A 144,179-nucleotide genomic window follows, 5' to 3' on the forward strand; every position below is an offset into this window, starting at 1 on the left:
TTTCAAAGCATAAACTCAAACCCTCCTAGATGCGTCATTTATAAAAGTGACAAAATACAATGCCCCACCTAAGGTTTTTGTCCTCATAGGACCACAAACATAAGAATAAATCAAATCTAATGCATTCACTTTATTAACATAAGAAGCAGATTTAACAAATAAAACTCTATGTTGTTTCCCTGATAAACAATCAATACAGGTTTTGAGAGGTATACCTGTCACGTCTGAAAGGAGCCGCTTCTTTGCTAATAGCTGAAGCTCTTTTTCACTCATGTGGCCTAGATGCTTGTGCCACATGTCAATAGCCTAATCTCCCGCTGCGTTCAACCCACCCTTGCACACACCAACACTTGCCTTGTAAAGGGTGCAACACTTCTTTCCTCTATCTGCAATCAATGAACCTTTGATGAGCTTCCAGCGCCCACCAACAAATCGGCTTTTATAGCCATCATCATCCAACCTTCCCGTCATAAGGGTCTCTTGCTGAGTAGACCCCTGAGACTTCCTCCTTGTCTCCTCATTTAAGAGACAACTAGTTACATGTTCCATGGATACCTTTTCGTCTGGCGCGGAGTTACTTAGAGACACCACCAATGTCTCCTAACTACCAGGCAATGAGCTAAGCAATAGTAATGCCTGTAATTCATCATCCAGGACCATCTTCATAGCGGAGAGTTGGTTCAATATATTGCTGACTTCATTCATGTGCTCAGCCACAGAACCACCATCTTTGAACTTGAGATTCACAAGTCATCTTATTAGAAAAATTTTATTGCCGACTGTCTTCCTCTCATAAAGCCCTTGCAGTTTCAGCCATAGGCTAGCGACTAAGGTCTCCGTAGACACATGGTGGAATACGGAATCGTCCAGCCATTGTCTAATAAACCCTACTACCTTCCGGTCCAACTTCTTTCAATCATCATCTAACATATCCTTTGACTTTGCTGATATGCCTTGAATTGGAGAATACAAGTCCTTGCAATAAAGCAAGTCCTCCATCTTAGCCTTCCATATGGTATAGTTAGAAGCATTGAGACTGATCATCCTTGATGAGCCACCTTCCATAATTCAGAACTGATCTCACTCTGTTCAACCAACCTGAACTCTCGGATACCACTTTGTTGGGGGCCGTTGCACGAAACCTTAGGATCTAACCTCCCAAAACACAAGAATTATAGGATAATAATGCAATGAAATAAATCAAAGCACAAACCACACAATCAAGAGATTTTTATGTGGAAAACCCTCAAAGAGGTAAAAACCACGGGACCTCGTCCAGATCAAAAATCCACTATAAAGTAGAACGTTACAACCTATCACAAGCACACACCGCTTAGATCAAACCTTCTTCACTCATGCAAGAGTGGATGAACAATAAGAGAATAATGAAAAACGGAGAGATCTCACCGATTACGAGGACGTAAAAGCGCTGAGATGTCGAGTGTACAGTAGATCACCTCTACAAGCAGAACCTCCCTTCCACAAACTTCCTCTCTCTCTCTCTCTTTCTCTCTCTCTCTCTCACCTTTGATAGCCCTAAAACCTTTTAACAAACTCTTGCAAAGCTTTAGAAAACTCTCTTGCATTACCATAGAACTCCCTTTCGCACCTCTTGCAAAACCGCCTTAAATTTATGCAGTCCGCACAAAATCCGGACATGAATCTGCGTAACCTCGACTGGTTGAGCACCTCCCTCGACTAGTCAAGCACTTCGGAATTTCCAAACCAAAAGCTCGCTAGACTTTGAGTCGAGCGCCACTCGACTGGTCGAGTATCACCCTCGATCGGTCGAGCAATGAGGAGGAAATCCCATCACCATTGTCCATCTTCAATCCCTAAATATGCTATATGTGAATGGTGCCAATGCGCACAAGTATTGTGATTAGGAAACCTAATCTCCCACCCCCAACCAAAAATCTACATTGTCCTCAATGTACAAGAAATAAACATGCATGCCACAATTCAGCTTCAAGTGCTCACATATATCGTGAACACCCCATATGCCATTGTTCATATCTAAGCATTCCACATATGCTACATGTTAATATGTGTAACGCCCTGAAAATTGGGGGGTCGAGCAGAAGCTCAGCTCCCGAGTTCCAACGCATTACTTATGCAACATAGGTAATGATGATTGAATGTTGTTCATATTAGTGCATTAAACATGAGTGGGATTATACCAAAACAGCATATCATACTCCAGAGATAGTTAACTTTCGCAAGCGGATGACTGTGATAAATATATAAAATATATGAACTGTTGTAAGTCTCCAGAGTATGAACGTGTTACCAGGTTAAATATATACATGTATACTTCAAAAATGAACAAAATGAATATACATGGGTATTCCAAAAGTGCAAAATAACAAGTGTAATGATGTCTAATCAACATCCCTGTAACCCTGTCGATCAGAACATGGTCTACATAGACCCGCTTGATAGCTGTATATAGGAGAAACCCTTCTCATCATCATAAAAGTCTAGCTCCGCTTCGCAAGCATCGCCATCATCTGAAACTAAAACAGGGTCTGGTTGGTGTTTAAAACACCTTCCCATAACGTGGGAGTGAGTGATCAACTCAATGGAACAATAAAGCAAAGGTTAACATGTTATCAATTCAGTCAAGCAGTAATGATAAAGTAATACAACTAGTAGTCCTAAGTACTTTGATTAATACAAGGATGAGATGTATTAATGATGCATGCCCTCGCCTATATTCCCTCAACGTCTTCATCTCACGGCGCGCATGGCAAACTCCCGAAAGTGTTTTTCCTCGCCAAAGCACATGCAGTGCGGTGCATGCTCATGTTAGCCAATACTTAATTAGATTGATTCATACAGCAGGATTGGGAAGCTAAGGTACCTCCCTTATATCATTTTTCAAACAATGATCCATTCTAGGGTTGTCAATCCTAGTAAATCTCATACAATGTTGCGGTTCTAGGTCACTACAAAGGGCTCGTCACCTGATCAGTGTAGGCCTAGTTTATACTATAGTTACTACGAAAAGGCTCGTCGCCTCAACACAGTCTCAGAGTATGCTCAAGGTCACTGCACCAATGCCCTACCAATTGGCAGTTTATTTCGAAGGCTCGTCACTAATCCAACTGGGGACCACAACCAGGCTGCGCCAATGTAGGCCGACAGCTCGAATACAGTGTCCCATACCACCGTATTCAGCTCACGAGTTTGGGTGGCTCACTGGACACTACGGGGAGGCTCGTCACCCCAACATAGGCCGACAACTCGACCACGGTGTCCCATACCACCATGTCCGGCTCATGAGTCTTAGCGGATCGAGGTACCAAGGTTAACGGGGTTTCCACTAGTGAGTTTGGTACCTTAAGTTCAAGCAATAGTGTCCATACATGATGAACATACATCGGGTCAATCGGGTTACTTGACAAGCTTGACTGGTACGAGCGTATGTTGAATTAATCAACATGGAGCGCGTATGCACTCCTCGTAGCCTAGCCACTGTGGATAATCAGCGTACGACTCAGATTCCTCGAACGTATCCGTCGTAGCTAAAACAGTTCGGCCACCGATCGTAAACCATTACCGATTATCTGGACTACATCGTAGCCCCAATCATACTTCAAATACAATATGCATTCATATGTGCTAGTCAAAACAACATGTAACAACCAATTCCAATATAAATCTCATATAAACATTTTAACGAACACATAAAGTACATGTTATCATACATAGGTATTCATCCATAAATCACATGGTAGCAAGATAGATTACATAAAGAAAACCATTCATATGACTAAGGAAATTAAGAATCCTATCTTAATACACTTAGCAAGTACAATCCGTCAACAAAATCTCATTCAGGCATTATAACAAGCACTTAGACTACGTAATACTACATACATAGACTAAATTAACTATAACACATATTATGGTGGATCCTTCCATAAAGGAGGTGCTATACTTACAACAATCATGTATTCTAGATTAATAGTCATGGCAAGCATAAATCATAATTATACTTTCATTCAAACATTTCATCAAACACTTAGGCTACACTTTACTTCATACATAGACTAAATCAGTTACCGCATATATTATGGCAAATCCTTTCACAAAGGAGTTGTCATACATACAACAAACATATATTCTCAATTACTAGTCATGGCAAGCACAAATCAAGATTTCATGTTCATTCAAACATTTCAACAAACACATAGAATGCATTATGTATACACAGTTCATACACATGTATAATCTATCGAATACATCGTAACTAAGATCATATGGCAGCAATCAAGTCAAACATAAATCATTGCTGACATTGAAAGCCTTGAAAACTATAACCTAAACATTTATAATCTGTACCTTTCACCGGTAGACTCGTAACGAACTCAGTTTAAATACTAAGTCTTCGCCTATGGCGCAACGGCAACCTACAGGATGAAATAGGTTAGCTATTTCACCATTTACTCTATTTAAATCCCTAAAACATATTAAGGTTAGGATTTCTTACCCAAGCACGGAATCAGAATCGCTGAAATAGCGATACGATAGTAGTGGTTAAGCACATGGAGCGTCAGGGAAGAATCCCAAAGGCAAACGACAACTCTCTCTCTCACTTCCTCTCTCTTTCCTCCTCTTTTCTCTCTCTTAGGGTTTTTCCCAAATTCGTATGGAATGAGAGAGGGAGGGTTTAAGGTCCTTATATAGGCCCAGAACTGATGGAAATGGCCTCAGGGCCATGGTATACTTAGGTTATAACCAAATAGTGACTGTTCCGATCCAACGGAGCACTTCTGGAGGTCCCTTTTCTATATGCAGTCGGACTTAAGCTCTCTGACCATGGATATAGGTCAGGCTAAGTTTTCGGTTCGATCGGGTTTGCAGATCGATCATGGCAGGCCAGTTTCAGTTCAACGGTCACCGGTACTCAATCAGGGCCACAAGTGGACTGTCATGTGTTGAAAATTTTTCCTGATCTGATGGTGTAATTGGGTCAGATTCTGACAGTCAGAATACTTAGATTTGACCTGCAAGTGAACGACTCAATTCACTTAAGTTTCAGTTCATTTTCTACAAATATTCGCATTTCTCACACACTTCACTCCGGGCTCAAGTTGTGCGTTTCTGGTTACTATTAGGACTTAATTTTCTAGATGGTAGTCAAGTCCAACGAGGCGGTCATAACCGTATAGTTTCGCCGTCATCGGACTTTTGACACACGGCCCAGGTCCGATGCGGAGTTTCAAAGTGCTCCCGAGAGCAACTGGGTTTAGAAATTGATCCTAAGTTTCTAAGTAACGTAATGTTAGCGGTTCTACTCATTTTGAGTCTTGTAGTTCGTATTTAAAGTGGTTCAAGCTAATTCTATTGAGTATTCAGTTTGGTACTTAATTAAATTATGCCCTAATTACGACAGATTATGGTCCTAGGGCAGTTCTACGCTCCTTTCTGTCACTTTTAATTAGTATATTATTTTAATTATTTTTTTAATAGTTCATCATCAAGTCTAGTTCATCTCTACCAAATTTCATTAGATTTCGTGTTGTAGAAAATTTTTAAAAATTCTAGAAGCAGCAGCTGTCCAAACTAATAATTTTCATACAATTGTCACAATGACCTATATTTAACTATATTAAAATTTTTATTATATTTTTCACTTATTTTTATATGAAACTAGACTTATTAAGCTTCAATCTGGCTTTTGAATTACCTAAATAAGAGTTATAACGATAGAGATATGACTTTTCGAAGTCAGACAAAAAAACTACAGAAAATGGCAAGAAACGGGCTGCCCGGCCCGCTGGGCGGCGAGGCCTCGCAGTCACGGCGATGCCATTGCCGCTCGCTGTCCTATCTGGTGGTGGTTTCGTTACTCGATATTTGAAATAGTTGTATCTTTCAAATCGGAATGAGTTACATGACATGCAATATATGATTTTGGGGTAGGAGAAGCTGCTCTATCCAAATAACCTATTTATTTTATGAGATTCTATAAAGTTAATAGTTAAAAACCCACTTTATTTATTTATTTACTATTTATAGTAAGTTTTAGTTTAAGTATTGTTCTTCCTCACCTAAACTTTAGGATTCATGTCTAATATGAAAGTACTAGGAAAAATTTGAATAATAAGGTGGTGAAATGTGAGATTTTGAAGGAGATGGGTAAAAAAGGGATTTTGGACTTTGGGATTTAGTTTTAAGAAGTTAATAAGGTGTTGGGATCGACCCATTGCCTAAGGACGCCTAACTCCAAGTTGGCAAAAATCTTGGGTGTTACAATATGACACATGCTAGTGACTATCTAAACAAAATTCCAAGAAAAAAATTTGTTTTGCCGAATGACAAACTTGAAAATAAATCTTAAAATTCTATGAAAATCTTGTTGAAAAGCAAATAAGCAAAATAAATTTTCCTTTCTCACAAATTCCTAAAAATAAAGTTTTTCAAGAAACGATATTTCCTTTCTCATGCTTTTCATGAATCCAGACGGGCCCCTAACAAACAAAATAAAGTGAGTACCATGGGAAGCAATGTTCCTTTCCTTTTCTTTCCTTTCTATTAATCCAAACAGGCCCTTGTTAATTTTAATAACCAAAATACCAATAGTTTTATATGAAAGCACCCCAAGCCCAACGTGGCTTATGTATGTAAGATCCAACCTAATCAACAAAATGGTCCCACTGTGTAAATGCACTTGGTAAACAATTGGACCATTCTACAAATTAGGTGAGCTACAATTTATTAATAAAATGAATGTATAAGAAAGACTAAGATTGCGGCACATTGAATGAGTAGATTGGACCAATTTCTACATAAGGGGGTTAAATAGTGAGATAAAACCAATGGACAGCATGGATCAACAATTAGGTAACTTAAAAGTAAGCCCCTATTGTACCAACTAAATTTACAAATGATAGTACATGATAAAGATTGTGTCATCAATTGTGTATATTTTGTAATATATTTTATAATTTTCTATTTTGGGTTAACATCTATATATATTCTATAATTAGGATTATTAGATTTATTAGATTTCTATGTTTAGCTATGTAATTCATTGTAAATCCTTGTAATTCTTTTTATTTATGAATACGAGAATATCAGTTATTTCTAACACTCATCTTAAATTTATGTTATGTGCTGGTCCTTTTAATAATCTTTCATATACTATATGTATTTGATTGCAAAGGTTGTAAAATGTCGACTTTTACTACACTTACAGTCAATAAAGGTACCTATGTTTCTCTGCACCATTTGAACTCATTCACTCTAATGCTTGAGGCACTGCTCCTTTACCAACTAAAGGTGGCTCACAGTATTGTGTTTTCGGGTATATCTTATGCACCATTGCTATGAGTTTTTACATATTTATCCTAAATTTACTACTATGATTAGACTCAGTGTCATGCTACAATTGAAGTTTTTTAATCAAACTCTGTCAGTGACTATATTTTCATTATTTTCAACTTCTTGCCTCTCATGGTACCATTTTGTAATTGTCATATATAAAAACGCAAACTGAATTATATTACAAATAGAAAAAATCAACAACATATTCTAAAGGTCACATGCTCATTAGTGGTATTTGCTTTTAGTAAACACCTGATCTATTCAAAAGATGACAACCCCAAGTGCAAGGTAGTGATGTAGTTTTAACCTTGTGAGACTGAGATCGAAGCTACATAGACTTATATTTGTGTATTCTATAAACTACTTTTAGAACTAAAACTAACTATAGAATTGAATTTAATAAAATAATGATTGAACTTAGATCATTTAAAGAAGAAATTAATAAAGCAAAACACTAGAGCGTCAAAGATCCACTTCTAGCTATTCTTAATGTCTAATTCACTTTATTCAAGTAGATAACTCAACTGGAATCGAAGTCATATCTTATCTAGTTGGAGAATTGAGCGGTTAATTCATTATTCATAAGCCAAAATCAATCTAAACTTCAATTGATTCAATTCCCACATAAGGTACCGAAGTATTAATTGCAGGGAATTCAAGGCATTTATCATGCCCTCGATCTAGGATAAATAAATCAATTTTACAAATTAATCCTTTGTAAACTAGATAAGCTATCAATCTTAGCCCTTCTAAGCATCCAAAGTACCCAAAGTCGACAATGGATTAAAGTAAACCAAAATTAAAGCTATATTCAAATCAATATCAATGAATTGTTCAAAATTTAAACTAAATAACTTGAATCAAAGTAAACTAGAATATTAAAAATCACTACAAGCTTCACCTCTTAACCCTAGCTAAAAGAGTTAGCCAACCATAGTCATGATTGAACTAAACTCTAAGGAAAAAAATAAAAAATAACTTAGAACCGAAAGATTAGAGTGGAAGAATGGCTCCTTAGATGCTCTGCAACTCCTTACCGTCCCTCCCAAACCTTAAATTAATATATAAATACATTTTAGGAACTCCTATTTATAATATTTACAAGCCATATTATGCACCACCTCAGAAAAATTGAAACCAACATTAAATTTACCCAGCCACGCACACTGTCGATGGGTTTTCAATGACATTGAACTCCCATCAAACCTCTATCAATTGCATTGAAGATCTCCTTGAGGGATTGAGTAGGAACATAAAAAATGTCAAATAATAATTTTTAAAATTTTGGGAATCTATCAATGGCATCGAAGATCCTTCGATGACATTGAGTAGAAACACATATTTTGTACAATAAACTCTTGAGAAATTCCTTAATTCCTCAATATATGCTCTATGACATCGACCTCCTCCCATCGAAGTCTAATCGATGGCATCAAACTCCCATTGATGGGATCGAATTTCTTTAGTTTAGAACTTTAGTTTGAATCTTCACTTTTCATCTTTTTGTAGTTGGTTTCCTTCATCCTTTAGCATTTCAAATTCTCCTTCATGACCTTGGAATCTTCAATTCTTCATTGTGCTTCTTTTAAGATCTAATTCCATCACTTTAAGCATATTTTCATTATTTAGTTCTAAATCACCTCACATGCATAAAACATACATATGTATATCAAATTAGCACTCAAATTCATGGAAAGCAAATGCAGTAAGAGGATAAATATGCAATATTTGATTCTCAACACATACCCCAACTAGCATTTTGCTAGTCCCGAGTAAAATATTCAAAAGATTTTGAATTCAAAAAATAAATTCTTAAAAGAATCAATCCTGTAATCTTAAGTAATTCTAAAAACCAATCCAATCCATAGAGAATCAAATCTATTGATATCGAGCATATCCTTCACTTAAACTTTAGTACTCAGTAGAATTCTGTTGAGTGTGAAATATTGTATATTTTCTCATTATTGTGCATTGGTTTTATATACATAAGTGTGCTTAATTGATCTAATTATGTGTGTTTTTCTATGCGAGGAGATTTAGAGAACTAAGATGAAAGAATGATTAAAGTCAAGATTTAATGCTCGAAGAATGACTAAGAGAATAATTAGAGAATTGGAGGTAATTAATAAATAATTCAAGTATCAAAGATCCAAGAAGACCAAGTGCAAAGGAGAGAGAAAAGACTGAAAAAATCATAAAGTCTATTAACAGAAATAACATACTGTTCGATCCCACCTGAGGTTGGTTTGGTCCGACCGAATATGCATAGAACAATTCAGCAAGAAATCATAATTTTTAGACTTAATTTGGTTTGACACTTAAGTGTGACTAAAGTGATGTTTAGTGTCACCGAAGGACGGTTTGGTGCAACCTGAAAAAGATAGAGATTTCAGACAGATTTTGATAAAATTTGGTTGCAACCTGTAAATTCAAAGTCAGTTCGAAGTCGGTGCAAATCAAGTCTATTTAAATGGATGTTTTAAGCTTTTTTAAGTACGATTTAATATTTAAAAGAGAAAGCGAGGAGTAGCGAAGCATCTACAGAGCCATTCTTCCTCTCTAATCTTTTTGTTCTAAGTTTTTTTTTCATGTTTTTGTTTGGATTTACTTCAATCATGTCTATTATTAGTTAAATCTCTCATCTAAGGGTAAGAGGTGAAGTTTGTAGTAGTTTTTAATGTTCTAGTTTACCTTGATTTAAGTTGTTTGATTTAAATATTGAATAATTCATTGATATTGGTTTGAATAAAGCTTTATTTTTAATTTATTTTTATCCATTGTCGACTCCGAGCACTTTTAGATACTTAGGAAGGCTAAAAGTGATTGCTTATCTATTTTGCAAGGGATGATCTATAAAATTCATATATTATAGCATGATCATAGATGCTTTGAATTCCTTGTGATCAGTACTTTGGTGGTGGGAACTGAATCAATTGAAGTTCAAATCTATTTTGGCTTATGAATAATGAATCAAGTACTCTATTATCCGACTGGATAGGATATGCCTTTGATTCCAGCCAAGTTATCTAATTGAATCAAGTGAATTAAATATTAAGAATGGCTATAAGTGGATCCTTAACACTCTAATGTTTTTTCTCTATTGATTTTTATCTTTACTTTTTTCTCAATTACATCATTACTTCTTAAAATTCAATTCCATATATAGTTAGTTTTAGTTCTGATTTTAAAGTATTTTGGAGAACACGTAAGTATAAGTCCCTATGGATTCAACCTCGGTCTCACCGAATTATTACTACATCGCAGCCCTATACTTAGGGTTGTCATCCTTTTGGATAGATCAACTTCTCAATTAAGTTCAAAGTAATAATATAATTAAATAAATCCCAACATTATGTTTTATGAATGCATTATGTAATCTAGAATCAACACTACTACAGATTTAGTTTTTCCACTTTCATGTCCACAAAGACAATCTAATGAATGATCGGATCAACCAAAGCCCAAACAAGAACTTGTCTTACAATTCAACACTTCTTACTTCTAGTTTTTTTATTTTTCCATCGATGGTTTTCACTGTATTTCTTATTTTCAATTTTTTTTCTTTTTTCTATCTATACATTCTTCTTCTTCTTCTTTACACCAAACAGTCTTTTCATGGACAATTCAATAGATAGCCATCTTGGACAATTTTTTTTTGTGGGTATTTTTTTCCTTAACTCTGATGTATAAATTAATTATAGCATATAACCTTAGGCATTTGAACAGTTCAATGGAATTTTAGGCAGCATCAATGTCAGAATGCAATAACTAACAGAATAAGAGACAGCAAGCCGAGTAGGCAAGAGCTCGGGTCAAAGCCTTTAATAGGCTTTTAATGTTTCTCAATGAGCCTGATTACCATCATTATAATATGGAAAGGCCCCAGTTTGGCAATGTTCCTCTAGAACCACTGAATATATTGTTGGGATTTGTGCTGTGGAATCACACAGATTTGGATCTAGGATAGCAATCCAAGAGCACCAAGCAAACACAAGAGAACACAAAGATTTAATGTGGAAAACCCCTTTGGAAAAAAAACCACGGCATAAAGCGACAGATCTCCACTATGAAAATAAAAATTACAAAGAGAGGGGACTTACCCAATTTGAACAACCTCGAATCTCACCCTTACTACACCCTTTGATAACCCTATAACCCTTTTAGAAACCTTTAGAATACCTTTAGGAAGCCTTAGAAATTATTTAGAAAGGCCCTAGGGACCCCTATTTATAGTTTAGGAAACTCCACTTACGCACCTCTCTGAAATCATCTCAAATTTACGCAGTTCAGGCAGAATCCACACACTATCTGTGTAACCTTCAACTAGTCAAGCCTGGGCTTTGACTAGTCGAAGGGCACCTTCGACTAGTCAAGCCTATCCCTCGACTAGTCAAAGAGCTTAGGATTTTCAAAAACCTTGTCGCTAGACTTCGAGTCGAGCAACCTTCGACTGGTCAAAGGGATCCTCGATTAGTCGAGTCAGCCCCTTGACTGGTCGAGCAGCGCGGTGAAACCATATTTAAGACATCTGTTTTACAACAATCTCCACCATATCTTCGATCTTTAATCGTGTAGTTTCTTGTCCTCTTCTCTTATCTCTACATCACATCATAGCTTCTCGTGCACACTCCTTCCTCCTTTTCTACCACCGCCAAGCCTAGAGAAGTCACACAGATCTTAAACTTCTCCGTAGGAACAACCTTGGTGATCATGTCTGCCGGATGTAAATCCACATGCCCAATCACCTTTGCTCCTATCTTCCTAAAAGTAAAGACATAGTCTTCTTACCATCTCACCGTCACCCAATATTACTTGCCCGGGTATTTGCTCACAACACCAAGAGCTTGTGAAATAACCGGTCTAATACAGACCATGGTATACACTGCCAACCGCATTCTAATAAGGCTCATGAGACATATCCTTTTTTTTCTCATCTGTTTTGGGACATGTCCTGAGGAAAACTTGGGGAGAGATGTGTAGGGAACACTCTCTGGTTTTGTCTGGTCCATCACATCCTTGATCAATACCAACACAAGGTATTCTACCTGTGATTATCAAAACATGCTCCTCTTTCAGTCTCAATACTGAGAATCATCTTTGCAGCCCCCGATCCTTCATCCTAAATATCCCACTTAACCGAGTCTTCAATACATTGATTTCAGACATGTCATAATTGACGATCTATATGTCATCAGCATACAATTCCTGACTCACCATGAAAGAATCAAACCACTGCCTAGGCGACAGGTTGTACCAAAACCTCCTACAAACTTTTTTCTCTGCCCCTTTAACTTCGAACCGATCTGGTTGTTTCATGTAGATCTGCTCTTCCAATTTTCCTTACAGAAGTGCAAACTCCACATCAATCCTTTCTAACTCAAGATTGTATTGGTCAATCAACGCCAATCACGAATCTAATAGACATCTATTACACCATCGGCGTGAATATCTCTGAGAAATCAATCCCTTCTCTCTGAGCATAACCCTTCGTTACCAACCTCGCTCTATATCTATGTTGTATCCTCCTAAAGATCCACCTGCATCCAACCACTTCCTGGCCCACTGGAAGCTCCACCAGCTCCCATGTGTCGATCTGGTACAACGAGTCCATCACATCGCCCATAGTCACCTTCCACTTCTCAGCATCAGGCTCAACTAGAACCATTTGAATAGAAAACAAATCCCTTACTATATTAGAGTCGTCCATGTACCTCACTGATATCTTGCGATTATGCCATGTGATTCTTCTCACAGGTGGATGCTCCACCTGCTCTGTATCTTTGTCTGCACGTCTCAGCCTTCATACCCTGCCTGCTCATGTGGTCATGCCCAATATGCCACACATGTGTAGAGGTGGAATCTGTTACAGCCACTGCAGCTCCACCTTTTGAAGTGTTCCCGATCAACCTGTAAACATTATCGAATCGTTGCGCTTTCATGACTACCCGTGTCCCCTTAACTACTTTAAGGACACCATCAATACTTATGAACCTGCACCCTATAGTCTCGAGTGCACTGAGAAAAATCAGGCTCCTCTTCATGTCAGGAACGTACCTCACCCCAGTTAGGGTACACTATGTCCCATCAAACATCTTGACATGCACCGTACCAATAGCCACGACATTACAGGCATTGTTATTGCCCATAAGAACCTATCCACCATCGCATTCTTTGTAATTGGTGAATCAACTCTGATGAGGAGTTATGTGATAGATGCCCTTGTGTCTAAAATCCAATCGCCCTTACGATCATCGTATAGGCGTCTGATCATAGACACAGACAAAACATCACCATCACAACCACTCGATCCATCTATCATGGCAGCATTAGCCTCTTCGCACGAAGCCTCAGATTCTTCTTTCTTAGATTTAGGATTTGTACAATCCTTCTTCACATGTCCTTCCATCTCACAGTTCAAGCACTTTACCTTTCCTTTGCCCTTGCCCTTGGATTTGAATCTAGAACTTAAAGAACATGTACCTTGTTCAGAATTCTTACCCCTTGTAAGCAGTGCATCAAAAGATATCTTCATATCGACGTTAAGCTTTCATGACCTTCCCTTGAAGGGCTGAGATAATGGTGTCGACACTTAGGATTTTATTCATGGTGCACATTATGTCCTTGAATGACTCATACGACGCCAGAAGAGAATTTGGCAATATACATGTTCCTCATCTTTCATCACTTCCTCCATATCCAGCAATTTGTAAATCAATTTATTAAAATTGCTGATGTGAGCCTTCAGATCTCCACCCTCTACCATCTTGAAGTTATACCACTGTTGCTTCAAGTGTAAGTGATTTTCAGAGAATTTTTTCGCATAGACATCCTCTAACTTCGCCTATAACTTAGCCGCAGTTTTTTTCCCCATGACATTGTAGAGAACTTCATCCATGAGACATAAATAGATCGAAGATAAGGCCTTCTTATCAAGAGAATTCCAATCATCATCAGTCATAGTAGACTTTTGCTCCTTAAGAGCACCATCTTCGCCTTTCTTGATTAAAGAAATGATCATCTTGATATTTCATAACTCAAAGTTATTTTTCCCTGAGTACTTCTCAATATCATACCTAGTGCTTCTCATTAATGTTTATCCCTCAGATTCAGATCTATGCACCAACGATTGCTCTGATAGCACTTGTTGGGATTTGTGCTGCGGAATCACAGAGATTTGAATCTGAGATAGCAATCTAAGAGCACCAAGCAAACACAAGAGAACACAAAGATTTAACATGGAAAACCTTTTCAGGAAAAAAAATCACGGCACAAAGCAACAGATCTCCACTATGAAAATAGAAATTACAAAGAGAGAGGACTTTCCTGATTCGAACGACCTCCACTTACGCACCTCTCTGAAACCGTCTCAAATTTACGCAGTCCGCGCACTATCTGTGTAACCTTCAACTAGTCGAGCCTGGGCTTCGACTAGTCGAATACCTCGGATGTTCAGAAACCTTGTCGTTGGACTTCAAGTCCAGCGGGCTTCGACTGGTCGAAGGGATCCTCGACTAGTCAAGCCAGTCCCTCGACCGGTCGAGCAGCGTGGTGAAATTAGATTTAAGACATGTTTTACAACATATATATCCACATAACGTTCTGTTAGACCTAGGTTTGATAAGATGAAAAATCATATCTCAAGTGGGCATTAGAAGAAACAAATGAAATGGCCAGCCAAACGGTCGAAAATGAAAATGATCTAGACCACATCATACCTGTTGGAAAGCAATTCATGTTGAATAATAAAACACTTAGGGGACAAATTCCAATGGTGCAACCTGCCTAAGGCATACAGCCTCCTCAGATAGTTTACATAGGACCTCAGGACCCCCAAGGTGGTAGTTTTGCCATTACAATTAGTCTGAGATGAATTAGTTAACTTGATAAATAAAATAACCAACTAACATCATGGTCGTCATACTAATCTGCTCGTTTATTGTAAATTGTACCCAAATTAGATCGACCGACTTACCAAGGTGTCTAAAGGATCTAAAATCCGAGAGTTTATACTTTTTTCTGAGATACATGTCAATCTACCGTGGATCACGTTAGTTGTTTTACTGTGTAATGTCGTGAATTCTTGACAAATGAATATGTGAAGCTGAAATGGTTCGCAAATTCATTAATCGACGTTGTATTTTCATGATATATTAATTTACCGTTGAATTTGGTTCGAAGTTGAAAAGATATGGAATCAATGTTTTATGCTTAGTTTTTCCGAACCGATCTTAGGTTTTCTTTTGTTGATTTATCATGCCTGAGATAGTTACTCGACAAATCGGCAGATAAATACATAATCTGATTCAAAAAAACAAATAACAAATGTCGGGTATTCCTCCCAAAAATAAATTTTATCAAATTAGCTATGGAATGTTTAAACATCAAACTTCAAAAGAAATTAGAATGAATGAACTTCGAAGATTTGATTGATCTATCTAATAGGGCGACTAGATACGAATGGCTTCTGCATAAAGAAAACCAATGGAAGAATTCGTCACATGGGACTTTTTATCAAGATATAAAATATGAGTTAGCATTGGAAATAATAAGTTTCAATAAGCCTTTTATTTGTACGGCCTTAACAAAGTCCAATAACGAAATACCTTTTCAAGGTTCTAATACTACCAAAGAAATTTCATAACAGAATAGGTAATATTCGTTTGACATTATAAAGGCTAATGAAAATTTTGATATGTTATTAGCTGAAAATTTTATTAAATTATCGTTGAAGCAGAGGATTCATTTAGTTAAAGAATTGAAAAAAATAGAATATTGTAAATGACACGGATCATGATCTTACAACACAAGAAACTGCATTACTTTTAGGGATGTGATTCAAGATAATATAGATTCTGGAATGCTCAAATTTTCAAAAAGAGAGAACGAAGTCATGTTGGTGGATACAGATCCATTCCCTCCGATCATGAGAATCAATATGGTTACCACTAATTTGAGAAACATGGATGCCCCTAAGAAAAAGGTAAATCTTATATAAGTAATATAACAATATAGTCATTGACCAAACCATGTTGGTAAGAGATCGAAACTTAGAACAAACACTAAGAGGTAGTGGTATTCTGGTGATGATTTGACAATTAAGAAAAGTCGATTGTGCAAGCAATGCCATGAAGATGTTGAATAACAACATTCAACAAAGGTATACTATGCGTTGAAGAAACATGTGAATGCACACAGTAATAGCACTATTTAAAAATACCACTCTTCAAACCCAAAGATATCTCGTTAGGTTGAGAACAAAGAAACACTTTTGAGAACTATGATTTTTTTTAAAAAAAACAATCAAGAATTGTCAAGCCTATCGAGACTACAGTTAACCGATGGGTTAGGGTTGTCCACAAAAAAAAAATTCCACAATACCCTCTAGAGATAATAATAACTTAAAAGCATCGACGACAATGATAGAGAGCGGGGAAGAAAGTTATGAAAATGTAAAATCGGAGATCTAACAAACCAACAAGACCAACAATGTATGATCAAAAACTTGTTAGTCGAATGTCGAAAAGTAAGCATCCAAAGAGAATGCGTCATCCAAGAATACTACACGAACCGACCAAGATAAACCAGAGCCAGTCGACAAAGTTAAGAAAGAAACTTTTCAAATAAAGTTTTAAGCGACCTAGATTCCCTAAAAGAATGTCTATTGATCAAAGAGATGCTGGCAAACGTAAAAATTCTAAAGAATGTTGACTTTCAAAAGGCAATGGGTCTGAAAATTTCAAGAAACCTTAATGAACAAGGAAAGATGACAATAATCACATTTGGAATGTTGTCACCATTATGGGTAGATTATAATTTGGTATTCACACTTCTACTAAATTTCTTGGCTAAGTTAGATTAACCAAGTATTAATGAAGGAGATATCGAAGAAACGGGAGCAACCCTAGTCACAAAAGGGGCAACAACCTATGAACTTATAAAATGCAAAAGTATGTCTACCATTACCATCAAATCAGGAATACATGCAGAAAATGTAGTTTTCGACTAACCTTCTTACGTAATGTCAAAATATCTTAAGCCATTATTCATATCGTCACACATGAATGAACGTCCCATCCCCCACATTATAGTGGATAATAGAGCAATGGTTAACATTTTGTTGAGAAACATGTTGAAGTGAATAGAGACAACTCGTGTTGATATAATCGTCGCTGAAGTAATAGTCATTGATTTCATAAGTGGCATAATAGGCGCGAAAGAAATTTTACCGATCAAATTATCAATTAGAAGTTAGAAAGCATTAATGGCATTTTTCATGGTACCGTCAACTTCTATATTTGATGCTATACTTAAACGTGATTGAATTCATGTAAAATATTGCATCCCGTCATTCTTGCATCAATTCTTTATCCCTTGGAATAAAGGGAAGTTCGAATTGGTCTTAGCTAACAACAAACCATTTTGTGACAAGTCTAATGCAGCAAAATCTTACTTCTATAAGAATGAAGTTGGGCAGGTGGTTTTCACAAGTCGAGATCAATTTGACCGACCAATGGGAATTTCATCATTAAAGAACTCATTAGTTAAAATAGAGTACCTAAGCCTCGTTGCCAGTAAGGAATTATCTGCGCCAAAAATGCATGTCATGCACCGCCCATAGTCATCTTATTTATCTAAGAATTGTCATGATTAAGACTGATAAGGTTTAAATATTGCATATTTACCCTCTTAATTATATTATTTTTCTTGTCATTTAAGTGTTAATTCAATATAATTATGTATGTTTTATTCATACAAGGTGGTTTTGGACCTAAAGATGAATATGAGCTTAAAAGGATGAATTTAAAGCTCAAAAAAATACATTGAAGAATTGAAGATTTGAAATTCATTAATAAAGAATTCACATGCCAATGATTCAAGAAAACCAAAGACAAAGGATGAAGAAAAGACTGAAAAAATCACAAGTCAAATAACCGAATAAACAAACTATTTGGTCCCAACAAAGGTTGGTTCGGTCTAACTAAATGTGCACTAAACAATCCAGCAACAAACTGTAGTTTTCAAAGTTAATTTGGCTCGACTTTAGGTGAGACCGAGGCCAGTTACAGTGCCACTGAAGGACCCTTTTAGTGCAACCTAAGGGAGACAGAGACTTTAGGTACAAATTGAAAAATTCGACTGCAACCGAGCAACAATTCGGTGCGACCATAAACATGTTTGATGCAACTAAAGGTTATCCTCAGTTATAGTTGAAGCGTAAAAACAGTGCAAAAATTGAAGTCGGTGCAAAATTTTTTCTATTTAAATTGATATTTTAAGCCTTTTAAAGTACAAATTAAGACTTGTGAGAAAGACCTATGGGTGCGAAGCTTCCATGAAGTTGTCTTTCTTCTTCCTCCTCTTAGTTCTAATTTGTCTTTTTTAATTTTTTTCTAAAATGTTAGCCATGTTAAACTACTCTCTTAGTTAAGGCAAATGGATGAAGCTTGTAGTTTAATTATATTATTTAGTTTATTTGATTCAATAACATTATTTTGAATATGAAACTAAATTAATTTGATTTGTATTTACTTTAGTTATTTATTTCTATATTCGCTGTGCACTTCGGGTACAATGAATGTTTTTATTTATTAATTATTTAGCTTAAATTAGAGAAAGAATTAATCTGTATAATTGATTGATCTAGTGTCGTCTTCAGGTGCAATGGACGCTTTTGATACGCTGCAATTGATATTCAAGTACTTCATAAGAGAATCAATCAATTGAATTCATATTATTATTGGCGTTTATGAGTGGTTTAACAGAATTATCTTCCGATTAGATAGAATAGGACTTCGATTCCAATTGAGATATACATTGAATTGGATATTGTGATTAGTATGAGTGGATTCTTGATTCATTAGTCTTTTATCTATTTGTTGTTTTAAAAACTTTTTTTAACTCACTTAATTAAGAATCTAAACAAACCATTAGACTTATATTAGCTTTAGGCCATGTTTCAGCCGTGTTCCCCATTCCCTATGAATTCGATCTTGGTCTCATTGACTTATTACTACATCGCAGCCATGCACTTGGGGTTGTTAGTCCTTGGGTTCGATCAAAGACCCAAACAAAAAAATAAAAAGTCAAGATCTCAAATTGGTTTGCAAAGCTCAAGCGAGTTAGGATGAACATGAATTAGAGAACGGTTTTCTCTTCAACATAACTGTATGTTTATTATAGCACGATGAGATGGATGAAAACGGCGTACCTTTCGAGGAATTGGAAGTTGCACCGACAAAGTTAGATGATTTGAAAGCAGAAGTACAAGATCTCTTGGTTGAGGTCGATTTATGAACCGATTAGTGTCTTCAACCAACTTACATTAGTAGATGCTTATCACCTAAAGAATACGAGATAATGCCAGGCTATTGTAAAAATACAAAGATTGATTTGCTTAGGATCATTATGAAATGCCTTATCTAGATCAAAAGTTAATCTAACACCGATTGCCGATAAAAAATAAAAAATAAAAAGATTTTGATCAATCAAGCAAGCTCCAAGAATGATGACTATGGAAGTCACAACCAAAGTAAAATAAGAAATCGAGATGTTGCTAAAGGCTGGTTTCATTCGGCTAATCAAATATGTGGAATGAATATCTAATATAGTTCTAGTGGTTTAAAAAAAAAGAATAAGAAAATAAGGGTTTACATTTACTTTAGAAATCTGAATCATGTAAATCTAAAAGATAAATATCCTATCCTAGTTGTTGATTAGTTAATCGATCCAACAGACGAAGGTCATGGAAATATCATTTATGAATGGTCATTTTGGCTACAAATAAATTTATATGAAAAAAAAGGATATTGCAAAAATAATTTTCAAATATCCAGGGGCTATCAACATGTATTGTTGGAAAGTAATGTCGTTTGGACTAAAGAATGTTAGAACAACCTAGTAGAGGGCCATGAATTCCATTTTTCATGGTATAATTAACCAGATGTTAGAAGTATGATGTGGTTATCAAATCATTTGACTTGGCCAATTATTTTTCTCATTTATAGTGAACCTTTAAGCATATGAGGTTGTACAAATTGAAAAAAAAATCCCTTAAAATGTGCATTCGGTGTGTCAGCATGAAACTTTCTAGGTTTTTTTGTGCATTAAAGGGGCATTAAAGTAGACTGAAACAAAATAGAGACTATCATCGAGGCCTAACTTCCAAAGAATAAGAAGGAATTGTAAAAATTTATTGGTCAGGACAATTATTTACACTGATTTATTTCCAATTTGACATAAAAATTAACGTCTTCTCTCTACTGATCAAGTTAAAAACAGGAGAAACGTTCGTGTAGGAGGAATGTCACCAGCTGACTTTCAACAAAATAAAAGATTATCTGATGAAGCCGTCGGTCTTGATCCCACCACAAAAAGACAACTCCCTCTGTCCATTGGAGTATTACTAGATGATGATCAAGAAGAACATGTTGTTTATTACTTAACCAGACTATTAAATGATGCCAAAACACGTTATTCACCGGTTGAAAAATTATGCTTATTGTTATATTTCTCAGTCATTAAATCACGACATTATTTCATGTTCAATATTGTTCATGCAATTACTTCCACTAATCTTATAAAATATATGTTAACTCTGCCAATTCTAAAAGGCCAATTTGGAAAATAGATTTTAGCTTTATCTAAAATTTAACTTTAATTATGTACCTCAAGGTTGTAAAAGGACAAGTTAAATCCAACTTTTTCGGACAATCACCAAGCTAATAATATCAGTCAGGTTCCTCGAGAAGTAATTGATATATATCATGTTAGTATTCTATCCTGTAAACTAATGTTTGACGGTTCAGAAATAAACTAGTCGATAAAAGCATGAATCATCATTACGGCTCCCACCAGAGAAAGACAAGAATTAGCATTTTAGCTAGAATTCTAGTATATGAACAATCAGACTGAGTACGTGGCGTTGATTCTCAGCTTAGATATGTTATGTGAACTTAAAGCTTGGAATGTTGAAGTTTACTGCAATTCTTAATTGGTCGTTAATTAGATCAATGGAGTATACAAATATATAAATGAAATTTTAATTTCGTACTTTGCCACGACAAAACATTGATAAGTTGTTTCGACGAAGTCACAATAAACTTTGTACCAAGGGAAGAAAATACCAATGTTAATGCAATTATACAACTGACTTCTAATCTAAGACTTCTGGCGAGAATAATGAAGTGAATTGTTACCGTTCAGAAATGATAATTGCCATCAATAAAATGAGTGGAAACCTTATTTAAAGGTATTTAATGCAAGCATTATTAGTCCATCTGATTTGTAAACACTTATAATTCAATATTTGAATAATTCATGTATAAAGGTCGATTGCAAGATAAAATGAACAACTACCAATTATGTCATGACGAATTGTTCTAAAAAGGTAATGACGGTCTGCTTTTAAAATGTGCATCAACGTCTGAAGCATTAAGAGTGATGGGTGAAATCTACGAAGGTATATGTGGATCATCAAGCTAGTAGGAAAATGAGAATGTTGGTTTGGAGATATGACTATTTTTAACTGGACGTAATAGATTTATGGATTAAGCATGCATAAGGATGTCAACCTTGCCAACAATATTGTCCCGTGCAACATGCGTTGGCTATAGAATTAAATTCAATTATAAAATCATGGCCTTTGTACGGTTGGACAATTGATTTGATTGGCATTATATATCCTGTCTTGAAAAGCACATAAATTCATTATTGTGACAATATATTATTTCACTAAATGGGTATATGCTAAGCCTATAAAAGAAGTTAAGCACACAGATGTGATCGGATTTATTCAGAAGCACATCATTCATAGGTTTAATGTTCGTGAGTCTATCACGGTTGATAATGGAATGACATCCAATATTGTCTAAGTCAATACTTTTACTAAATAATACAAGATTAAGTTGTTAAATTATTTGCCATATTATGCACGTGCAAATGGTTAAGCAAATTCATGAATAAGGTTCTCAAAGACATTATCAAAAAAATAATAGAGGATAATCCGCGGGTATAGCATTTTAAGTTATCTAAGAAACTTTGGGCTTATCAAAACTCATCGATATAAAGATAATCCCATTTGCCTTAACATATGTCCATGATGCAGTTGTCCCTATGGAAACAATTATACTATCTCTATTAATGGCATTTTAGAATAATTTTACCTCTGAAGAATTTACTAAAGGCATGCTTATTGAATTAGAATAGTTAGACGAAATCTTATTGAAGACTCTAAACGCGTTAAAGTGACATAAAGAGCGAGTTGCTCATGAAGTCTATAATAGAAAAGTGAAAGGGAAGTCTTTTGCCAAATGACAGTTATTGAAAGCGGTCCTGTCGATCATTACTAGAGATAAGGAGTTTGATAAATGGTCACACACTTGGGATGATGCTTACACCACTTATAAAATACTGAAAGGAGCATACATATTGTAAAATTTAGAAGGAAACATAGAGAAATTGACAATCAATGGCCGATATTTGAAGAAGTTCACTTTCTCGATGTGGGAGATTGAAATACCCGAAGGCTTTAAAGAATTTAAAAAATAAAAAATAAAAATCGGCCATGATGTCTGATAAAAAATCGTGTAAGAAAAGAAAATAAATAAGGGCATCCAATTATGAATAGAAAGGTCGACATGTGGCTTTGTTTGATATTATGGTTATAAAAGAATGAAATGACAAATATGTTATTTGAAAATTTAATGAATGAGGTGTGCGGCACGTGGTCGTTCAATTAATTTTCAATAGAGCGATACCACATTTTTTTTACCATTCTTTGCAGAATAACAAGAAATGTGAGGGGATAGTTTTTGTACCAAAATTTGGTAGAATTAGATTAATGGCGCAGATTGAGCCATGTGGTATATTGAATATCTTTAGGCATACACTAAATATATGAAGGATATATCATATCTTCAAGAAACCTTGGTGTTTAAGCTATCTCCGAATAAGGGTGAGTAACCATTCAGGTCACATCAGCACTAAAGCACATTCTGGGCGTTCGACAGAGGCACTACGATATTAAAAAGAAGTAACTACTCTTTTCCAATTGGTTACACGCGAAGGCGCTACGTGAATAAGCAGTTATTTTCGTACCTCTCTCGGGGAAGGCTATAAATAGTAGAGGCAAATACGAAGATGATGCACGCAATCAATCAACCAACACAACACTATTTATCTTTGTTTAACTTACTATCTCCATCGCTCATCAGTCAGAGGATGCTTAGTCTTTGGGAGCAGTTTAATTCAAGTTTATCTCTGCGATCACGCTGGACTGACTTTAGATATAGCCAATAGTTGTAATTTCCTTCTATCTGCACAGCGTGCCAAATCTAAAGGAAGACTTTAGCTTTATGAACTATCTACCTACTGTAAGACCCTACCTGAGTATCTATTTTGTTCCTTTATGTCCCGCAGTCCTACTGGTCAAATCCCGATGACCCGCGACCTGTGAATTCCGTTTATAGTCATCTTTAAGTCCCGTCATGTAGACCCGATCCGGATTGACTCGAAACCTATGCCATTGCAACCACATCGGCGTCGCAGTTCCAACAATGCGTCTCATGCATAATTCTGACATGTACATCTTGAGATATGGATCCCACCATTTTTGGTCATCCATCTTGCATGTGGGACCCACATAGGCCCTTTGCACGATTCCCAAGTGTGGGCCCCACTTAGCACTCTAACATGTACAACCTACCCTACCCTACCTTTCCATCATACCTATTCCCCTAGCTAGCAATGATGGGTTTCTTAAAAAGAAAACTCATCATTTCATTTCTCTTATCTATGCTAGAAACACCCTTCCCAAGCAACCCTCTCCCAAGAAACTAATCATCACCTTGCTATACCCCTCTCCCTCCCTCTCTCTCCTCTCTCATTTCTCTCATTCCTCTCCCCTCATAGTGAAAAATGTCCGCACCTTTCCCAAATTTCGACAAGCTTTCTTCTTTTATCCCCCTCAATCCCACCCTTAAATCTTCATCTCCACCGCTAGATCATCTCCCTTGAAGCATTGAAGCTAGCCTTTGAAGTTTGGAGCTTGATCTTGGAGGAAGGTGCTACTTAAAGACACTTCTTTCTTTCTTCTTCTTGTTTTCCCCTTTTTTAACACGTTGGATGCATGTAGGACCTACCAATCAATGTTGGTAGGTCTACATGGCTCTAAGATTAGAGGCCATGGGCCTACTTCATGCATGATCTCTTCCATGGTGGGCCATTCTCCATGGACCCACCATGATACATTTTCTTCCTTGATCTAGCACTCCATAAGTCATTTAGACCTTGCATGCATGGTAGGGATGATGTCCCTACCCCCAGCAATTCTCTTGATTTCTAAATAGCATGCATGTAAGTTTTAAGTATAGTAGATGGTGTGGATGTGAAGGTGGACGGTTCATAGTGACGGGACCTTCCACCATGGCCGTGGTCTCTCTCCCTTTCTCCCTATTTTCTTCCTTTTATTGCTAGATATTTGTGGCCCATTGATGTGGTCAGCAGAATCTCAGATCCACCAGAAAAGTGGGACGTCCAGGCCCACCTGCTGGACGTCCAGGCTTGCCATGACATGCATGGGTTGGATGACCTCTAAACATGAATTTTCTTGGAGATTTTGGTATGGTAATGGATCTGAAATTTTTATGACCCATCTAGGTAGACCCCACTTGATGTAATTGAGTATAAAACCCTTTGGACATTTTTCTATGGACTGAAATTTGGACTGCATATGTTGTTGTCCAAAATTTTAGGCCCATCTGTGGTATGATTTTGGGCATCGTTTGGGATTGTTTGTGATGCTTCTTATCCCTGATTTCTTTGGAGGTTTTTTGATGAATGGATCCCACTTTAATGTGGGATGGGGCCCACATCTATTACCCCTTGATTGAGACCTATGGGATAGGCCAAAGGAGGCTGACTGTTCAGAAATTTCTGGACAGTCCAGCAAGGTTGCATGTTGGAAATGATCTTTTTTCATCTTGATTTTGGGGTAAGTGGGCCACTCCAGTGGACCCCACTTGTTGTCCACATATGGGAGCATCAATCCCATCTATTTTCCAGTGATTTGGGCAAGCCTAGGCCCACCCTATGAGATGTTAAACCTAGGGGCAACAACATTTTCTGCAGCAGAATTTTCTGCATATGCATTGCTGCCCATTTTTGTAAAAATATTTAGCTTGTGTATAAGATCTTAAAAATTCCTTCTATGGTGGCCCCCCTGCTGGGACCCACCTATCTTGATCATAGGCCATCAGGGCTGCCGGATTTTTAGGACAAGTGGTTGGACCAGCCACCTTGCTGGATGTCCCAAGGTGGTTGATGTCCAGCAAGGCTGGGCGTCCCACCTTATTGTGGCTCACCTTGATGTGGTGTTTCATCCGTGCTTCCGTCCATGTGTGTGGCCCACTTCGACGTGGCCCACCCCTCAATGAGATGTCCGAGGTGTGGCCCACTTTGAGCTTTGCTGTGGGCTAACCGTCTAGCCCTTTGGACCGTTTAGGCCCATGTGAGGCGCCCACTATTTGGGCTGCTGTTGCACTCTCAGTCCAGCAGCATGGCCCACTTGTTTCGTGTGATGATTGACCACTCCCTATATGGTGGGACCCCCTGTACATATTACCGGACCACCTTGGACTTGTATTCCAATCAAAAAATCATTTTACTAGGCTCCAGCAAGCCTAGGTAGCTTGTGGACTAAAAATCTAGCTCGGTACCTTATTAAAATGCATTGTTTATGGCTGGAGTTTAAGGGTGTGGGCCCACCACATTATGAGGGTTTGTGGGGATATTTTGCATGCTTTTATTCCCTTGGCCTTTGGGCTTAATTAATGCATTTTGGAGGCCCACTTTAGTTGGGTTATATGGACCTATGTGCAACCAAATTTTAGGACATCTTGTAGGCCCAAATGGGCTGGAATGTCCTATCTAGGCCCAGTGGATTTGTGGGCTATGTCCACTATTATGTTGAGCTGGTTGGGCTGGAAATGTATGTGTGGATTGGGCCCTTGGTTGCCCACCAAATCAACTAGATTCTTGGGCGAAGGTTGTAAGGCCCAATTTGCTTAACTTGAATGTGATTCTTGCCTATGTGATTGGGATAATGGGCTGCCCACTAGGCCCACTATAATATATGGACTTGGTGACCTTATTCTTGGGTCATAACCTTCCCTTTGGGCTCATGATATTGGGTATGGATTGGGCCATGTATTGCCCTTTGAACCCTTGTTATGTATGTAGGCCTTGGGCCATTTATTTGAGGGCCAACATGTGATGTATGTGGTATGTATATAGCTACCCATTTCCTTTGTATGATTGTATTCGGGCCACGGGCCTTGATTCTTGATAAAATGTTATTTAGCTACCTCCTTGGGACAAATGGTGGTTGCATGTCCACATTTGTGGCCCCATGGTAGGCCCACTTGCATCTATGAGTGGTTAAAGGTCCACAATAGACCCTTGTTAGGCCCATTCTTACCATTTAGGCCCATGTCATTGTCTTAGTCCCTTGGGCTACCCCGAGCTATTGGGCCCCCATTAGAGATTGTATTCCTTTTGGAAAACTATTTAAGTACCTATACCCTACTTGGTTATGAGGAGAGTACATCTTCACCGCATTGGCATTTTTGTTCATCTTCATGACCCACTCTTATATGCATCATATGCATGCTTGGTTGAGATGTGATTGGTCATGGTTGTGCCATTGGGCAGGAGATTTTGGTATTCCCTAAGGGATGAAGTTTCCCCTCTTGAGCACATTGGATGTTTGGGACTGATGCATGGCTGTTTGTGTGATTCATGCATCTGACATTGCATAACATGTGGATATTCGCCCTTGCTTCACCAGGGTCGTAGCATTCACAGGCATATTGTAGATGACTGGATTTGGATACCAGAAATGTTACTTAAGTATTTAGGGCATGTAGGATGTCCTTAGGTGAAAGCCCCTAAACCTTTATGGTACCGAGAGATGCCTCAACGCCGAGACGGAGCGGAAAACATGAGCGCCCGACTGCTTTATACCATTAGGCCGCGACTCCCACTATAGCGTGGTCGGTTGAGATATGGTGTAGCTTTACTCGCCTGAGTGAGGAGATAATTGCTAGGTTGAGTTTGACCAGCTCGTAAATGGGTCCGCTACCATCGAGCTTTGTTGGTGATTGACTGTCCATAGGCAGGTAGTCAGGTCTCTTATGCTCGTTAGACTGTGCGGCTAGGAGAGCAGCAGTCGGCTGACAGTGTATTTGACCCCGGTAGATTCCTTACAGTGGAATTATATTGATATGTGGACTTGATATGAGGGTTGAGATTGATTGCATTGCACCTTTCATTGACATTGACTATGTAGGCCTCTTGTGCATCGCCTTGGTATGACACCCGGTACTCATGTGTTGTATTGCATAGCCTTGGTATGGCTTATAGCATTCTTGCTGGTATAACATAGCCCTGATATGACTCATTGCATTTAGGCTTGGTATAACATAGCTTTGGTATGGCTGGTGGCATTGATGATATTCATGGTTCATACTGCATTCAGCATTCTCTGATATTGCTTTCCCGGCATTGGTATTACACACACTTACATCGCCTTCTAAGCTTTTTATAAGCTTATGCATGATTGATGCGTGCAGGAGATTCGAGGCGGCAGCCGTAGCTGAGGAGGAGCGAGGAGCGTGCCGAGGACCCTTTTTGGAGTTCCCGTTGTTTAGATCTTGTATTCTTTTCCTTTGAGCCTTGTATCTTATATAAAGTTTAAATTCTTAGCGGATCCTGTAATGTGTTCCTGTAGTTATTTCATGTGGTTACTATGTTATGATTTTGGGTATGCTCTCAGGGATTGGACTTATGTTATAGAAATCCTCTTTATAGGATCACAGGATCGGAACCTAGTGAATGGGTACCAGGATCCGAGAATGGGGTAATATGGAGGTTGTCGGCGCTGGAATTGGCTATCGGGATTCTTGTGAGTTCCAGTCACCGAATATGGGGCGCAACACCTACGCTCATACATTGGGCCGACAATAGTTATAATTTTTAGTATTGCTTTCACCTCATTCACCAACATGCCGGCGAAGCGCTCTGCTACTCTCAGCCAAGTTAATGATTCTGCTTTAGTGGTAAGTATCGTTCATTTCCGCATTCATCCTCTATCTATTTCATTCAACCATAGAATTATTGTACATTTGAAAGTTCTTAATTTATAAGGCAAAAAAGAACTAATAAGAGGAAGAGCCCTAACCTTTCGTTAGCCGCTTGATATGGCACGTACCAGACAATTGACTTTATAAACGATCAGTCGAATTACAACTAAACATAACTCTATCTCAATGCTAAGCGTCGTTGGTCACGACTTGAATTAGATCCAATCGATTTTAAGACAATCACAAACCTCACAAGTGTATTGCATAATTGAATTCAAGACCAACATTCATTAATATAGGAAATAAATTGCCTGGTGTCCAAATCACTTTGTATATCCTTAGAGAATTGTGATTTGATGAGTGAGATTTAATTAGGCTATGTGTTGTTATTAGAGATGTGTCTAGTCCAAGCATGCAGTCAACTGGACAACTTTCAAACATGATTTGTGTCTAGTCCAAGCATGTAGTCAACTGGACAACTTTCAAACATGATTTGTGTCTAGTCCAAGCATGCAGTCAACTGGACAACTTTCAAACATGATTTGTGTGGGCGTATTTCTGACAGCGGCACATCACCTAATGAAATCCTGCCACACTTCACCTAACAATCCCCTCCATTATTATCAAGGTATGAACCCAGCGCATTCCCACCACCAGACACTGGAAAATTGGACAGACCATCAACATTGGAGAAACGAAGACTTAACAAAAGAAAATGTTTAAACTGGTAAAAAAAGTTCAACGGTTTGTATGCGTTGGAATTGACGGTCATCAATCACTAATACAATGGCAGTTTTACTTGCTGCCAAGTCTTTTGCTAAAGGATATAAGTATCCAACATCAGGCCCACCTCTCAGCCGTTTTCAAGTGCTCGTGCAAATCTGATAAGTATGATTTCCAAACCCATTTTGAATTCTAAGCCGTATGATGTGGAGATGCTTGTCTAAGCCATTCATTCATTGATCAGGGCAGGTCACGCCCATAATCTGGCCCACCAGATCAAGATCATAGCCATGGAAATTGGCCCCCACTCGCCCACCGTTTATGATTTATAACTATGGAAGATCATAGCCATAGAAAGCAGGCCCCTTCATCTAATGGGCCACATTATGGACGAGACTTGCCAGGCTTTTAATGATCATCGTGGGTGGTCGGTGCTATGTGGTCCCCACCATGATGTATGTGTTTTATCCACGCCGTTCGTCTATTTTGAAAAGATAATTTTAAGGCTTTGATCCCAAAAATAAGGCAGATCTAAACCTCAGGTGGACCACATAATGGGAAAACAATAGTAATTGAATGTCCACCATTAAAAACCTCTGTAATTTTTATTTGACATCCAACCTGCTGATTAGGTCATACAGACTTGGATGAAGGGAAAAAAATATATATTAGCTTAATCCAAAACTTTTACTGCCCTCAAGAAATTTTTAATGGTGGAATTCAATCAACACCGTGCTGTCTACTTGAGATTTGGATCAACCTCATTTTTGGGCTCACGCCATAAAATGACATGGAAGAATGGGTGGATGGCAGGGATGAAACACATACATCATGGTGGGGCCCACATAGCACTGACCACTAGCCCAGGGTCAGTAGCCAATCCATGAATCGACGAAGGCCATCCATTTATGATCATTAAAAAGATGGGGCAAGTCCCATCTTCATCTGGTTGGCCACGTTTTGGATGGGACTTGCCTCACCTTTTTAATGATAAGCATATGTGCCTTGCTGACCCCGTGAGCATCCCATGGTGAACATCTATGGTCCTTGACCGAGGATATGTAGAGTGTAAACTAGTTTTTCAGTTACACGGGACCATGGTTCAGTGATCCAGACCGTTGGTCAGTTGGGTCCTCCCATGGATTGCAGATGAGAAGATCCTATCCATCATCTATAGTCCTCTTCTTCAGTTGAATGTTGATTGCCGTTGACTTTCTCTTCCACCTCGTGCACATTGGATTGACCTGTTGCAAGATCGCCGAGGCAGTTGGTCTATTCTGGCAATTGATTAACGGTCATAATCAGTGGATCATGGGCCCATTTCTACCGATGTAAATCCTAGTGCACGGCGCTATCCTCAGCCCTCCCTTGAGGGTCAAAATACTCTGGCAAAGTCTGACAGTTGATACGCGCGCACTACAAGATTATACACGTGAAAGACATTAACTCAAATTAAAAACCAACGTCCGTAAGTCACGGTCCCAAAATCAGAGCGGGGGAACAATCCTGACCTCTGATTCATGGACACTTGTTTTTTGAAATAGGCCAAGTGGATATGTGTAATATCCAACTGTCCAATAATAAATGTCCACTAATCCTATGGTTAGATAATCAAATTAAGTACAATCTTTAGTTCACTATGCATATAAACTAGGAGTACGTTAGATATAATTTGGACAGTTTAATTTAAATTACTTGTAAGCCGAGTACGTAAGTTATAAGTGCATGCGTCTCATACATCACACTCGGCTAGAGTATCAATGTTTTCTTTTCCCCGCAGGGCGAATGATCGTGGCATCCTCGAGTGTGATGTAGACCATGGATCTGTTGGGCCCGCAGCGTATCGATGACCCTCAGAATTCACCAGGTCGGAAGATCCTATGCATTAAAAATAGACAGTGCTTCAGGATCTTCTAATCTCATCAATTATCCATCCATCGAGGGGATTATCAAACGAACGGTCTGGATCACCCAGAGATTGATCCACATTTAGTAAAAGTCAGAGCCTGAGGATAGGATCTTGTACATATACTCAGGCCGAGGATCAGAAAATCCCATTTGAGGTTAAGAGGTCCGAATTTACTGGTCGAAGGTCCCGAGCAAGCAAAAATCTCAGAAAGAAAAATCCTCTATTTTCTGTTGCAATCGGCGCTCGATCCGAACTGGGTTTCTTCAATTGATAGAAGATAGAAAGGGATTGGGATTTTCGATGGTCGGCATCTGACGCCATGAGGAAGAAACTCGATACCCGTTTCCCAGCCGTATGTTCTTCCTCCTCCTCTCTCTATATATGGTTTTTCCCATTTGAGTGATTGATTTGATTTTTTGTGGGTCTTTGGGTTCTTTTAATTTCTGATTGTTTTTCTTCGTCTGGGTGATTGTTTGAATTGTGGTTTTGGCTATCGCGATTTTGGTTTGGTTTTTGGGCTTTTTGTTAAAATTTATGATCTGGGTTTTGTTTTATTTGTTGTTTTTCAATTCATTTGAAACTGTATAAGATGTGATTTGGTGTTTGGATGCACTATCTATTGCAATAAGATCACAAACGTGAAGTTTTGGTCCTTGATTTTAGGTTTATAATAGTTTGCTTGTGGGATTAATTTGCTGCAAGTGTTTTTTATGTTTCTTTTCTTTTTCTAGGACATGCTTGTATCTGTGGGCTGATTTTCGAAGAAATATGTAAAATTAGAAATGGGGTTTTGGAAGTTTCTCCATTTTCGTGGAAAAGGTGAGCTTATTGCCACTTCTTTGACATCGTTTCTGTTGAAGTCCCAATGGTTTAGGGGTCGTTTGGATGCCTGTTACTTTTTAACTTGTAAACAAGTTACACTTGAAAGTGAGTTTAGGGTGTAACTTGTTTACATATCTATTTGGCCATATGTTGTAAAGTACTATAGGTAAAAGTTTTTGGTGTTTGGGTAACCTGTAACATGTTTACCAGTAAGAAAGTGCATATTCACACCAAATAGAGCTCGGAGTGGTAAGTCGCTAAAAAATCTTCAAATCACATAAGAAGGCTTGACATAAGATATGCCATTGGGTTGAGCTCATCTTGTTAAATCTTTGAGCCAATCCTTACGCTAAACCGATCATAAGGTGGGCCACAATTTGGCCCACAAATTCAAATGATACTCTAACAGAGTATGATGGATGATATGCAAGCACTTAGAGATTAAGTAGTCAATTTAAACTAGCCAAATTATGGTTCCTAGTCTAGATGTATCGTGATCAAGGTGTTCCACAACGGTAATGGTGGCCGTAATGGTCACCATAATGGCGACTGACATTAACATTATGATACGGGTCATAATGGTCGTAATGGCCCCAGTAGCCACTGTTATGCCATTACAAATCGTTGTGGATAATTTTTTCTGTAATGGTGTCTCGTAGTGTGTAACAGTTACCTCCATTACCATTACGTAACGGCCGTTACATACCCATTTTGGCTTACCATGATCATTATCCAAAACAATGGTCTTATTTCCACAATCAAGTGTCCACTAATGTGTCCCACCATGTAGATGCCCTTGATGAGAAATTAGGCTCATCCACTAATTATTTGGGCTCACAGTTTACAAAGATTATGCTTACTTCAATATCTGACAGTCGGATTGGTGGATATTTGTTGGATGGTTCAAAATTAAAAATATTTAGTGATCCTATGTCCAGAAACGAGTGTTCATGAATAAAAGATTAGGATTTTTCAACCAATCTGACCTTGGGATTTTTCAAAGTTACATGTATAATTTCTGAGTGCATGTGGCTCGAGTATAATATAACTCCTCTTTTAAAGATGGGCGTGCCATCCCAACTGTTTCCTGTCGTGTGGCCAACCTAATCAAATCGGTCTGCCTTTTATGGGCCCTAAGAGGGCCTCACAAGGTACATAATGAATGGATTGGATCTCTTGTGCACGTCAAGATGGGCAATGGCCTGACTTTTATGGGCCGTAAGATGGCATCACAAGATACATAATGCGTGGTTTGAATCTCCTGCACACGTCAAGATGGGCGACAAATCAGAGTGCACGTGTATCAACCATCACACTTTGCTTGAGTATCAAAAGGGGGAGCTTTGCAAAGCGCACAAATGTGTGCAATAAAGCTCATGAACACTCCACAGATGTGCGTGAGATCCAATTCATCCATTAGGTTGGTCATATGTTGTAAATGTTTTCCCAAAAAATAAATCAGGCCCACTCTACATGTGGGCCACAATATTGGAAACAGGTGGATGGGTTAGAAAACTTCAGCCACACATTTATCTTGCATATTGTAGCCCACTTGACAAATGGATCAACTTAATGATTGGGCTAGGGCATCAATATAATGGTGCTGTTCTAACAGAGGATTGAATCTTGGACCTATCATGCCACGCTAGCACATGTGGCATGTAAATGAACTTCATTACACATGCATGTGGGCTTAGCATAGCTCGAAAAGGAGGGAGACTTCTTCTTCACTTTCTTCTCTTCGAACACAGAAGATAGTAACAAGAGACAGATGCTCGCCGGCACCCCTCCGGTTGTCGGAAGTAAGGGAGACAGTGAGCAGCTTGTTAGAAAGTCAAAGAGAGAGAGAGAGAGAGAGAGAGAGAGAGAGAGAGAGAGAGAGAGAGAGAGAGAGATGGTGAAACTCACTACAGGTAAGCGAAATCTTTCCTTTTTAAAATGTTTGCAAATGGGGCTTTTTTCTATATGTCACAGCTTGTAACTCACTTACAACTTACAAGTGAAATTTCTCATCCAAACACTACCTCTTAGTGAGTTAGATGTAAACCCTTTACAACTAACACAACTTATGGGCATCCAAATAACCCCCTAAGGGCCTAGCTTGACGCGTTCCATTAGTCTGAGGGCTTTTGTTGTATTGTTTGGGTACCTAACACTTGGTATGGGGTCAATGGAGACCATGTCTTCATCCATGAGGATCCGAAGTGCTTGGATCAATCGAAAGTCCGATTCTATCTAAACTATTCATTTTCAAATGATATCCACAGAGTAAATGCCTAAACCAAAATATGTCATTGCTATGGAGCTTGTACTATTATAGGAGGGATGTTCAGTACCGACTCTAATAGTAGCATTCGGGGAGTCAATATTAGAGCCAACACTACTTTCCGTGGTTGAGTCCTAGAGGAGAGGGAGGGGGGAGCTGTGGAAAGGATAACCTGGACCAGAGTGAAAGTTGCCACAAGGTGGAAAGGGCTATAAGGACAGAGTAAGGGTTGATAAGGACAAAGTAAGGGTTACTATAAGGTGGAAAGGGCAACTTGGACCAAAGTGGAAGCCGCCTCAAGGTGGAAAGGTTTACTTGGAAGGCTAGAGCGAGAGTTGCCGCAAGGTGGAAATTGTTACCTGGACATATTCTATAGTGAGTGGTGCAATGCGTGTTGGATGCAGAGCATGGTGGTCTATTACGATTTGTAGTGGTTTAAGGGCTTAGTTTGACACATTCCATTAGTCCTAAGGCTTTTATATATATGTTAGCTACCTAACGTAATTTTAAAAAATGACAATCAAAAGTAGCACTTCTACTTACACCTGGTGTGTTTGGTTTTGTATTTCCCTAATTATTAATGAGTGGCCAAAACTTGGAACCATAGTTCCATTTGAGCTTTGAGATGGATTGATGAATGAAGAGCTTTGAGATGGATTGATGAATGAATAATGATAAGCCGTTAGGGGAGGTATGGGAAGCGGTTATTGAGAACCATTGGTAAGCCATATGATAAGCCGAAATCATTGAGGTGTTCCATTATGAGAATTGAAATAATACACTTCTTGTACAATTTCAATTCCTAGAATGGGAAATTGGTGTGATAAAAACCAATTAAGTGTGCATACATTGATTCACAAAAAAGCTCACTGATTTGTAAGGGCCAACCAAATATTTTATTAGAGGGAAGATAAAAGGCAAACACAAAGCGGATGATGAGACATTATCCCATCAATGCAATGAAGAAGAAGCCTCCCGAGAACCCCATAACACACCGATAGGCTCGTTAGCAACATCCTTTTGCATTCTAGCTCAAGCTTTCACCGAAGTCATGTCTGACAAACATGACTTATCTTTAAATCTCATTCTATTACGTTCAAGCTAAGTTGTCTGTAGAATAAACAAGAGAATAAACCTCGATAAGGAAATCCTCTTTTTGCCTTCTAGCTGCCATGCCAAGCTCGAAAGAGGTCTCCCCTCGAACCAGACATAACCCATTCGATGACGAAGAGCTTGAGGAAGTTCCACCAAATCTATGGGGCAAAACAACTGGGCATGAATAAATAGTGCACCGTGTTATTTAATGCCATGTCACTTCGGTGCTCTTGTCAGCACATGTATGCGACTTCTTGTGTAAATCCCGTAACTCGATACTACCTGAATCGTACACTTTTCGGTACCTTCCGCGGGATACCCAACGTTTCTGGCAGAATCCGAATCGAGCGAGCAAGTATGCACCTAAATAAACAAAACTCTAAGAGCTTAAAACCTACGCCAGCGCCACCACGCCGTTGCTACGAATCCAAAGGTACCCCTCGCGCGTTGAGGCGAGCACCTGAACTCGAGTTATTGCGTGAAGAACGATTGTAGTTCATGTGCGCAGGGAGCTCCAAAATCCTTAAATAGTGTTACAAATTTCACATTTTTTAAGAAAATCCATGAGCCCATTAAGCCTCTTAATCAAGCTTTAATGGTGTTATAATATAGCAATAAGCTAGATTAACCTATCATTATTAGTTTTTAATAAAGGTATGTGATATTTTTCCATAAAGTCAAAGAATCTCCTTGATTTAAGGAGAGAGTGACACCTCATTTGTTCTAGAAAATGGTTAATTTTTGATAAACCATACTTAAAGATCCTAAACAATGTATTAAGTTATGTAAAGATAACTTTATTTAGCCTAATAAAGATGTATGGAGCAAAAGTCAACTAAATCCCTTAAATTAAGGGGAGAATGCTAGCATAACTTTTCTAGATACCATTAAGGTCCCATAAGTGTACTTAATTAGCTCAAACCAAGGTTTAGATAAAGCTTAATAAAGATCATGCACCAAAAGTCTAACTTCTTTTTTTTTCCCATGATTTAAGGGGGATCAAGTGTTTTGTCCCTCACTTTTCTAGCAAAAGAATCTCATGTGTTATTAAGGTGTCATTAGCATCATTAAGTTAAGGATTACTGAGAACCGAGACCAATTATCCTTAAAATAAGGAGGTGATTCCACATACCCCTTAATCTAGAAACTCCTTTCCTAATCACCTCCACCTCTATAAATAAGCATTCTCTAACCCAAATTTAGGCACGCGCCAAACCCGGCCTCCTCCTGCATGGTCGATCTATGATGGCTGGTCCTGGCTCGCGACGCGTCGAACTCCGAGTTCGGCACTCGGTGCCCACACACCAAGTCCTGAGCTCGGCGCTCGACTATAAATTTTAGGGACAATTTTTTTGTTGCTAATAGATATCAGGCATATAGATTGACATTTCCAACACAAGCAAAATAATCAGCTTTCACTATAAAATATATTTACAATACAACTGTTTCACAACGGTACATATCCATCAAAATGAATCGGAAGCATAGTGTCTAAAAATAACGTGATAGGCATCATCTGCTACTCCTGCTTTTGGTATTGTCCTAAAAACAATTATAAAGGAAGGCTTGAGCTTCCCAGTGAGTACACGTGTGTGTGGTGTGTCTTACATGCAAGCAAGGTAAATATGCCATGAAGAAATCATGTATGGTGGAATACATGTAATATGTAAGGTATAATGCCGATACCCATGTAATGCAATATAATGCATACGCATACGCATCAGGATCATGATATGAATCAATGCTCTGACACCACCATGTCATGCTATCACATACCTGTTACCACAGGCATAACCGCATCAAACAAGTCCATAGCCATATTATCAACATCGTATTGTCATGCCCTATCATGGCAACTGTATAATCTCAGAAAACACCGTGGTTGACACCAATGCATACCGAGCACCAATAATCGACCTCGCATACCCCCCCTGCGGTGGACTTCCACCTGGCACGCTAGTAGCGGACCTCATTTGCACTTCTCTTTGCCGGTGGGTCAAACCGGTTCCCGTTCGCACCTCAGCCCTTAAGTAGGTTGGACCCACCTCTTCTCAACTTGACTTCATCAATGGGAGTCAAATCCATGACCCATGTATCCACTCGGCCTGACGGTGAGGCATCCCTAGCTAGCATCGGGGTTTAGGGACTTTCAACCCAAGGGGCACATCATCCCCAACTATTTCTACATTTTCGGTGTCCCGTCCCTTTTAGGGATAATCCATGTCATCATCATAGATCTACATTTCATTACCAAGGTCCATTTCATGTTATATGGCACAACTGTAGTATTACCATCATCAAGTATATCATGATCATGCATGAATTCAAGCAATCATGCTAAGGCATACGTTCAAGTGTATGTAGTATGCATGTAATGCCATGGGTCTAGAGTTTACATAGCCCTTAGGATAGAAAATTCATATACGACATCATGTGCCACTATCGACTGTATCAATCCATGGTCATGTGACCCAACTACAAAGGACATCTTATGCATGAATGGATGCACTTGGTACACACGCACATACTATCATTCCATGATGCATGAGTATGATCAACACCAACATGTACAAGGCATCATATCGCCTACCTCTACTAATCCATAATCATCAACACATCACCATCTTCATAACTATCGCAATCAAACACACTATTTGCATTCACAATCACATCTCATTCATCACAAGATAGATATCCCATTAGCGGCTTCGGCCCGACACAATTTCCACTATTGGGCCCAAAAGGCTTTATTCTAGGTGGGCTTTTATGGCCAATGGGCTTGCCACTCTAATGCCTAAGTGGGCTCATTAGTGGAGTCTATAAATTGCCCGAATCTTCAATTAAGTGGGCCCGACATTCAGCCTAATACCTATCTCAAGTTGGGTCTCGGGCAAACTGAATTTGTTTCATGTTTTGGGTCCACTAGGCTTTGGATCCATCTCATTATCGGGCTTGAGCCCCTTTCATGGGCTGACAATGTAGATGGTCATCATGTACGTATATTAAAGTGGTCCCTACATGATAGGCGGTGTTGATAAAACTCATATAATCTGATGGGCTCCACTTCCAAGTGGGTTGCCAATAAATTGGATGGTAAACAACCATCACAGTTAGTCTACCACGGTTTGGACGGAATGGGTAACACTCATACATTACAGCAGGCCCTAAGATGAACAACTTACATTTACAATGGATATATCAAAGTAGGTCGCAATAGGACGGTGTAGGTCTAATGCATACAATGCGGTGGGTCCCACTTCCAAGTAGCCCCTCCAAAAAATTAGTTTACACATAAATCTTATGGTGGGTCCACAACAAGTGGACGATATAGGTAATTCACATACATCAAGGTGGTTCAAGGATGAACAACGGAGATGTACGAGGTAAACGTCAAGGTGGAGTCTACAGTGGGTTCCATGATTGAAATCGATCGGTTGGTTGAACGGTGTGGATACGCACATTGTAGTGAAGCCTGAATGGACAGCGTGGATATAATTACATACATCATGGTAGGGTTTACAATGGGCCCTAGTGAAGCTTTAATAATGGCCATTCAATTCGAACCGTTTTCTGTCATGTGGTTCACGTGAGATTTGGATATGTTTCAATTTCTGGAGGGTGGCCCACCTGATGGATGGAGTGGATAGGACCTATACACTACGGTGGTTGGCCAAGGGCCCTACCAGATGGATGGTATGGATAAATACATCACAGTGGGCCCGTAGGAAGTTCTCAATTGCAAGTGTTCAATCTCCACTGCTTAGGGTGGTGCGGCCCACCTAAAATTTGGATTGGCTTCTTACTTTGAGCACAACCCTAAAATTATTTGGTAAACCAGATGAACGGTGTGGATTTGTACATACATCATGTGGAGGTCCAAAGTGGGTTCCACATGACAAACAACCAATGGTAAGAAAAAATGTTTTGAACGTTCTCTCTCTCTCTCTCTCTCTCTCTCTCTCTCTCTCTTCGTCTTCTTCTTCAGTAGTATTGAGTTTTTAATAGATATATATATATATATATATATATATATATATATATATATATATATATATATATATATATATATATACATATATCATGACTTTATTTGTACATACATGAGTTACCAATATACATTAAGTGGCCCCTAAGAAGTTTTCAATGGTAGATATTAAATCCTATTGTTTGGATAGTATGGCCCACTTAAGTCATGGATCTGCCCTTTTTTTTTTTTTTTGGGTTCTCATCACAAAATAATATAGCATAATGGATGGACGGTGTGGATGTAAGGCACTTACATCATGGTGGGAGCCAACAGTGGGCCCCACCTAACCTGAAAGCACCTGACAGCAGTGTCCCATGTTGCAGCTTCTTTTTTTATTTTTTATTTTTATTTTTATTTTTTAATGTTTTATTTTATTTCATTTCATTAAATTTTTCCATGCGGCAGGTCATTGGCTTAGTGGGCCTTAAGAAATTTTCAATGTCAAGTGTTCACTCTCTGCTCTCTCTTACTGCATGCATGGCCCACCTGGGTTTTGAATCTGCCTGATTTTTTTAAACATATGGCTTGAAATGGATGGACGGCTTGGATAAAATACATATATCATGGTGGCTCCCACAGTGGGCCCCACAATCCTAGCATCTATTTATGAGAGGAGCGTCCCTCTTTGGGCGTCTAGGGATGTGATGTCTCTCTCTCTCTCTCTCTCTCTCTCTCTCTCTCTCTCTCTTCTTCTTCTCTTTTCTTCTCTTTATTTATTTATTTATTTGTCTATATGAGTTTGTATGCACCCGTGTGTGAGAGCGGCTGGCCACCTTAGTGGGGTCCAGCAAGTGGATGGGTTAGATGATGTATAAACATGACGTTGGGTCTGTGAATTGGACATGTTTGAATTTTGTGTGGTCCCTACATACATGTTTATGTGACCTTATGAACTGGTTAGATGGCTGATAAACATCATGGTGGCGCCCACTATCAGCGGGTCTCACCTGTAAGTTTGGTACAAGCTGATCTTTGTACTTCATTCATGTATGTATGTTCCTATGAAGGGTTGGATTGCTTTCAAGCTCATTGGTGGGGCCCACCATTAGTAGGGTCCCATATCATCATAACCATCATCACATCAAGATCATGATTATCATCATCCATATCATAAGAAAAAAAAATAAAAAATTAAGTGGAAGGGGGTGTACTCACCCTGGCCCAAGTGTTGAATGGCTTGGATCTCCATGGTCCACCACCATTCTCTCTCTCTCTCTCTCTCTCTCTCTCTCTCTCTCTCTCAGCAAGGAGGGGCTAGAATTTGGGCACTAAGGTGCCTAAATTCGGGTTGGAGAATGCTTATTTATAGATGTAAAGGTGATTAGGGAAGGAGTTTCTAGATTAAGGGGTATGTGGAATCACCTCCTTATTTTAAGGGTGATTGGTCTCACTAATCCTTAACTTAAGGGTGCTAATGACACTCTAATAACACATGAGATTCATTTTCTAGAGAAGTGAGAGACAAAACACTTGGTCCCCTGTAAATCATGGAAAAGAAAGTTGACTTTTGGTGCACAGTCTTTAATAAGCTTTATCTAAGCCTTGGTTTGAGCTAATTAAGTACATTTATGGGACCTTAATTATTCTTAGATTATGACTAATGGTATCTAGAAAAGTTGTGTTGGCATTCTCCCCTTAATTTAAGGGATTTAGTTGACTTTTGCTCCATACCTCTTTATTAGGCCAAATAAAGTTATCTTTACATAATTTAATACATTGTTTAGGGTCCTTAAGTATGGTTAATCAAAACTTAACCATTTTCTAGAATAAATGAGGTGACACTCTCTCTTTAAATCAAGGAGATTCTTTTACTTTATGGAAAAATATCCCATACCTTTATTAAAAACTAATAATGATGGGTTAATCTAGTTTATTGCTATATTATAATACCATTAAAGCTTGATTAAGAGGCTTAATGGGCTCATGAATTTTCTAGAAAAATGTGGAATTTGTAAAACTATTTAAGGATTTTGGGGCTCCTTGCGCACATGACCTATTATCGTTTTTCACGTGATAACTTAGGTTCAGGTGCTCGCCTTGACGCGCAAGGGGTACCGTTGGATTCATAGTGATGGCGCGGTCGCACCGGCGTAAGTTTTAGGCTCATAGAGTTTTGTTTATTCGGGTGCGTACTTGCTCACTCGGTTTGGGTTCTGCCAGAAACGTTGGGCATCCTGCGAAAGGTACTGAAAAGTGTACAATTCAGGTAGTATCGGGTTACTGGTTTATCAAAAGAAGTCACGTACATGTGCTGATAAGGGCACCGAAGTGACGGGGTGTTATATATTAGCTTCCCCGAAGCATAATATGGATATGTTTGGGACAATCATGTTTCTATTCCTCAAGTGATCAATCATAAGGACTTTAGTTTTACTGACCAGCCATGCAAATGCCAAGACATGTGGAGGCCTCAAACTACTTTCTCATACGATGGATAGGGACCAACTTCTAGGTCTTGGGAGATAGAGGAGATGAGATGGTTGAATGGGACCTAAAAGAAATCTTTTCTAAATGGTCATAGTTCCACATTCACATATCCTGATACACCAAATCTACCTTGGCAGTACAACTTCTCATGAGGTCCACAAATCAACAATTTCCTTGTTGGTCAAATTCTTTTAGAAACAAAGCGCCCAAACCACTTGTCCCCCCACCTTATAGACACAATTAGAGATGAAAGTGTCTTTCTGAGTGAGAAGGCTAAAGAGATTGGGTTAACGACTTGTAAGGAACTACCACAGCACCACCTATCCAACCAAAAGTGAATTTGAGTACCAACCCTAGAGAGAAAGAAACCTTGGGGGGGGGGGGGGGGGGGGGGGGGGGGGTCATCACTTTAAGTACATCTTTCCAAAGGACAGGCCCTATACTAAGAGGATTGCTAGCAAACCAGGCCCCATCTCATACGATGGATAGGGACCAACTTCTAGGTCTTGGGAGACAGAGGAGATGAGATGGTCGAATGGGACCTAAAATATATCTTTTCTAAATGGTCATAGTTCCACATTCACATATCCTGATACACCAAATCTACCTTGGCAGTACAACTTCTCATGAGGTCCACAAATCAACAATTTCCTTGTAGTCAAATTCTTTTAGAAGCAAAGTGCCCAAACCACAAATCATCACTTTTAAGTACATTCTTTTAACGACTTGTAAGGAACTGCCACAGCACCACCTATCCAACCAAAAAGTGAACTTGAGTACCAACCTTGGAGAGAGAAACCTCTCCGCCAAAGGGGGGGGGGGGGGGGGGACTCTTGTAAGCTTTCACCCTCATCCATAAAGCATCCCGCTCCTCCCAATTCTCCACACCCATTTGCCCAAGAGGGCCAAGTTCATAGACTGGAGACTTCCAATACCCAACCCTCCGTGCTCCTTTGGTTGCAGATCTCCAACCAGCTAACCAAGTGAAACTTGTCCTTGTTCTCATCTTTTTGCCATAGAAATTTCCTTTGAATTCTTTCTAGTCTTTCACAATATTTTGGCTTGCCTTCGTAGCCATGGTGCTACATGTCTCTCTCTCAAAAAAAAAAAAAGAAAAAAAAAAGAGGTATAGTGCTACAAACACATAGCACATGCAAATAGCATAAGTTGTATGTAGAGTTCACTCTACATAGTGTATCGTGTAGCATATGTAGCATAGCTATGGTATCTTTTGGGTTTTAAGCTATAGATTTTAAGTATTTTCTGGATACTAAGAGGACTGCCAGCAAACCAGGCCCCATCTTCCGCTCTTATAAGCTTTCACCCTCGTCCATAAAGCATCCTGCTCCTCCCAAATCTCCACAACCATTTACCCAAGATGGCCAAGTTCATAGACTGGAGACTTCCAATACCCAACCCTCCGTGCTCCTTTGGTTTCAGATCTCCAACCAGCTAACCAAGTGAAACTTGTCCTTGTTCTCATCTTTTTGCCATAGAAATTTCCTTTGAATTCTTTCTAGTCTTTCACAATATTTTGGCTTCATCCATAAAGCATCCCGCTCCTCCCAATTCTCCACACCCATTTGCCCAAGAGGGCCAAGTTCATAGACTGGAGACTTCCAATACCCAACCCTCCGTGCTCCTTTGGTTGCAGATCTCCAACCAGCTAACCAAGTGAAACTTGTCCTTGTTCTCATCTTTTTGCCATAGAAATTTCCTTTGAATTCTTTCTAGTCTTTCACAATATTTTGGCTTGCCTTCGTAGCCATGGTGCTACATGTCTCTCTCTCAAAAAAAAAAAAAGAAAAAAAAAAGAGGTATAGTGCTACAAACACATAGCACATGCAAATAGCATAAGTTGTATGTAGAGTTCACTCTACATAGTGTATCGTGTAGCATATGTAGCATAGCTATGGTATCTTTTGGGTTTTAAGCTATAGATTTTAAGTATTTTCTGGATACTAAGAGGACTGCCAGCAAACCAGGCCCCATCTTCCGCTCTTATAAGCTTTCACCCTCGTCCATAAAGCATCCTGCTCCTCCCAAATCTCCACAACCATTTACCCAAGATGGCCAAGTTCATAGACTGGAGACTTCCAATACCCAACCCTCCGTGCTCCTTTGGTTTCAGATCTCCAACCAGCTAACCAAGTGAAACTTGTCCTTGTTCTCATCCTTTTGCCATAGAAAATTCCTTTGAATTCTTTCTAGTCTTTCTCAGTGTTTTGGCTTGCATTGGTAGCTATAGTGCTATGTATCTCTCTCTCTCTCTCAAAAAAAAAAGGAAAGAAAAGAAAGAAAAAGTAAAAAAAAAGAGGAGGAAAAGAAACGAAAAGAAAAAGAAAAAGAAAAGAAGAAGCTATAGCGCTACATACAAATAACACATGCAAATAGCATAAGTTCACCATACACAGTGTATCGTATAGCATAGCTATGGTGTCTTTTGGGTTTTAAGCTATAGATTTTAATTATTTTCTGTTGTTAGTTTGAAACCTATTAAAAAAAAATGGTGGTGACTCATCTTCTTCACAGTGGTACTAAAGTACTACTATCCAGACCATCCAAACTTTGGGCCCTGTTGTGGATGGAGCATATCTCTAGGATCACACCTATATTCACATGTGGCACTAAAGTACAGCATGCCAAGTGTATGGCTAAAGAGTTAACAACCATTTAAAATGGTTTGAACTAACATTTGAGTGTAAATTTTATAAAACAAAAGCTACTTGAAAGAGGGCTTTCGAAAACCCTACGTGTCGACTTCACGACACTTTGGGCCCCAAAAAAATGACGTTTTGATTCTCTCCATGCAGACTACCATTTGATGAAATTAGAGGGGATCAATATTTCAAATAGCGCTCATAGCGTATGCTACGTAGCGTAGCTAAATAGCATAAATCCCTTGTAGTGTAAGCTACAGGGGTCGTAGCGTATGCTACAATGCTTTTGTTTTTGTTTGTTAAAAATGGTGTAAAACTCACATTATAAAAAAAACTTAAAATGTAAAGTTAAAACAAAATCTTTCTTTGTTTACTTTCACTTAAAATGGCGGTGATCCTTTGTTAAAGTTGGTGTGAAACTCACACTCTAAAAAACCTTTAAAACTAAACTTAAAAGAGAAGGGGTTTCAAAAGAGGGTATATATGACATCTGAATTGTACGTGGTACTCTTAACCTATGGAATTTTTATTTCTTTACACATTTGTGAGATGTCACTTGTGGTTTCAATTAGACATTATTAATTAAAGTGGTTTTTTTAGAAAGTTGTTGATGTGATAATTATTTGATTTGGTTTATGACTTTATATATGTGGATTGACTTTTGATAAATGATAATTAATAACTTATTTGAACATATGCTTATACTTGAAAAAATGAATGATCTTTTAGGCATTTTCATATTTTTGTTTTTTCCCCCCTTACTATTTATCATGTTTTCCCTATTTTTAAATTAAAAAATAGAAGTATCGTGTAGCTTATGCTACATACTAAGCTATTTGCGCTACACGCTAGAGAGGGCTAAATGCTACGCAACACACTACTGCTATTTAAAACATTGGAGAGGATTGATCGATGCTAGAAGAAGATCCTTCGTCTCAATTTTCGCTTGCATCAGAGCCTAAACAAAGGAGAATTCAAGATTCTCCCATTTCACATCTGTATGGTTGTGGAGCTTAAGATTTGGATTATTTTTTTTGTCGATTTAAAACTAAGTAGAGGCAAGCTCTTACTCTTAATCTCAACTAAGAGTTTTATTTTATTTTGATTGATATCATAATTGATTACGGCTGTTTTTCTTTGATGTCTTTTTTTTTTCCCCCCCCTTTTTTGGGAGGCTCGTTCCCATGCAATGTTGTAGAATGAGCTTGTTCTGCATCCATTTGTTTGTTGTGGCCTACTGTGGTGCGTGTATGGCATGGCATTCAACTCGTCCGGTTCATCATGTGGGCCACCACACTATAGTGGTGGTTTTTGGATTGTTGCATACTATTTTCTATTGTTTGGCCCACATGATGATTGGATACGGCTGATTTCTTCTCTATGATGGTTGTTCATTAGTTTCTATTTTATGGCTTTGTATCCAACCCGTCCATTACAGCATGGTTGATAAAACCATCATGTGTGCCACCACGCTATAGTGGAGGGTGACTGTCCATTGTTTTCTATGGTGTCGCCCACTTGATGATTTGATAGACCTAATTTTTGCGACATCCCATCATCCTGGGTCACTTGAAGTACATTTTTTCTAGGCCTTTTTGCTATATTTATATTTATTTTTACCATTTACTATATTTATTTTCCTATTGTTTTTATTTAAAAATAGAAAAATCGTGTAGCACAATGCTACATGCTATGGAGGGGTGAATGCTACGCTATGCGCTAGACGTTATTTAAAACACTGGTCTTTGGATAACATTGGCAAGATAGTGCATACGATATAAAGTAAAGTGACATTCTAGATAAAGTTGATTTCATCAGGGTAATGTGACCCCTAGAAGATTAGTACCAACTTCTCCATCTTGAAAGCTTCAGATCCATCCTCTCCACCACCATATCCCAAAGGTCTTTCGCTAGCTTACCGATACATAATGGGAGACCAAGATAGATCGATGGAAGACTACCAGGCTTACAATTTTTTTTTGAAAGATGACGAAATTGTATTAAGAAACCAAAAGGTTGCAGCGAGAAGAGTAGAGAGTCTGTTGAGAGAGCAGACGCAACTAGACTCCAAAAAAAAGAAAATCACGGTCCTTCAAGGAATCATCATTACAAGCCCATTCGATCAATGGAAACACTGCGTAGCCTTGGACGAAATAGCCTCTGAGGAGTTGGAAGAATCCCTGAAACATCTGCCATTTCTTTCTTCCCAAACTGACCACCAAATCGCAGGCTTACAATTGAAGGTTTGAATGAAAGAGGACATGCCCTTTTCACACATATGGACCCCAGTAGTTTACTTTTTTGGATATTAATTTTCCGCCCCACAACCTCAAAGCACTTGAGGACCTTGTAGAGATTATATACTTGATCTGCCTCACAGAAAGGGAGAGTGTCATAGGCAAACTGAAGATGCAAAATTTGAAAGTTAGCATGCTCCACCTCAAAGCCATTAATTAGGCCTTGGCTTCTAGCTTGGTCCAACATCCTATTGAGAGCCTCAAACACAATGATGAAAAGATTGGGGAAAATGGGATCCTCTTGCTCCAACCCACAATTTCTTTTAAAGAAACTTTTTGAGGAACCATTTACTTAATTCTCTAATTCAATTCCTCCACTTGATGCAAAACCTGAGAATTGGGTCAAATTCATGAATTCTCTAAGTCGAGTCTTCCACTTGATACAAAACCCGACTGATCATGTAGCAAACATACTCCTAATCTATAGTCTCCAAATCCAATTTGCATATGGCAGCAACCTTTCAAAACATATGCTTGGAATTGATGCATTCATGGACAATAAGGCCCCGTCTAAAATCTGCATACCGTACATTAAAAACCCCCTGTGCTTCGAGATTGTGAAAAAGAAGAAAGAAAAGAAGAGGAGAAAGAGAGAATGTGTGGAGAAGAAAGGGGATTAGAGGAATAAAGTCTCCAGAAACAGAAGATCTCCCAAGGGATGGCATGAACTTCTAAGTCTAAAGTGTTCAATCTATTACGAATCGTCAAACAAGCCAAGCAGTAGCAAGAGGGTTCATACGGGCAGAGGAGGTGATCAATGATGATCCTATATTGGAATGTTAGGGCCTGGGTTGCAAGCTGAAATGGGCCCAGGTGTGGAAGGTATGCAGGAAATTGAAAGCTGAAATTATAGCTCTGCATGAATCTAAGCTTCAAGAGTTTGACAAAGGTATTGTGACTTTAGTTTGGGGAATTCAGAATGTTGATTGGGTATCACTGAATGTGTCGGGATCTGTGGGAGGCATTATTATCACTTGGAATGCAGATTTCTGGAAGATGGAAGATAGTTACGTCAGTTCCTAAACAGATTGCATGTCAGGCTTTTCTTGGATTTTTATGGCAGTTTATGGTCCATCGTCTGCAGATTTGCACAATCAGTTATGGATCTTGTGGTTTGACCTCTCAGCTGTTAAGAAAAAATGAGATCTCCCTTGGTGCATTGGAGGCGACTTCAATGTAGTTCGGTTTTCTTAAGAAAAATCTAACGGCAATCGAGTTCCCAGAAGTAGAATTTTTTAGACTAGATCATTGAGCATGCCTTGGTTGATCTTCCTTTTAAGGGGGTGTGGACTAGAGCTGGGCATCGGACCGAGTCGGATCGAATTGGGTCCAACTCAACTTGGTCCGAAATTTACATGGCCTGACCCGAACTCGATCCGATCCGAGACTGAGTCTGGGTCATCTGACTCGATCCAATCCGAACTACTGTTGGCCTGATCCGATCCGAGTCCGACTTGGTCAGGGAAACCGAGTCGGATCAGATTGGGTACGGTTCGGATCGGTCCTGATTTTATTTTTTATTTTTTGAAAAATTTTAACTAAAATGGGTGGGCCATTGCTCCAAAATAGTCCAAAATACAGGCTAAAATTAAAAAAATATATAAATTAAAATGAAACCGACGTACCTACCTGATGAATGAAGATGATAAGTGGGCCAGGTTGCTGAGTGGCCGGATCAAGATGGCCGGGTGCGGTGCTCGTTCAGGTAGAGACAGATGAAAGTAGCGGGATCGAGATGGCTGCTCGTTCGGGTAGAGAAAGAGAGGGAGAGATTTGAGGGAGGGATTTTGGGGATTTTGGGTTCAGCCGTTCGGGTGAGGGTGCGGGTGCTGGTGCTGCTGGGTAGGGTAAAAAGGAATAGAGATAAAATAAAATTATATATATACTTAGGGTAAAAAGAGTAAAAATATTCAAAAAATATATGTACTTGATAATAGATCCGGATCGGGCCAGATCGGATCGAATCGGATCGGTCCAGATTGATCACGATCCGAACTTGATCCGATGAACGATCCGATTTAATTGATCCTACTCGAACCGCACTGATCCAGGCCTTCAGTTCGGTTCGAATCGGTTCGGTTTCTGCCCAGCTCTAGTGTGGACCAACAATCAAGAGAATGCTATTCTTTTGCGCCTTGACATATTTATTTTTTCAAAGGAATCGATTGAAAAATTTCTGCCAGTTAATCAGCGGGGTTTGCCAAGACCTATCTTGGATCATATAGGCTGATTCTTCTGGAGGTGCTGAATGATAATTGGGGAGTGAGGCCTTTTGGATTTGAGGCGGCATGGTTTGAAATAGAAGGTTTTCTGGAGTTGGTCTCGAACCGGTGGTCCTCTTTTGTAGTCGATGGTTTTGCGGGATTTAGGCTTAGCCAAAAGCTTAAAATGTTGAAGGAAAAACTCAAACACTGGAAAAAAGAAGTGCTTGGGGCAAGGGAAGCTGAATTTGAAGTTGTCTTGGGCAAAATTCACGAGCTTGATATTAAAGAAGAGTTAGGCCAGTTATCGGAAGAAGAAAGAGAAGAAAGAACAAGTTTATCTTCTAAATACAATTCCTTTACCAAAGGGGAAGAGATTAAATGGTGTCAGCGATCTAGAGCATTGTGGTTGAATTGTGGAGACAAGAATACAAAGTTTTTTCATAGTATATTAAGTGCTCGGGCTCGGGTTAACAAGATCAGCAATTTGGTGATTGATGGAGCTAGAACTACAGAAAAAAGGAAAATTTGCAACACCATTGTCTACTTTTACAAAAATTTGATGTCTTCTAACCTTTGGAGAAGGCCAAGATTAGATATCCTTGAATTCCCGTGTTTATCTAGTGAGGATGCCAACTCTATCGAGAAACAGATTTCCGAAGATGAGGCCCTAGACTTGATGTGTGGAGAAAATGCCCTTGATCCTGATGGCTTTCCAATGCTTTTCTTTCAAAGGATGTGGTTGATAGTTCGCTCCGATGTGTTGGACTTCATTTCAGAATTTTTCGATCGAGGGCATCTTTCCAAAGAGCTTGGTGCAACCTTCTTTGCTCTTAACCCCAAGATCGAAGGTGTAGAGATGCTAAAAGATTTTAGGCCAATCAATCTTATGGGGGGTTCATACAAGCTGCTTGCTAAGATCCTTTACTTGAGATTTAGAAAGGTTCTCTCTAAGGTGATTTCGAAAAACCAAGGGGCTTTTATTGCGGGAAGGTAGATTCTTGATATTGCCCTTATAGCCCATGAATGCATTGATTCTAGGCATAAGCAGAGAAAAAGTGGGGTTGTGTGCAAACTTGGCATCGAAAAGGCATATGATTATGTAGATTGGAGATTCTTGGATTATATGCTCGAAAGATTGGGATGCGGTGTTCATTGGAGAGCTTGGATACATGCATATGTTCAATCTCCTTCTTTCTCTATTTTAATTAATGGCTCGCCAAATGGGTTCTTTAAAGCTTCTCGTGGCATTAGATAGTGTGACCCTTTATCCCCTTATTTATTTGTGGTGATCAAGGTAGCCTTCAGTAAGATGCTTCACAGGGCTGAGGAAATAGGCTTGATATTTGGGTTTCAAGTTGTGGGATCAGGAGTGCAAGTTAGTCATCTGCAGTACGCAGATGACACGATTCTTTTTTGTGATGTTGATAGAACATTAGTTGACAACATTTAGAAGATTGTTTTATGCTTTGAAGTGGTCTTGGGTCTAAATGTCAATGTATCTAAAAGCAAAATGTTGGGGATTCATGTCCAACAAGAAGATCTAGCGTAGTTGGCTAAAGATTTCGGATGCAAGAGCGGGTCTTTCCCATCCACATATGTCGGCCTACCCCTTTGTATAGGAAAGTTGGCGAAACATCTGTGGGACAAGGTGATCGAAAGGGTAGAGAGTAAGTTTTCTTCGTGGAAGCGTTGGTATTTGTCTTTGGGTGGTCGCTTACTTCTTATCAAGATGGCATTGTCAAACATGCCTATTTACTTCATGTCTCTTTTTAGGTGTCCTAAATCAGTTCTGGAAAGGTTTGATAATATGAGAAAAGACTTTGGAAAGGGTCAACCGATAACAGAAAATTTCATCTTCTAAGTGGGAAGACGTTTGCGAGCCAATTAAGGAGGGAGGGGATGCTATTAAAGATCTCAATCTTATGAATTTGGTTCTTCTAGGTAAATGGCTTTGGAGGTTTGGGACGGAAGTGGGTAGATTATGGAAAGAAATCCTTGTTACTAAATACGACACTCATGATGGAGACTGGACTACTAAATCTTCTTTGCTTTATCGTGCTTCCACTGTTTGGAAAGCTATCATGTCCATCGAATATTTATTTTGAGATTGTTACTCCATTTCTCTTGTTAAGGGGTAATTGCATCTGGTTTTGGACAGGTGCGTGGTGTGGAGATCGTCCATTGCAAGACTTGATTCCAAGAGTAGCTAATCTTGCCTCAGATAAGTATATCCTTTTTCATCGATGCTGTTCGTATTGCGATGGGAAAATCATCTGGTCTCCTTCTTGCCAAAGAAACCTTGGTCTAAAGGTGCATGGTGTAAAGTCATTGTCGTGTATTATTGCCATCTGATACTCGGAAGACTGTTGATACAACATCAAAAAGCCATCCGTGATGAGAAGAAGAATAACTTATAAAATCATGAATGATGGAAGCTGATATACATTGAAAGTGATGGCTGAGGAGATCTGATTGTCCGTCAAATCTTCAGAAGATGAAGGACAAGGAAGGTCAAGAAGCGAGGAAAGAGACAAAGGAAATGGTGGAGCCTGAGGAAGTACCATCTAGAAATTCTAATGAAAAGGTTCCTAATGAAAGCGTCTGGATCCAAAATGATGAACATGAGAGTTTCATTGATAATTTTTTTTTTTGGATCAACGGTTTGGAATAGATGGAGGACCAACTAGATCAGAAGAAGAGTTGACAGATAAACCAATGGAAGGAAGTGATGGGCCAACCGATCAGTGTTTAAATTATCGGCGATATTATCGAATTATCGCCGATAATTTCAATATCACTGGAGTTGTGACACCGAAACTCTCTTTTTTCGTTTCTCTTCCTAATATCGCTGATTTTTCGATTTTTTGCGAAAAGTCCAGTTGTCAGCGAGAAATCGTTTTATCTACTTACCCTTTCACGGGATAAACCCATTTTCAGTGATAAAAGGACCAATAACATTGGAGCGTTGCGTAAATACACAAAAATCCCAAAAAAAAGGGGAAAAATGGGGAAACTTGCGGATTTCCGTACCTGTAGAAGAGGAGGGCCAATCGTAGAAGAGGATCGGTGAACGGAAATTGCGGTGGGCCAATTGATTGATCGGTGTGCTCTAAGTGCCATCCAACCTCTACTTTCCACTTTTTTTCTTTGAATACGTCAAAAATTTCAAACCTAAAGATGATTTCGGTGAAGAATCTGCTGAAGATTAGGAATTTGGAGAGATTTTCTTTTGGGAATTTAGGGTTTTGAGGGTTCCTGTTCGAAACCCTCTTTCGTTTCGAAAACAGCCTCACGATGGGTTTTTACGAGGAAATCGGATTGCGTACTGAGTTACTCAGTACGCTCTTATCGTACTAAGTAAACTCTGTTAGGCCCACCGTGAATGTATCTGGTCTATCCATGCCGTCCATCTGTTTTTCCATCTTATTTTAGGGGTTGAGACCAAAATTTAAGCATACCCAAAGATCAAATGGACCATACCATTGGAAATAGTTGGAATAATAACTTCCACCGTTGAAACATTTCTTGGGCCCACAGTGATGTTTATTTCTTATCCAGCCTGTTCATGAGATCACACAGACATGGATGAAGGGAAAACACAAATACAAGCTTGATCCAAAACTTCTGTGGCCCCCAAGAAATTTTCAACAGTAGATGTTCAATTCACATTGTTTCCCATTGTGTGTTCCACTTGAGGTTTGGATATACTTCATTTTTAGGCTTAAGCCCAAAAATTATCTGTTAAAATGGATGGACGGAGTGGATAAAATACATAAATCACGGTGGACCCCACAATTTACTCAGTACGCTTAGCGTATTGAGTTACTCAGTACGCAATCCGCTTCCTTTTACGGGAGTAGATTTGCGTGGTGTGCGGGTGTGAATGTCAGTGGTGTGTGGACGTCACCAAGTTCTGTGGACCCCACCATGATGTATGTGTTATATCCACGTGGTCCATCCAATTAGCGAGATCATTTTAGGTCGTGAACCCAAAAATGAGGCAGATCCAAAGCTAGGGTGGACCACACCGCCAAGGCAATGGGGACAATGATTCCTAGCGTTGAAACCTTCCTAGGCGCTATGGTCCACAGTGGTGTTTATTTGTCATCCAAGTTGTTCATAAGATCACACAGAGATGGATGAAGGTAAAATACAAAAATGACATGGATCCAAAACTTTTGTCGCCCCTAATGATTTTTCAACGCTAGGCATGTTCAATTCACATTGTTTCTTGTGGTGTGGTCCATTTGAGCATTGGATATGCTTCATCTTTCGGATCAAGCCTTAAAATTATCTTGTAAAATGGATGGATGGGGTGGATAAAATACATAAATCACAATGGGCCCCACACAGTTGACTCAGTACGATAAGCGTACTGATTTATACGGTGCGCACGTGTCACTTGTTTGTATCCGTGGATTGATGGGTCGATGTTCTGTGGGGCCATCATAACGATAAATATTTTATCAATGTCGTCCATTTATTTTGATAGATAATTTAAGGCATGAGTCCAAAATGAGATAGATCTGCATCTCAGGTTGACCACACTAAGGGAAACAGTGGTGATTAAATGGCCACCATTAAAAACTTCATAGGGCCATTGTAATGGGTTTTTTTTCTTTTTGCCATCCAACCTCTTGATTAGGTCACATAGATCTTGATGAAGCGAAAACACGGTTTAGATTATGTTAGAATTTGCCACATGTACCATTTTCAAATGCTAGGTATCAAGTGTCATGCGCAGCCAGAGTGTCAAATACCTTACTTTTATGAAACAGAAACCGATTAGCTGTTACCAGGTAACAACTTATTGGGTGTTACCCTTACCGTGTGGGCCCCACCTTGATGAATGTTTTCCACATCCATGTTGCCCATCCGTTTTTTCAGCTCATTCAAGGACCTTATCCAAAAACTTGAGCAAATCCAAATCTATGGTGGACCACACCATTGGAAAAAGTAGCGAATGACTATTAAAAGCTTTTTGTAGGCCACAAAAGTTTTGGATCAAGCTAATATTTGTATATTCCTTTCATCCAGTTCTGGTTGAGCTTATCAACGGGTTAGATGGCAAAAAAGCATTACAAATCTGCTTTACATTGGGCCTTGGGAAGTTTTTAATGGTTACCCTTCAATCATCACTCTCTGTATCAGGATGGTATTTGTTCCTACAATTTGTGTGACTGGTAATAATTGTATTGACGGTTTGGATGGCATATAAACATCATATGGTTAGCTACGGCCTATAGGAAGATTTCAATGCGTTGTTGTTCCCACTGTTTTGTTGGTATGGCCCACCACTAGAGTTTTGGATCTGCCTAACTTTTAGAACATTGTCCTATTGTGGCCTTTCAAAACAGATGGTAGGAGTGGATTTGTGACGTACATCTCTATCATGCAAAAACCACACTGATTGGATAATCCAATCCATCCTTGGTTTGGCATCTTTGAGTTCATTTACTTTTACATGTCTTAGTTACTGTATGCCAGCTGCATTTGTAATATATAAACTCATTTTGGTTGCTATTAAAGTGATTTTTTATGGCATCGCATGCTTTTTGGGTCCCATTAAATGGAAACTTATTATTTAATGCACTCTTTTCGCAATTTTTTCATTCCTGAATATGTAAATATGTGTATTTAGGCATGTCCTGAAGTTTCACTGAAAAATTCCACCATTTTCTCCATGTTTCCCCCTTTTTCCCTGCATTTCTGATTATCGGTGATATTATCGGCGATAACGATATTATATCTTTATCTCTGGCCAGCGAAACTTGTAGCGATACCGACAACTCGAACACTGCAACTGATACATCTACCCTTGTATGGACAACAGTCTGAATGCATGGAAAAGTGACTAATGACCTGACAGTTAGATTGGCAGAGGAGATAAGCATCTGCTTTGTTAAAGTTGTGATGGACACACCTGTACCATCCAACAATGATAAAAACTCACTGTTCAAAACTTGTGATGAGAAAGGCTATGCAACAAAGTCAAGAAGCCCATCAAGAGTGAGGATTAAGTCACAAGCAACCATCTGCCATCCACAGCTAGCAACTCTAATGCCATAGGACAAATTGAAGCTGGCACCCAGGACGTGGATATCAACAAAGAAGTGAAAAAATGTGGCATTCCCTACTATGCTAACTGATGAAAGAAGTTCTTAGCAGACATGTCGGCCTCCATTGCAAGCTCCTACTAAAACCTGTGAAGGAGCAAGATAAATGCGAATCCTTGAAATGTATTTTCTGATGATTGTCTCAAGGACAAGTTCTTATCAAAGCTGAAGGGAATGGATGCATCCAAGATCACACATGAACAATCAAAGGTTGCACCCATGCAGCACAAGCTTGTTGATTAGAGATCGGGCCTGTCCCACAGTCCTTATCTAAGATCTGGCAGATCCAACTGTCCAAATCATAGATCTAGTTAATTCAACTATCTAGATTGTTGATACGGATCACATTAAGTGTCCAGATTGGTTGATCAAGGATCTGGACCAGAACAAGGGCATGCAGCATATCTGTTCCCGAATCAACATTCTGATTCGACTATGGGGTCCACAAGACCAATGAAATGGGTTTAAATGACCTTGGTAACCATTTGTGCATCCATGAATGGAGACTGGCTGTGGCCCACATGTCCATAAGCTTCTATGTCTAGCAGTCTAGGTCATGCATATGGTGTGAAAAAGAATATTTTCTGAGATTTGGGGTCTTTAATATTTGTTTAGTTTAAATGTTCAAAACAAGAAGAATTGTTTAGTTTCATTTCAGGTTTTGAAGTCCATATGTCAATCTCTTATTTGATTGTGCTGTGTCATAGTACTAAAATAGCAAAGATGCCAAATCGTTAGATCTATTTGCAACTAGGCCTACAAAAGGCTTTTAAAGTGAAAAAGGAAGTACTAAGGTGTTTTTGGATGCCAGAATCCATGCGGAAATGGAAATTGTTTTTCATCGACAAGACAGTTGGGCTTTGGATACGTGCATTCCATACTGTAATCATTACTCTTATCTGTTGTCAAACTTCTCTGGCACAAGGAACAAGGTGACAATTATCTAATTCCACTAGCTACCCAAACAGTCACCCTAATTTTAGAATCCTATTATCTATGATGGCCTTAGAAATTATCATTTGGTAATATCATTACATTATCTATGGAATCCATGCATCCAAAAATGCCCTAAAAGTGATAATTTTCTTTCGAACATCCAAACACAGCCTCAATGTCAAACCTGGTATCAATACACATGCATAATTTATATTTTCTGTATCCCTTTTTTATTTTTATTATTTTCAGAGCTTATATAAATTGGGGAGCGAGCATTATTAATTGTTCTCTGTGACTGTTCTTCAACTACCGCCTGTCCAATCTTGAGTTTATAAGGGAGGTCTTCTCTAACTTTGATTGTGTGCTTCAGTGTTCTGCTCAACAATTTCCCGAGACCTAATCCTAACGAGTTCCCATAGGATTTGTTAGAATGCAATGCAACTGGGTTTCATAGTAAAAAAGATAGGAGGTTCTTGGGAGATATAGATATAGAAATATGCAACATGTTTTGGCACTTTTAATCTATTCCGTGGATTGTTAATGAAACTGCCTCATTCGCTGACTCTATCTAAGGGGATCAGATAGTTTCTGGTTGGAATTTGTATAAATTTTCTCAACTCTATATTACTGATGGGCACTTTCCATGATTTACCCATTTCTGTTTGTACAATGGTTCAGGCTGATGAATTGTGTATTGTTATACAGTTTTTTGAAAAGAATTTTAGCATTTATTTAAGGGACACGATCCAATGGCAAATTTGACCAAAAAAAAAAAAGAGGAGAAAAAAAGGAAAAATAAAGAAAGAAAGAGAAACAAAGGAAAGACGTGATTTAAGAAGTTTTGAAGGCAACTGAGTTTCGCCGCTAAGCTAATCTTTATTACTCTCTCTATGACTATATTTTGGGCCATGCCATCTCCCAAGTTTGGGGAGATTTTCTTCTCCATTCTTACGAGCATTGTTTGAAGTATCGAAATATCAAAATATCATGATATTATCCATATCTCTAGCTCGGCGATACCAATAAAATTGGTAGCGATACCGACAACACTGGTAGTATCAGAAATTGTAGGTATCAGCGATGTATAGCTAAGTATCGCCAATGTATCGATATCGCCAATATTTTTTACTGTGTAAATTTTGGGTGTCACTTGTATTGCCAATGCATCAATATAGCTAATGTATCGCCAATATTTTCGACTGTGTAAATTCCAGGTGTCACTTGTATCGTTGGTTTATCAGTGATATTTCGATGACATCGCCAATGTATCAATATCGCCAAAAATCAGCTTATTAACAAAGTTTCCATTTCAAATTTTTTATGGAAGCATGGTTGCATGCAATGTTCAATTTATCGACAATAGTATTGATAATATCATGATATTATCATTATCGTGACATGGGCGATATCGAGACCACAATCTTTCGTTTCCTTTCTAGTTGTTGACGATTTCTTGACGAAATATCACGTGTTGTTGATATTTTGAAATATCGAGGGATAGATGGGATTGTTGGATGGATAGATGGGTTGATTGTACTGATTTCTTACGATATCACATGCTTTTAGGCCCCCCCAATTCAATGGAAACTTATTACATATGCATTCTTTTTGCAATTTTTTGATTCCTAAATATGCAGATTTGTGTATTTTAGTGTCTCCTGAAGTTTCACTGAAAAATTTCACCATTTTCCCCATGTTCCCTAATGTTTCCCCGCATTTCTAGTTATCTACGATATCAATATTGTTTTTGTATCCCTGGCTAGTGAAACTTGTAGCGATACTGATACTTTGAGAACATTGCTTACAAGGGATTGAATATCTTTAATTTGAAATGTAATCTAATTTGTTGTACTTGACGATTAAAAAAAAATCTGTTCTTTCTAGCTGGTTGTTTCTGCCTTTGCATTCAAGGGTATTTTACTTCTCTTTGTTTTTGTCTCTCCTTAGGCGTGACTCGTGAGAGATGATCTCTTGTAATCCCTTATCCCTCTTTCGGTGCTAATAGATGTTGTTGACTTTCAAAAGGAAAAAGAAAAAGAAAGAAAATCCAATGCAAATTGTGGACTGCAGTGAATCTGGTTGCATGTGGGCTCTTGGACAGGCCAGGTCAGGCCATCCATTGATTTAGACCATACTTTCGGTCCAGAGTCTAGACAACTCTTGCTTGGCAAAGATACAAAAATGACACCGATTGGGTGGTACTAGCCATCTAATCAGTTGCCTACAGAAAGAATGTTGAGCTTGATCTTGACAAAATAGTTCCGTTAAAAAAAAAGGGGTCTATTTAAACAAAATAGGTCCATTAAAAAAAAGGGTCCATTTCAACAAAATAGGTCCAATCTCTACTCTGAACCATCCATTTGGTGGCCTTGAATTCCTTGTGGTTATCGAGAATCATTTCAGTTGGGCAATGCTATCCATTTGATCCGTGGCTTGGAAAACAAATGGTTATAATAAAAAAGGCCAAATTCAGATGGTTAAGATTTTCTCATTGGTGTAGTTTTGCGTGATGGCCTGTAAATAGTGGGTTCAACCGAATGGATAATCCAGATCAATGAATGGACTCCATGTGTAGAAACGCAACTTAGTTGCATTGCATACTAGACTAGTGTGTCACTTTGTTGCAGTTATTCTTCTCTATGTTATGGCTGTTGTCCATTGATTATTCCAAGTTTTAGTCATGTTAACTAATACAATGTATTCATTTGGCAGTCTCGAATTAAAAAGATCATGCAAGCAGATGAGGATGTTGGGAAGATCGCTCTGGCTGTGCCGCTTTTAGTATGTGAGTGACTATGCACATTCTTATGATTGTACTAGCAATGAGAAGCCCTTTCAGTGAATATTTCTGAAGGACAAAGTATTGAGGAGGAACTATGGGGTGCCATGGTATTTAAAAACGGTTACGTTATGGTCATAACGGCTATTACTCAGTGGCAACTGTGGTGACCGTTATTCGATACAGGGCCATAATGTCCAATTTGAAAAGAAAAAGGCTAGTAACGGCTGTAATGGACTAATATGGGTCCGTAATGAGCCGACATGTGGCCGATAGTTTCTTCCTACAAAATTTTTTTTCGACAACCACTAGGCCCTAGCAGCCATTACAGGGGGCGTGGCTCCTGTTATGGCAGCCATTACAGGGGGCATTGCTCCTGTTATGGCCCGTATTGTTACGGCCACAAGGCTGGCCATGACTGCTACTGTTACTGTTATTGAATACCCTGTGGGGTACTGAGCCTCTGGAAATGTAGTAATGTACTGTTTTCTGATGCTCTGAATTTGACTCTCATGGGGCATTGTTTAGTGATCCAGACATCAACCTGATGGGCCCGAATACCTCTTAGATTGGAAGGTCCTGATCCTTCAACCTCTGGTCTTTTTCTTCATTAAATGTGGACTGTTATTGTATTTTTCTTAACGGTCCATTTGTAGTGTTTGGAATAAAAGGGCTGGGGCCTTCTAATTTAGGATATATTTGGAGCATCTCCAATCTATGATAGGGCCCGTTAGATCAATGGTATGGATGACTAGGGCCACATGTACAAAATTTGGAGGATCAGCTAACGTACGGTTTTCTGAGGCTCAGCACTCCATACTTGGTAGAAAGAAAGAAAGAAAGAAAAAGGTCAGACCCCCTTAGTTTCTCCTTCGGTATTCTGGGTCCTTTTTTTTATTGACTTTTTCTTTATGATGGCCTCGATCACTATTTTCCTTTCTGTGAAAAGTTCAGGTGCATGCAGGGTGCAGAGGCACTCTTAGGGTACTTTCTTTTGGACACTGGGACAGTGAAATCATCAATCTGGACTGTTCATTATTCTTGCCCATTTTTCAAAGGCCACCAGGAAAGCTCATATTGATCGAAGGATGCTAAGCTTCCAAAAATTAGCTTCTCTTTTATATATGTCAGGTTTCCAAGGCATTGATGGGATGGTTATCGTTGTTTGATCAAAAAGGTTCTTTGGAGATGTCCATCAAATGGGCATATTCATCATTGGACTTTCTTTGATCAAACCATTGAGTTCTTTATTTATTGATTGGATGGAGAAGTACCTGTAAACGGTGTGATTTTTTTTTTTTTTTTGGCCCATGGGAAGTGGGGTGAACCTAATGGACAGTTTAGATTGATTATTTATATGGGTAACCCACCAAGAGAGAGCATCACTGTGTCTTAGGTCGATTAAAATCCAGACCTTTGTTGTCCTCTCTCATTTTTAATTTCCTTGCTGTTGTAGGAAATCAGCCCCTTCAAATATTCGAGGCTGTCATATTACATGCAAGTGTAGAACAATAAAGTATGGTATGTTTTACTCTCTCACTGGATTTTATTCTTGCAGCTAAAGCATTGGAATTGTTTCTGCAAGATCTCTGTGATCGGACATATGATATAACTCTCCAAAGAGGAGCAAAGACAATGAGCTCTTTACATTTGTAAGTGGGTATTTAATATCTGGAAATCTCCTTCCTGAGGCAAATCATGAACACATCATTAGTTTGAAAGCTTTGTCCCCATGCTGTCCTTATGGATTTTAGTATTTCTTTATTAAAAGCTCTCTCTCTCTCTCTCTCTCTCTCTCTCTCTCTCTCTTTTAAATTTAAATTTTAAATTATAAATTTTCCATTAAAAAAAAGGGAAAAAATTCTACTTTTATTCCTTTTGTCTATTTTATCAACCATTATTGTTATCTTAACAATGTGAATAAGTGAATTACAGTTTGTTAAAAGAAATCAGACAATCATCATCATATTCGACACCATCAGTCTTGTTGTAGCTATTTCGCCAATCATTCCTATATGTGGCCCTATCCTCTGTAAGTATATAAGCCTTCATATCCCTTCTCACAACCTCGATCTAAGTCTTTTTGGGTTATCCCCTCATCCTCATTTCAGGCCCTTCAAACCTAATCAGTGTTCCCTCCTATACTGGGTTCGTCTCCGGCTATTGTAGCACATGGAAAACCATCTTAATAGGTTCTCCATTATTTTTATTTCCTAGTAGGGTTACTAGTAGGCCACGGCCCTCAAGTCTACTACCCAAAATGCCAAGGTTATAATCCAGTGTATGAAATAACCTGCTAAAATATTCCCTTCTGTATATGAGGGATCATACAATACATAATGTGCTGGTAAAGTGCTTTGTGAAGTATAGTACATAATGTACTGTCAAGCTAAGTGATCTCTTGGATACTGGTAAAGTTTCATTAATAGGTAAGTGCTTTGCTAGCAGTTATGCTACACAGTTATATGCTCAGCATATTATGTTGGACACGAGATAATGCCAATACTGGTACCCATACTTGTAGGATATATTTGTACGATGTGTTTTAATTGAATCTTCTTGTATGCAATTCATAATGTGAGAGACCTTTTTTTTTTTGGTTACATTTTTCCTTTATTTGCTATATATCATATATCTTTAGAAAAGGTAAATAATTTATTAAAGAATAAAATAATGCAAGGATAAAAGAAGCTAGATGTTATGTGGACAGACGATGAGGGGTCATATGTCCATGAATAAAGCGGAACCCATCCTCCAGCTGCTCATGAACTGACTACTACAACAACCCTTAAAATCCTCTCTCGCACATAAGCAGTGATTCTTCCACGAGCCAACTTGAAGACTTCTTCCTTCAAATTTTTTTATTTTTTATTATTTATTTATTTTTTATTTTTTTTTTGCGATTTTACTCGTTCTAGATTGATCAAATACTAGCTAGCTGCACCAATCTCCATAACTTAGATCTTCTCCACATTGGCTTGCTTTCATTCCTCTGCTTTAAGAAATTATTCAATAGATCCTGACATTACCTAGTGAACTCCATAGAGCTTGAAGAAGTTACCCCCAATGCTACCTAAAACACGAACCCTCCGTGTTTTCCGATCCAGATTGAGTTATCTAGATTATGGGTCATTTGTAATCCAGATTGCTATTTTTAGCAACCCAAAATTATGGTTATGGTTATGTTCTTACTATTGATTAAGTTAATGCAAATTTATATATATATATATATATATATATACACACACACACACACACACACACACACACACACACACACACACACACACACACACACACATATGTTTCTTTGAAACATAAATTAAATTGTACATGTCATTGTACTGTTTAAATATAACATGAAACATGTGGGGTTACGTAATAAATAATAATAACATCCATCATTTCACATATAAATTGCAACGAGTTCATATATAAAACTCAATTTCTAACTATGTATGTATTGGAGTGCTCACATGATCCTAGCTCTAGTGTACCACGTATTGGAGGAAGTAGCTTAGTGCGTACCTATTCATATACGACATACCAAAGCGACCAGTTATCCAGGCAACCGTGGTTACTCTAGATAACTAGAGAACTCAATAGAACTTGAAGAAGTTGCCACATAGTAAAAAGATGATCCACTGATTCCACATCTCGAAGAAAAAGGAACCACACAATAGACATCATTATCCTTTTGCTTCTCAAATGGTCGATGGTAAGAACCTTGTTTCTTCCCACCAGCCAACCCCATCACCCCAGGAGGATCATGGTGAAACCAAAGTGGGGCAGTTTGGGTTCCCCTTTGTTTAACATCTTCCCCAATTAATGAGGCATAGGAGCAAAGTGAGATACCTTCGTTGCAGAACTTAGACCATCTTCATCTATCGGGCTAATTCACTAGAAGGAGGTTGCATTCGTTCAACTGCTCCATCAGATGAAGAAGCTCAATTTTGTCATCCCAGAGTTTCATCTTATCTTCAGTTTCTGAATCACCTGATCACCAATGACATTATAACACTAGGATAACATAGCATCTGTATCCATCCTGTCTGGTACAAACAAGGAAATTCAGAACTGAAGGCACGATCATGGCACCAAACATCCTCCAAAAGTTAATTCTTGCTCTCTCTTATATATATATATATATATATATAAAATCTTTTGAGAGAGAAATTCTACAAAAGTGAATTCTCACACTATTGCTAACAATATTATGAATGTAGGACTTTCCACTCTATATCACCTTACACATGCCCAATCTGTATACTAAGATGATATTTTGAAGTAACTTTTTTCGACAAACTGTCCTTGTCACCTCCAAATATCCATAACCATTTTTCTAGAAGAGCAGTACTCATGGCCTCTATAGAGTTGAAGCCAACTCCCTGGTTCCCTCTCGGTTTGCATCCCTAACTTCATTCCATAAGATGAAGCTTACATTTATGATTATATCCTATGCATCTATGCTGTAAAAATTGTAAATATTATGGTTGCATCTGAAAAGATTTAAAAGGACGAAACCTTGTATAATAAAACTATACATTTTTAGATTAGGGAAAATTCTCTTAGTAAAAATCAGAAAACTAAATCTCTGTCATGGTTGGAAAACTATTCAAGTCATGACTCACCTGAGTCGACCATTTAAAAAAAATAAAATTATTTTATTTTATTTTTTCATTTCTTTTGAGCAAAATTAGCAAAAAGGTAGGAAGGATAACAAAAAGGAAGCCTCACCCTGCAGAGAAAAAAAAGGAAGGTTTGGCTCAGCCAAGTTTTGCCGAGTGATTTACATGACATAGTGAGTTTCCCAAGTAGACAGAATCTTTTATGAGTCACGACCTTGTTTGCAAAAAACTGACACAACCGAGTCATATTTAAACATAGGGTGAAATGGATCTCAATCTGTAATTTTCTCTGCATGCTTGAGATTTGAAAACTTCTTAGCTCAGGGAATTGTTGGGGGTAGGCTATACTCTGATTAAATAGCAAGGAGCTTTGAAAAGCATTTATCGAATTCATGCATGTTGATGAGGAACTGGTATCAGTAACAATCTCTAATTTTCTCTGCATGCTTGAGATTTGAAAACTTCTTAGGTCAGGGAATTGTTGGGGGTAGACTATACTCTGATTAAATAGCAAGGAGCTTTGAAAAGCATTTATCGAATTCATGCATGTTGACGAGGAACTGGTATCGGTAACAAGCTCAAAGATCTGACGGGTAATACTAGGCCGGTAGGAAAGCATGATCATAAATGGGAGTTAAGGAGGAGGTGCTTAGTGGAGAAGATGATGCAGTGGGCTATGTGCTGGAGGTTCATCATTTAAGGGGTCTGATGGCAATGAGCCGATGACATGTAAGGAGATTTTGGACACCTTGGCAGTGGCTGAGACACATGGAGGCGAAAGTGCACTTTTGAGAAACCGTGAGATGAGTGATAGTTGTCTTTAGTATTTTATATGATACAGGTTGCTAGCCTGGTATATGTGTTACACCAAGCACTTGTCTGAAAAAGTTGTTCTAACAGAAAGGAGGATGAATACTTAAAAATTCAAACATCATCTAATCATGGGAGACGGGGATTTTTATTGCCAATTAATTGAGAGCCTTTCAAGAGTTAGTATGGATAAAAAGGTGGATAACAATAGAAAGAAATGTATCTAGGGGCAAGGAGGGTGATTGTGCAAACTTAAATGACTCTCTTGATGTTACTAAAAAACATGGAAGGCTATACAAGATCTAAAGATGGAAGATGTAGCAGTATGGATTGCTTCACTATATATATATATATTTTTTACCAGATTGATCTCTCTCAAAAAATAAAATAAAATCTAGATTGAATGAAGGAAAGGAGTCCATTGTTGGGAGGTTATTGAGAAAAGGGAGCTAGTTCATGATGCCGTGGAAGTACCTGGTAGATGCCGTGGAAGTACCTGGTAGATTGTGTGTGTGTGTGTGCGTGCGTGTGTGTGAAGAATTTCAGAAACCTTCTCTTCAAGATAGTGTATGTCCAAACTTATCTGAAACCAATGACTGGCCATCTATGTTGATTTCATTGGAGTATGAGTCTTGCCAGCTAATTCTTGTTCCAAGGTGGATCCAAATCACCGTAGGAACAGAATGAGCAATATCAACCTCTCTTAATTGCAAGGAAACTGTGGTTATCCTATGATGGCCATTCGAAGGACTTACATGATCTATTCTTTGAATTAGAAAAGAGAACTAAAACTCTAGGCAAACTTGGAATATGAAACTCCATAAAAACATAGAAGTGAGAAATCTCTTACGCAGTCAGTGAATTATGCTATATTGAAAGGAAAAGGGAGCTCTGAGGAAAGTGTCAACTCATTGAAGAAACAAAGCTAATTACAAGGTGATCCAGTGTAGGTTGTATCATGGGGATGGGAGACATTGAAGAGAGGCTTGTCATCAAGGAATTGTTGTAAGAAGAAAATTGATATTGCATTGAGAAGACCAAAGCCAAGCCAGTTTCATCAGATTGGGTTAATGATTGTTGGGCAAGTTCAAAATCATGTTTGTCCTTACTGCGAGGAGCTCACGGAGAATCTGTTCTCATTGGTTGGAGATATCTTCGATCTCAGGGAGTGTGTAGCTAGATTGTCAATTCAGTCAGACTGGTACCTGAGGATGTTTCCCAATGGATGCTAGGCAATGTGTATAGCCCAAATGATCCTCACTTTATCTCAGGAAGCGTGTAGCTTCAGTGATTTGCACAAGGTGGAATCTGTGGGATTTTAGTGTCATCTACTCAAGTAGAGATTCCCTCGGCTTTTCTCACTCTCACTTGGGAATGTTCTATCAAGGGTTGCTTTTAAATTGTGGAGGGAAGATTGGTGTGGAATGTGGACTTCAAAAGAAACATGCTTGATGCAGAAATTATTATGTGGTAAGAATTGCTTGGTATTCTATAAAGAACTTGTCTGCTCCACAATGAGAATGACGAAATAATTTGGCCACCCTCTCCGATGGGGACATTTTCTACAAAGGAACTTTTTTAAATTTCTATGCCCAACAGTGTCTTCGTGCATAATGTTCAAAAAAAAATAAATAAAAATCAGTGTCTTTGCACATGGTTTTAAATATCGATGATATTGACCAAAATATTGGCTGATATATTGAGTTTTTCATAGTGGGCATACGAAACCCCATGAAAGTATTGTTTTTATGTTGTTTTGACAAAAATATTGTCAATATATGCATTGAAAATATTCTCAACGAAATAAGTGGAAATCCATGTCTAATAATTGTCTATCCATGCATTGAAATGGATTTCAACCAAGAAATTTGGAATTCCAAGGTGGAAAACTGATCAGGTAGATTACCTTTCAAAAAACAGAAAAAAAAGGAAAAAAAAAACTGATCAGGTAGATCATGCGATTTACTCTTGAGATGCATCACTCTTGGGATGCATCCATCCCTCCAATTAGGGAAGAAGGAACTTGCCCTTGAGTTCAAATTGTTGAGTACATCTATTTTATTGACTCACCTATGAATCTTGTCACTGTTGCCTTTGGCGACAATTGATAATGATGCCCTCTGGTCGGATCAACTTGATTGTTATTGAACTTCACAATAGGAACACATTGTCACTTATTGCATCTAATCATGTACTGAAGTTGTTCTTGTGGCCTCCATCTTACCTTCAGATCTTTAAACTTCTGTTTAGTTGGGTCATGATCAGTGTGTTCATATTTTCTGCCCTAATTGTTTATTCATCCGTCATTTCTGTTGTCGATCCATCTCCTGATCTATCCACAGATCCATCTGTCAACTCATTTTCTAATCCATTTTTTGTTCATCCTAATTTGGTCATTGCATTGATTTATCAGCAGATCCATCTGGCAATTCTTTGGTCAGTCCAGCTGTTGATTCATCAATAGATCCATCTGCAGATTCATCAGTGGATCTATCTGCAAATTTGTCCTTCAATGCTTTGGTTCATCCATTGATCTCTTGTACTTCTTCTAAAGGCTTTACGGGACTCGTGATCTCCTCTCTGAATGACTTGTTGGCAAACTTCTTATCCATCTTGAGCCAATAATTATTCTTCTCCCCATCGTGAATGGCATGTCTTTTCTCCAAAGAATCATGACATAAGGGATTTCGAGTTGGATGCTCTTCAACTTCGGGAAATATCGTAAATTCAAGAATTTTACTACCTCTTCTTTAGAGGTGAAGTTCTTACAACTGTTTCCATTAGTCCATCTCAATGTCCTTTCCATATACTGCACATTAGTCCTAAAGATATCAGCATATGAATCTCTAGTGATTGTTGATATCAAATCTATCCCTAGAAATTGAATTTGATCTGATACCAAAACTGATGAAAGATAGACAAGCAAAGCAACACACCTTTGTAGTTTCTGTTTTGAAGTCACATCAAACTTGGAACTCCCAGTTGAAACACACCACCAATATGTGCACCACACCCAAAACACAGGATGAAGGAAAATAATTAATAAAACTTTTTTGTTTTTCATTGACCATTCACCATTTCTTCATAAAAGAGGCTTTACATGTAAATATACTTTTTCTAGGAGAAAAATAAACCCTAATGTAATAATGAGCATCCATATAATGCCAACCATCTATTTTAGTAAAATATTAGTAATGCCTTCATGGTTATGGTGATCCCATCACAACTATATAGCCCTCGTGTAAATCACTCGCTCAATTCATGTCAGAGTTGCATGATCTTGGCCTGTTGAAAAGCTAATGCAATAGGCTTTCAAATGGAACCTTTTGTGTCATTTGATGCCGAAAACAGGTCCTCCATTGGTTGTGGAAGATGAATGTGGATGGTTTGTCTTTTGGGAATCCATCCCCCTTGGGGGTCAGAGGTTTGCTTAGGGATGACCAAATAATGCAGGGGAATTTCACACCGAGCAAGTGGTTAATTGTCCTGCATCACCAAAGGAAAATCAAGATTCTTTTTTGCAGAGTTGGAAGTTCTCAAGGTCAAGGTATTCAATAACGGTAATGGTAGCTATAACGGCCACCATCGTTACCGTTGCGATATGGGCCGCAGTGTGCCATTACAACCATTTAGAAAAAGAAAAAAGAAAAAAATTGTAACAGCCATGTAAAGGACCGTTGCGGGCCATTTTTTTCTGTAGCCATTACGGCCCCATAACACATAACAGCACCTACTGTTACTGCTACTGTAGCCATTCTGCAACCGTTATTTAGATATCATATTCAAGATGAGTTTGAAATTAAATAAAGATGCTCTTAGATCTCTTGACCATCTTATTATGGAAGGGGACTCCCAAAGTGCTATTTCTTTGGTTAGCGGTTCTATTTGGGTTCCTTGGAGGTGATTCCTCGATGTAAATGAAATTAAAGAGATTCATATTGCATGTTCTGGTTCCTTTTCATTGGTTCCCTAGGAGTTTAATACTATTTTAGATGACTTGGCCAAGCATGGTGTGGCCAAGCATTTCCTTCAAAAGTGCCGTTGCTCATAAAAAAAACCTGTAAGGTGGCCTGGAAACTAATTGACGAAAGAAGGGTTTATTAAGTAATCCACTTTTAAATAGGTTACTTGAGTTACAACAAGTATTTGTTGTTATGCTTCTGTCGGACTTCTACGATCTAAATGCTGTTTTCCTTCCAGACACACAAAAAACCAAAAAAAAAAAAAAGAAGGAACAAAATAAGCTACTGACTACGTGAAAAAACCAACCATATGCAACATATAGGCTTACTGATTAATTGGAAGTTTGTGGGTCCTGCATTAGATTAATTGAGTAGATTGTGGGGTCAACTCCTAGACTGCATCAAGAGGGAGATGAAATAGGAAGGGAATATTGTGTGAAGACCCCAACTACTAATGTTGGAGGCCTTCAAATTCATCAAGTTGGATGATAAGTGGATCCCACAGTAGATAATTGGGACTGGGACTTGGATCATGGGAATTGATTGTGATTTTTATAATAACCAATCAAGTAGTAGAATAATCCCCTCTTTAATAGGAGTTTTTAAAGTGGCATATGACTTCTCTTTAGAAGCATTCCTGTGATTCCCAGTACTTATCTAGCCCCATGTTGAATTTGGGTATCAATGGGATTCCCTAGGCCCCAGTTTTCTTGGCCATGTGCTGTATTTTTGTCGGGTCTTGTTTGGTATAAGAGTCTAGGTAAGGGTTTCAAATGTGCAAACACACACCCACGCACACATACATGCATGTGTGCAGTATGGCTTAATTTTTTGAGGAATGAAAAAACAAGCAGTTAAATTTTCTTTTGTTAATCCTGTGGCTGGATTAATATTTGAGCGTGCTCCAAGGATGTACCATTGGGGTGACTAAACTGGAAGTTACAAATTTGATGCAAGTGAAGACCTGAAACTTTGAATTAGGCGTTACAGATATATTGTTTATTTTGGCCTACTCATCTGATTGTAGTTTTTGCAAGGTTCTTTTTTTTTTTTTTTTTTTGGTTTGAGGTAAGAACAACTTTATTAAGAAACTCGCAAAGGGAGAAAAGAATACATCCCAAAACACACACACACACGCACACACTAAAAAAGAGGGCCTGGTGCACTCCCCCACATTCATTCCTAAAACAGCGCCCGTTCCTAATCCCCCAAATAACCCACAACACGGCTATAATAATCAGCCTTCAATAAGTTTTCCCACATTTGCCAACTCCACCATGCCAAGCCCAAAGAAAATCCTCCACATTCTTCGGCATCATCCAATTGGTGTGGAGATAGCCAAGGAAGTGATCCCAAATTTTTCTGGCAAAAGGGCAATGAATGCAAGTGTTGATCCAATCCATAAATGATTAATGGGGCATCACTCAAATGCATCTACATTGATCGCCTTGAACACAATTGGGACGCGAATTGCTTGTGCTGTTCCTGTTGGCAGAAGCTCTATGGGGTTCACATCAGTGTCCTTGAAAAATCCACTCCGTCTAGGAGTTTTGCCAGATCACATTAGCATTGGAGCCCAAGAGGCAGATTCAAAAATTAATAAGCCACTCTACAAGAAATAGCAGGGATGAAAAAGCCCAATGTTGAAACCTTCCCAGGGCCTGCCATGATGTTTATATGCCATCCAAACCGTTTATAAGGTTATTCCCATTGGGATGAACTAAAAACACAAATATTAGCCTGATCCAAGACTTGTGGCCCTAAGAAGTTTTTAACGGTGGGCCTCACTATTTCCTGTGGTGTGCCCCACTTTGAGTTTTGGATCAGCCTTATTTTTGGGCTCATGTCTTAACATGAGCTGGCAAAACTTATGGATGGAGTGGATGTCACGTGGACATCACGGTACCCCACAAAGCTCTCACTAAATATTCCATGAAATAGTGGGGAGAAAGATCGTTGAGTAATAAAAACCTGCTTATTCCCATTGCCTGGGTTCACATTTTCCAACAACTAGAAAATGAGTTAACAAGTAAAATTATCTAGTCATTAAATAGCTGAAAAAGGTATGAAAGACTGGGTGTGCATGTGGGCATTAACGTAAATGTCACCCTCCTGCTCATGCAAAATGTCCGGAGGCCCCTTGTCTCATGTTTTCAAGTTGACCCCAATGAGAACCTTCTCTCTTAGAAATAGCCAACAAATGCTGTAGCGCACAGCAATGGCCATGGATTCTATATCTTGACAAAAGATATTGAAGCAGTTTCAAGTCATGCTAACTCAGTAAAGGAACTTTTTGAGCCCATGAGATTTTTCGATTCTCTAACTCGTGCTGCATCACTACAAAATGAGAGCTTTTTTAAAACTTTGTCCATTTAGTTCTTTGTAAATCTAAGGTTTTGGACTGTTTCATCCCCAAAAACTTCAAATACCCACTCACCCTGATATAAGATTTAGAGCTCTTCTAAAGTTGGAGATTGGATGGCTATATTCTCATCCTGCACCATTCATCTTGCCAAAACAATGTCCTAGTCTCAGTCCTAGCTGTAAACCTCAGGTTCTGGTTTAAAATATTGGAAAAATCTTCTAGCTATTCCAAACAATCCCTTCCCATCCTCTTTCCGAAGGAGTCCAAATTTTGTCATCAAGAATGATCAACCAGAGATATGAACAGGCTTTATGAATTATCTAACTACATTTCATCAATTGAGTGATATTTTAGTCTCTTAGGCTCTTATTCCTGAATCACTTTTGCCCTTAGGCTTGCACACTTTACTCCATTTGACCAGGTAAGCTTTTTTGTTTGAGCCAACAATGAAGTTCTTTTGGGCCCTCTCATGTTTTCATGCAACAAACAATGTAGTTTTATAGATTGGCATATAGGACTCGATATATTGGACAGTGTTCCCTTAGTTAAGGTGATCGTCCCATGGGCCAATGGTAATGACCTTTTCACATCACTGAACTTGGTTCTAAACACCTAAGCATGTTTGTATGCAGCAGTGAATCTCGAGTCATCCAAAGAGGTCTCGATCAGAAAGAACAGTGTGCTGAGTTTATCCAAAACATTCCGGATGGAAGTAGGAAGGCTTTTCTCGTTTAGTTGATAAGGTAGGAAGTCAAGGCTACCTTTTCCAAACTGTTTCTTTCGGTCTCTCACTCAAAACAAAATGCTTTAAGCCAATCTATCCAATTTAATAAGGAGTTTCCAACATGCAACCAGCCTTCAAATAGGATTCAGCTTGTGCCTCAAAGAGATCCCAATGATGGATCAAGCCAATAGCCTTCATTACCACAATGGTTATTATACATTTTAACATATTTCCTTAACTATATCACAAATTGCAATTGTAGCTAGGATTGTCAATGCGTACCTGATTCCATGGATACCTAAGGTACTCAGGTCAGGTTGCATCTGGGTCGAAATTTCAGACTCATTTGAAAATTAGCCAAAAATCAGGTTGGCTACCCGATATAAATATAAACGTGTGCGTGCCTGCGTGTGTGAAATGCTCCAGTGCTCTTGGAGCACTATCAGTTATAGTGCACCTAGTTGCATAGATTCACATGGACAGTCCAGTCGATCAATCTGAAAGTTCTGAACATGCTCCAGTGCTCTTGGAGCACTATTAGTTATAGTGCTCGTAGTTGCGTAGGTTCACATGGACGGTCCAATTGATCAATCTGAAAGTTCCGAACACATTTCATGGGATGCCATGCAAATATTGCAATGATCAAATGATCTAATCCATCCTTGATTTGGCCTTATTTTCTGTAGCGATCCTTTTTTCAACGCATAGATGGGATGGTTATGACTACCTAACAAAAGTGATTCTTTAGAATTAAAAGCAATCCATGATGGTCTCTAACAAATAGATGGATCAAAATGTTGAATGGACCTATTTTTATGTAAATAATCTAGGCCATCCATATGAATGACCATTGATTGAATGGTCACTGTTTGTCAAATTGTTGTGATGCTTGCATAGCTGCCCATGAAATGTGCATTGGACCTAATGAGCAATCTAGATCAACAGATTGGACAGTCTTAAGTATCCCAATGCAACTAAATGCAACTGGGAGCACTATAACTTATAGTGCTATGAGAGCACTGGAGCATCTCTATCTCTCTACACATGCGCGTGCGCACACACGCACAGGTGTATACATGAGAGTGATGCTCATGTCCAATCCGTTGGACGAGAAGTAAACATCCAAACAAAGGATAAGTTCCAACCTTGTGCATGTGAGATCCAATCAATCAAATTGCTAGGCCCCACCATGAGGACCATCTGATGTAAAATTCAACCCAATCCACACATGATGGGCCACAACATGGAAAATGATGGATAGCTGCTGATTAATAAAATGTGTGTTTGTGGCCTACCTGATGAGTGGATCATTGTTTCACAGTAGGTGACCTGTTGGAAATGAGTCTCTCTCTCTCTCTCTCTCTCTCTCTCTCTCTCTCTCTCTCTCAAGTTCGGTAGTCCCGACTTGTGGACCCCACCGTGATATGTGCACATATGTTCCATCTATCAGGTCTAGAACCCAAAAATCAAGTCGATCCAACATTCAGGTGGCCCATACCTGAGGGGACATCATAAAGTTATGTCTACAACCTCTAAATTCACTTGATATGGCCCACCTGAGTTCTAGAATGGCATGATTTTTGTTGTCCCTTCATCCTGGTGTGGCACATCTAATGAATGGATTTTTTGGCATGTACACAACATGGTGGGCCCCACAAACAGTCTAGAAGGTTTTATTGGTTGGGCGTTCCCTCACAACTGTTCCTTATGGTGTGGCCCACCTGAATCTTTGATTAGTCTAATTTTTGTCCTTGTGGCCTACCATTGAAGGGAGCACCTCATGGGTAGGGTGGATCTGATGCATATGTCATAGTGGGCCCACAGAGATCGACACTTCTGTAAGTTACAGTAGTTCAACATTACTGGATCATTCTTCTATACAAATACATGCATATATGCATATACACATACATATGTATGTACATAAGCGTTGTCAAAATCTTACGATTTACGATTTGAGTGGAATCTTAAGCAAAATGATTTGAATCCCACCTTTGAATCCCATTTTATATGAATACTACGATTTTGTGATTTGAATCCTACAATTTACAATTCAAATCTTGATTTACGATTCAAATTATGCTTGTTATCTTCTAGCTTAAGCTTCAGTTGGCTATTATTTTATATTTTTAAATTGGTGGAGGCTTTAAGAATCATTTAGAAAAAAAACTTATAAAAAAAGAATCGTTTAGAAAAGGTAAACTGTTTTATTTATTTCTTTATAAGAGATTAAATGATATATATTCTTGTCAATATTAAATCGTAGAGCTTTTTTTTTTTTAAAATAAAATAAAATGATTTCTTACTTCTTAACTAGTCGAAAACACCAAATTAATGTATGACTTATTTGGAATGTTTTTATGGATGGTTACAATCATGTTAATTTATATGTATTGTGGAATGATGGTTAGAAACCAAAATATCTTTTCTCGTCGGTCTACGGAATCAAATGCCACTTTTCCAATGCGATTCTATATTCAAGAAAGGTAACAAGAACATAAATTATTAAAGGATCCTTGTATGTTTTTTAAGGAAAATTTCTTAAAAGACAAAAAAAGGAAAGATAAGAATCATTTAATTTTTAAGTAATACGATGTCATGATAGTGTTATAGTTTTTAATTTTTGTTGATTTATTTATATTTTTCATATTTTTAAGAAAATCATAAAAAATCTTACGATTTATGATACGATTTGCGATTCGATGCGATTCAACCCCTATTATGATTTGCGATATGATAACGATTTTGACAACATTGATGTACATATATGTATGTGTTTGTGGCATGCACTCTCTCCAATACGGATTGTTGATTTGGATAAGTCGTGTCGAACCCTTCAGAATTGACTCGGGCTCGTTCAAGACAAGTACGGATCGGTACCATGAGTTAATCCTTGATTGACCCACAACTCGGGCGAGTCAGGCGATTCAATCCCAACTCAGGTAAGTCACGAATTGACTCGAACCCAAACGAGTCACCAAATCAGAAAACCATGCTAATCTCTCTCTCTCTCTCTCTCTCTCTCTCTCTCTCTCACACACACACACACACACACACACACACACACGCTCAATCTCTACTCACCTACCCCCCAAACTGACCCTCGTAGGTGGGTTCAGGCATGGATACAGTCGGACTTTACCTGAACACTTGTTGACAGCCCTAATTGTAGCCTAGTTGCCACAATTCACTATAAGTTCTAAATATTCAATATCTCTACAGTTGGGTACTTAGGCACTACTATGGAGCACCTTGGAATTATAGATATACATGATAGACCCAAGCCTAGCTAAAGGGCCTAACTAACAAGCCAAGCCCGGCTCAAAGCCAAGTAGGGCTCATCGGGGCACGCCTGGTCCATTGCTGCCCTTAGTACTCTGTCTTTGTGAAGGATCTTGGTTTCATTTGTCGTTGTCGTGGATGAATCACCACCTTCAATGAAATAGTGGAAAGAACATAGTCTAATGCTTTCTTCTTTAGGTTGCAGTTTTGTTGCCAGCTGATGACTATGCTTGTATCCGTGATGGTTGAGGGTTTTCACAGACTCTTAATTTCACTGGCGAACCATTTGATTTCACTAGCAAGGCACTTTAAGCGGAATGCTTACATGCAGCTCATGTCATAATCTCATTGAAGCGTTATACTGCTGCGTCTTCACAGTAGCTGTGGCAAACATATGAATTGACAGGGACTGTTGATTTGACGCGCCACTACATTTTGGTGATTTGCCAAAATCAATGGGACTGTTAACCATCCAATTAGCAACCTGCATATTGAATGGTTGGCTTAAAGAGGAAAGTTCCACATTCAAGAAGAAAACTTCGCTACTGAAACTGTCAGAGTAATCCAATCACTCTGGTTTTGGACCATAGCTCATCTATATGGTGGCAGCCTAGTAGATCAACAGGCTTGGCTACCATACATCTTTGCCGTGTGTATCTTAGGAGGAAGCTTCCTGATGCATGACAATTAACCACTTGCTCTAAAAGCTCGAACTAATAGAGCATGGTGAATTAATCTCTTTATCTCATAGCCCAGGCCCCACATCCATGGCTTAGGTCCTGGGCCGAACCCTCCTCGTGGGCTCCAAATCACATGGGTTTTGCGGGCTGCCCACCCCGAGTGTGTCCCCACATCCCACAGGCCACCCCACTCAAACCCGGTGTGAAAATGCCCTTGCATTACTTCCTAGTACTATGCCGAAACCTGCATATGAGGATTCCTTTCAAAAAGGTTTTTTTTTTTTTTTTTTTGGGAGATGATGAACAAGCAACCTCTAATTTAACTTCTTGGACCAACCGCCCCCTTTTTTAACATTGGTTCCAACCATTGTTCCAAATATTGACAATATCGCTGATATTATCAATATTGCCAAATTAGTGATACGGAGAATGTGGCATTTTAAAAATTTCCAAATATAGCCAATAATTTCTATAATATCAATGATATTTGGCAATATTATCAATACCAATGATATTTTGAGAAGAGTCTCTTCTAAAAGTTCCTTGGTATCGACGACATCATGGATAATATCCCGGTATTGATGACAACATGGATAGTATTCCCGACATGGTGTGCCGTAAAGGCCGTTACGTAAAGCGGTAAAGGTAATGATGGCAACCGTTGCATGTTTTGGAGTCGTAACAATCGTAACAACCATTATGGAAAAAATGACCTGTAACCGTTGTTAACTGCCCATTACGCCCCCTTGTAAAGGCCTATAACAGCCCAGCAATAGTCTGTTACGGGGCAAATACAGGTCTTTTGGATTTTTTTCAACGTTACAAGGTAGATACATGTTTTTTTGGGTTTTTTCTTTTAATAAAAAAAAAAGAGAGACTGTAACGGCCGTTATGACCCATATCATAAAGGTAACGGTGGTGGCCGTTATGGCCATTGTTACCGTTATAGAATACCTTGATCCCCAATACCAGCGATAATATCCCCGATAGTGGGGAAAACATTAGTAAATAGGCAAAACTGAATAGGAAACTGGAAAAAATTCCCGAAACCTAAAAAAGTTCATTTTATGTGGGGTGTGTGTAGAATTTTGTTCCTTAGGTGATTTCGATCTATCATGGTTTTTATTGAATTAAAGTTTAGATTTGGGGAAAAATCTTGAAGCGGAGACATGCTAGAAATGCTAACAAAAAATGCATAGAAACTTAAAAAAAATAAAAAATCAAATGTTAGCACGAATTTATATATATATATATATATATATATATATATATATATATATATATATATATATATCTTATTCTCATGCATTGACATGGATTTGTGGTGAAAAAATTAAATTTAAGTGGAATTTAGGAAAATCCTAATTTATCCGTTTTTATCTTGGAAATGTGTTCTTCACTATTAATTAATGTTGAAATTTCATTCTTTGATAAGTGGTGGGCGATCTATTGTTTGGCTACAATTTTATATTTATTTTGCATTAATTCTTTTTGATAGCATATGGTTTAGGCCTCTATTAAAATGAAAACTTATTATGTATGGTTGTTTGGAAAATTATCAAGTGCAAACGTTTTTTGCCACAATTGAGGTGAAAACCTCCTTTGTGGGGCCACCATGATGTGTTGATGAGATCCACTCCAATCATCATGCAAGCCGTCCCATGTTTAGATGTGGGCCCAAAAATCATGCCAATCCATGACTAAGGTGGTCTGCACCATACGGAACACTTGAGAGGGCACCTTCCCTTCCCAACTGTCCTTGCTAATGTGGCCCACCTAAGTCATGGATTGACCTAATTTTGGGCACATGGCCAAACGAGGGATTGTGTACATGATGGTGATAGTGGATGTCTTGAGCACATCATGGTGCGGGCGTGCGGCCCACGCAACTCATTTGCAATATAATTATAGTAACATCTCCTGAAGTTCCGCTGATAATTTACATCTTTGTCATGAATGCATCATGGTGCGGCCCATGCAACTTGTTTGTACTATAATTATAGCGAAAACGTTTGCCCTAGATCATAACCCTGGTTGTTTTTTGCGATATTTTGATCCCTAAATATATAAACGTGTTGTTTAAGGTCTCCTGAAGTTTCATTGAAAATTTTCATCTTTTCCCCAATGTTTCCTTTTAGACAGTGATATTTTTCAGAGTATCGGCGATACTATCGGTGATTCCATACATATTTCCGTATCTCCAGTCATCGATACATGTAACGATACCAATACTCTGAACACCAGTTCCAACCCACCCCTAAATTTGGGAAATAACCTCATTTACCCCCTTTTGGTGAAAAACCGGTATAACCACATTAATCTTTTATGGTATTCCAGTTCTACCTTTTCATTTGGCAACGGGCTGAAGAAGCACGAGGTTTGCAAATTCTGCACGTGCGTGTTGAGGCCCAACACATCAACACCAGGCACACATGCCGATATGGAACGTGTGAGATCTGGGATTTCCATCTGATGGCCTACACTACTTGGATATTCTAGCTTAAAATAAGATCACTTTGGGCCACAACATCTCAAAAATGAATGGACACAATCCTGAAGGAAAACAACAAGAAAATGACAGCTGTTGACCATTTATTCAGCGGACCCATCATTAACGTAGATCAATGGCATTTGTGTGTAATTGGTACTTCAAATTAACAGCTAAAAATAAATAAATAACTATTGTCAACATTCATGAGATTATTATAAATAGTGGGATTGATTTTTGGACTATGGCCAATCAAGGGGCCCACCAAATGGACGATGTGGATAACTAGACTTGTCAGCGACATTAATGGGCTAGAAGTCAGTATTTCACTTGGTCAAACTTGCTGAATGGGTTTGTTGCTGAAGATCTCCACCTGTAATGATCTAGACCATCCATCTGAAAAACCACTGCCTTCCACATTGGAACAATTGGGTGGACAGGTTGAGATACCATCCCCATGATTGATACACGTGAGATGCAACATAACCCAGTGCTAATGAATTGCACTAGATCACTCCCATGTGAGGATGCAAATTTGTATTTTATACTCCAACCTGTAGGGGCATCATAAGGTGTACATGACTTTCCCTATGTTCAAGATGTGTGGAACCCACCCTGATGTGCCTGTGTCATCCAAACCATCCATCAAATGTGACCCATGTTAAACCCAAGGCTTTAAAGCTAGCCTAATCTGAGAGAGTCCAAGTGTGACTGCCATGGTATGCTGTGCAGCTCAAACCACTTGTTCGATATTGGCACCCATGTGTACCAACATGTGGATGACTGGAGCTTCATGTGCATGGAATCCAAGGGCATGGATGGAATAATATAAAAACTTAATGTGGTTACATTGTTCCCTTCAGGAGTATATGGGGTAATTTATTAAATGTAGGGGGTGGGTTGGAACAAAAATTAAATGAGGCATGGCTGGTCTGAAAAGAATAGACGGGGTGAATGGTCGTTAACCCCTTTTCTTTTACTGGGTTTCTTTTACAGCGTCATCATTCCTCTCATTCTTATCAAGGTCCTCGTTCGATCTTCATTCTAGAAGATAGATGTGGACAACAGAGATATATACTTTGTTGGACATGATTTTCTGTTGAGAAATAAGTGGACATCATACAAATATATACTTTGTTGGACGTGATTTTCTGTAAAGAAATAAGAGGATCGAACTATGTAAACACTGATATTTTGTGTTATATATGATTGAATTGAATGTTGGATGAAGAGTTTCTACCTGCTTTTAAAAGAGTATGTAAATATTATCTATACTTTTGTAATTTCAGGAAACAATGTGTACAAAGCTATAATGTCTTTGACTTCCTGAGGGAGATTGTCAGCAAAGTTCCCGACTTGGGAGGTTCTGATGCTGCTGGTGAGGATAGATCCATTACCAGGAGAAGGTTAGAAAAAGCAAAATATTCGGATTGTAACTGCTTTTTATTTTTTTGGAAGATGACAATTTCATTAAAACCAAACAGCAAAACCACAAGATACAGCAGAAGAAGGTGAACCTATCGTCACTCCACTGTGAATAAAAAACAAGCAACAAACAACAGAGAGCAAAAGAAACAAAGAGAACAAAGCACCGGCTGACCAACAGCTAGATCACCAAAACAATCGAGTCCCAGTCAGTTCAAACAGTGGCCAGTGAGGTACCTGAGAACTCTGGGTGCACATTGACCCATCCCAAAACCAAAGAAACAAAAGAAAATTCCAGGGCCATCTTTGGGGAGTCCTCAAAAGTTCTTAATTCCTTCTATAGCCCCTAAATAATAGCAAATGGCAACAAAGCCCATAAATGTCTACCCCTCTCTGAAATGGGCTGGGAGTCCAGCCTGCTAGAACCTCAATTAGAGACTGTTCTAGTACCTAATTGAGACCTTGAACAGCTTGAAAAAAATGGTCCCAACACTCTTCGGCTACTGGACAATGCAAGAGGAGGTGGTCTACGGGTTCCTCACTCTTCCCGCACATGATGCACATATTAACAATTACCAAGTTCCTCTTTTTCAGATTGTCCACTGTTAGAATTCTTTTGGCAGTGGCTAACCAAGCAAAAGCTTGCACTCGAGGAGGAATAGGGGTTTTCCATGTCTTAACACAGGGTAAGGAGACCCATCTGAGGCATATAATTTAGAAAAAAAAGTTGATTTGGCTGAGAAGCAGCCGTTTGGCTCCCACTGCCAATCATGGTTTAAAAAAAAAAAAACGGTTACCTTATGGCTGTAACAGTAAACAGTGGTGCCCGTTATACAATTCGAGGCTGTAACTCCCAATTTGAAAGAAAAAAAAAGGGCTTGTAACGACCGTTACAGGCCGATATGGGGCCGATACATATGTTTATTTTTTAAAAAAAATCAACTGTTACACATAACGTCTTATGGCTGCCATTACCATTATTGATTACCTGGCTGCTAATACTTTGAATCCTCACATGAGGTATCAATGCTAACCTCATGAAGGATACCCCTGAGAGTAGCAAATTCTCTATATTCCTCATTCAAGTCCTGAAGGAGGGGGACATTACAGACCAAGGATCCCCCCCAAATACTCACAGCACTCCCTCACTTTCACATCCTTATTCACCGCAAGGAAAAATAATGATGGAAAAGCCATAGGCAGTTGTGAGTCTCCAATCCAACTGTCCTCCCAGAATCTAATTCTTGGCCCTTCCTACCATGAATCTGCACCCTTCACCTAAAATACCCACTTTTTCCGCCACACTTCTATTTGCCTTATCTGACCTCTACCAATCTGGCTAATTGCTGTCCACATAGAGGAACCCATCAGGTACTCTTCCCTGTTAGGAAACTGCCCACCACCATCTGACTCCCCATATTTTCGATAGATCAACTCTCTCCATAACACCCCTGTTTCATCCCCAAACCTCCACCATCATCTTTCTAAGAGATCCCGTTTTTATTTTTCTTTTGTTTTTCCTGACCCTGAGCCTCCCCCCTCTGGCTTTGGGACTTCTCCTATTTCACAAGATGAAAAACTTCTATTTGGCCTTCTCACAAAAAAATCTCTGTTGTGAAGCTTGAAGTGGAGAGCACCCAGTTAGGTTTTTTTGGTGTCAGCGATACGGCTAAATTGGTTTTTGTTCTTGTTTGTCTTTTTCTTTTTCCTACAGGAAAGCTGTAGATGACGATGACAATGACAGCGATGAGGAATCGAAAAGGAGCAGGACGGTACGATTCCATCCTATAATTCTTAATATGACTGTCCATTTTATCATCTGAGGGTGCCTTTTAATGCAGTGATGAATGAATTGGATTGCAGTTATCTACCAAAGGGAAAATTGAAATTTCATCAGCATTTTTTGTATGAAGGTGTGGACTCCAAACAGCAGTTACATTACTTTCAAGTCAGGCTTGAGAGAAATGTAATTTCATTTTGAGAGTCAATGCCTCATTTTCGCTTTCCCTTGATTAACTGAATTTTTGCAGTTCAGTCACACATCCAAATGATATGCTCAGAAACAGATTTAAATCTCTATTTTTACCAGCAGATCATGTCTTATTTTCGCTTCCCCTTGATTAACTGAATTTTTGCAGTTCAGTCACGCATCCAAATGATATGCTCAGAAACAGATTTAAAACTCTATTTTTCAAGACAATGTTCAAATTGTTGCTAGATTACAAGAGATGATGTGAACTTGTTAAGAGTAATTTGGAGGAATGCTGGTTGCACACGAGTTGATGGAGATGTGTGAAAGACGTGTAACAAGATCCAACTACTCATCCAGCAGGCCATCGTTGTTTTCCCTGGCCTAGAAACAGGACAGTTGGGACTATCCCAAGTGCTTAATTTGCTGAAAAAGAATAGACTATAACCGGTTGTGAGACATGTTCCATTGAGCTGTTAACATTCCGTAACTGGCCTGTGTGGTGTGCTGAATGCACAATCTGGATCTTGTACATGTCTGCCATGTGTCCCATGGAAAAGCATCTGCAAGAAGTTTGTTTGTTTGTTTGTTTTTTTTTTTTTTTCTGGATCATCTCAGAGTTCCTGTAATCTACACTTACAAGAAAAGAGTTGCCATCTGATCATACAGAAATTATCATTCCCGATCCCTTCTGAGTTGTTTATTGCACAAATGCTTGTATTTTTTGCACGCTTGAACACACCCTGAAAGGCTTCTCTTTTTCTTCAAATGTCATGGTTATTATTTCTACAAACACCTAAAAGGCTGTCTGAACGTGCTCTTAAATGATATTTGCAGAATGGATTTCATCTCATAGTAGGAAATAACAAAATCTTTACAATTCTCGTGGTATTTTTGAAAAATTCTATTGATTTACCAATGGAAATTTTGATTTTGATCTCTCTGAGATTTGGCAGTCAACATAGAAACTATTTGCATGGTTGTAGCATCTCTTGTCCATGTTTCATCATTAACTTTGCCCTTAAGAGGAAGGCTATTGTTTATTGCAGCATGAGATGGGCCACAGCAGCAGCGGTAGAGGGCGGGGGAGGGGCCGAGGAAGAGGCCGTGGACGTCCTAGTCGAGCGGCTGAGAGAGAGAGTGCCCAATATGAAAAATGCGAAGATGATCCAGACATTTCTCCTCCACACAATGACAAACAGAACCCTAATCCTGGAAGGCCAGATGATGGCATCGAAGACAAAGAATCAAAGGAAAACATAGCTAGTAGCAGCACCAATGTGATGGCACGGAACTTCGATCTGAATGTGGAGTTGAATGAGAATGAAGACGCCACGGCCGCAGCTAGGAAAGTCCCAGCGCCGGACGTCAAGCACGAGGAGTATCCGGGCTGGTCACTCTCCGACATGGACAAGATGGCCATTGACCCGATTCAGCTTGCACAACTCAACAAACAGATAGAAGAAGAAGAGGAAGATTATGACGAGGAAGGATGAGACTGTAAACTAGAGGAACCATCTGATCCCCGGCCCAAGGATATGCATGCTATCCTCAATATTTCCTTTTGTACTAGTGGAGCCAGTGATTAAACATTTTCAGATCTCTGAAGTGATTAGCTTCATCGTGGATGGACTGTGCCCCTGAAATCTCCAGGATTGAAAATCCTACCCATTGATTCCCTTCTGTAGTAATCAATGGGTAGGATTATCCCAACAAGGATATTTTTGGGCCGTGGTCCATCGAGAGTCAGATCTGCCGTACCCGAGGACTTGAAGATTTTATACATGATCACAGGGCGTGGATCACATGATTCCTCATGTAAAGTATCCCTCACAGAGGTTGGTAACTCCATTCTGATACATACAATGCTATTCACCATTTTGAGACTACTGGTAGGAGCTTTTAGGGGAAAACACAAACACACAGATAGCCTAAGGAGATTAAATGCTAGAAATGGCTGGAAAAGCTTTCAGCCTTCCCAGTACTTGTATTATATGCTGCTTCTACACCACTAACAAGAACAGTACTGCTACCTTTTAGTTTAAAGCATTAGACAAATCCTTCATGTGCGTACCTGTCCGGTTGATCATTGATGGATGTGTAATGATGGCTGCCATTGCCATTGTATCCCGCCACAATATGGGGATTATCTATTGGTATATGGATGCTTTATGAGGGATTGCTTGCCATTGACTGATATGAATTCCCAACCTCTGCACTCCCCATCCACTTGCATTACGTCGCACAACTATAGGCTGCCATGAACATTTGTGTTGAGCCAACTTGGGCTTTTACACGCCTGTCGTAACGCAAAGTCACGGCTGATGGATTCTCCTGTGGGTCTGGTCTGTTTTTTCTCCTCTTTTTTTTTTTAAATTATTATTTTCTCCCATAACCAAGGTGTTGAAAATTGTCTGAAACCAGCAAGTATAGCCCCATATATGATTTGCAATGTGCACAAGTTTCTATACCTACCATACGGTACCACCCACCTGTAAACAATATTAGGAGTGTTTCAGTCAAAATCCTTGTAGGATAATCTGCATTTGGCTGACTAGGACAAGCTATGGCGAGGGTAACTCTGTCATTGGATGGTTTTGAGGAGCAGCTGCAGAAATGTGTATGGGGTGGGGCCCATTGTGGTGTGTTGGCATCCAAGTATCCATAAAGTGTACCTAAGCAGGATAAAGGGATGCCCCGAGTAGGCAACACCACTTGATTTTGATGATTTAGGTACGCCTTCCATTTTTTTTAGGGTGTGGCCCACATGAGCATTGGATCAGCTTGATTTTTTTTTTCCTTTCCCCTTGGGTTGCATATAGGAATATCTTTGGAACCGTAAGTACTCCCAAGTATAGGCAGGTTTGGGTCTGGTCCAATTTAAAGACCGTTAAAATCGGTAAGAGAATCTATTTACACACCCACATTTTTTCCTAAACCAAACGCATGTAAGAGAACCCTTTTACACACCAACGCATGTGTCAAAGTTGCAAATGCATCTGCAATATTAAAATAATAATAATGATAATAATAAATGTGTGCAATATAATCTAATCCATTGGGTGTTCTTGAGCATTCTATTATTTGAATCTAAACCTGGATATAAAGACCTGACGGGTACTTGAACCTGATTGGATCTAGGTCCAGGTCTTTAAGAACGTGACCTGGACCCAGTTAGCCATGGGTGATCAAGGACCTGATCCAAATGGACCCACCCATTGACAGCTTCTCCATTTTCTCTCACTTCTTCATTCTATTATTTGATGCACTTGTGATAGTCATTAGGGACTGTTTGGAGAATAACCCAACTTTACTCGGTTGCCTAATATCGAGGCAGCTCACTATCTTGGCTGAGTCACTCCATCTTGTAAATGTGCTTTTTAATTAAAATTAAAAGGAATGAGTTAAGCCCATGACCTCCGTGAAGAAGGCAAACGCTCTCAACCAGCAACAAGAGTAGCAATGGACTGGATCAAGCTAGGCTTGACCCGAGGGAGTTTTGATGAGGCCTGCAGTGACTTTTTCCCATGGTTATCTACTTCTATGTGCTTAGTATGAAACAGAGAAAAAGGAGAGAAAGCCAAAGGATCTCATTCCATAGCAACTCCAAGGCAGACGGTTAAGACCTGAGTCTCAAGCCCAAGTCCAAAATTAGTTGGGTCCAAGACCAACCTGGTCTGGTCCAACCCAAAAATTGATAAAATCCCTATTCCCACTTGAATGTTCCTTATTTATCCATTGATAAAGTGGACCACAATATCCCAAAGTAATAGATAATTGAGAGGAATGGAACCAACCGTATGGACCATAATATATTTGTGCAATGTGTTTATATAAAAAATCAATTTGGTCCGGGTTAGGCCAGGCCAGATCAGGCTTCTTTATCAGAGTAAACTGGGTTTGAGTTCTCCTTCCATATCACTGTTCATTGATTGAATAGAGTTCTCCACCAAAGTAGAGAGTGTTGGGGGCCTTGCACAAAACCTTAGGATCTAGCCTCCCAAATGGACTAGAATTATGAGATAATAAAGCAATGAAATAAATCAAGGCGTAAACCACACGACACGAGATTTTTACGTGAAAAACCCTCAAAAGAGGTAAAAACCACAAGACCTCGTCCAGATCAACAATCCACTATGAAGTGGAACGTTATAACCGATCATAAGTACACACCGTTTAGATCAAACCTTCTTCACTCACTCAGGAGTGGATAAACAATAAGAGAATAAAAGAAAAACGGAGAGATCTCACCCATCACGAAGATGTAGAAGCGCTGAGACGTCGACTCCCTTCCACAAGCTTCCTCTCTCTCTTTTTTCTCACTATCTCACATTTGATAGCCATAAACCTTTTAGCAAATATTTGCAAAGCTTTAGGAAACCTTCTTACATTGCCTAGAAAAGCCCTAGGCACCCCTATTTATAGTTTAGGAAACTCCCTTTCGCACCTCTTGCGAAAGGGCCTCAAAATTCCGCAATCCGCACAAAATCACGGAACGAATCTGCGTAACCTCGATTGGTCAAGCCGAGTCCTCGACCGGTCGAGCGGCCCACTCGACCGGTCGAGCACCTCCCTCGACTAGTCGAGCACCTCGGAGAAAATACCTCAATTCGTCGCTGGACTTTGAGTCGAGCCCCACTCGACTGGTCGAGTGCCACCCTCGACCGGTTGAGTGAGGCTCTCGATCGGTTGAGCCTGGGGAGAAAAATCCCATCAAATCTCCCCATTTTCGACTCGGGAAAGATCCGTCTTTTTCAAGCCAGCCAGGTTTCTACAGACCTCAAACTTGCCCTTGAGTAGTGCCTTGGTCATCATGTCTGACCCATTATCGTCCGTGTGGACCTTCTCAAGCTGTAACACCTTCTGTTCCAAAGTATCCCTGAACCAGTGATACCGAATCTCTATGTGCTTTGACTTGGAGTGTTGACATAGATTCTTGTTTAAGTGTATAGGACTTTGGCTATCGCAATAGACCACGTGCTGCTCCTGTTTCAGGCTAAGTTCCTATAGGAACCTCTTCATCCAAAGCATCTCTTTACATGCCTCTATGATTGAAATATACTCGGCCTCTGTCGTCGATAATTCTATGACCTTCTGTAGCTTGTTCTGCCAAGAAACTGCTCCCCCTGCAAACGTGAACATGAACTCCGATGTGGACTTCCTGAAATCTATGTCACCTTCCATATCTGCATCGGTGTAGCCCTTTAACACAGGTTTTTCGTCACCATAGCATCGGCTCAACCTAGATGAGCCTCTTAGATACCGTAGTATCTACTTCACCGATGCCCAATGTTCTTTGCTAGGATTGACAAGATACCAACTGATAACATCAACCGCATATGCTATGTCTGGGCGTGTACACACCATAACATATATCAAACTTCTTACTGCTGACGCGTAGGGTATCTTCTGCATCTTATCCACCTCTGCCTTCGTCTTGGGACACTGCCCGTCGCTCAATCTGAAGTGACCATCCAGTGGAGTACTTACCGGCTTCGCTGCATTCATATTGAACCACTCTAAGACTTTCTCAATATACCGCTCTTGTGACAACAAGCTTCTTACTGCTTCTATCACGGGTTATCTCCATTCCTAAAATCTGCTTAACTAGGCCCAAGTCTTTTATCGCAAAAGACTTGCCCAACTCTTGTTTTAGCCTGTCAATCTTCTTGATGTCTTTTCCCATGATCAACATGTCATCAACGTATAACAATAGAACTAAGAAATTGCCATCTGAGAACTTGCGCGTGAACGACTTCGTTCTGTCATACCCATGCTTTAACATAAACGAGTTGAACTTCTTGTACCATTGCCGTAGAGCTTGTTTCAGCCCATACAAGCTCTTCCTCAGCCTACACAGCATATGCTCTTTGCCCTTGACTTCGAACCCCTCTGTTTGGTGCATGTAGATCTCTTCTTCCAAGTCACCATGGAGGAAGGCAGTTTTAACATCTAATTGCTCTATCTCTAGATCCATACTAGCCGCCAACCCAAGCAACACCCATATAGATGTCATCTTTACCACTGGTGAGAATATCTCCTTGAAGTCTATACCTTTCCTTTGACCAAACCCTTTCACCATAAGTTTGGCCTTGAACCTTGTCTGTGAATTCTTCTGCTCAACTTCTCTTTGAACACCCACTTATTACTCAAAGCTTTCTTGCCCTTAGACAGTTTCACTATATCATAGGTGTGGTTCTTATGTAAGGATTCCATCTCCACTTGCATAGCTTTCAACTACTTCCCCTTATGCTCATCGGCTAGGGCCTCAGAATAATCTTCTGGCTCTCCCCCATCAGTGAACATAATATACTCATGCGGCGAGTACCTTTTGGACGGCTGTCTGTCCCTAGATGACCTCTTCACCTGTGGCTCAACAGGTGGATCAAGTGGGGGTTACTCCCCCAGTCCATCTTCTCAATGAACTCCCTCGTCCTCTGCACCTTGCTGTATTAACCCGTTATTAAGCACCATGGGAGGAATAATAAGATCCATATCCTCTAGCTCACTTGAACTAGGCTGGTTCTTCTCTGGCTTACCAATGTCTTCTATACACTGATATTCAAAGAAGACTACATCTCTGCTCCTGACGAGCTTCTTCTCGGTCGGATCCCACAATCTTTAACCGAATTTTTCATTACTATACCCCAAGAACACGCACTGCCTGATCTTCATATCGATTTTGGATCTCTTGTCCTTTGGTACGAGAATGGATGCCCTGTATCTAAACACCCTGAGATGACTGTACGATGGATCCTGTCCAGTCCACACCTTCTCAGGCACTTCTCCATTCAACAGGGCTGATGGAGACCCGTTTATCAGATACACTGCCGTGTGCATTGCTTCTCCCTAAAACGTCTTGGGCAATTTTTCATGAGATAACATGCATCTGATTTCTCTACAATGGTGCGATTTATTCGCTCAGCCACATCATTATGCTGGGGGATCTTGGGAACCGTCTGTTCATGCCGTATACCCAGGGACTTATAACACTCTTGAAAGTCGCTAATGTATTCACCACCATTGTCAGTGCGGATGCACTTCAATGATCTACCTGTTTCTCTCTTGACCATAGCATGAAACAATTTAAACACACCAAAGACCTCGTCTTTGGATTTCAAAGTATAAACCCAAACCCTCCTAGATGCATCATCTATAAAAGTAACAAAACACAATACCCCACCTAAGGTTTTTGTCCTCATAGGACCACAAACATCAGAATAAACGAAATCTAATGCATGCACTTTATTAACATGAGAAACAGTTTTAACAAATGAAACTCTATACTGTTTCCCTGATAAACAATCAATATAGGTTTTGAAAGGTGTACTTGTCACGTCTGGAAGGAGTTACTTCCTCGCTAGTAGCTGAAGCCCTTTTTCACTCATGTGGCCTAGACGCCTGTGTCACATGTCAATTCCTGAATCTTCTGCTGCGTTCAACCCACCTTTGCACATACTGACACTTGCCTTGTAAATGGTGCAATACTTCTTTCCTTTGGCTGCGATCAACGAACCCTTGATGAGCTTCCAACGTCCACCAGCAAACCGGCTTTCATAGCCATCATCATCCAACCTTCCTGTCGACATCAAGTTGAGGCGAAGGTCTGAGATATGCCTCACATCTCTGAGAACCAATGTGCAGCCCACGTCGGTCTTCACACAAATATCACCGACCCCTACGATCTTCGATATGCCAGAATTTTTCATCTTCACGGTCCCATAGTAACCTGACTTGTAGCTTGTGAAGAAGTCCCTACGTGGAGTCACATGAAAAGAAGCTCCCGAGTCAATCACCCAGTCGGTGTCCTGATTCGTAGCCGTGAGACAAACATCATGGTCTGCTGAAAGAATAATTACAACGTCACCATTTGAAGCGACTACAATGGAATCTAATTCATCTTCCTTTTCCTTTCTTGTCGTTCTTATTCTTACGACATTCATACTTATAGTGGCCCTTCTTGCCACAATTCTAGCATTCAATATCTTTCCTGGTACTCGACTTGCCTCTTGATTTATCTCGGGCCTTCCCGCCATTCCTGTTCTTTCCTCTCCCCGTTCCTGTGTCATAAGGGCCTCTTACTGAGTAGACCCCTGAGACTTCCTCCTTGTCTCCTCATCGAAGAGACAACTAGTAACCTGTTCCATGAATACCTTTCCGTCTGGCACAGAGTTACTTAGAGATACCACCAATGTCTTCCAACTATCAGGCAATGAGCTAAGCAATAACAAAGCTTGTAATTCATCATCCAGGACCATCTTCATAACGGAGAGCTGGTTCACTATATTACTAATCTCATTCATGTGCTCAGCCACAGAACCACCATCTTTGAACTTGAGATTCACAAGTCGTCTTATCAGGAAGATTTTATTACCAGCTGTCTTCCTCTCATACAACCCTTCCAATTTCAGCCATACCTTCATACATTATTGATTGGTTGGTAATTAGTTTAATTCTGTTGTTTACTTTGTCTCCTGGGTATGGTTTGGTGATGGAATCCATTCTAATTCATACACCTTTCATCTCTTTAAAATTATATCAGAGGATGTTCAGTTTAATTTCCATGATTCTTGATGCAGGCATAAGATCTCCCTGATTTCACAAGTCGTCTTATCAGGAAGATTTTATTACCAGCTGTCTTCCTCTCATACAACCCTTCCAATTTCAGCCATAGGCTAGCGACTGAAGTCTTCATAGACACATGGTGGAACACAGAATTATCCAGCCATTGTCTAATAAACCCTACCGCCTTCCGGTCCAACTTCTTCCAATCATCATCAGACATATCCTTGAATTTTGCTGATATGCCCAAAATTGGAGAATATAAGTCCTTGCAATAAAGCAAGCCCTCCATCTTAGCCTTCCATATAGTCTAGTTAGAATCATTGAGGCTGATCATCCTTGATGAGTCACCTTCCATAATTCAAAACCGTTCCCACTTCGTTCAATGAACTTAGCTCTGATACCACTTTGTTGGGGGCCTTGCATAAAACCTTAGGATCTAACCTCCCAAATACACCAAAATTATGAGATAATAAAGCAATGAAATAAATTAAAGCATAAACCACACGACAGAAGAGTTTTTTACGTGGAAAACCCTCAAAGAGGTAAAAACCACGGGACCTCGTCCAGATCAACAATCCACTATGAAGTATAACGTTACAACCAATCACAAGCACACACCATTTAGATCAAACCTTCTTCACTCACGCAGGAGTGGATAAACAATAAGAGAATAAAAGAAAAACGGAGAGATTTCACCGATCACGAGGACGTAGAAGCGTTGAGACGTCGACTCCCTTCCACAAGCTTCCTCTCTCTCTTTCTCTCACTCTCTCACCTTTGATAGCCCTAAACCCTTTAGCAAACCCTTGCAAAGCTTTAGGAAACTCTCTTGCATTACCTAAAAAAGCCTCAGGCACCCCTATTTATAGTTTAGGAAACTCCATTTCGCACCCCTTGCGAAAGGGCCTCAAAATTCTGCAATCCGCACAAAATCGCGGAACGAATCTACGTAGATTCGACTGGTCGAGCACCTCCCTCGACTGGTCTAGTACCTCGGAGAAAATACCTCAATTTGTCGTTGGACTTTGAGTCGAGCCCCACTCGAGTGGTCAAGTGCCACCCTCGACCAGTCGAGTGAGGCTCTCGACCGATCGAGCCTGGGGAGAAAAACCCCATCAGAGAGTGGCCTCTGCCTAAGATGGTTTTAGGAGTTCATACACCTCTATTCAATTAGAGCAAACTTAAGTCTCCTTGTTTTTTCATATACCGTGTCTTCCAGAGTCCGTGTATATTTTCATACAATCATAAAAAAAATCACAAAAAACTAAGAATATATTTCATTTCGTGTTTTCCATTTCCTAGAGTTAAAAATAATAATATTAATAATAAATAAATTCCAAGTTCCCCTCGGAAGCTCTATTTTCGTAGTTTTCACAATGCTAACCAAAATTTCATCACACCTAGCTATGAATATGATATGTTCAGACCGCTTTTTTCTCCTACACCATATTATAATCCAAGAAAATCATATGAGAAAAAGGAAGCAGAGAGTTCAATTCCAATGAAATATTTCTCAAAATTGGGAGTTTAGTGTTGATGGAGGAAGCATATATACTCTCTTTCATCTCGTGATAGGAGAAAACGGAGAAGCTAAATCTGCCTTCCGAAGAGTCGAAGAAAAGGACGTCCAAATGCCTTGTTGCAAGCTTCGCAAAGAAATCAAAAGAGGGAATTTTTTACTTGATGATGAAGAAGATGGCTTTCTTCCCCAAAAACATGAAAGCATCCTTCATAACACACAAGTGAGCCAGCGCCACAGGAAGAAAGTTCTTCGAGCAACTCTTTTCCGTTAAACTCTTCTAAGATTGTTGCAGAATTGGAGACTCTTCAACTGTCACTGAAGCCAGAAAAGAATCCCAAGTAGCAGCAGAAGAAATCATGGAAGCAGGAAGCTTCCCATAAAATCCTTGGATGACGTTGAAGATGATGCAGGCACGCTCTACCAATGATGAAGAAATACAGATCGAACAGTCTAACTCGTCCCACTGACGATTGTCCATTCAAAATATATGAAAGACAAACATCAGAAACGACATCAAAATCCTCAAAAGCACCAAGAGAAGAAGAAGAAATCCTTTTCAATGAAGAAGTTTTTTTTTTTTTTTTTGCAAAAAATAATGCAGAGTTTTGAAGGAGATCAAAAATAGATTTCAAAAATATGTTTGTAACACCCCAAGTCCATAATCTCTTGCCAACACACGTACATCAAGTCAAGAAAATGGTAAACACCCACAACAATATTCTTGTTCCTGCAAAATTAGCTACAGATGAAAGTACAAAGTGGAGAAAAATGATTTGTTTCTTAATACGGAGCCAATATTACTTTTTGAAAAAAAAGAAAGAAAAAAGAGTGGAATAATTGGCTTTATTTCAAGGAGGAAATATAGCAGAGGCCATGAAAAAAAAAAAAGGGGGCACCTATGCTTTTATCCGTTGAATATTCCAATCCACTTAAAAGACAAAAGTAATTGCTTCATGTTTGATTTTCCAAAGTAACGGTAAATGCAGTGCAAATATATAATAATTACTCCCTGGAGTAATTAGCTCATCGTTCTGAGGGTTGACTTGACTCCTTTTTTCAACACTAAAATGGAGGTTGCTGACAAATTATGTGGGGCCCATTGTGATATATGTGAATTATTCACACCGTCCATCCTTTATGCCAACTAAATTTAAGGCATGAGTCAAAAAATGAGGTAGATTCAAAGTTCAAATGGACCACACCATCGAAAAAAGGGAATTGAACACTCACTGTTAAAAACTTCTTGAGGCCACTGTTTACTTTGGTGTGGGCCACTTGAATGTTGGATTTGCCTTTCCTTTTTTTGCTCATGCCTCAAAACATCGTGGTAAAATGAATGGACGGAACGGATATATAATATAAATCACAGTGGGTCTAGAAATTTAAACTACACATTGTAAATCGGTTCCAAGATAGAATTTCCAATGGATTTTCAAATGGGTGAAAGGGTAATAATTACTCATTTACAGGGTATTTACACTTGCTTTAAAAAATCAAATAGGCCTTTAATGATAATGGCTGCGGCGCGAGTCTAGCATCATCAGATAGTAAATTATCTCCTATCATGTATATAGATTTTGTCATTAATGATTCTTTTTTATATATAGTTTGTATGTCATTATAAAACTCAATTTAGGCTATAACAATATAGAAAATTCAATGGAGAATTTTCCAAAATCTCTAGAATTCCCTATGTTATAATGACATCAAAGCGATCAATCTAGTTCCTGCGTTCCAACGAACCTTCAACTTTGCGGTCTCCATCGCTGCTTTCCATCATCTCATCCCCAATCAATGCACCCCATTTCTAGCACCCATCTCCAGCTAGACCCTCGTCACTCCATCCCGAGAAAATACTATTTCAGCACAAAACCCTACCTAAACCATCAACACCCTAATTCGGGTAGAAACCCTCTTCTCCGTCAACCTGGACCCTATTCCCATCAAACACTAACCCTATTTGACACCCCTGTTCTGTCAAACCCACGTTTGTAGATCCGTCCACGACCCCCATCCAAGAGGAAAAACTTATATGCCTACGATTACTGATTCGTCTTAAGCCCCTCTTGCCGGTGAACTCTTACTCTAGAGATGGTTCAGGAGATCGTCCATGCCTTGTCTATTGTTGGTTTGTCAGGTACATCCCTTCAGTCTCCTTTGTATTTTGATTCTAATGCATCCAACCATATGACATGTATTGCCTCTTATCTCTACAATGTCAAGCCATACGTACCCAAGTCATATCCACTATAGATGGATCTCGTTTACCTATTTCATCAATTGGGTCACTATGTTTCTCCCCTTTTCAGCATCATACATTTACCTTGTTTGATGTTTTTCATGTACCAAAATTGTCCGCTAATTTTATCTCTGTGGGCCAATTAGTTCAGAATTAATGCCTAGTGATTTTATTTTTCTTGATGGTTGTTTCATGCATGATCTGGTAATAGGGAAAGTAATTATAAGGCGTAGGAGGAAAGGGTGGCTCTTCTTGTTGGACATTCCTCCGTTATCCCGGTTACTAGTTTCTCTCTCTCTCTCTCTCTCTCTCTCTCTCTCTCTCTCTCTCTCTCTCTCTTCTTTGGCTGATATTATGCTTGCAAATAAAGTGTGAAAACTTTGGCATTATCGCATTGGTCATCCATCCTTTGATAGATTATCTCACATGTTTTCTTCTAGTATTATAACCAAATTGAATGTAAATAAATCTTCTCTTGATCCATCACACTCTTCATGCTGTTTATATAAAAGTAAATCTTTGCCTTTTTCTTTGAATAATTCTCATTCTACTGCATCTTTTGAGATAATATACGACTATCCCCTATTTTATTCATGTCTGGCATGCGGTATTATGTGATATTTATATATGATCTCACCAAATATACTTGGATATATTTCATGCACTACAAGTTACAAGTTTTTAATATTTTTCAACAATTCTATATTATAGTGGCCACACAATTTGAGAAAAAAGATTAAGATTCTTCAATAAGATTCTGGCGGTGAATATGTCTCTTTACAATTTGAACCGTATTTATGGAAACATGGGGTAATTTATCAGAAGACTTTTTTAGATACTCATCAGCAAAATGATGTCGCTGAATGGAAATATCGTTATATTGTCAAAATAGCCAACATTTTAATGGTTGTCACCTTTTTTCCACATTCCTTTTAGGCAGAGGCAATGTTACATTCTGTCTATCTCATAAACCATATGCCAACAAAAATTCTTAACAACACTAGTCCTTACTTTGTTCTCTTTGGTTCTTTTTCTCCTTACTTATTATTTAAATTTTTTGGATATGTTTATTATATTTATCTTTTTACACATAAAGAACATAAGATATCTCCAAATTTTGTTCGATGCATGTGTCTTGGTTTTGGAGACACTTAAAAAGGATATCATTGCTATACTTCTAATACATGTCACATTTGTATTTCAAGAAACGTCGTCTTCTTAGAACATGTTCTATTTCATGCTCTACTCTCACCTACTCTGAGTAATACCTTGGCTAATTTTATAGGCCTCACTTGGGTTCCATATATACCCTCTACTTCACATGCACTTCCAGCTCCTTTGCAGGTTTTTCCATGTCGAGAGAGAGAGAAACACTTCCCTCTCTTCATCCCCCTCTTGTTGCTCCACCTACAATCGATCCTACTATTCTTGAGGTACGTCGTTCTACTAATCCATTACATCCTTCAAATCGACTTATATGCTCTATGTTTCCGTACCTACCTCATATTCTCAGGCTTCTACACAACAATGTTGGAGGGACATAATGGCATAAGAGTTATAGGTCTTAGTGGATAATCATACACAATGTTTTAAGTATCAACGATATCGGCCGATTTATCCCAAGATATATCTTGTATCTCACCTGTGAGATACGAAAAACACAAGTAGTGGGTATATCCCACATGTTCGATTCAGTGAGCATTTTTTTTTCTATTTTTTTCTATAAATTATGTTAAATAAGTGTTAAATTGTTGCAAATCTATGATTTTTTTTTTTAAAAAAAATGTTTAAGCTTTGATTTCAAGATTTGGAGGAGATGGGCCGTGTCACACCCCAGCTCTAGAAACTCGAGTTCGCTTGACTCAGTCGCTGAGTCGAAGGTGTGACTCGATAGAAAGGGGGTAATATTATACACATAACCATAATAATCATCACAAATAGTGAACTTAATTAATCATCATAGATACAATAAAGAGTATCAATTATTTACTGGTTGATATTCAACCCAAGTTCGTACATCATTATTTAAAGTAATAAATATAAAATGATTTTTTTAAAAAAATTGTATAACAAATCTCCAAGATCACGCCTCTCAAAGTCATCACTCAACACGCGGAGACTCTAGTTCATTTCATTGTCTTGTATGGTTTTCCAATCAAAGCCTAACAAGTAGTTGTACGCATGATTCACAACATATGCATAATACAAGTGCATATACATGAATCTTAGTATGCCACATTAACACATAAACAGTTTTTTTTAGTGAACAACCAGGGTCATAGTTGCGCACAACGTCTAGCCTGCCAACACCCATCCGACCAAGATCCATACAAGCCCAACACATGTAGGAGTTTACTCACATCCTACGCAAACATTGGCTTAAGGTATCTCACATACCGTGTGTAACTATATAGTCTGGAAATGATGGCCCATTCTAGAGATGATCAAACTCCTTCCCCAACCTCAAACGTAGTCCAAGGAGGATGCCCTATTGGTACCAACTCGGGTTCCATCGGGAACTCTGCCTGAGAGTTTAAGGGCTAACTCGATCCCCGAATTATCTGGTATTTTCAGAATGACACATCAAATAAAAGGCCGTTGCATACTTAAACAAATATTAATATATTATAAAAGTTAAGCAAAAGTAAGCATGTAATGTTATGCAATGCATGCGAGAAAATTCATCTGTAATAGTAACTACTTACCTATAACGTCCAATCCTTATTAAATAATTTTGACCTTTTGATCATTTCCTCATGGATCTAATGACTACACTCGGGTCTACGATTCATAGAAAGTTTCTTTTTTTCTTAACCATATCCAGAATATAAGCATCAAGTTAATTTCGTCTCTATTTAGTGTCCATTTTCTTATAATACTTGCAAAATTGAGTTAAATTCTAAGATTGGTACATTAGTCCACTAAATTAGCCAATTAATTCTATAATTTCTTAGATCTGAGTCGTAAATAGTCAATTTACCATGTTGCTAACCATAGATCAAAGGTATTAATTTTTATTAAGTTTAACTTAGGATCAAGATCTACCTTAAAGACAATTAGATGTTAAGATCCATTTGATTAGACCATTTATTTCCTTACTTTCCATGATTTTAGTCAATGGTCCTGATTAATCTTTGATCAGATGATCTGATCTAACATTAGATTAAGTAGATTTTTTAATTTTTTTAAATCTAATCTCTTAATTAGTTTATTAGACCTTTAATCAACTGTTGGATTGGACCTAATCGTTGATTTAACGGTCCAGATCATTATTATTATATTTTCTCTAATTTCAACAGTCCGGATATAGATTTATAAGATCTTCAATCCATATTTACACTCAATGAATAAGATCTTTAAAGGTATGGTTACTTTTATGTGGGGCCCACCTTCGTACTAAGTGCTTGTGATGGATTTACCACTTACAGGATTATAACATAATACAAAATATGAGAAACATAAACGATTTAATTTGATAGACATGATCTTGTGGTGGGGCCCACTTTTAGATGCTATTAATATTTGGGGCCCACCAAAGATCATGGTCTGGGGGTCAAAACACATATCTAGCTATTTTAAACAACCTAACCAACTATTCAAATATCAAAGTTGAGATCAATCAGCCATGATAGTGTGGTGGGGTTCATTTCCTAGGCATTCTTAACATATGTGGCCTAACACACGATCAATCTATGATCTTATCATGATTAACTAAGTAGTATATAAAAAGTTACCATAAAATGATTCACCCTATATATCAAGGTTTGTGGTGGGGGCCATCTATGGAATGCAATTTAATATATGTGGGGGCGGGGCCCACCTCCACATCTTAAGGTAAAGGTTTTACATCACAACAATATTCTAAAATTACACTTTATAGCTAAGCTTAGTTACATAGGTTTATTACTAATCATCATCATCTTACGGCAGGGTCCCTTTAGAGAGATGTCAATTTTCTTTTATTTTGGCCCACCATAATTCTAATGATGAGATCCTACAACCAACTAATTCATTTATATTTTCAAAAATCATAAAAATAAATAAAAATTCAAATCTAGATGAAAAAAATTCACATGTACAAAATCTTATAGAAAGGTGGAGCTCACCCTTACCATTCATTATGTTCACACATGGGGCCCTTGCATTTGCTCACGTGAGGCAACATGTGGGGTACCACGCATGCTGACCTCATGGTTAGCCCATGGTTCATCTCTATTTTACAATCTGTGCGGTTCACTTGAATTTAATCTAAAACATCTAAGAGATATAATATTAGAGCACTCTTAATAAATGATTTGGATCAGAATGTAACCTCAGAGAACTTCTCTTTTCTTCTCTCTCTCTCTCTCTCTCTCTCCCTCCCTCTCTCTTTCTCTATTTAAAGTATGAGTGTTTATGATGAGTGGTTTGACATGCTTTATATAGAGGAGCCAAAGCCCTTTTGCATTAATACACATACATGGTAAACACATGATAAACAAATAGTAAGCACATGTAACTCTCATCTTAATGGTGTGAAGTAACGAGGAGATGTTTTAGGGTGGATGAGGGTACAAATAGTATGTGCATATATGTCATGGAGATGTGGATCCCATAAGTACAATCTCCTTGATCTAAGCATATGATTAGATTGTTTATACCTTATGTCCTCTTGTAAAAATGATTTCTTGATCAAATTGACCATAGTTAATTGTGAGGAAATCACAAGTGTTTGTAGAGGTGGCGGTTTACCAATTATTATACATATGCGTTCATGTGAAGTAGGGTGTATTAATTGAGTGTGTACATGCCACGATCGTATGGGCCATACTAAAAGTTTCTATATCTAATCATTATATCAAAATGAAGTTTTTATTATAAAGATCATGAGAAAAATAATTTCAAGGTAAACAAAATAAGTGTATAATACTACGAGCCATGCTCAAACTATGGTTATGTGGATAATTTTTATGATTTTACATATGTTAAAATAATTTAAAATTATGGTCTTGAAGGAATACTAGAGTCATGAAATAAGAAGTTAGTATACTTTGCTAAGGTCTACAAAACATACTAAAATTGACAGTCTAAGAATTCTTGGCCTTAAATATCAAAATTTTCTCCTTATTCAAGTTAAGATTTTTGTATGACATTGTTAATATTGTGTCAAAAAACATATTAAACTGTAGTCTATGGAAACATCAAGTGGTCAAATGAGCAATTCTCAAGATCTTGATGATACATCAGTCAAATGATAATTTTAACAGTAGATTTGAAAATCAATTAGTTACTATTCAATTTAGATAATTCGGATTAATGATTCATAGTTTGGATTGGTGATCCAACGAACGTATTGTCTTAGATCTTGGTTTAAATGATTTAAATGACCCACTTAATGATCGGTTATGATTAAGTAATTGGAAAAAAAATATTCCTCAAAATTGCTAGTATATTACGAGTTGAATTGCGAAAAAAAATAAATTTTAATTTCTTGCAAATCGGTTGTAATATTTGTGTCTAAACATAAAATCAAACATGTTTGTAACCAGATTTAGTGATTCTTCTTTTGCTTTTGAATGTATTGCTTGTGTTTTGACATGTCTTTTTACATTTATAAATTATATTAATAGACTTTTAATATACTTGCATCAATTCAGTTGGACAGTGCATAGATTAGTATCCCATACAAAGAAAACCTATTATGTGCACTTGTTTTTTTATAATGTTTTGATTTATAAGTGTGTATTGATGTCTTTTTTAACAATCATTGAAGTTTCATTGAAAGATTCGACCAATTTCCTTATTTTTCCTCATGTTTCAAACAATAATGGTATATTGTGTGATACATCTGATATATCCCATGCATAACCGATACGTATCTGTATCCCAAGGGTACAATACATAACGCGATATCGAAATTTTGAACACTGATCATACATGAGATTGCATTCCATGTCCACTTACCTAACCAGTGATTGGTAGTAAATGAGTGTACTCCATAAAGCTCAAATCAGATGGCTCTCTTGAAAGATACAAGGCTCATCTCGTGGTCCAAGGATATAAACAAGAGTATGACATTGAGTATGAGGATACCTTCACCCTTTTAGCCAAAATGAAGACTGTCAGAACTTTTATTGCGGTTGCTGCTACTTGTAGTTGGCATATTCAACAAATAGATATAAAAAATGCTTTCCTTCACGGTCAATTACAAGAAACTGTGTACATGGCTCAACCTCATGCTTCCAACAACAATAAAAAGGATTTTCTATGCCGACTTTAGAAAGAATTATATGGGTTAAAGCAAGCCCCTCAAGCTTGGTTTCAATGATTCCATGAAGTGGTGATTGGAGTAAGCTTTATCCAAAGTGGTCACAATCTATCTTTATTCACACGACATTCTTCTCATGTTATTGTGGTTCTATTGGTTTATGTTGATAATTTGCTCTTGATAAGGAATGATACAACCAGAATCACCGAGCTCTAGGAGATTCTTTAGTCATCATTTCACATGAAGGATCTGAGGCCGCTCACCTACTTCCTTGGATTGAAAGTTTCTTGTACAAACCTTATTATCCTTGTTAAAAAAAAAAAAAAAAAACTCAGGATCTCATCAATATAGCATAGTTTTTGGATTAAAGGACAGTCGAAACTCCGATGCAGTTAAATGTCCAATATGGTAAACAAGATAGTGATTTGTTGGAGCACCTGACTCTCTTTCGTCATCTTGTTGTCAGTCTCGTTTACCTAATGATGACCAGACCTAACATCACCTATATTGTTCAAGTGGTTAGTCACTTCTTTGCCGAATCTTGTAGCTTACATATTACTGTTGTCTTGAGGATCATCCGCTACTTAAGAGGCACCATCGATCAATCCTTATTTTTCTCATCAACATCATCCCTTTGACTAGTTGTGTATGCAAACGCTAATTGGGCTGGTTTTGCTAATACACGAAGATCAACCACTAGGTATTTATGTTTCTAGGCACTTCTATTATCTTTTGGAAATGTAAGAATCAACTCATGGTATCCAAGTATAGCACAAAAGCTGAGTATCAAGATATGTCCTTCTTGTCTAAGTCAGGTCGTCTGGTTATAAGGCCTTCTTTCTGATTTTAATATTTAGGTTACTACACTAACTCTACTCCATGTGGACAATACAAGTACTATCCAAATTGCTTCTAATCCCGTTTTTCATTAACGGACAAAACACATTGAGTTTAATTATTACTTCATTCAAGAAAAAAAATTCAGTCTGGGATTATTTCACTTCCACACGTAGCGTCTCAGGATCAGATTGTAAATATTCTCACTAAGACTATGACAGTCACCCGACACTCTTTATTAGTTCACAAACTATTGTTTGTTGATCCTTCACATCTGTTTGGGGGGGGGGGGGGGGGGGGTGCGCGGGTGGTGATAGCAAATCATGTCCTACCATGTATATATATTTTGTTATTAATGATTCTTTTCTATAAATAGTTTGTATCATTATAAAAGCCCCATTGAGGCTATAATTATATACAGAAAACTCAAGGGAGAATTCTTCGAAATCTCTAGAATTCCTTGTGTTATCATTATCACACTCAAATAGACTTGGGCCATGGATGATCACGAAAGATATGGTGTTGTTATATATTGATTGTACAAACAAAGTTCTTCGAAGAATCCCACCAATCTTCAAAATGAAGGCAAAAAAAATCAAATCAGGGATTCGTTCATAACAACAATCATATGACTATAGCTGAAGTTACAAAGAGAGAGAGAGAGAGAGAGAGAGAGAGAGAGAGAGGAGTTAGTTAAGTATCTAATGTCAATTCATGAAACTACCTATCATCATATTTTTTCTCGGCCAAACTAAGTTACTGGAAAGATATTGTATGGAACATCCACTAGAAAAATTGGATGTTGACTTCACAAAAGCTTATGTCCTAACATTACACAATATTCATGTCCAAAGAAAGGTCATTAAACACAACAAATAAAATGAAAAAGAAATCCGTGAATCCACGAATAAATTTAAGAGCTACTAAAAAAATATTAATTAGACCATCCCAATTTAATTATTTATGTGTCACTTTTTTTATTCGCAATGATAGAAAGTAGAAAAAATGAGAAGTGCCAATAGTAATCAATTATATCCTTCTAAATAATGGCACACTGGATATCAAGTAGATATTATCAAACAAAGAATAATTAATAAAGTGGGTAGTAGTAAGGAAAGTGTTCTGAATATTTGACTACAGGTCAGGCCATCACCAAATAAGAATTAAAGAAGATAATATCTACAAAACAATATTTTTAATGCTGGATGAACTGTTCAAATGACTAGTTATGCTATTTGGATTAAAGAATACTCCAACATAATTTATATTGGTTGTGGACCCCATGTGGTGGAACCCACTGGAGTGCTCACATGCGTAGCAAGTATAAAATTAGCTTATACGTTTTGATTGAGTCCAAAATTAGCTTGCATATTTTGGGCTCCAAATTTGACACCTAAAAGACTAGTTAACATAAGATTCTTGCGTTAATATTGGACAAGATTTCATGTAAAGATTACATGACGATCTCATTACTATATTTAGAATAAGATGCCAAGTATTGCAATACACGTTTTAAAAAATGATATCTCTTAGGGCTTGATTGTTTTGCCCATTTCTTTGGTAATGCAAAAGAATTGTGTCATTAGTACAATCTTACCACTACCAAATCAAATATAAAAATGGTCAGTCAAATGTAGATGTATTTTGGAGACAAGTAATTTATAATCATTACTCCTTTTAATGTAATTATCGTAAAAACTCTTGAATTCAAATTATGATATCAATGGATTTTTAATGATTTGACATTAAAGTAATGTAAAAATATCATTGTTACGATTTTATTGTTGATAAACTAAATAATGGAACTGGTGGTCAAATGCAGTTATTGTCAGAAGATAAGTAGTTTCTAATCATTGCACATTTTCTTACCATTACCATGGTAATTGGTTAAACAAACATTTCCTTAGAGGTTTTTTATTTCTCTTATATAGGGTATGACAACCTTTGCACCACCATTAAACGAGGGTCATCCAACCTTTGCTCATCATTGGGTGGGCCTCCATCATGGTCAGAATTGTTAGAGGTGTGGATTACTTCATCGTTCTCTAGTATAATGCACAAGTTTGGAGTTTGTTCAAGTTATCAATGCAAAAGTAATATGATACGTCGCTCGGTTTGAGTTCGCTTCTGCCAAATTGGTGTTCATGTGATCAAACATTGGATATGCCACTACCAACAATTTCAAAGGATGATGGATACCATTTTTTTTTTCTTGCTCAAAATTTATTGCTAACTATACAGATGATTTTGTTGTGTTTTCTAACAACATACAGGATTATCTCAAGCATTTATAAGAATTCGTGCAACTCGTCCAAGAACATGGAATTGGTCTATCCACATCAAAAGAAGAATTCAAAATTATTATTGAAGAAGTTGATTTCCTTGAAATAAGACCATCGAAGGTCCAAATCCAAATGCAGCCTCATGTGCTCTAGGAGAAACGTTTCCAATAAGTTCACTAACAAATCACAATGTCAGAAGACTTTCAATGCGTTAACTATAGGAGGGACTTCATCCCTAATAAAAAAGGAAAAATGGCTATGAAAATCAATTGAATCATAAAGGTACAGGTGGACTCCAGAAGCAACCAAGGAAATCATTGAACTCAAATAACTAATAATAGAGCTATCATCACTACAACTGGTATATCAAGGTCCATTTGTCTTAGCCACAAATGCCTCCTCAGAAACATGAGCGGCAATATCGCCAAAAAAAGAAGAAAGAGAAAAAAATTATGCCTATGCAAAGGACAATTCAAAGATTTTGAGCTCGATTACTAGCCTATTGAAAAAAAATTAATGGTTGTTAATGGAGTTCAAAAGTTTCACACATACTTAATAAATGAAAAGTTTATCCTTTGAACTAATTCTAACAAACCTCATGATGAAAAAATTGATTAGCAGTCTAAAACTATAGAGGTTTGTATGGTGGCAATTTCTATTGTCATAATATTCCTTCACTATTCCGAGTTTTAATACCGAGAAAAGATCATCTTCTAGATGCGCTAACTCAAGAGATGAAAATGATGAAGTCACAATCTGGTTTTAATGAAAGGAATTTTTTATTGAAAATCATTGCAATTAAAAACTCCCCAAGAGTTAGGTTTTATCAAAAAGTTAAAACTTCGTTCCCTAGTTTAAGCTCAATCCAAGGAGAATATCCAAGCACTTGTTTTTTTCCTAACATCATCATGAATAATTAGTTGTCTGGTGAACAATGTTAAATGGTCTAGACTTGAAGGAGAAATAATTGACTGGTTAATAACAAAAATAGATATTTAATGACATTCTCTAAATAAGAAGGCAACTCTATGCGAACACTATATCCAGGGAATATTCTTATAACATCATTCTATAAGGTTCTTGAGAACAAGATTTATGTAAATATTTTCAAAGGATAGATTTCACAGATGGCAATGCCATCAAACACTACAAAGATGAAAACTGGTCAAAGAAAGCAGCAACGATGGATGCTCAACAAGCCTCTAGAAGATGGAAGATCTAACCTAAAGAATCTAAAAATGAAAAAAAAAAATGCAAGAAAATAATAAAAGGATTTTGTGGGCTTTACCAGGAAGAATATAAGAGAATAATTGCAGCATAGTAGAGAATCTCTAAAAGAAGCATTATAGAGATCCTCACGTAAAGTTTGTCCTTATGTCTTTTTATGAGAGGCATCATAATTGTAAGATGCCAAAGAGAATGTGATGTGTTACAGTGTATCATGTTGTAAACTCTTTAGAAACCAACCCATTGTATTATTAGTGGTTTCTAAATGGTGGGTCAGGATTTGAGTCATGTCGAGTCCTATATATCTTTAAGTCTTTTCTTACTGTTAGTTAGATCTTACATGTCTTTAGAGTTCTTTTGCTTTTCAGAAACCAACCCATGGATTTGTAAGGTGGTTTTTAGTTTATATTGGCTATTTATAGCCCATTTTGCAATGAGCAAGACGAAGAACAAATTTCAAGAGAAAAATGAAAGGTATAATGACCCCCTTCATGGAGTTTGAAATCTCCCTTTTAAAGGATGTTTTAATTTTTGCCTCCATTGCGTGCTACCATAAGTGGGTAGGCATGAAACCTTACGTGTATAGCTCAATCTAACGGGTATGAGTGTAAAGGCTATCAGATATGGGCTCTTCTTAAGTAAATGAATGCCTAATAGTCAGGTTAACAAAGACAACAAAGCTCTCCTATAAGTTCGAAGATCGTCCTCGCCGTATGAGGAATCTCCGAGTCTAGCCAAAACCAACGGTCATGGGACAACCATTAGTTTTAACTAGACTCAAAGACTCCTTGTACACCGATGCCAAACTTCAGACTTATTGGGGAGCTTCATTGTCTCTGGTAACCTAACTACTATGTAAGGAGAGCCCGTATCTAACAGCTTTCACACTCGTACCAGCTATATTGAACTAGACTTAAAATCGATATGTACTTCCCTAAGATGCCTATCCACTCAAGATAACATACAATAAAGGAAAAAAAAATTAAAAATTAAAAGTCCTTTGGAGAAAGATTTTTAACTCCTTAAAGGGGGTTATTACACCTTTTTCTTCTTTTTTTTTTTTTCTAAAAAAAATTTCTCTACTTTCTCTACTTTACTCAAAATTTTCCTATACAAATTTGAAAACTACCTTACAAATCTATGGGCTAGTTGATGGAAAGAAAAATGACTCTAAGGACATACAAGACCTGACATGAAAATAAGAAAAGATTTAAAAGAGATAGAAGACTTGACATGACCCAAACCTAGATTCACTATTTAGAAACCACTTATAATACAATGGGTTGGTTTCTAAATAATTTGCAGTATGACAAACTTTCACACATCACACTTTTCTTTGATATCTGACAATTATGATGCCTCTCATTAAAAAAAAGACACAAATAAGGACAAACAACGTTATATAATGATCTTTATAAATAACTTTATATGATGCCCATATTGCTTTAAGATATGCAGATCATGAAACATGTCTCTGATTTTTTTTGGAGCCTTGGAAGGACATTAACAAGCATAGTGTCCTTGTTTTTTACATGCGAAGCACAATCCTTCTTTCTAGGAATCTTTCATATTCTTTTTTTCTTTAGAAAAAATTATAAGGCTGGAATTGATGTCTTTGATGAGTTTTTCGAAATCTAATTTTCTTAAATTTTGATAACTTTCTATCTAAGGAAGATTATTATAGATTTTTTATTAATTTTCTGCAACTCTTGCTTTGTACTTATATTTTAATACAGTTTTATGAGCTCTTGACTAACATATTTAATGATGTCTACAAAAGCAAGAATGTTGACTGAAATATTTTTTGAAGATAACATTTTTCTTTTAACTAAATTACGGATGCCTTCCAGTAGTGATACTAGAAACATTATGTTGATTTTTGGCATCCAATGCATCCCAAAATAATTTACTTCTTTTGCATATTCTTAAAAGAATTCAAGTTAATGAGTCTTATTTTATAAAGAAGAAGTAAATCAGTTGGATGTTGATGTGTTGTTGATGCTGCAAACTCTTGCAGAAGCTTTGTACCAAGTTTATATAATTCGACTTCTATTATAGCCATTCTTTGTTCATTTGTTAGGTATATTCACCAATACTTAACTTTTTCGACCATCATGGTGCAAATGTGTTTAAAGAAATATGCATTGTTGGCCTTTTCTTATTTCTTATACAACATTCGTAATCGTTTTACCCAAATAATGATGACATATTCAACATCTTGAGGAGTATCATTAAGATTAATAATCAAAATATTTGATCCTATCGAGATCATTACTCCTTTAATGGACTTAGCTTTCATCATATATCTCGTCATCCTGATTTGTGAAGATGAGCTTTTTTTATTATTTTTAATATCTAAGAATATTTGTCTTCTTTACTGGAGATAGTACAAAAGTCATTATAGTTTATCTTGATGCCTTCTTCCTCTTGCCTTCTTGTATCTTTATGAGTTTGTTAAAGCTTTGTTACATTTGTCTTAGCTGCTTTTTAGTGGATGGGATATGCTTTCTTTCTTATGGAAAGCAAGAAAATACCCTTATTTCTTCTAAAAGGGCACATCGTAAAAAAAATATAAGTGGACCAACACCTCAGGCTAAGGAAGAAGAAAAAGAAAAAGAAAAAGAAAATACTCACACTCTGGGTAGGGGGAGCGGGGCAAGACAAGAGAAGCTAATCCTCTATAAATAAGGGCTAGGGGATACATAGAATAGGGAATTACCGAGGCCAACTTAGATGAGGCAATGATCCAAGGGAGGCTATTAGTGGGGCAACCACAGTCTAGATAAGAAAGACCTTTTGTGCCTGCTAACAATCTTCATCACTCTCCCAACGAAGGGAAGCATATGATGAAGGTACAGGCAAAGAGCCTATACTCCAAGACAAAACGAAAGGGTCATGAATGGTTGCGCAATGGTCCTCATTGTGAACTTCAATAAGGATACTTGAAATCATAGCAATGGTGATAGAACGTTTGATTACGACAAACCATAACTAATGTCGTAAGCCATTCAAATTTAAAATCATTTCATATTTTCTCTCCTTTAAAGATGTAACCGTACCATAATTTTCTCTCTTTTTCAAATTTCTTATTTAACAGATCAACCATTCTTTATTTTCTTTTAAGTATCCCATATAAACATGGATCTTGGGCTTGTGTATAAATATCATGTTAAGTGAAATGAAAATATAACAATTCTTACTCAGAATTCAAGAGAAGTCTAATAAGGCTATATAAAGAAATGAAAAGGCTCTTACCCTAAGCTCTTGACTATCAAACTCAAAGATGGCTCCCTAGATGATTCTTGATATAGGTGAGAAGCAAAGGAGCCTAATCTTAGTGTTACTAATATCAACACAAGCAATGGACTAACAAAGGCCTGGGTCGCCTGAGGGGATTGAAACACTAAAAGTAGGGATGGTGAATAATAGTTGGTAAGCTCCAAGCCATAGAGGTGCTTATTGAAGAAATCATTACAATAGAACTCTTAATACAAATATAGTACGAGACCTCACCTCCTCGAGAATACACCTAAAAAGAAATTCTTTTAAAAGGGACGTGGAATTAAATTAGTGATTGTTACACTCTCTCCAAATATGTCGCACGAGAGCTAGGAAACAGAACTTGCTTAGTAAGATGGAAAGAAGGTTAATGCCTCTATGAGGCTATTGATAGCAATATGGATAGAGGGAGAGCAATTATAGGGAAGATTTTTTTTTTTTTTTTTAAGAATTCTCTCCAAAACCTGACAAACATAAGAGAAATTTAAAAATATGTAGTCAATAGTCGGTTTTCAAAGGACAAGGCCAAAGAGGTAATGACCCTCATTAATATATTATGCATAATCAACATATCTTTTGTTTTAAGCATATCTAGGAAGACCATCCAAGCAATGATAGAATGTCTAAGAATGCTTAATTTGAACCAAACAGTCTGCCAATCAACAATGTTATACAAATGGTGATAGACAAGGATTACAGAGTTGAAAGAGATTTGGCTTTTGGGGAAAATGGTCTAGACAATCTCATCCCCAGTCGGCACAGGGGCAATTCACCTCAATTTCCAATAAAGATAGGCAAGGATGGGTAGGGAGTTTGCCATTCAGAGTTTTGAATAAAGGTGTATAACTTTTTATCAGGATCCATACCCAGATCTGAAATGACTTTATCCCCATAGCGATCAAATAGGCTGCAATCAGTAAGCCAAGGGTCATACTAGAAGGTTGTAGAATTTTCAGTTCTAATTAAGAATTTGATATACCTTTTAATTATGTCCTGAACTCTAAGGATACTGCGCCAAGCCCATGACACATAAGAGGAGAAATAAACATGTCAAATACATTCATTTCTCAAGTATTTTAGTTGGACCCAATTCCCCCAAAGGTTATCATCTTTTGTTAAAATTTTAAAAATTTGTTTGGTAAGGCATGCTTTACCCCCAAAAGTTTCAAGGGGAAAGATTTCAAGACCTCCCTCACTTTTAACTTACATTTACTCTCAATATACTGAGTAAACTTTAGAGTTCCCCAAAAGAAAATTATGACTTCTCTTTTTCAGTAAGTCAATAAGGCCTGTTGGAAGTAGGAAAGCATGTGACTAGAAGATGTGGAGATTTGAAAGGGTTAACTTAATTAACTCAAGTCTACCGGCAAAGGAGAGAAGGTTTGCTTTCCACCCTCCAAGGTTGCAATTGAGATTATCAATCAAGGTCTGGCAATCCTTAATGCGAAGCCTTAAGGAAAAGAGGGTAAGAACTAAGAATCTGATGGGGAGATCTCATTCCATGTCAAAAATGGATTTTATTATGGGCTTAACTGGGAAAGATCCAAAAAACACAATTGCACTCTTTTAATAATTAATCCCAAGCCCTAAGTGACTAGTGAAATTTTAGAATAAGCATTTCAAGTTCATAGTAGATTATGGGTTCGCATTAATAAAGACCACGAGGTCATCCGCAAATAAGATATGATATATAGTTAGTGGACCCTTTAAGAATGATGAACAAATAAGCCCATTATCATAACATTTGGAGAGCAAAGAAGAAAATATTTCCATAGCAATAATAAAAAGAAAAGGAAAAATAGGGTCTCCTCGACGAAGCCCCCTACCCTATTACTCTTAAAAAATGCATATGTTTTTTCCATTGACTATAATAGAAAAAGTAGGGGTAAGATATACAAATAGAGATCCATGAGATCCATCTACCAGTAAAATTCAAGGTGCGAAGGGCTGTTAAGATGAAATCCCATCTCAAGGAATCAAAAGCTTTTTTTAGATTTACTTTAATGCGCATCCTTACTGACCCAAAGTCGAGATGGATTCCACAAAGATCATGGCAAAATAGGATGTTGTCAAAGATGTTTCTTCCAAGAATGAAAGTATATTGTACTTGGTTAATAATTTTTTACATAACGTCCTTCATCCTGTTGACCATTATGTGAGAGATTATCTAGTAGATTTAATTAGTGAGGGAATTTGGTCTTAGATCGTTAAGAGTCTTGATTTCCTTACATTTAGGAACCAAAACAATAAATGTGTTATTTAATTGCTTTAAAATCCTACATGAGTGAAATGAAACTAAGGATTGCCCCATAGACATCCTTGTAAATAATTGGCCAACAGACATTAAAGAAATGAGCATTAAAATCGTTGGGGCCTGAGGCTTTGTTTAGATCAGCACATTTGATAGCATTCTCAATTTCTGATATGGCAAGGGGTTTATATAGCTCCTTACTTTACTCACAAGAGAGCTTTTGAAGGTTGTCAAGCAAACTCAAATCAATTTGAGGGCCACTTTCATCACTAGAATTAAGTATACTCTTGAAATAGCTAACTAAAGCACATTGGATTTCATTTTGGTTGGTACAAATAATCCCATTCTTGTTTTTAATTTCTTAGATTCTGGATGCTTCCTATTTAGCTTTGATTGAGGAATAGAAATATTTCGAGTTTATAGCATCACTGGAATTAAGTATACTCTTGAAATGGCTAACTAAAGCACATTGAATTTCATTTTGGTTGGTATAGATAATCCAATTCTTGTTTTTAATTTCTCAGATTCTGGATGCTTTCTATTTAGCTTTGATTGAGGAATAGAAATATTTCGAGTTTATAGAAACCCCACCCACCCAGTTTAGCTTAGTTTCTTTTGCCTTTTGGTTAAGCATGGATGTTTCTAGACTTTGTAGGCGATCAAGATATGCTTTTGTTAGCTTTTTAGTATTAATATTTGACGTAGGGAAGGGCGTGAGGTCGAGCACCATCTTCCTCAGGGGGATAATTATTCTGAATCCATGGAACTTCTCCGGACTCCTCACAGAGATGCCTCGAATTCACTAGGAAAAATAAGAAAATAGAATAATTCTAGAAAATTCTTAATAAATTGATTGATAGATGTCTAATGTGTCCCTGTTACACCATTAATATAGAAAAAAAATAATTACCAAAAATAGCAAAATTCTAACTTTAATAAAAATAGTAATTCTAATAAAACTCTTCTAAAACCTAATTTCTAAAAATAAATATTCTAAATAAACTTTTGCTAGAAGAGTCCTACAATGATTACAAGTTGTTTCTAAAAAAGAAGAAAATGTAAAACTCTAAAACTAATAAAATATTTTTTAAAAAAAATAAATTCGAATTACTAAAAATAATAATTTTTCCTTAAATTTTCATTTTTGAGCTGAAAGTATATGTTTTCTGAAGAAATAGACAGACGCAACCCACTTTGTGAGTCAGTTCACCTTCGATGGCCCATTTTAGTAAAGATTGATAGGTTACGCGTCCCGTAACGATACCCGGATCAAAAGTGATGATCAATTTACGGTCCGCCTTCTTTTGGTCCAACCATGCTAGGAATGTATCGGTGTCACATCATACATCAGACCCCTTCAATTGAAAAAATCTCATCCTCGAGTTACTTAAGGGACTTTGCTCATGGTACTCAAATAATTTATGATGTCAATGTTTATCAGCCTTTTCCTTGTACCTTGCATTAGGCTTTTAAGCTGACACAATACATGTACTCATGCTCTCCTTGACTTGACCATTATGGATCAGTTCCTTCACTTATGCTTGCAAGATCTCACATTCTTCTTAATAATGTTGGCAATTAGGCAAACTTGCCCCTAAGACAAGATCAATATGGTTTTGTATATCTCATATGGGAGTCAATTTAAGAAGTTCATTGAGCACAATCTCTTTGAACTCCTGCAACAATGGTTTCAAATCCTCTACATCTCATTTCTAAAATCATCTATCCTGCTAAGAATTTTGGTTTTGTTGGAATAATACATTATTGTAATCTTGAGGGAGGAATCGCATGCACAATAACTGCTTCATTTGTGGCCACTTGCAAATTGGTGCTTTCATTTATCTCGTGCCCTCGAGTTGAAGTTATTTTCACCAAGTTGAAGCTCCTCCCTTCAACTTGTAAGCCACAAGTTTAAGTTTTTTCTCTTTCACGATGTCCATGTAGTCGAAAAAACATTCGACTTCAAGCAACCAATCGAGGAAGTCCTTGAAGTGGAGTTGGTTGTTGAAACTAGGAAGATCGACTTTTATCCTGAATTCTTGACTCGTTCGATCTATCTAATCAATGCCTCGTCCAAGATATTGCGAAATCACGCCGTTGAATCCCACCTTCTCGGGTGCGATTCTGCGATTTACCTCTGGCATCGCCCTACGATCAGTGCCATTATGAATTTCAACATCTACTGGGGGCGGATCACTGCCATGAATACAGAGCTGCCCTAGGGTCTCCGTCATGCGATTGGTGGAAGCATACATCCCTTGCATGACTTACTGATTCTCTCGCTGTGCTGCTTCGAAAGCTACTAAAAGATGATTTCATGAAGCACCATCTATGGGATTGTTGCCCGACCCATCGTTAGAAGCCATAGATCAGATAAGAAAACCTCGCTCTGATACTAAACTGACGCAGGGAAGGACGTGAGATCAAACATCGTCTTCCTCAGGGGGAAGACGATCTATTTTGTACCAATAGGTACAAAAAACCAAAAAGGAATTGCCTGGTCATCCTAAGAAATATCTAATTCTAATAACATAGAAGAACGATCGAATAAACCTAGGTGAAAATAGGTAGCTATTGGAGCAAACGAGTCATTGGAGATGGAGTTAACAATAAGCCTATCCAATCTACATTTAAATATTTGGTTATTTGGGCTAGAGTTAGACCAAAAGAAAATGTTACTGGAAAAAATAAGGTCATCAACACCCAAAGAGGAGAGGTAGTCACTGAGACCCATGGAGTATTTCCAAGTAATTGAAGTATAGCAATTGGTGAAAAATCAACATTTGTATCATAATCCCTATTTTTAGGGGAAAAAAAGTTATAATAAATATTAGATTTCTTAATATGGGTTTGAACAATAAAAACAATGGAAAGATCAAGAGTAAGGATAAAATCTCTAATATCTTTTTGCATAAAGGGCCTATTTAGACTCCTCACATTCAGGTTAGAATCATCACGGAGGACCATTCATTAGTAAGAGGTCTATGGGAGGATCACTTTAGGAAGCAAGGATAATATTATCAGTTAGGCTTTCAAGAAGTCATCAACATTAGTGTTGTTGTATTTGATGTCTTAAATCTAATCAGATTCTGTGTAGATTTTTCCCACAACTGCAAAAGTGCGGGATTTGTTTCCAATTTCATTTATGATTCTTTCTGATTTTGTTTGGGAAAAACTATATATATATGTGTAAATGGGATTGTGAGGTATTCCAAGGGGATTCTAAGGCATTTTAAAGTTTCTAAAAGAGTTTTAGGGTTTCTAAAAGGAGGCTCTAGGGTTTCATGGGGTGAGAAAGGTGAGGTTTGAGGATTGCTCAAGCCAGGTAAGTTCTTTATCTTTGTAATCTCTTCTTTCATAGTGGAATTCTATCGCTTTGTGTCGTGATTTTTTTCTGAAAGGATTTTCCACGTTAAATCTTTGTGTTCTCTTGTGTTTGCTTGGTGCTCTTGGATTGCTTATCCTAGATCCATCTCTGTGTGATTCCGCAGCACAAATCCTAACAAGTGGTATCAGAGCAATCGTTGGGGCAGAGATCTAGATATGCAGGATTAACATCAATGGGAAACACAAAGTTTGATATTGAGAAGTACTCAGGCAAAAATAATTTTGAGTTATGGAAGATTAAGATGATTAGTCTATTAACCAAGCAAGACGAAGCTAAGGCTCTTGAGGAGTGGAAATCAACTATGAAAGATAAAGAACGTGATACTCTTGATAGTAATGCATTAGCCTCCATCCGTTTATGTCTTATGGATGAGGTTCTCTATAATGTTTTAAGAGAGAAAACGATGGCTAAGTTATGGGTGAAGTTAGAGGATATCTATGCGAAAAAATCCTCTAAAAATTGCCTTCACTTAAAGCTACAGTGGTATAACTTCAAGATGACAAATGGTGGAGATCTAGAGGCCCACATTAACAACTTTAACAAGTTAGTTTGCAAACTGTTGGATATAGAGAAAGTGATCAAAGATGAGGAACAAGCTTGTATGTTGTTGAATTCTCTTCCGGTATTATATGAGTCATTCAAGGATACAATGTGCACAACAAATAAAAACCCGAGTGTCGACACCGTTATCTCAGCCCTTTAAGGGAAGGTCATGAGAAAGCTAAAAGGCGGCATGAAGACATCTTCTTATGCACTGATTACGAGGGGCAATAATATTGATCGAGGTACAGGATCCTTAAGACCTAGATCCAAATCCAAGGGCAAGGGCAAAAGAAAACTAAAGTGCTGGAACTGTGGAATGACTGGACACATGAAAAAGGATTGTACCAATCCTAAAGCGAAGAAAGAAAGATCAAAGCTTCTTCCAAGGAGGCCAATGTTGTCACATCTGATAAATAGACAAGTGGTGATGATGTTCTGTCTGTGTCCATGATTGGTCACTTGCACGACAATCATAAAGATGAATTGATCCTTGACACAGGAGCATCATATCACATGACTCCTCATCGGAGTTGGTTAGTTAGTTACAAGGAATGCGATAGTGGATATGTTTTATGAGCAATGACAATGCATGTAATGTTGTGACTATTGGTACTGTGAGCATCAAGATGTTTGATGGGATAGAACGTACCTTGACTGATGTCAGGCATGTTCCTGATATGAAAAAAAGTCTGATTTTTCTCGGTGCACTCGAGGTTATAGGGTCCAAGTTCATTGGTATTGATGGTGTCCTTAAAGTTTCAAAAGGGGCACTCGTGGTTATGAGAGCGTAAAGATACGGAAACCTTTACAGGTTGATCGGGAGCACTTCAGCAGGTGAAGTGGCGACGGCTATTACAGATTTCACATCTCTACGTATGTGGCATGCTCGTCTGGGCCACACATGAGCGAGCGGGGCATGAAAGTACTATCTGATCGTTGTTTGATTCCAACTTTTAAAAATTCTACTTTAGATATATGTGAGCATTGTATATATGGTAAACAATCTAGATTATCTTTTCAAACTAGAAAACGTGTATGTAAGGGAGTGCTTGATTATGCGCACTCTGACATATGGGGACCATTGCCAGAGGTTTCCATTGGAGGGTCATCATGGTTTGTTTCATTCATTGACGACTACTCCAGGAAGGTTTGGGTTTACTTCATGAAATGTAAATTCGAAGTTTTCATCATATTCAAACAATGAAAGGTAATAGTGAAAAAATAATCAGGGCAAAAAATAAAAGTTTTAAGGACTGACAATGGTGGAGAATTCACTTCCACTAAGTTTAATGAATATTGCAAGGATGAAGAGATTATTAGGCACAACACAGTGCACCACAAGCCCAAACAAAATGGCATGGCTAAGTAGATGAATCAGACTCTTTTGGAGAGGGCCTAATGTATGTTAAGTAATGCCGCATTGGATAAGGACTAATGGACTGAGGCTGTTAACACGGCTTGTTATTTGGTGAACCGATCTTTTTCTAAGGCAATTGAATGTAAAATCCCAAAGGAAGTATGGAGTAGTCATAAGCTGGACTACTTAGATTTGCGCATATTTGGTTGTGAGGCTTACTCTCATATACCGTTAGTTAAGAGAGATAAGCTAGACCATAGAGCTAAAAAGTATATTTTTGTTGGCTATGGTATTGGTGTGAAAGGTTACAGGTTATTCGACAAGGTCATACGCAAGGTTATCACTAGTAGAGATGTCAGATTCGATGAAAGCTCCCTATTCCACAAGAATGATCAAGAGGAGCAAGAGGAGCCAGAAAGGTTGATTGTAGACATCTAGATTGACATATATGATACTCAGGCAGAGACAGATACGTAAACAGAGCTACAGGATCAAGTGGAGCAGCAACCTGTGAGAAGAAACCCACTGCATGATCGCAAGATACCGGCAAGATACAGGGACGACTCTAATATTGGATATGCCCTCATTACAGATGAGGGAGACCTGTCTACTATTCAGGAGGCCCTTAATGAGCCTGATATAGAAAAGTTTAAGGCAGCTATGGATGATGTGATGGACTTGTTATACAAAAATTACACACGGGAGTTGGTGGAGCTTCTAGTGGGTCGAAAAGTGATCGGATGCAAATGGTTATTTAAAAGAAAATAGGATAGATACAAAGCTAGACTGGTAGCGAAGGGGTATACTCAGAGAGAAGGAATCAACTTCACAGAGATATTTACGATGGTGGTTAAGCAAGTGTCTATCCGATTCGTTTTAGTATTGGTTGCCAAATACGATTTTGAGCTGAAACAGATGGATGTCAAGATTGCATTCCTGTACAAGGCATTGGAAGAACAGATCTTCATGAAGCAACCATAGGTCTATGAAATTAAAGGGGCAGAGAAAAAGGTTTACAGGTTAATGAGGTCGTTGTACGACCTGAAACAGTCTCCTAAGCAGTGGTATAAAAAATTTAATTCTTTCATGTTAAGTCAGAAATTTACTTGGAGTGAATATGATCACTATGTCTATTACAAGACACTGAGTGATGATAGATTTATCATCCTAGTATTGTATGTTGATGATATGTTGATCGTCAATTATTATATGTCCGAAATCAACGTACTAAAGACTTAGTTATCAGGGACATTCAAGATGAAAGATCTGGGGGCTGCAAAGAGTGTTCTCGGCATAGATATTCATAGAGATAGAAAGATGAGCAAGCTTTGATTATCACAGAAAGAATACCTTGAAAATGTACTGCTCGAGTACGGGATGGACCAGGCAAAGCCAGTGAGCATTCCCCACGTGGCTCACTTCATGCTTTCCTCAGAATAGTGTCCTAAATCAAATGAGAAAAAGTATGTTATGTCTCATGTGCCTTATTCGAATGCAGTTGATAGTTTAATGTATGTCATGTCTGTATAAGACTAGATATTTCACAGGCAGTTGGTATTGTGAGCAGACACATGTCAAACCTCGGCAAGCCACATTGGGAAGCAGTGAAATGGCTACTTCGATACATTCAAGCTACGAAAGACTACGTCTTAACTTTTGAGAAGACATGGGCAAAGTTGGTATGGTATATGGATTCAAACTACACAGGCAGTGTGGATTCCAGAAAGTCAACTTCAGGTTACTTATTTGTACTAACGGGTGGAGCAATCAGTTGGATGTCAAAGCTTCAGTCCGTGGTAGCTCTTTCTACTACCAAAGCAGAACATATGGTAGTGACGGAAGTGTTTAAAGAAGATGTTTGACTCAGAGATATGGTGACTTCAGTAGGAGGCCATACTAGTTAACTGTGATAGCGAAAGCGCTATCAATTTGGCTAAAAATTTTATTTATCACTCACGTACTAAACACATTGATGTTTGTCACCATTTTATCTAACAGGTACTTGAGGAAGGATGCGTAACACTGGAGAAGATTCACATTAGCATGAATCTAACAGACATGCTCACCAAGGTTGTTCCTATAGAGAAGTTCAAGTTTTGTGCAACTTCTCTAGGGTTGGCGGTGGCGTAAAAAAAAGATAGAGTGTGCACGAGAAGCATTGATGAAGTTATTAAACGAGGCAGAGATAAGAGAAGAGGACAAAGCTACACGTTTAAAGATTGAAGATGTGGTGGAGATTATTGTATTTGATGTCTTAAATCTAATCAGATTCTGAGCAGATTTTTCACGCAACTGCGAAAGTACGTGATTTATTTCCGATTTTGTTTATGATTATTTTCGATTTTGTTTAGGATTCTTTCTAAAACTATATATATGGGTGTAAACAGGATTGAAAGGTATTCCAAGGGGATTCTAAGGCATTTTAAAGTTTTTAAAAGGTTTTAGGGTTTCTAAAATGGGGCTTTAGGGTTTCAAGGAGTGAGAAAGGTAAGGTTTGAGGATTGCTCAAGTTGGGTAAGTTCTCTATCTTTGTAATCTCTTCTTTCATAGTGGAATTCTATCACTTTGTGCCGTGTTTTTTTCTCGAAAGGGTTTTCCACGTTAAATCTTTGTGTTCTCTTGTGTTTACTTGGTGGTCTTGGATTGCCTAACAATCCTAACAAGTGTTACCATATAGACAAGATAGGATACTAAAGTTATTGCCTACTTCAGTTATTAGTGAGTTAGATTAATCAATTCGTCTTCTTATAGGACTAGCTACAGGCCAAAATACTTCTCTTCTATGAGAATTCGAAGAGGTCCCCACTTGATCAACCCCATGCTTCTTTGCTAAAGTAGTCAAGTGAATAAGATAGTTCAATTATCTTATTTGATCTTTATGCTAGTATTGAGATTTAGTATATGGACTAATAACTAGTTCACATTAGCTCTCTATTGAAGACCATCATGATGCCCTTCCATTGATAGGTGAATCTCCATTAATAAGTTTTTTCATGAGAAGTATGTATCATACAAATTTAAGTAAAATCCCTTTAAGTGAATTAGAAATTTACGATAGAGGAGGATTGATTTGCAAAAGAGGGTGGATTGGAGGAATTTCGTGTTGTGGATTGGGCCGATTCAAACAACCTCGAATCTCACCCTTGCTACACCCTTTGTAGCCCTAGAACCCCTTCTAGAAATCCTTTGGAATACTTTAGAAAGCCTTAGGATCGTTTAGAAAGGCCCTAGAAACTCCTATTTATAGATTAGGAAACCCTACTTACTCACCGACTTGGAATTGTCCAGAAACCGCCTCAAATTTACTCAGTCTGTGTGTTGTCTGCGTAACCTTAGACTGGTCGAGGCAGAGCTTTAATGAGTCGAGGATCACGAAAATTTCAATACATTTTCGCTGGACTTCGAGTAGAAATTTCTTCGACCAGTCGAACTTTTCCAGAAATTTTCAGATTTAAGACATCTGTTAACAACAATCTCCACCATGTCTTCAATCTTTAAACGTGTAGCTTTTTGCACTCTTTTCTTATCTCTGCATCGCATTATAGCTTTAATTAATGCTTCTCGTGCACACTCTGTCCTTATTTTATGCCATCGCCAGCCCAGAGAAGTTGCACAGAACTTGAACTTCTCCTTAGGAACGACCTTGGTGAGCATGTTTGCTGGATTCACAATGGTGTGAATCTTCTCCAAAGTTATGACTCCTTCTTCAAGCACTTCCGTCACTACCATATATTCTGCTTCGGTCATGGAAAGAGCCACCATAGACCGAAGCTTCGACATCTAACTAATTGCTCTACCCGCTAGTACAAATGAGTAACATGAAGTCGACTTTCTGGAATCCACACTGCCTGCGTAATCTAAATCCACATAGCCTACCAACTTCGTCCCTATCTTCTCAAAAGATATGACATAGTCTTTTGTACCTAGAATGTATCGAAGTAACCATCTCACTGCCATCCAATGTTGATTGTCGGGGTATTTTCTCACAATACCGATTGCCTGTAAAATAACCGGTCTAATACAGACCATGGCATGCACTACCAACTACATTCGAATAAGGCTTATGAGACATATCCTGCTTTTCCTCATCTTTTTTGGGACATGTCCTGAGGAAAACTTGAAGTGAGCCACGTAGGAAACGCTCATCGGCTTTGCCTGGTCCATCGTATACTTGATCAATACCTACTCAAGGTATTTTTCCTAAGATAACCAAAGCTTTCTAGTCTCTATGAATATCAATGTCGAGAACCCTTTTTTTACAGCCCCCAGATCCTTCGTCTCGAATGTCCCACTTAACCGAGTCTTCAGTACATTGATTTCAGACATGTCTTGATTGACGATTTATTAGTCATAAACATATAATTCCAGGATGATGAACGTGTCATCACTAAGTGTCTTGCAATAGACACAGTGATCGTATTCACTCCTAGAAAATTTTTGACTCACCATGAAGGAATCAACTTTTATACCACTGCCTAGGCGACAGGTCGTGCAACGACCTTCTCCAAACTTTTTTCTTTGCCCCTTTAAACTTCGAACCGCTTTGGTTGCTTCATGAAGAACAACACTTCCAATTTCTCGTGCAAAAGTGCAGTCTCTACATTCATCTGTTCCAGATCGAGATTGCATTGGGTAACCGGTGCCAATACAAATCTAGTAGACACCTGTTACACCGCCGGGGCGAATATCTCTGAGAAGTTGATCCATTCTCTCTGAGCATGACCTTTCGTTATCTGCATCGCTCTGTATCTATGTTGTATCCTTTTAAAGATCCACTTGCATCCAATCACTTTCTGACCCACTGGAAGCTCCATTAACTCCCATGTGTCGATCTGGTACAATGAATCCATTACATCGTCCATAGTCACCATCTACTTTTCAGCACCAAGCTCAACTAAAGCCATCTGAATAGTAGACGGATCCCCCTCGTCTGTAATGAGAGCATATGCGATATTGGAGTCGACCATGTACCTCGCCGGTTACCTGGGATTATGTGGTGTGATTCTTCTCACAGGTGGCTGCTCCACCTACTTCGTATCTCTGTTCCTGCGTCTTAACCTACCCTTCTCGCTCATGTGGCCATGCCCAACATGCCACACATGTGTAGAGGTGGAATCTGCTACGGTCACTATGGCTCCACTTATTGAAGTGCTCCTTATCAACTTTGTAAAGGTTTCGGTGCCTTTGCGCTTTCATGATTACACATGCCCCCTTAGATACTCTAAGGGCATCATTAATACCCGTGAACTTGCACCCTATAGCCTCGAGTGCACTAAGAGAAATTAGACTCTTCATGTCGAGAATGTGCCTCACCTCAATCAGGGTACGCTCTGTCCCATCAAACATCTTGATGCGCACCGTACTAACAGTCACAACTTTATAAGCAATGTCATTTCCCATAAACACATGTCCACCATCGCACTCCCCTTAGCTGGTTAACCAACTCCGATGAGGAGTCATGTGAAAAGACACCCTATGTCTAGAATCCACTTGCCCTTACGATCATCGTATGGGCATCTGATCGTAGACATAGATAAGACATCACTATCACATTTACTCGATTCATCTGACGTGGTAGCGTTCGCTTCCCTGTACGAAGTCTCAGATTCTTCTCTCTTAGATTTTGGATTTGCACAATCCTTCTTCATGTGTCCTTCCATCCCATAGTTCCAGCTCTTTAACTTACCTTTACCCTTGCCCTTGGATTTGGATCTAGAGCTCGAAGATCTTGTATCTTGCTCAGAATTCCTACCCTTTATAATCAGTGCATTGGAAGATATCCCCATGTTGCCGTTAAGCTTTCTTATGGCCTTCTCTTGGAGAGTTGAGATAACGACATTGACAATCAGGGTTTTATTTGCGGTGCACATCGTGTCATTGAATGACTCATACTTTAACGTCTTGAAAAAATCCATACAAAGACTCGAGTACCACCTCAGATAGAAATCACTTAGGACTGAATCCTTTAGAAATTAGATAAAGTTAACTAAGTGCTAAACTAGATTAGCTGTGAAATTAGCACTAATGACTTTAAATATGATCTGCAAGATCCAAAACTTATAGAATCATTAACGCTACATTACCCTGAAATCTAGGATCAATCTCTAAACCGAGTTGCTCTCACGAAACTCCATATCGAACCTGGACCGCACGTCAAAAGTCTGATTACCCCGAACTTATACGGTAATGACCGCCTTGTTGGACTTGACAACCATCTCGAAAATCAAGTCCTAATAGTACCCCGAAACGCACAACTTGAGCCCGGAGCGAAGGGTGTGAGAAACGCGAATATTTTTAGGAAATAAACTGAAACTTAAGTGAATTGAGTCAGTTTTCTTGCAGGCCAAATCTAAGGATTCTGACCCAATTACACCATTGGATCAGGAAAAATTTCCAACACAGGTCAGTGTGCTTGTGACCCTGATCGAGCACCGGTGACCGTTGAATTGAAACTAGTTCGCCATGGTCGATCTACAAATCTGATCGGACCGAAAACTTTACCTGACCTAGATCCATGGTTAGGGAGCTTAAGTCCGACCGCGTTCAGCAAAGGGGCCTCCAGAAGTGCTCCGTTGGATCGGAATAGACACTATTTGGCTGTAACCTAAGTATACCTTAGCCCTGGGGCCATTCCCATCACTTTTGAGCTTATATAAGGGTCTTAAACCCACCTCTCTCTCTCCCATACGAATTTCTAAACCCTAGGAAGAGGAGAGAGAGAAAAAGAGAAGGAAAGAGAGAGAAAGTGAGAGAGAAAGTGGGAGATCGTTCTTGGAATACAATCCCACCGCTCCACGTACCTAACTGCCACTTCTATATCGCTATTCCAGCGATTTCGACGCCGTTCTTAGGTAAGAAAAGCCTAACCGTAATCTGTTTTAGGGTTTCAAATAGTGTAAGTGATGAAATAGCTAACCTATTTCATACTGTAGGTTGCCGTTGTGCCATAGACAAAGACTCGGTATACAAACTGAGTTCGATACTTGTTTACCAGCGAAAGGTGCAGACTATAAACGTTTAGGTTATGGTTTTCAAGGCTTTCAATATTGGTTAATGATTTATAACTGATTTGGGTGCCATTTCACATGCTAAATGCGATGTATCCTTCGCTTTACAGATATATATGAACTATGTTGAATATAGTGTATCCCATGTGTTAGTTGAAATGATTGCATGCGTATAGAATATAGATTTATGACTTGTGCCTACCATGTGTATTGAATGTAAGAACATGATTGATGTGTATTAGACAACTCCTCGGTGAAAGGATTTGCCCTATTGTATGTTGAAATCAACATACGTCATGTATGTTGGAATATGTAGCCTAAGTGTTTGTACAAATGTCCGAACGAGCAAGTAGTTGGTAAATTGTATTTTGCAGGGGTGTTGAGATAAGATCCTCAACTACCTCAACTACGTGTATGATTCCCTCCATGCAATTTATATTATATTGTCTGTTTTACTTATGGAATGCATATGTGTAAATTTATGTTTATGTTGTATTTCATAAAATGTCCAAATGGGTGTAGGATTTGAATTACTTGATCATTAATGCCTTAACTATCTCATATGATTACTTGTTGGAATTGAGCGTAGTTGGGACTATGATATAGTCCAGGCAATCAGTAACCGGTCCTGTTTTGGTGGCTGAGGTTGCTTCGCCACACAAGACCTGGCCGATGAATTCGAGCCGTACTTTGGTTGTCGGCAGTGGTTAGGCCACATGGAGTGCTTACGCACTTCATGTCGATTAACTCGATGTGCGCTCGTACCAGTCGAGCTCGTCAAGTAACCCGATTGACCCAATGTATGTTCACCATGTATGGACGCTACTGCTTGAATCTAAGGTACCAAGCTTACCAGTAAGAAGCCCCGTTAACCCTGGTACCTCGATCCGCTAAGACTCATGAGCCGGACATGGTGGTATGGGACACCGTGGTCGAGCTGTCGGCCTACGCCGGGGTGACGAGCCCAGCCGTAGTGACCAGTGAGCAACCAAAGCTCGTGAGCAGAATACGGTGGTATGGGACACTGTATTCGAGTTGTCGGCCTACGACTAGGTGACGAGCCACTCGTAGTGACCTCAAGCATACTTTGAGCCTGTGTTGAGGTGATGAGTCTTTCCGTAGTAACTAGAGTATAAGCTAGGCCTGCATCAAGGTGACGAGCCCTTTGTAGCGGCCTGGAACCGTAATATCATATGAGACTAACTAAGACTGACGACCCTAAAATGGATCATTGTTTGGGCAAATGATACAAGGGAGGTACCTTGGCTTCCCAACATTGCTGTATGAATAAATCTAAATAAGTATTGGCTAACATGAGCATGCATCGCACTGTATGTGCTTTGGCGAGGAAGAGCACTTTCGGGAGGTTGCCATGCGCGCCGTGAGATGAAGACGTTGAGGGAGTGTAGGCGAGGGCATGCATCATTATCGCATACCATTCTTGTATTAACAAGAGTATTTAGGACTTGAATGTTGTACTGTTTTATCATTACTGCTTGATTGAATTGATAGCATGTTAACCTTTGCCTTATAGCTCCACTAAGTTGATCACTCACTCCCACGTTCGGGGACGGTGTTTTAAACACCCATCAGACTCTGTTGTAGTTTCAGAGGATAACTCAACTTACGAGGTAGAGCCAAACTTCACGGATGATGAGGAGGCGTTCTCCTATATGCAGCTGGCAGGCGGGTTTATGTAGGCCTGGATTTGCGTAGACGGGGCTACAGGGGCTTGGATAGATGACACAACACTTCATTATTTTATTTATTTTGAAAATACACTTGTAATTACTTAACTTAGTGACGTTCATACTCTGGAGACTTACACTCACTTATACGATCTATATACATATCATAGTCTTCCGCTTGCATTATTTAAATGCCTTTAGAGTATGATATGCTATTTTTGTATAATCCCACTCATGTCTAATGTACTAATATGGATAACATTAAATCATCACTTTCCATGTTTCATAAGTGATGCATTGGAACTCGGGAGTTGGGCTCCTGCTCGAACCCCGATTTTCAGGGCGTTACACATACGATGCTAGAAGAGAATTCAACAACATATATGCTTGTTCCTCATCTTTGATCATTTCTCAATATCTAGCAATTTGCAAACTAATTTATTAAAGTTACTAATGTGAACATCCAGATCTCCACCTTTTGTCATCCTGAAGTTACACCATTGTAGCTTTAAGTGTAGGCGATTTTCAGAAGATTTTTTCGCATAGATATCATCTAACATCGCCCATAACTTAGTTGTAGTTTTTTCCCTCATAACATTGTAGAGAACCTCATCCGTGAGACACAAATGGATGGAGGCTAAAGCATTACTATCAAGAGTCTCCCATTCTTTATCCTTCATAGTTGATTTCCGTTCTTCAAGAGTCTTAGCTTCGCCTTGCTTTGTTAATAGACTAATAATCTTAATCTTCCATAACTCAAAGTTATTTTTTGCCCGAATACTTCTCAATATCAAACTTAACGTTTCCCATTGATGTTAATCCTGCAGATTCAGATTTGTGCCCCCAACGATTACTTTGATACCACTTGTTGGGGATTGGGCCGATTCAAACAACATCGAATCTCACCCTTGCTACACCCTTTGGAACACTAGAACCCATTCTAGAAACCCTTTGGAATACTTTAGAAAGCCTTAGGATCGTTTAGCAAAGCCCTAAGAACTCTTATTTATAGATTAAGAAACCCTACTTATACACCGACTTGGAATAGTTCGGAAATCGCCTCAAATTTACACAGTCCATGTGCTGTCTGCGTAACCTTATACTGGTCGAGGATCACGAAAATTCCAATACATTGTCGCTGGACTTTGAGCCGAATTCTCTTCGACTAGTCGAACTTTTCCAGAACTTTTCAGATTTAAGACATCTATTAACAACATTCCGATAATTCAACAATTCAGAACTAATTTCTTTTACTTCAAGCAACTTTAAAATTCTTTCCTCTAGTTTTTTTTCTAATAATCTTTTTTATTCTAGAAATTCTATTATAGCTAGAAAATCGATAATAAAATCTTTAGTATTTATAATAGGTCCTATTTCACAAAAAATGCAAGTTATTTCTAGAAAAATGCACACCATAAACTAATCTAGAATTAGTTAACACACTATGAGTTAAATTAAAGACACATCAAGATATTAACAGAAGCATAGATAGCTCTTGGTAGCATGTTTATGTCTTTAGTTTCTATGCAAATAATAAAAGCTTTGGTAAGAAAACTATCTCGTATTGGCAAATAGATGTTAGATTGTGCACAACACAAACCATCCTTATCTAAACTACTCCTAAATTGATAGATAAATTCTTTTTCTTATCAAATAACGATACTAGATGTTTTGCATTTAATTCATAATCGAAATAAGGATGAGAGTGTATATCAATTTGTTTGATATGGACATATTGGTATCCCTGCTTTTTCCATACCTCTTTATCATGATTTGTAAAATAAGATAAAAATATTGGCCTTATTCTCTTCCTCTTAACATATATATTTACTTCGATCTGTTTTATGGATTTCATTAATCTATCTTGTATTGGAGATGAAATTTGATAAATTTGTTCCTTTTCTACCGTTGGAAAAGAAATATTACATTCATTGTTTATGCTGGCTCTTTTTCTAATATGGGCTAGTGAATAAATGATACTGAACTAGAAGATGATTCCGAAGCGAAAGAATGTTTGGTAAGATTAGCATCTATCATTTGTATTTAACAATTCTGCTGAAATTCTTTTAATGTATTTTCTTTCGAAATTACCTCATTGTTAAAGTCTAAAGGTGATGGCCAAGGATCTTAGAGTAAGACTAGCAGTTATGAGCATACCAGTCTCCATCAATTATGGTTGGCTCTTCATTAAATTTTTGGGGCAACAACCAATTTACTAATGATAGATGCCAAGTTTTTTCATAATATCATCTTTCTTCAATGACTTAATCTTGATCTCATAATTTAAGTGGATTGCATTGATGTCGGTTCCTTTATTAAGTCTCAGAAATCGTCTCCAATTATGTTAATGATTCTAGTGGAATAGCTTGGAGATAATTATTTTCTTTACTAGGGCCAAGGCTCCCAATTTCTATTGTTAATTTGAATACCGGAATGAATGAATTTCAGCTATGTTTTCAGAGGGCTCAATATGAGAGAGACAAAAGATTTCGACTCCTTTGTTCACGAAGAAGCAATGCCACTGGACAATCTCTTTGATTGAGAATGGATCTGCTGCCCACAACTCATATTCCTCCCAAAGAGAAAACTAAAGCATCTCTTAAAAATCGAACAAGATTAATGTAATCTGTTTGCAAGAACTATTCTTTTTTTTTTTTCATAATAGCATTGCTTTTATCAACAACATCATAGTAAAATTCCGTACTACAGCAATTGGAACATGTGTTTCATAATGATATTCAACTTGAAAGAACTTATTATGAGGTGCGTCTCCTTTTTTCAATAATGGAACTCTAGAAATAAAGATTTCAGTCAATTTAATGTTACAATTTCTGTAAGGTGGGCCTAACTGATCAATGGTCTAAATTTCCTTAAGGGTTGGATAATGTGATCAAGCATATTAGTGGACTCCACTCTAGTTGTGATTCATCTAAAATCGTGCAAAGGGTGGTACGCTACAATTGTATCATACGCACAGTGTTTTAGTTGGATTAGGATTGTCAAATTCATGTGGAGCCTAAGGGAGAGGAGTTTCGATGAGTTTCAAACTTCTCAACCCTCTAAACTATATAAGCATGGCTGGATTCCAAGCCTACACACATTTGGAGCAAATTTCCCATCCCAGTGCTTCTTTGAAGGGTGTAAGGTGTGAAACATCCCAACAACAAAATTCTAGAGATGACATCACAACCAGGTACGAATTTTATTTGGATTTATCGATCCTCATCTCCGATGCACTTCACGGTTCTTTAATTCCATAATTAGAATATTACCTGTAACTCCAAGTTCCAGATATCCAAATGGATAATCGTATCCATTGTTCGTGTATAACATGGACACGATGTCACACCCTCACCATGAAACTTTGATGTTCGAGGTGCTTAATGTTTAAGGTATACTTTTCATAAATATTTTTTAATTATCAAAAGACTGTAAATGAAACTTAGGAACTTAATTCAAGAACTAACACAAAAGACAAGCAAATAAATTTTTATTTTTATCTCTAAGAAATAGAAAACACATAATGAAACAAATTCTTAATTTTTTTTTGTGTACTGACATGGGTGTGTACTAACAAGCTAACCCAAAAAAAAAAACTCTTAATTTTTTGTGATTTTTTGGTGACTCTATGAAAATGTATGCAGACTAATGTGTGTGTGTGTGTGCAAAAATTGGCAGACTTCTTATTAGATGTTTTTGTAATAAAAAATGACACAAACTGCGTAGATAAATAAAAGATTAAATGAAGGAGATAAGGATTGATGAACAAAAGACTCACGGTAACTTGCTCCAATTGAATAGAAGTGCATGAACTCGTAAGAAGATCTTGGGAAGATGTCACTCTCTACTTCGGTGAAAAACTCAATTTCAGTCAATGATCAGTGAAATGGAAGGACTTGAACCCGGTTTTTGTGAACCGTAGTGTAGAGGAACAACGTGTGCTCTTAAATCTACACCACCCATCTATGTTTACACAAAAACACACCTGCTCCTTTTTGCATGTTCAGAAGTTTCGGGGCGAGCCTGCGATCCCAACTCCAAGTTCCTTCACCCACTAAAGGCTTACTCCTTGCCAGTTGCCACTGTCTTCGAAAATACAATAAAAAGAGGTTTTAATTGATCTTGATTTGGGTGGGTCCTACCGTGATATGCATAAACAATCACTCTGACCAACAATTGATTTATCCACTGTTAGCTTGCTCAAAAATCAGGTTAACTCGTGATTGAGATGGGCCACAGTAGAGAAAATAGCTGGGAGAGACGTGCACCGTTGATTTTTTATAGGGCCCACCATGATCATTGTGTTAAACCCAAGTGAACTATTAGATGACACAAAAATATTTAGGACTGACGCTAAAAATTCAGGCCCATCTGTGATTTAAGTTGGCGACACCAGGAGAGATAGTTTCAAGGGTGGGTGTCACCTCTATACCGTTTTCAATCATGTGGTCTACCTGAAACACGGATAGGGTTGAGTTTTGAGCTCTACATAGCTCATGGACCAAATCCCATGTTAGGCCTAGGAGCAAATAGTTGACCGTGATTCAGGTGGGCACTACTGAAGAAAGGCATGGGGACACAAGCATGCGTGGTTGATTTTTAACAAAGCCCACCATGATGATTATGTGAAATCCACTGAAAATGAGTATATGCCACACTAAAATTAATTAGGCATGAGGCCTAAAAATTCAGCCCAATCGGTGATTCAAATGGGCCACACCAAGAAAAATAGCTTGGAGGGTGAGCGAATGTGTGGCCAGCTTGAATCATGGATTGGGCTGAATTTTTTTGCCTTACTTTTAATATGACTAGGATAAAGGGGATTTCTAGAAATACATGATAGTGGCCACCAGACCACCAATTTACCTTAGCCGTTTAGTAAGCCATATTTAGATAAAGTTGCCTAATTTAGGTACCAAGGCCTATTCTTGTAGTTGGGCCCAACTTGAGGTTTTTTAAAAATCGCAAATTTCTTTCAAGTACACCGATGCGACTAGGAGCACCGTAACTTGTGCTTTGCCTCCAAGGGCCCTTTTGGATAGCACTGAATAAGTTACTTTTGAACTTACAACTTATGTGTTTACAGCTACTTAAACGTACCTCTCTCTCTCTCTCTCTCTCTCTCTCTCTCTCTCTCTCTCCACTTGTCAACAATAGAGCCCCATGTGGACTGTCCACATCGAAGGTGGGGCCCACATAAAGGATTGTCCACATCAAAGGTGAGGTCCAGATGATGGCCAATGGACATTGAAGCTGGGCCCCACATGATGGACAGTCCACATCAAAGGTCCACCCCTAATGATGAATGGCCCATATCTAATGCCAGCCTTGCATGATGGGCAACCCACATTGAAGGTGGGGTCCACATAATGGACAGTCCACATCAAAGGTGGGCTCCACATGACAGGCGATTAATAATGGTGGACTCCACATGATGGATAATATACATCAAGGTGGGCCCCATATGATGGGCTATCCACATCAAAGGTCAGCCTTAATGATGAGTGGCCCATATCCAAGGCAGGCCCCATATGATGGACGAACCACATCAGAGGTGGGGCCCACATGATAGACGGTCCACATCAAACGCGGGCTCCATGTGATGGGCTGTGGATATTGAAAGTGAACCCCACATAATGAACAATAACATTGATGGTGGGCCCCACATGATGGATGACCAACATCAAACATGGGCCCTATGTAAAGGATAATGCACATTAAAGGTCTGCCCCTAATGATGAATGGCCCACATCCAAGGTGGGCCTCACATGATGTATGGCCCAATCAAATGTGGGGTCTACACAATGAACAGTTCACACCAAAGGTTGGCCCTACATGATGGACGATGGATGTGAAGGGGACCAAATGGACTCTAGGAATAAATATTCATGATATTAAAAGCTAAACATGATTTTCTACTTTTTGGCTAATAAATATATTGCTTATCAAATATATTAATCTGCAGAATAAGTAGAAATCAAAATAAATTAGGTGTGACATACATATCGTTATCTAAACTTACCATCCAAATGCCCCCTAAATATTTTGTACTTTAATTTATAGATGTTAACTGTCAAGTTTAGTCAACTGAGTCAAGTCGGATATAAGTCTTCAACTCCGACGCGACTCAACCAAAGCCCAAATAAACATGCGACAAGCACTCACACATATCGCACGCACCAAATTTATGTTCGCTTGCTTCATGCAATCAGCACTCTCGACCAGCTAGCCATGCGACATGACTCCGGAACGACTGGGGATAACCAAGTACGGTTGGTAGGACCACACCAAGTTGACCAAAGGGGAAGCCCGCGACCATTCCACCGAGCCAAGTGGCCTGCTATTTTTCGTACATTACATGCATTGTATAGAACAAGACAGCAATACACTTGCCTCAAACACCATTCAGCAAAGTGCCAAAAATAACATTCGCATTTCGTAAGACGATGGCTCTTGAGGCGTAGTCTCTTAAGGGGGCATTTGGATATTAGTAAGTTACTAAAGATAAAGCTACTTATGTTTTAAGTAGTTTATTTTGATTTTTACTTGCTAAACTAAAGTAATTAATTTTAAGTTTAAAAAAAAATACTTGTAATTGATCTTAAACCAAACTTACTTATTTCAAATAAGGTTTTTTTTTTTTTTTTTTTTTTTTTTTTTTTTTTTTGGGGGGGCGGGGGGAGGTGGATAGCTTTGTTAGTATACATCCATTTTTAGCCACACCCTACTTGGGAATGGATAAAGTAACTTATTTGGTGGTATTCAAATGTTCCAATGGTATATATTATGGGAAAAATAGGATGGTCCACGAAATATACATCCATTTTTAGCCACACCCTACTTGGGAATGGATATCAAGACCTCAAATAAGTAGAAAAAGTAACTTATTTAGTGGTATTCAAACGTGCCCTAAGAATGGTATATATTATGGGAAAAATAGGATGGTCCACGAAAAAAAGTCGAACCAATAACCAACATGAACCAATGGACTATACTACCCGAAAGAGAACTATTGGCAGGGAAGGGCCGACCATAAGATAAGTCGACATCATCATAGGTCGGTACGACCATAAGATAGGTCGGCTTGGCCGTAGGTCGGCATATCCATAAGTTGACATGACCCTCGATGAACTTTCCGAATCAACGGTTTAGTAAGAGTTGATAAGCTCGACAAAGGAAGCTAAGGGCTACTCAACATGGAGATAATACCGACCTACTAATAGTTCAATAATATCTCCCGTCTCTGAAGCTTATCTACTATTCGGTCTTGCCTAAGAGTCGGATGGGTCCATCGGTTCCCAACTAACATCTGGTCTTATCCAAAATGAATGGCCCGAATATCTCTCCCAAAGATCTCGGGAGATAAGGTCAGGATCCTAAAGATCTCGAACATTCATGATTTAAGGAGTATCTACGGCATATCAGGAGTCTTTAACGGAAAAAAACTCCAACGATGTGATCTTTTTTCTAATAGAGAATATCTTCTGACCGTGTGATCTTCCCTCTTATATAAACGGAGTAGGCCCTAGACAGTGAAAGGTACGCAACTCATAAACTCAAAAAAACTGGTGACTCTTTTCTCTTAGACCATTTTCCACAAAGACCCAGATCCTTGACTTTGGCATCGGAGGGTCCCCTGCGTTAGCCAAGGTCTTCCTTTCTTCTTTTGTCTCTTGTGTACCGGTGTCGAAAGGTTCAAGGAGGGTTCACTGAGAAATTGCATCAACATAATATATAACACATTAGCTTGAACTAAAATGGCTAAATTGTGGAACCCACCATGGCTAAGTCTCAAAACCACATTGGTTAAACTACTCTAACTCTGATCCAGGAACGCCTGTTCGATGAAATATGACCATCTTTTTGTATTCACTTTTAACCGTCCAATAAATGCCGGACAGTCCATCCAATAAGCATCATTCGTCTTTCATATTGCATCTAAATTGGAAGGGGATTGTGTCCTGCCCCTGATCCGTCCAGTAGAGCTCCGTGGGGCTCACCATTATGTATGGATTTTATCCACACCGTCCATCCATTTTGAGTGCGGATGTCTGTGTGGAAGGCACAGAAAAATTCAGTGCAGTTGCTTTCCATTGATCCACGTCATCACTCTAGGCACCACAATTATTTATGTTTTATATCAACAATGTCCATCAATTTTTACTGATCGCCCAAAAATGAGGCATATCCAAATCTCACATACCACATAAAGCGGGATTGAACGACTACAGTTGGAACCTTCCTAGGGTCCGCTGTGAGGTTAATTTCCCATATAACCTTTTCATGAGGTCACACAGATATGGATGAAGGGAAAACATAAATTTCATCCTGATCAGAGCCTTTTGTGGCCCCAAGATGTTTTCCACAATAGGCGTCCAATTACTACTGTTTCTATAGTGTGTCCCACTTGAGCCTTGGATCTGCCTCCTTTTTTGGTCTTATTCCATACAATGGTACGAAAATTTTTTGATGAACGGGGTGGTTCTGATACATATGTTATGATGGGCCACCAAGTTTTATATCTCAATACTTTTCCGTTTTCCTCTCACGACCTGGAATGTGCTGCACCACGGGAGTCGATTAAGTGAGACCCCGGACTCACCCCAGACGGTGCGGCCCTTACCGTGGCGCCTGCTTTGCGCGTGTAGTCTGTATCCGCCTCGTCCCTCCCGTTTTTCTCAACAGATTGGATGGGAAACCAAAAACAATTAAGAAGTTTTCAACAGTAGGGTGTTCAGTCACCACTGTTACCTGTAGTATGGAATGCCTGATAATTTGTTCTTAATGTGGGTTCCATGATGATGTATTTCTTGATCCATACCGTCCATCCATTTTTTTCCAGATCATTTTAAGATAAAACCCAAAACTAATGTAGATCAAAAGTTAAAGTGGACCACACCACTAAAAATATTAGGAATTAATGCTACCGTTGCTCAAGCTGATAATTGTATTTTAACTTCATCAAGTATGTGTAATCTTATGAAGAGGTCAAATGGAAAATAAGCCTTATGGTTGGCTTAGGAAAGTTTCAACGATAGTTTAGCTTGTACAATCATCATTGCTTCCTATGGTGTGATCTCACCTGAGCATAAGATGTACCTCATTTTTTGGCTCAAGCTCTAGAATTAGTTGGAAAAATTGATAGATGATGTTGATCTAGCACAAAAATCATGATGGACCCAGCAAAGTTCCATAAGTTAAAAGTTGTATGTGTAGTAAGCAATCGATTTAGGAGAGAAATCTGGCGTCTCCTGTTAGCTGGAGAGTAATCGAAAATGACGTGACCAATGAAAAGCAACTCTGCCTACGATACAGATGATCCAGCGTATCCAGGGCTTAAGTGGATCACACAGTGGGGTTTGAATTCCCACCGTTAAAAACTTCTTAGGAGCCTTAGAAGTTTTAAACCAAGCTGATATTTGTATTTTTCCCTTCATTCAGGTCCATAGGACCTTTTGAACAAGTTGATGGCAAATAAATATCACACTAAATCCTTGGATAGTTTCAATGGTGGATGTGGGGTCTATTTAAGCCTTGGATTTGCCTCATTTTTGGGCTCATATCGGAAAATGATACGACAAAATAGATGGACAGCATGAATAAAACCCATACGTCATGGTGGGCCCACAGATCCCGTCCAGGCAGGGGCAGGACACAACATGCTTCCATCTAAATTGGGGTTGAACAGTTTTTAACTCAGATTATTTGTAGACCACAAGCAATTTCTGCGTGATCAACAACAGCACACATTAACCCATTCATCATGGCCAACTAAGGCAGCAGGCTCGATAGTCATGACTGGCCATCGAAATCGATGGTGCCCCTTTTCTTTATTCGTTCTTTTCCATCGCTATTCATCATAACAGGCATCATTGATGTCTGCCATTACCAAGGGAAGGTGCGTGTGGCAAAAGAGTCCTGAAAAGAACTCAAGTAGGGCCCCATCACTTTTTTGGACTCACCCATTGGGCTCATAATCCCACATGGGACCCATCACTCAATAATCTGAACCATTGGACTCAAAACTCATCTTAAACATTTTATCAGGCAAAACCCACGTATTATCTCAAGGTGAAATAAACTTTGCCAAACTTGAGGATTGGAAACGAAATCCATTTCTCCAGGAAAATGATGCTGAATAAACAAACAGGGAAAAACAGCTTTTCAAACGTTTCTACTATTAGCTTAATGTACAAATAAACATGTGGCCCACAGTTATATTTAATGACATTTGATCCGTCCATCATGTGCACCCCTTCCTATCCTCGTTGGATCCCAAAACTCAGGAGGACCACAACATATAAAATCATGCCTAAAACCTTTAAAAATCACATCTTGTGGCAGACCCAATTTTGGAATGGTTTTTTTAATATATATATATATATATATATATATATATATATATATATATATATATATTCTTTTCTTTTCTTTTTGCTGTCGATCGATCCTGGTCAGATGCATCTTCCGCATGGATTAAATGGCATATGCAAGACACGGTGGACACCACATACCTTCTGGAAAATTTTTAATGGTGGGCTTCCCCATCCTAACTGTTCCCTGGGGTGTGGCCCCCCCGAGCTTTGGATCAGCCAGTTTATTGGGTTTTCCCGAGGACCTTAGGGAGCACACATGATGGACAGTTCGGACATCATTAAAACATGACGGTAGGCCCCCACATGTTGATTTGTATATTGAGCTTTATCCTGGATCCGTCCTCTTCCATCTTGATTTATTTTATTTTTCATGAATCCTAACAGGCCTAAAAACACAGTATCTGATCACATATCACTTGTATTTCAATGAGAAAAACACTGGCGGAGTGCTGATGATGTTTCATGCCTAGAAATGATACCGTGTTAGACGAGCTCTCAAACCGTTCAAATCATGGGACCTAAATGGATATTAAAACCTCTCATGGGTCCATTGGTGGGCCACCCATCGGAATTCAACACGAAAACATAATTTACTCAGTTCACGATTTTGCTCGATCCATCTGATTTTCAAGTGATCTCATGAATTTTATACTTTAATTCATTTATGCCACGTATACAATTTCCTAGTACCTGCATATCAGCCATAACACTGCCAGAATATCAAATAACTCCACTGTGTCAGTTCCCTTGGAACGTGCGCCACAAATGGGTAAATCTACAATAGTGTATGCTAGGGCAGCAACACGGGTCCAGAATGATTGATCAAACCCGAGTCAGGGTGGGCTGGATCGGGTTGTCAACGTCCACAGCAGGGTTCAAGTTGGAAAACGCCAACCAGATTGGAAATCAGGTTGGGTTGGGTTCAGGTTCGGTTGAGCAGATTTGGGTCAAGTTAGGTCGGTTGGGAATAATCATAGGTATTTGGGTCAGGCCGGGTTTGGGTCTGGTCATTATAGAGGAGTCCTGGTTGGGTTCCGGTTAGGCACCTTGAATTTGGGCAGGTTGGGTCCTCTTGAGTTCAGGTGAACACCCAACCCAACCCAACCCGGCTGGGTTGCACCTCTAGTGTGCATGTATTTTATGTATTAGACGACAGAAAAACATGGCACCCATTTTTATCATAACACGTATTTATTCACAAAAGAGAAATAAGATAAACAGATGCTGATCTGTGTTCATATATCTAAAACTGTAACTCATCAGTCGCTGTGGTTTGTAGAGTTTTGGGGGCAGGCGTCATTGTACTGGTTTATTCATATATCAGTATTCTGGGGTCATTCTTATATATAGATACATATGACTAGTCAGCATGCTCATGGGGTTGCATCTGATTCAAGTGGAAGGTACCTTCTATGTTCTTGTGCACTTCAACCTTGAGTTTCTCCTCCTTGCTTCCCCTCTTTAACTTGAGAAGCATATCGAACTTGGCAGAATCTTCTATCACCTGATATAAACGAAAGGTGAAAAGATGCAAACAACAAGGACCCACATCAGAACCCATCTAGTTGGTGGCCCATCGTTGTCTATCCAGATTCCAGACCATTGAATTGATGGGCCCCCTCATGAATATTCATCAAAAAAAAAAAAAAAAAGGCCCCCACCATGAATGGAGGAAGAGGCTAGGCTAAAAGCTTCCATATGATGATATCCAGCAATAGTCCAAAAAGGGTCGAAGGATGGTTAGTAACTTTCAGCATGGAGGATTTTTGGGTATGGGGTTTGCCAGAATTCATCCCGATGTGTAGCAATATGATACATTGGGATTTTATCCATTGGACTAGGGCATTTTCCAATGACCCAAACCATTTATGTGAAACGGCTCCCCTTAAATGGGAGCATGCCTGAATTTTTTTTTCAGATTGCATATTTCAACCCTTTGATTACACAAATGTTACGTGATCATCCATTTTCAAAGCAAAAATGCCAAATTTCGAAGGGCCAACTTAATCATTTAAAGATTCTATTTGTTTTCTATTCACCGTGCAAGTTGAGACTGATCATATGAACGGTTTAGGTCTAGAACATCCATAACCAAGTTAAAAGTCCCAACATACCATATTGCAACACATCAGGATGTATTCAAGCAAACCTCTTTGGGTAATACCCATTCACAGTGGGCCCCATCAGATCAATGGGAAAGCGCATCAGAACTGAACAATTTCCCTCCAAGCAGACAGACAAACGGCAAAAGGAGGACTATATGACACAAAATGATCCTACTCATGCATCCAGCATGCAAGTGGTATACACAAGAATCCAATCCCACCCATTCTCAGGAGTCCAAATTATCGCACTGCTTGGACGATCCTAAGTAGCCAATCAAATGGACATCTACCATTAATTTTGACCTTCAATGAATTTTCATTCTAACAATCCATTTGATGACCACTGATCAGTAAGATCATCCCATCCAATGTGACTTTTGATCTGTGCTCCAAGTGTGGAATGTGTGAGTTCAGTACATGTACCACATATGTAAAGTCGATTCATGAGTACATTAACATAGCTTGTCTGTATCGAAAGAAGAGAAGGGGTATGAGAAAGGTGAAAATGCTGACCTCAGCCTTCGCGTCGACCACCTCTAGCAGTTCATAAGGGGCCAGCGAGTTGGACCTCTGTTGGATGGTCTTCACAGCATGGTTTGCTGCATCTTGGACCACAGGATCATCTGCTGACACTGTTTTCCATCCTGGTTCGTGGTCACCTGGTTAACATGGCCGGATTAGTTTCACTAAGAGGATTCTTCTGAACTTGGGAAATTCAGACAATGTCCAGCTACAGACAAATTCCATGGATTTCTAATGCATATGCTTGAATCACACATTAATACATGATGCAAACAATTGCAGGTAGATTCAATCAAATAAATGTAATGTAATCCCCGTAACAGTAAAAAAATTTTAAGGATGAAAATGTATTGGCCCTGTCTCAGCATGTTATGGCCCTGTATCAGCCCATTACGGACCATTTTTTTTTTTTCCTCAAAATGAGCATTACAGCCTTGTATTGCATAACAGGTTCCACCTTTACTGTTACCACTATTACGTTACCACTTTTTAATATCATGAATGTAGTGTAATAAGATTTGAGTGTTTTACGAGCGTGAACAGGTAACTGCTTTCATGCTGAAGGGCTAAAGAAAATGATTTTGCCATATTCCTGGGCGCCATACCATGCTTGTGTTTCGAAGTTCATGCAACATGGATAATAGAAGCACATGCCGAGGTGCATAGGCACAAACACATGCATCAACAAGGAAGAAGAAAGTGATGTTAATATAAGCGGAATGAGAAAGCTTTTGATTGGCCCTCACTCTCTAATCCTTTATTTATAAGCGAAACATTTACAAGAGAGGAGCTACAACTTAGAAGATATCAAGAGGGATCAAGATCACCCCTTATGGTAGACTGCAGAAGCACTGAAATACATACAGTGCTTATGACATAAGGGCCTGTTTGGATTTGCATATTAGGGTGTATTGTATTGTATCCGGGTATTGTTCATGTATACATTGGATGGTTTTCAGAATACATCCAAATCAACATGCCATTAATCAATGTTTGGATAGGAGGTATTGTTCGGGCAAGTATATCTGGGTGTGTGTACCGACATGGGTGTGTACTGACAAGCTAACCCACAAAAAAAAAAACGTATACAAATTCTTGTACAGATCAATGTTTGGATACGACGTATTAGGCCTGTGTATTGAACAATCTATTTTTTAGGAGCTGACGGACCATGATCTGGGCCACCTTTGTGTCGTACAATTTCAACGATAGATAGTGAGAGAAAACAAGGGCATCATCTGGTCCGTTGATTTAAACCGTTGATTAGAAAGGAACCCCAATACCAAAATGGTCGCAGCGAAACCCATCATCAACACAAAGAAGCCCGACCCGGCACCCACCCCAACACCGACGGCGGGCCCCATGTAACACCCCCTGCCACCCCCGAATGACGTCGGGGCATAGTACGACACTGAGTAAGTGAACCCAGGCCGGCTCGACGGCGGGACCAAGTAGCTCCTTGACGAGGAGGAAGACAACGATGACGACGAGAATGCCCGCCCGCCCATCCTCCCGCCAGAAGCCGCGAGCGCTGAATGCGGGTCATAGGCCAGGAGGACCCCCAGAAGGACGGCTGTGATCGCCGGCTTTTGTAGCGATTTCAGGGTCTTGAAAACGACATCGAGAATCACTTGGAAGGGATTGCGTTGCTCTCTCGACGGGGATCCGATCTTCTTCGAGGAGTTGGAGCATTTGATAGGAGGAAGGTTGGGTTTGGAGAATCTGACGATAGGCTTGGAGGAGGTTAAGGTCAGACATGTCTAACGGTAAGACCATATTGGGAGACTCTGTAAGAGAGGATTCCATTTCAGAGAGAGAGGCTTTGAGTTTGGGAAGAATGAAGGGATTGGTTGGAGTAGTGAAGCAGTAGTTGCGGCCATCAATGGATGGTTGGGAATCTCGATTTGTTTTCTTTTTTTTCTTTCTTTTTTTTTCTTCTGTTATTTTCTTTTTCTGTTATTGTGAAGGCGGTTGGATGGTTTTTCACGCGAATACGTTGCATTGAATAGTCTGTACTGACAGCATCAGAGCCGTCTGACAATCCTCTACCGTCGCTGCGATTTTTTGGAATTACGATGTATTCACGCGCATGGTTTTCCACGCATCTCAACTCCAAACTAAACACGGTAAATGTCAAATCAAGCCCTTTAATACCATACAATACAGTCTAATACGCGAATCAAAACAGGCCCTAAGTACACTTGATGAATAGGTCACACATTATTAACACGGTCTATGATTGACCATCAAAGAGCTTTTTTTTCACCTCTTTTTCCTCTTGTGTGTGTGTGTGTGTGGGTGGGGGGAATGACGGTAAGGTAATTTTTCACCATACAAACATTTTGTCAAGACCATTGTCGCCTAAGATGCACCTGTAGTTGCACAAGGGGTGAAGTGATGAGATAGAAGATTCGGGAGTTTCAACACCCGGTCAAGGGTTCGAGTATCCATAGGCAGTGAAATCCCACTGCGGCATGAGTGTGTGGGGATGTATGTGTGCGTGTGTTTAAAAAAAAAAGAAAAAAAAAGAAAAGAAAGAAAGATAGAAGATTCGGGTGCATGATCAGGATTTCTTTTCTCCTCCTTTTATGGGGGGAGATTTTCGCCCACCGACTTCCAGATTACAAAACCGAGTGGGAATCATAGCAGAAGCAGTCATAGAAGGCCAGGGCAACCTCATTCCTATTTACATGCCTCCAGACCTAATTACTGTTGGTATAGAAAAAATCTCAGATGGTTCTTCGGCTATTAATTCCAATGCAGCTCTAAAGACGATCCAAAGACATGCAATAGCATCCTCATCTATGGCAGTATCTTACCCAAGCTCGATGGAAGGCAGTGGCAATGTTGAAATTCTTGGCAATATTAAGCCTCAAGACTCAGCTAAGCTGGTTGCAGAGAGGGTACTCTCCACCTGGGCCAAAATCTACACGAATGTGCAGCCACTGCTACTCATACGAGAAACTTGACCAAAATCAGAATGTTAAGCCAAAATGCACACCCTCAGCTCATGCTCCAATCATAGTTCTAAAACTCAGTGGGTTGACTCAAAACTCAACTGAGTCAACTCACCTCGATGGCATTTTGAACCAAGTCTCATGGAAACTCACTGACTGGATTGATTCCGTCAGATCCTGAGAAGACTCATCTAGTTGGCTCAAAAAATCGGCCAACTCGATTTGAGTCAGCATGACTCGACCAAGTCACTCACTCAGTCAGCTGGGTTTTTGTTGTAAAAGTAAAAAGCGTTTTATGCAATAATCAAAGAGGCAGCATCATTTATCAGAGCAACAAACACCACGCTGCAATGCACAACTGTGTTGTGTTTCCAAAAAGTTTAAATGCATTACCTTCTAAAAGAAAAAGTATAAACAGCTAGCAAGTAGAAGGTGTGGCGCAAATCCAAAGCGTGATTTGAAACAGGAGCAGCAGCTGGGTAGAATGTTTGCGGCTTTGTGCAACTAAGAGTCATGCACCACAAATTCCTAATGTCAACAAATTGTACTCCCTATAAACTATAGAACCTAAACAATATGAGGATGAAGTTATGCTGGTTCTCTCCATAGGACTTCTCAATGTAATCTGATACTCAGTTACAGGTTATTGGTACTTACCAATGTTGTTGAATCGCATATGCGACCACATATTTTTTGCTTTAATTTTTTTTTTTTTTTGGAAAAAATTCAAAAAAAAATTGTAAAAAAAGAAAAAGAAATTAAGTTATAGACAAAAAATTATTTTTTTACAAAAATAAAATAATGTGCCAACCGTTGGCCAATATGCGATCGCATATGTTGTATGCAATCGCATACATCACATATGCCATCGCATATTTTCGCATATGCTACATATGTGATCGCGTATGTGCCAGATCGCACATGTCATCTGCATATGGATATGCGCATATGCGATCACATATGCGCATGTGGTCGCACATGACAACAATGGTACTTACCCATCAGTAAATAGCGTGGCTTGCATCATAAAAGGACAGGAATAGTCCATCTTTTAAGGACCGGTAAAAACATCTTCAACTCTTAACACAATATCATTGGGTGGGCCTAGAGCAGCTTGAACCGGAAGGCAGGATATCGATCAGGGGAAAAAAGAAGAAGATAGAAGCCCAATAAACATTGCTCAAGTGATGATGAAGACCAATGGTGATGACAGAAAACAGGGGAAGGATGAAATTTCAATAGCCTCTCTGGGTTTCTTACTACATTTCACTACAAGATGCCCGTGCATGCTCCCTTTTCCCCTCGGTTCTCCCTTAAGAGAGGTCCTTCACTGTCAGTGTATGCATGCCGTTCATGGCAGGGGTCAGAAAAGGTTAAAATGCTGAGACAGTGTTAGCTGATCCTTTTACAGAGAAATTCTTACTACACACATGGAGCAAACTCGAAAACTGAAATTATTCAAACCAAAAAACTAAAAAAACAACCCATTGAGCTCAACCAAATAACTGGGCTGATGAGTCTTAAGCCAAGACGAAGGCAAGGCCACCTCCCAACTTACACCAATTCGATCCTGGCTAATGCCATTGAAGGCATTGAGCCCAAATGCCCGATTAACTACCCTGTTCCAAACCATGTGACATGTAACCACCTTTCAGATTTGTTGCAAAAAGATCTCTCTTATTCCACCCTGATAAATCAACCACAACCCTGCTTGGGGAGCTAGGTTACAAAGCAACCTTCCTCTCTTTTCCATCCAATCCATGTGTCATGCTGCATGTCATGCCTGGAATAATTCCTGAATCCAACCTAGTATTCACCCAAGCTATCTTGAGGGGAAAAAATAAATAAATTTTCGAATGGACCTACTCTGCATGTCATCAGGATACATGCATGAATAGGTGTTCAACTGACCTGTGATCATGAAGGCAATGGATATGCTGGGTTAACCATACTTCCAATTCTCAGACGATTTATGGTTAAGATTTTATCCCTTGCAACTAGCCATCGAAAAGCCACCACCCTCTGAGGACCCAGATAACTACAACTAGTCAATTGTCCTGCATCACGAACTATCATCACGTGATTGTACCAAGGTCATTTCCAATTTAAAAATCAGGCCCGTTGACTCATTAGGTGGTTTCAGAAGTCTATGAAGTTGGCTGAACAGGTTTCCCTTGGTGTTTTAGTCACTTATTCCACAGGCAATTTGTTGAGGTACCAATGTGCAAATGATGCGAACTTAGTCCTGTTTGAAAGCCTATTTAGTTAGATTTGAAAAGAACCCAAGATCATGCAACTCTGATACTGTTGTGCTAGTTATGGCCTATTACATACACCTATATGGTTGTGAAGAGATTCAAAGGCATTATAGTCATCATTAATATTTTACTGAAATAAATGGTTAAGAATAGATGCATTGGATGGTTAGGATTGCATTAGGGTTTTTCTTAACTTAACAATGAGTAAAGACTGCTTTTCTAAATACCTATAATGGTTATTTAAATAAATAATCTTCCTTGGGTTTAAAGGATGATCTACTTCCTTTCAGGCATGCATTGCCTATTTGCCTTCATTAAAGCCTTCGTTAGAAGAGCGAGGGAATGTTGTGATTACTAGCATCATGGCTGGTAGGTTGTTGAATATCAGCCCACAATCCTTTTATTTTTCCATTGAATTTGCATCTAAATTTTATAGTTTGATCTTCATGAAAAAGTTATGCTTCCAAATCAAGATTTTCCTTTTCTATTTGGTTGCTTCTTGAATGGTACACGTTTGCCATAGATTCGGCCCCTTGCCCAAAATGTACATAAAGGTGTCAAAGATCATTCTAATGCCATGCATAGAAGTGCATATAGCCACATAATCAATAGAAAATAGGCACATAAAAAATATTCAACCAGTCATTATTTGGTGAAATAATATCGCAATTTGGGATAATTCTATATAAGAAGAAAGAAATCATAGGTTCCAAAATCATTACCTCGCTTAGCACCGAGATCTGAACGGGTAAACGCGCTATCCCCAGTGTGCTTGAATTCCTGCAACTCCTTGAAATTCTCCCATGCCTTGACCCATACCTTTGCTTCGTAAAGCTTCTTCTTACCAGCATCAATTGCCTCCAGAGTAAGATGGTGAAGTTTACCAGCAACTGTTTGCTCTTTTGCTTTCACCACTCTCACAAATTCAAGAAGAGCATTCTGCATGAAGATCAAAAGCAAACAAATTTATAATTAAAAACAGAAACACCAAAAAGATCAATACGTCCAATAAGCAATCTTCAAATGCATCATTGAAAAAGGAAGAATCAATGGTTTGCATTTGGCAGAGAAAACATCCAAGGATCAGATGGCTAACATTGGTTGAACAGCACAAGTTCCACATGATGGGTCGCTCGGGACAGGCCCCCGCCATGTGAGCAGTCCCAAAACACCACACCATGTAGCCATATGAGCCCCATCTATGGAATGGCCAGCAATGGAACCTGATTGTGATTGACACAAACACCTCAAATCTCCATGGTATATACATGTGTCCACAGATCAGAAACGTTCATCCAGTGGGCCATACCATTTGGTATCAGTGGCAAACAACTTGCACTGATGGAGAAGCCCTAACCATCAATTTGTGCTGATTCACAGTTGATCCCACCCAACAAATGGTTCTGATCACCAAATCGTCTTGGAAATATGCGAAAAGCAATAAAAGAGAAGAAAATAATAGATCTATAAGAAAATCGGACCGGAAAAAAATAGAAAATAAAACCATAACCCAAATGATCAAAACAAGAACCCAGACAATGGCCCAAAAAAATGCAGATGAGATCAAAGAAAATCAGGAAAAAAATACCATAAAACCAAACAGCAAGAAATAAATCCTTTTTTTTTTTAAAGGCCCAAAATCAAAACCCGGCAGCAAAAAATATATAAATAAAATAAAAACAGAAAGGTATCCGCTCATATGGCACCTACCACCACTTGTAGTGGTACCAGGCTGTTGTGGGGCCCACGTCACCATGAATCAGATCCATCCCATCCATTAGATGCCCCCTTCGACGCTACGCCATGGGGCCAAAAATCAATCCGAACCGAAACTCAGCTTGTCTACAACACAAGTAACAGTTGGAACGGGACGCCCAACCAATAAAACCTCCCCCGATTCGTGGGCCCAGCGTGTTGTGTGTATTCCATCTAATCCATTCACCAGATGCGCTCCACTGGGATGAACAAACACACCAAAAATCAGGCCAATCCAAAACCCAAGTAGGCCACAGTCATGATTTTTAAACCCTTCCCTTCGTTGTGACCCACCAAAGTTCTGGATCGGCCTGATAATTGGTTTCTACAGTGAACATGAGGGGGTGAACACGATGGACGGGGTTGATCGGATAACAGTTTGACGTGGGCCCCACAGCCAGCCCGGTACCACCAGAAGTACCATATGAGCGCACCTCAGAAAGAAAAGAAAACCACCCCATTTCGTCCTCTTTCTTCCTTCAACAGAAAATCCAAAAAAAAAAAGGAGAAAAAAAGATCGAATGTTCTTCTTTTCTTATTCAAAAGAATTTAGAAAAAAAAAAACTAAGAGGGAAATGACCTCTTTCTTGTTGTGTTCTTCAACAGCGAATCGAGCGAGTCCTTCGATCTCCAAACTGTTCTGATGGTCCGAAGAACAATCAGAAATCCCTCCAAGAGCGGTAGCCATCTTTATCCAATCCCTCGAAA

At 38.7% G+C, this 144,179-nt stretch overlaps 2 protein-coding genes across 3 annotated transcripts in view; one reads left to right on the top strand and one right to left on the bottom strand.

The window, feature by feature from the left end:
• Positions 1-31,269: 31,269 nt before the first annotated feature.
• On the top strand, positions 31,270-83,255 carry LOC131228142 (uncharacterized). 2 transcript variants are annotated; one of them, XM_058223974.1, is made up of 7 exons: positions 31,274-31,456; positions 57,980-58,060; positions 58,667-58,739; positions 60,292-60,385; positions 78,962-79,078; positions 80,812-80,869; positions 82,116-83,255. In XM_058223974.1, exons 3-7 carry the CDS (start codon positions 58,685-58,687, stop codon positions 82,560-82,562), a joined length of 771 nt encoding a protein of 256 aa, XP_058079957.1. In that variant the 5' UTR covers positions 31,274-31,456; positions 57,980-58,060; positions 58,667-58,684; the 3' UTR covers positions 82,563-83,255. The 2 variants fall into 2 exon arrangements, with proteins under 2 accessions (XP_058079956.1, XP_058079957.1); XM_058223973.1 differs by lacking the exon at positions 57,980-58,060 and having other exon boundaries at positions 31,270-31,456.
• Positions 83,256-135,083: 51,828 nt separating this feature from the next.
• Positions 135,084-144,179, bottom strand: part of LOC131228249 (cysteine proteinase inhibitor 12) — a 9,169-nt gene continuing 73 nt past the window's right edge. Inside the window, exons 1-4 of the mRNA XM_058224153.1 lie at positions 144,052-144,179; positions 142,439-142,655; positions 136,493-136,638; positions 135,084-135,378 (exon numbers count right to left, since the gene is read on the bottom strand). The exon at positions 144,052-144,179 is cut by the window's right edge and continues 73 nt beyond it. Coding sequence (XP_058080136.1) covers positions 135,235-135,378; positions 136,493-136,638; positions 142,439-142,655; positions 144,052-144,179 — 635 coding nt within the window. The 3' untranslated portion in view covers positions 135,084-135,234. The remainder of the gene's footprint in view (positions 135,379-136,492; positions 136,639-142,438; positions 142,656-144,051) is intronic.

Source organism: Magnolia sinica, chromosome 15 (assembly GCF_029962835.1).
Source record: "Magnolia sinica isolate HGM2019 chromosome 15, MsV1, whole genome shotgun sequence".
Lineage (NCBI taxonomy): Eukaryota > Viridiplantae > Streptophyta > Magnoliopsida > Magnoliales > Magnoliaceae > Magnolia > Magnolia sinica.

Bases quoted from the DNA above. Each gene is read 5' to 3' on its own strand.
- LOC131228142 (XM_058223973.1), top strand. From the start codon at position 31,424: ATGAGGAAGAAACTCGATACCCGTTTCCCAGCC. The intron at 58,740-60,291 runs GTGAGTGACTAT...TTATTCTTGCAG, and splicing joins GGCTGTGCCGCTTTTAGTAT to CTAAAGCATTGGAATTGTTT. The intron at 60,386-78,961 runs GTAAGTGGGTAT...TTGTAATTTCAG, and splicing joins ACAATGAGCTCTTTACATTT to GAAACAATGTGTACAAAGCT.